Source organism: Schistocerca gregaria, chromosome 3, assembly GCF_023897955.1.
Source record: "Schistocerca gregaria isolate iqSchGreg1 chromosome 3, iqSchGreg1.2, whole genome shotgun sequence".
Lineage (NCBI taxonomy): Eukaryota > Metazoa > Arthropoda > Insecta > Orthoptera > Acrididae > Schistocerca > Schistocerca gregaria.
In genome coordinates this window covers 918469349-918595969 of record NC_064922.1, presented here as the reverse complement: position 1 = coordinate 918595969, position 126621 = coordinate 918469349, and the positions used below count along the sequence as shown (strand labels likewise).

The following is a 126621-nucleotide window of genomic DNA, read 5'->3' as shown; positions in this document are numbered from 1 at the left end:
CACTCTCCATACAGTGACGTGGTCAACGTTACCCTGTACAGCAGCAACTTCTCTGACGCTGACATTAGGGTTATCGTTAACTACATGAAGAATTGCCTCGTCCACTGCAGGTGTCCTCGTCGTTCTAGGTCTTCCCCAGTCGCGAGTCATAGGCTGGAATGTTCCGTGCTCCCTAAGACGCCGATCAATTGCTTCGAACGTCTTCCTGTCGGGACACCTTCGTTCTGGAAATCTGTCTCGATAAAAACGTACCGCGCCACAGCTATTGCCCAGTGCTAATCCATACATCAAATGGGTATCTGCCAACTCCGCATTTGTAAACATTGCACTGACTGCAAAACCACGTTCTTGATGAACACTAACCTGTTGATGCTACGTTCTGATGTGCTTGATGCTAGTACTGTAGAGCAATGAGTCGCATGTCAACACAAGCATCGAAGTCAACATTACCTTCCATAAACTGGGCCAACTGGCGGTGAATCGAGGAAGTACAGTACATACTGACGAAACTAAAATGAGCTCTAACATGGAAAGTAATCGTTTCCGGACACATGTCCACATAACATCTTTTCTTTATTTTTGTGTGAGGAATGTTACCTGAAAGTTTGGCCGTACCTTTTCGTAACACCCTGTATACTAGGTACGCCAAGCATGCCGTCCTCGCTGACGTTAGTTTGTCCTGGATACCACGTACGCCGAAAGGTTTGCCCATGCAGAACAGTAAAGGGGTCTTCACACCAACAGAGGAGATCATGCTAAACGTAAGACCAGCGCTTGAAAACGAACACTTTGCAGCTATGAATGGTCCTATAGCTCATCGGTAGAAAACTTCTTTGCTGTAGGAGGGGTGCCAGGTTCAATTCCTCAGCTCGAGAAAGGTCTCTGTGTAGAAGAATGATGGTCCGTGACAAAAAAAAAAAAACGAGACAAGGGCCAAAGCATATTAATTATTTGTTTCAAGGCATATGAACATATGGCAGCTAATTTATTAACAACACATAATGCAACCGTTTGTGCTTCAAAATTGACAGTATTACATAAATGCCACCATATCACTGATTGCAATGAAGAATAAGTAATATAACGAATATCATAAACGATCGTCCTATAAAAATTTGTTCTAGATTGACACATATTTATGATTGCATTATTCTTAATACAAATGTTCGAATGGGTATCCAGCTTGTTGGGTGTATTGGCGTAACCGCCTCTCGGTATTAGCATGGACACTTCTTAAAATTTCTGCAGACATTGAAAACCAAGCATGACATATACGTTCTTTTAACACATCTGGATTTTCGTGTTCCGTTTCGTAAATCCTGGGATTGATATAACCCCATAACAAAGCATAAGTCTGTTAAATCAGGCTACCTCTCTGCCCATCGAATGAAACCACCACGTCCTATCCACCGTTTGGGGTACACATAGTTGTTTTCCCTAACCCCTCTACAACAATGGGGAGGTGCACCATTGTGCTGAAATCACTGCTTCACAGCTAACTGGAGTGAGATGTTTTCTTGGAGATGCCCTAGATCCAGCGCGCTCTGTAGGAATTGCAAATACAGTCCATCAGTTAGTCTGGGAGCCAAACAAACTCGTCCAATGGTGTGGTCTACTAGAATGCCACGCCGTACGTTAACACCCCAGTGCGCTTGTTCAAATGTGTGTTAAATCTTATGGGACTTAACTGCTAAGGTCATCAGTCCCTAAGCTTACACACTACTTAATCTGAATTATCCTAAGGACAAAGACACACACCCATGCCTGAGGGAGGACTCGAACCTCTGCCGGGCCCAGCCGCACAGTCCATGGGTGCAGCGCCTGAGACCACTCGGCTAATCCCGCGCGGCTCGCAGTGCGCTTGCATGTGATGTAGTCTAACCAGTGAGGATTTGCACGAGTTCAGAAATGAATGTGTCTATTGGAGGTGGCGTAGTTGTCGAAACAGCTTTCATCTCCCCATAAAACGTTTCTGATGAAATCAGGATTTATGGCTACTTTATTTACGAAACGTCTGCAGAAAGAGGCCTGATTCTGGAAATCGTTTCCATATGGCTGTTGGTGTAGGTGCAACTTAAAGGGATGCCATTTTTGTTCCTTCAGACTCCTTTGTACTGAAGGCCTCGATTTCCCCAGGTCCCCTGCAACTCTTCTTTGTCCTAATTACGATGAGAAATATGTGTTACTGGGCGAAGTCTAATGATTTTCATAATAATAATGACCATAATAATATTATTATTGCTATTAATATGGGAACAAATGATAACCGGCCGCTGTGGCAGAGTGGTTCTAGGCACTTCAGTCCGGAACCGCGCTGCTGCTACGGTCGCAGGTTCGAATCCTGCGTCGGGCATGGATGTGTGTGATGTCCTTAGGTTAGTTAGTTTTAAGTAGTTCTAAGTCTAGGGGACTGATGAGCTCAGATGTTAAGTCCCATAGTACTTAGAGCCATTTGAACAATTTTTTTGAACTAATAATACTGCAACATAAATGGAATAGCACTATAACACTTCCTTTTATACCACATTTTACATACGCGTTATTTTCACTTAAGTTTTGCTTTCTGTGCGTGAGATGTGTTCCAGAATGGTCAATAACGTTCCAGGCAACATTGGGTGTGCCACGGATTGGTCTCTTTTTCCCTGTGGTAGCCTATTTTTTACGGCTTCTTCGGTTCGTCCGTTTTGCGTTATTTGGCTTCTAAGGTAGTAGTATTCGTTCGTTTCGTCAGCTGTGTGATCCCTGTTGGGAGCCATCGGACGTGCCAGCCTTTGAACGTGCTATCCGACCTACTCGCGCTCCAGCCACCTCTGGGTCAATTCTCATAGGCTCACTTACCTAAAATTTAAATAGCGCCACTCACCATACTCCATTCTTTATGCTGGTTTTATCATTCTTACAGTAATAAAATCATGCCTCATTCCGACCAGTTACGATTTGTGAATTAGTATTCTTAATTGTTTAAACTGTTTATTATCAACTTGAGCGCACACTGTGTTACGACAGCACACTATCATGTCTGAGGCTGAATAAGACTGGTAAGTAGGGAGCTACTGTATCAGCATACTCTGAAAGGAAGCTAACTGGTATACAATACGGATAGGAGGAAATGCATGTATTAACTCCCAAGTAACACCTGTTGGCAGTTGTCCTTGATTCGAATTCTGAACATTTAGCTTCGCCTTCTTCATGTAGGAATTCTTGAAAACCGTGTTTGCCAACTCCGCTTTAGTGGCACTGTCGTCGTAGCATTGCCATTGCTGTCATGGAGAGAAGGTACTGATGGTGTCTTGCTGCTGGTGTAATTTACGTATAACCAGAATCTCTTTGAAGTTTCTTCTAGATTTCGTTGTGGAAACTGTTAAAATTATCTCGCATTGAAGTCCTCGCTAAACTTCGAGCTTTAGTAAAACATCCTCGCTGTTGCAAATTTGTGTTCTTTTAAAGTTGGCAAGGTTTTTTCGTTGCTTCTGCAACAGTGTCTGACCTGATTCTATACCATGGGGGATAAGGACCATCTCCTATTAAATTATTTGGTACGTATCTCTCGATCGCTGTCGATTATATTTCTATGAATTTAAGCCACGTCTGGTCTAGTGTACATAGTTCGTTTGGAAGGAGTGGAGAGTGTTCCTTTTTACCTGTTTTTTAAGTTGATATATCTTGCATTTATCTTTGGTGGATTTGCATGCCATAGTATTCAGTCTCGCTACGACAATCTTTTGATCACTGATCACTGTATCTGTCACGAAGCTCCCCATCTGCTCAGGACTGTTTGTTACATGGAGGTCAGGTATATTTTCGGAGCCATTCACACTTCGAGTGGCCTCCTGAACTGAGCATTCAAAACAATCTTTGAAGAAAACATTCATTACGATTTCGGATGATGTTCCATGCCTACCACTGGCTTTAAACACGTACATTTCTTCAGCATATTGAGGGTAGATTCAAATAACCACCAAGTCTAATAGTATGAGTGGGGTACCATTTGAAATGTCCGCCCCGAAAGCTGAGTGATGCCGGCACCGCAGCTCGACGTGCTCGGTTAGAGAGCTGGTTGGCCTCTGTAATAAAAAAACTGAGTGGAAGGACCAACAAAACGAACTTTAACAGATGTCACGTGACGTCTGCAACGACCAAATACAACGATCAACAACGAACAAAATGCAAAAAAAAAAAAAAAGAAAAAAAAAAGTGGTCAGCGTGACGGATTGCCGTCCTACGGGCCCGGGTTCGATTCCCGGCTGGCTCGGAGATTTTCTCCGCTCAGGGACTGGGTGTTGTGTTGTCTTCCTCATCATTTCATCCACACCTTCTAACTGCAGTAAATACTCAAGCATGAACTGTGTTAAATCTTACCTTTCGAAGCCAGGTTTCCTGTTTTCTAGGCAGTTTCGCTATCCGTCGCACCAAACTGGCTCCCAGGCTATCAGACCTGCACAGACTACGCTAGTACGTTTTTCTCCACGATAAAAATTCCAGTTCACGCTACAGCCCATTGTTTTTCCCTTTCTAAACTCGCATCAGTATTGCCGTCGCTCTCCAATAGTTGAATTGCACTTTAGCATTGGGGTAAAATAGGGTTAATCATGCGTGCTCCCCTGGTGTAGGTGTTATATTGATCATATACAGTTGATGTTCCTGTGACATATTCAGTCTCACATCTACCTATGGTAATGATATAGGTAGAAGCAATGAATTAAAATTTGTATAGCACGCGGATTCGAACCTGGGCCTCCTGGTTCTTGTACAGAACGGAAGCCCTATCCGTTGCGCCCCACTGGCACTCCAGCTACTGCAGTTCCACAGAGTTCCCTAGTACATTCCTTCCCCCCCCCCCCCCCCCCCCTCCCATCCGCCACCCTCAAATAAAAAATTCTATGGTAATCACTGCAGTTGTGTTAGCAGCAGTGTCCGTGTGGCATAATGGAGATAATGTATCTGCCTAGTAAGCAGGAATCTTTGGTTCCAGTCCCAACACTGGTAGGAATTTTAATTCATTGTTTCAACCTACGTCATTATCGTAGACAAAGGTGAGACTCAATACGTCTCAGTATCATCAGCTTTATATGATGAATGACGTTAATGCACGTTAAGATTCGCGTCGAGTTCATCGGCAGCCCAATGTGCTTTTTAACCTGCGTTGTGTGGAGGGTGTAGTTCAGGTCAGAGGCAATTCAGTGATATTTTTGGAAGTGCTCTTCACAGTGTGACTTGGACTCATTAATTCAGGTTATGTGAACCAGAATGTTTATTTCAGCATTCTCGATGAGAAAGTGTCGTTTCTTCTACGCCTTCTTGATGAGGGTGCTGCGAAGAAGCCTGTGATGTAAGCTATAAACGTCCGTGTTTATAGGTCTGCGCGCATGCATTCCCAGTTTCGCGAGCACTGAGGCGTCCCGTTCAACCTAGACTGACACGCTAAATCACCCGAACTTAGTCTCATAGCAAGTGTGTCGGACTCTTCGGAACAACAGGTTTTATTTTTATTTTTCGAGTCCAGGACATAAAATAATTACAAAAACTAACAAGTATTGATTCACATAACAAATTTGCAAAATTAAATATGTATAGTAGTTTTTATGACACAGATTCAATAATATACACAAATAAGCAGCAGATAAACAAACAGCAAGTTGATTATATTTTTGACGGGCCCAGTATTCGGCGGTTATCACAGCAGTTTCGCTGGCTGCAGCAAGATCACAGACAGTGCATGCAGACGGTAGATTCCTGCAAACTAGCAGAAGTTTTTCGTCCTGTACGTCACCACACTGACAAGTTTCCTCCTCATTACTGGAGCCACACTTCCTGAGGTTGGCTTTGCACCTTGACACCCCAACTCGCAGTCTGTTAAAAGTCTTCCAGGTCACGAATGACAGGTGTGAACCTTCGGCTGCTTCCCCCTTGACCGTTATGTGATTGGCCTCAGCCAGGAGTCTCGCCAAAGCTCCTCTCTGCGAGTTCTGGGAGATGAACGAATTGCCATAGTTTTCTGTAGGAAGCTTTTTCTTGACCTCAGTCTTGGCTGTTGAGGGTCATGTCCGAACAAAGAATGTCTAGGGTTGATTTCTTGTTTTTTCTTCTCCACATCTGTTGCAGCTTGCGTTCGAATACGTGGCGGTGCTATACCCATAATTTGATACAGCTTATTGACAGGAGTAGCTCGTAAGCAGCCTGTAACAATGCGTCCTGTCTCGTTCAGGGCTGTATCTACATGTTTAGCAAGTGCAGAGTTTTACAAGACGGGTGCTGCGTATTCTGCGGGGGAGAAACATAGTGCCAAGGCAGATGTTCTAAGCACTTTTGGCTGGGCACCCCAGGTGGTTCCTGTAAGCTTGCTGATGATGTTCCGCGCTTTTACTTTGAGGCTCGTTTCTTCACAGTGGGCTTTGAATGTGAGGGAACGGTCCGTCTTCACTCCAAGGTATTTACGAGTTTCGCAGTGGAGTAGATGTTCTCCTCTCCAACTGGTATTCAGTTTTCTTTTGGCTTCCATATTTGTAAGATGGAATGCACATACGTGGGTCATTCCAGGGTACGGTTTCAGTCTGCTTTCATCGTAATACTTGGCCAAATTTTCAAGAGCTGTTAGTTTAACCTCTACTTCCTCAAAGGTCTCACCTTGGGCAGAGAGTGCTGTATCATCAGCGTATATAAATGCCTTATTTGAAGAGTTAATTCGCTGGTCATTTGTGTAGATATTATATAACAGCGGAGACAGCACACTTCCCTGAGGGAGACAATTTTCTGCATTCTCCATAGACTCTCCTTGTCTTGAAGAGAGACGAAGTATCTCATGTTTTGCAGCATACACTGAAGGATCTGAGTTAGTCGGTATCCTTTGTAGCTAAGTATACTTTTCTGAGCAGATTTTTGTGGTTAGCAGTATCATAAGCCATGGTGAGGTCGATGAAAGCCACACATGTTATTTCACCTCTCTCATACCCATCCTCAATATGCTGGGTCAAATTAAGGATCTGTCCACAGCAACACCCTCCCGGTCGGAAGCGGGACTGCTCTTCTATGAATATTTTACCAGTATACTCTGATATTCGATTTAGGATCAGCCTTTCCAATACTTTGTCCAAATGACAAAGGAGTGAAACAGGACGGAAACTTTTTGGGTCTGCTGGTTCTTTCCCAGGCTTTAAAAGTGCTATTACCTATGAAACGGAGCAAACACCATCCTCGCAATTTGGTAGCTCTGCGGGACCTGATCATCATTTAGTGGCTTCTGTTCGTTATGACATTTCTAAAGAAACTTGTGGATTCTCATCACTGCGACTTGATAACATTGCCGATGCTACGTGAGATTTTACACGATATTAGCGCACTGTCTCCTAAAGGTGAGAGAGCTCACGAACTATTTGAGGGCTGCATTATGAGTAGAGTGAGGCCGTGAATACGATTATCTAACGTACCTTCCGCGGATGAGGCGCAGATATTAATGGACACGTTTTTCCCACGGCTGTCCCTGACATTGGACCGGCCGCTCGCCTTGGATCGGCCGCGGATGGTTCAAGGCCGGTGAGAGGCATCCACCTGGGGCCAGGCCGGGCTCGGCTGGAGAGCCGTACCCCCCCCCCCCCCCCCCCTCCCGCCAGGCTGTTGCACCCGCGGTGACTGCCTGCGACTAGCCACACCCTGTCACCACGCTACTACACACGCTTTGGTGGCAGCCATTACAGCTAATACAGTGTAATGTATAGCTCCCAACACTCTACAGAACGTACACTACTGGCTATTAAATTTGCTACACCAATACGGTGACGTGCTGCAGACGCGAAATTTAACCGACAGGAAGAAGATGATGTGGTATGCAAATGATTAGCTTTTCAGAGCATTCACACAAGGTTGGCGCCTTTGGCGACACCTACAGCATGCTGACATGAGGAAAGCTTCGAACGGATTCCTCATACACAAATAGCAGTTGACGGCGTTGCCTGGTGAAACGTTGTGATGCCTTGTCTAAGGACGAGGAATGCGTACCATCACGTTTCCGACTATGATAAAGGTCGGATTGTAGCCTATCGCGAATGCGGTTTATCGTATCGCGACACTGCTGCCCGCGTTAGTCGGGATCCAATGACTGTTACCAGAATATGGAATCGGTGGGTTCAGGAGGGTAATAGGGAACGCCGTGCTGGATCCCAACGGCCTCGTACCAGTGGCAGTCGAGATGACAGGCATCTTATCCGTATGGCTGTAAAGGATCGTGCAGCCACATCTCGATCCCTGAGTCAAAACATGGAGACGTTTGCAAGACAACAACCATCTGCACGAACAGTTCGACGACGTTTGCAGCATCATGGACTATCAGCTCGGAGACCATGGCTGCGGTTAACCTCGACGCTGCATCACAGACAGGAGCGCCTGCGATGGTGTACTCAACGACCATCCTGGGTGCACGAATACTAAAACGTCATTTTTTTTCGGATGAATCCAGGTTCTGTTTACAGCATCATGATGGTCGCATCCGTGTTTGGCGACATCGCGCTGAACGCACATTAGAAGCCTGTATTTGTCATCGCCATACTCTCGTATCACCCGGCGTGATGGTATGGGGTGCCATTGGTTACACGTCTCGGTCACCTCTTGTTCTCATTGACGGCACTTTGAACAGCGGACGTTATATTTCAGATGTGTTACGATCCGTGCCTCTACCCTTCATTCGATCCCTGCGAAACCCCACATTTCAGCAGGATAATGCGCTACCGCATGTTGCAGGTCCTTTACTGGCCTTTCTGGATACAGAAAATGTTCGACTGCTGCCCTGGTCAGCACATTCTCCAGATCACTCACCAACTGAAAACGCCTGGTCAATGATGGCCGAGCAACTGGCTCGTCACAATACGCCAGTCACTGCTCTTGATGAACTGTGCTATCTTGTTGAAGCTGGATGGGCAGCTGTACCTGTACATTCCATCCAAGCTCTGTTTGACTCAAATCCCAGGTGGTTGTTCAGGGTACTGATTTCTCAGGATCTACGCACCCAAATTGCGTGAAAATGTAATCACATGTCAGTTCTAGTATAATATATTTGCCCAATGAATACCCGATTATCATCTGCATTTCTTCTTGGTGCAGCAATTTTAATGGCCAATAGTGTACAAGAACCAAAAGGGCACAATAGCAACAGGAGCCCAAGAACAAAGTGCTAGGCTTAAAAAGGGTATGACACAGAAATACGGTCTTTCGCCCCTACTGTTGAGTACACCGAAGAAGCACTGACGGAAATAAAATAATTACTACGGACACATACTGTCTAGGACACTTTCTTTATAATGTATGTGCTAGCTCACTCTGTTTACATCATGCGACCTATAGCTGAGTCGGCGTAAGTTGATCCCTGACTGCCTGCAGGGCCGTTCCCAATTTTCAACTACGAAGTGCAAACGGTTGCAGGCGAAAACGATAGCTGTCTATAGAGCTCAGGCAACGTTGAAGCGTTGCTACCCAGACGTTTGCAAAATCGCATAATGTGACTGCTTGCAGTAGGCACGTGCATGTCCTGCGGCGAGCCCTTTGCAACTAACGGGGATAGTACTACACCGACTAGACCTGAGATGACATCACCGCGAAATTCCCAAAATTTCATGTCTAATTGCGAGCTTTGTTGGGAAGTTTAGGTGAATTAGGTCATTTACCTTTCGATGTTGTAACCACAGGGATTCCCACAGTTTCTTTTCACTTTCTGGGAACTGGTGGAAAATTTAAAACGCACAGGGAATTCCCAAAAATTTCTCCTTTCTTTCCGAGAATTGGCGCGAAATTTAAAACACACAGGAAAATGCGAGAATTCCTTATCTCGTTCCAAATACTTCCGAGTAGTCGATAGAAGTAGCAGGAAACTTATCACACACACACTTCCACACATAATCATACACACGCATGAACACACACACACACACACACACACACACACACACACACACACACACACACACACACAGACACACATACACACACGTGCACGCACACACAGAGAGAGGAACCCCAGAATTTAGTTATAAGTACGACGTCATCAAGAGGTGAATGTGGCAATTTTGGAAAACTGATGGGAATTTAAAGGAAGCAATATCACAAACACATGCTACACACATCTGAAGATTGGTGGAAAAAAACGAGGTTCATGTTCAACGTCATCTGTAAGATGCACAGGGCTATACAGCTCATGGTGAAACTGTTGGGTGTTTTGCCTTACAGATGAAATTCCATACATTAATGATCCTCGGCAACGACCATGATTCTAGTGATAAATAGAAGATCAGAGTACATCTACATCTATATCCATACTCTGCAAGCGACCTGACGGTGTGTGGCGGAGTGTACCTTGGGTACCTCTATCGGTTCTCCCTTCTATTCCAGTCTCGCAATGTTCTTGGAAAGAAAGATTGTCAGTATGCTTCTGTATGTGCTCTAATCTTTCTGATTTTATCCTCATGGGTTATTCGCGAGATGTAAGTAGGAGGGAGCCATATACTGCTTGACTCCTCGGTGAAGGTATGTTCTCGAAACTCCAATAAAAGCCCGTACCGAGCTACTGAGCTTCTCTCTTGCAGTGTCTTCCACTGGAGTTTATCTATCATCTCTGTAACGCTTTCGCGATTATTAAATGATCCTGTAATGAAGCGCGCTGTTCTCCGTTGGATCTTCTCTGTCTCTTCTATCAACCCTATCTGGTACGGATCCCACAACGGTGACCAGTATTCAAGAAGTGGGCGAACAAGTATACTGTAACCTACTTCCTATGTTTTCGGACTGTATTTCCTTACGATTCTTCCAATGAATCTCAGTCTGGCATCTGCTTTACCGACGATTAATTTTATATGGTCATCCCATTTTAAATCACTCCTAATGCCTACTCCAAAATAATTTATGGAATTAACTGCTTCCAGTTGCTGACCTGCTATATTGTAGCTAAATGATAAAGGATCTTTCTTTTTGTGTATTCGCAGCACATTATACTTGTCTACACTGAGATTCAGTTGCCATTCCCTGCACCATGCGTCAATACGTTGCAGATCCTCCTGCATTTCTGTACAATTTTCCATTGTTACAACCTCTCGATACACTACAGCATCATCCGCAAATAGCTTCAGTGAACTTCCGATGTTATCTACAGGCCATTAAAATTGCTACACCAAGAAGAAATGCAGATGAGAACCGGGTATTCATTTGGTATATATATTGTACTAGAAGTGGCATGTATTACATTTTCACGCAGTTTGGGTGCATGGATGCTGAGAAATCAGTACCCAGAACAACCACCTCTGGCCGTAATAACGGCCTTGGTACGCCTGGGAATTGAGTCAAACAGAGCTTGGATGGTGTTTACAAGTACAGCTGCCCATTTAGCTTCAACACGATACCACAGTTCATCAAGAGTAGTGACTGGTGCATTGTGACGAGCCAGTTGCTCGGCCACCATTGACCAGACGTCTTCAGTTGGTGATAGATCTGGAGAATGTGCTGGTCAGGGCAACAGTCGAACATTTTCTGTATCCAAAAGGCCCCTATAGAACCTGCAACATGGGGTCGCGCATTATCCTGCTGAAATGTAGGGTTTCGCAGGGATCGAATGAAGGGTAGAGGCACGGGTCGTAACACATCTGAAATGTAACGTCCACGTTCAAAGTGCCGTCAATGCGAACAAGAGGTGACCGAGACGTGTAACCAATGGCACCCTATACCATCATGCCGGGTGATGCGCCAGTATGCCGATGACGAATACACGCTTCCAATGTGCGTTCACCGCGATGTCGTCAAACCGATGCGACTATCATGATGCTGTTAACAAAACCTGGATTCATCCGAAAAAATGACGTTTTGGCATTCGTGCGCCCAGGTTCGTCTTTGTGTACACCATCGCAGGCGTTCCTGTCTGTGATGCAGCGTCAAGGGTAACCGCAGCCATGGTCTCCGAGCTGATAATCCATGATGCTGCAAATGTCTTCGAACTGTTTGTGCAGATGGTTGCTGTCTTGCAAACGTCCCCATCTGCTGACTCAGGGATCGGTACGTGGCTGCACGATCCTTTACAGCCATGCGGATAAGATGCCTGTCATCTCGACTGCTAGTGATACAAGGCAATTGGGATCCAGCACGGTGTTCCGTATTACCCTCCTGAACCCACCGATTCCATATTCTGCTAACAGTCATTGGATCTCGACCAACGCGAGCAGCAGTGTCGCGAAACGATAAACCGCAATCGCGATAGGCTACAAACCGACCTTTATCAAAGTCGGAAACGTGATGGTACGCATTCCTCCTCCTTACACAAGGAATCACAACGTTTCATCAGGCAACGCCGTCAACTGCTGTTTGTGTATGAGAAATCGGTTGGAAACTTTCCTGATGTCAGCACGTTGAAGATTGCGCGATCGGCGCCAACGTTGTGAGAATGCTCTGAAAGCTAATCATTTGCATATCACAGCATCTTCTTCCTGTCGGTTAAATATCGCGTGTGTAGCACGTCATGTTCGTGGTGTAGCAATTTTAATGGCCAGTAGTGTATATATATTGTGGGTAGTAACGGTCCTACGACACTCCCCTGTGGCACACCTGAAATCACTCTTCCATCGGAAGACTTATCTGCATTGAGAATGACATGGTGCGTTCTGTTATGTGATAACTCTTCAATCCAATCACACAATTGGTCCGATAGTCTATTTGCTCTTACGTTGTTCATTAAACGACTGTGGGGAACTGTATCAAACGCCTTGCGGAAGTCAAGAAACACGGCATCTACCTGGGAACCCGTGTCTATGGCCCACTGAGTCTCGTGGACGAATAGCAAGAGCTGGGTTTCACACACATTACATGTTTTACTGTATTTCATTTGGATGTAATAAACTGAATGGAATAATTTCTCCTTTTGTTTTTAGAGAAAACTAAAAGTAATTAAAAACCAGAGTTTTCATATTCTGATGGCTTCTTACGATAATAAGGGTCGTGACTTTTCACAAAAATTCAGTATAAAACGTGAAACCAGTTAAAAGAATTCCAAGAGGCCACTTGTTAAAGCATCGACATACAACTGGAATAATGTGGCGGATTTGTGCATACCTCACTCCGTTGCCGCAGGATTTTTGGTCTGTCACTATACATAATTTCTATGTAATTACTGAAAATTTTAAAACGTAAGACTAAACATTCTGTGGTAGAACAACATGCTGTGATAATCGACTGTGCCATTATCGCTGAGGCTCACTGCAACCAGCCCCATGAAAATCTGCTACGATCAGAAAAAGTTATTAGTAACGTAAATTATTGTTCTTCCCACCGCCTCAGGTGTTAATATTTAAAATTAAATAGCTTAGTCTTGAAATTTAAGTCGTAGAAACGTGGAGCATGTAGTATGCTGTTGTAACATGGCGTAACAAAACATATTAAATAAAAATAAGAAATAAAATGATAAGGAAACATACGGGAGACTTCAACGTTAGGACAGAAACAAAACTCTCCTTTCCCTGAAATGTAAAGATATTTGAACTACTGTATTTGTCTAAAGGGCACAGACGATTACTCATTTAGGTCAGTAATACACCTTATACATGTTTTCCGTTTACATATTGCTACTTTTGTAACTGTTTTTGAGGCGATTATTCATTTAGCGTAGTTCCAAGTTTCTCTGTGTGTTACTGAGAATTTACTCCCCTGGCAGGCGCATAAGTATATACTTATAATATTATAACGCATAGGTGTTTTCGCCTCGTGCCTCGGACCAGTTACAAATTTTTGGTTTGCAAGTAGTAGTTTTCATTGAAACCATTATAGATAAGTGAGTCAAAACGAGAAAAAAGCCGTATATCAACCGGCTCTGCACTCATTGCAGAAGTTTTACCTGATTCATTGCAGTCTACTGTCCCTGGAACATGCATCCACTACTTAGAAACCGTAGGATTATTTTGGTCGATTGAATCAAACGATTGCGAGCCCTAAGGGCTCAAAGGGCAAGGACTGATTCATTTCTAACCTAAGCTACTGCTAAAATTATTTCCTCTGTAATCGAAAGGTAATTGTTGGAGGCATGTATCAATCGTGGAATCAGGTTTTCTGTACAGTATGATGTACATACTTATACATGGTGGCACATACAAGATGGCCGAAACATGTATTGTCATATCGCTGGCTTAGTTGTGGAGTATCTTTGCGGGCAGCCGAGTCTGGAGAATCGAGCACGGAACACGAAACTGTTATGTTGTGTAGTGTGTAGCTCTGCATCCAAGAAGCATTGTTAGTATTCAGGTTGAAGTGTTGCTACAAGTGCTACTACAGGAAAGTGATGAAATATGGAAGTAATTCAGAGGAAAGTGCGTCAAGATGTAATTAAAAATGAACAGTGCCGTCGATAACGTATTTGTGTATCCTGTCGATGCGTGTCGCACAGTGACATCATCCGCGCCGTGTTCTGTGTCCAAGAATGAACTGATGTGAATCAGTAGAAATTAGTTACCATAAAAGTGTGCAGTCAAGTGGCAGCGTCTTGTAGCGAGCGTGAGGACGTGCGTTCGGTCATCGCGTTTCCGCATTGTCAACAATCAGCCGCGCCGCGACGGTTACGCGCACGCTCGTACAAGTGAGAACTGAGAACTGAAAAACTAGCTTTACGAACAGTGTTACATCATTCCCAGATATCTGTATGTGTGACGAGCGTATGAACTTTCGTTCGATCATTCGGCTGCCGCATCATCAACAATCACCCGCGTCGTGTCGGTTACGCGTACGCTCGTCCGAATGACCTTTTCGGACTGTTAATCATCAAGATTGTTAATTGGGATAAACATTTACGATTTAGAGTGTAAACAGTGCAAACCGTGGTTTCCATTTCGTCTCAGAATATAGATATTCATACCAGACATAGGACAGTGTTGTGTTTTGACGTTGAGTGGCTCCCCTTATTCGCTTGCCCATTTCGATAAATAATTTCAGGCAAGCCAGCAGCAGTGTGGAGCGTAACAGTACGACCGCCGTGGCATTACCAGTTACGTGGTGTGGACAGGGTGCACGGTCAAGAAAAGCAGCGGTCACGAAACGACAAACAGTTTAAAGTACCCAACCCATTCGTACTTGCGGGCGTGTTACAAACAGTCTGAAAAGCTAGTGAGGGTGTTGCAGGACAGGTTAAACTCAGAAACAAATTCGATACGTTGGGCCTTTTGATTCAAAGAGCGATGACTTTAGCCAATTAGGTCGTTGGACGCGTAAATTCAAGCACTTGACTGCGGTGAAATGCGTTAATGGAATGACATCTGTGTGTACGTGAGATACAACTTACTCAAATACTCATTACCTAATAAAATGTGCCATTTTCGGAAGTGATAATTTTACGCTAGATTAGCAAAAACTACGTTAGTTTGGCCTTAGGAAACCAAATGAAGAACACGTTTGGCGATTTTGTCTCTGGCAGGCTGCAACGACCAGTTTCACTAACTTCAGTGCTAATTAACTCGAAAAGAGCCCAATTATTTCTCAGCAAAACCCACCCTGCAAAACCCTTACAAGCTTTTCAGACTGTTTCCGATGACCCTGCGTATCTTCATGAGTCAGGGGCTTTAAATGAATATCTGCAGTTTCACCATAGTTATTCGCAGATACAAATAATTTATATACTAGTGTCAGGTGTAGGATTATGTGCTCAACGAATGACTGGAAACTGCACGAGCAGATGGTTTTCCTTCTATTTGCAGTTCCTATTGTAAAACCAAATATTACAGTGAATTCTAGTTACCAGTATTAACAATATTACATTATCAAACGTTGAAAAATAACTGATTAAAATCGATTACTGATTAATATCGAATATTTGTTTTCTTTTATTTTATTTAGAAATTTTAATGTGCACAGTAAGTGATGAAGAATATCAGATTGTACTAATCTGTTCTCCAATCGTACTATTTGGAATCTGTGTGACATTTTAGCCGAACAAGTAATATTTCTATTTAGATCCGTCCGTTACTAGAATCATTAACGCAACATTTTACAACATTATATAAACAGGTACCCCTAGGAGTAAAGCTCGATATCCCTGACGCTGACAGAACGTGTTCATTTCAAGCAAATCTATTTTACTAGACCGTGGTTCTAATCTATTTAGGACGACGAAATCTTGTAAATGTTTGTGAATGTTACTGAATTGTATTATTTTATTATTTTTAATGTATTTAGTATTATTATCTATTTATGGGACTAAAAAGTTATGAGTGTTAGTAATAACACCACAAAAATATTTTAAGCAGTCATATTAAATTGACAACAGTTCACAATATTACAATCACTTTTTACGTTACACATGAAGGTTACAGGATATTCCGTTTCGACTTCATCGTACTTTGGTACTCTAGGGAGCATGTTTTACACTGCATAACTTAGCGCATCTTAGTGACTGGGGAAAATGTGATTAAGATGTAGTCTAAGACTTGTGGTATAATACGAGTAAGAAGAGGCTCCATCATACTGGATATAAGTTACATTCCAACAGACCACTGGAATGAATGATAATTTTTGAGCTAAAATATTTTCTGAGAAACGGAAGTAAGTTAGGACTGTAATCAGTTCCCCCACAACAACTGACATCATGATCATATAACGCTTTGACAGGATAACAAACGTGGAATTGTGTTTCTGCTGTACCAGGTGAGTTGTCCTGTACTCATTGACGGTTCTTACAGGGTTACTGTTTCTGTACAAGGTGGCCTCCTCATCTGTAGTGTATATGGATGCACATCACGACTGGTGTTGCACCAGCAAATGTGTTAGAATTACACTTCACTGTCTTTGATGTGATGCGGATAAAAGCGTAAAGCGTGCACGCTTTGTGGATGTAATGTCACCATGAGCATGTTTCTGGAAGGTCTAGACGTGTAGAAAATCACTGCGTGCCGTTGAAATGTTACGTTAAACGGTATTAATAACGGTTTCGTTTTTTAGACTCTTTGTTGTTAAGAAAAAGTATGGTTTCGGATTACGCGTTATGTGTCATAAAAACACGAAATTCGTTGTGTGGGAATCACCAACACTGTTGTCCAACAAAAGTAAGAGAGATGTCATCACAGAGGTCGAATACATACACCTTACACAGTTCAGGAGTATTGTGTCATGAACACTGAGATGCGTGAAAAAACTATGTTTTCTTAAAATGGAGCGCAACTCATACTCATATGGAAAGGGGAGGAGTTAGGTACTGAGAGAGGGGGTGTGCGGAGGTGGGTAGAGAGAGGGGATCTGATTCAAAAAATGGTTCAAATGGCTGTGAGCACTATGGGACTTAACATCTGAGGTCACAGTCCCCTAGAACTTAGAACTACTTAAACCTAACTAACCTAAGGACATCACACACACCTATGCACGAGGCAGTATTCGAACTTGCGACCGTAGCGGTCGCGCGGTTCCTGACTGTAGCGCCTGGGGATCTGGAAATGGACTGAGAGAGAGAGAGAGGGGTCGTGAGAAGATGGGCAGAGAGAGGCGGTCAGCAGATGGACTGAGAGAGAGAGAGGGGGGGCTGAGGAGATGGACAGTCACAGAGGGGCATAGTAGATGGACAGAGAGAGTGGGGAGGAGGAGATGAACAAAGAGAGATGGAAGAGGAGATGGGGTCGGAGGAGAGCGACAGCGATGTGGTGGACGGATAGAGAGAGAGGGGTTGGAGGAGGCAAATAGTGACAAGGAAGGGGAGGAGATGCACAGAGGTGAAAGAGGAGATGGGATTCGAGAGGAGAGATGGACAGAGATGTGGAGAATGAATAGAGAGAGAGGGGATGTAGTAGACAAATAGAGAGAAGGAAGAGGAGGAGTTGGACATATAGAGTTGGAGGAGGAGATGGGATACGAGAAGATATGTACAGAGATGTGGAGGATGAATAGAGAGAGAGAGAGAGAGAGGTTGGAGGAGGAAAATAGAGAGAAGGGAGAGGAGAGAGGAGGAGATGGACATAGAGAGGTGGAAGAAGACATGGGATGGAAGGAGAAATGGACAGAGACGTGGCGGATGAATAGAGATGGAGTAGGGGAATAGAGAGAAGGGAGAGGAGGAGATGGACAGAACGAGAGGAGGAGTTGGAAAAATAGATGGGGAAGGAGGAGATGGACTAATAGAAGAATGGAATAAATAATCACCTGGGCAACGCTGGATTTCTTAGCTGGCGTGAGATTTAAAAAAGCTGTAGATTAATTTTCGAAGAAGTTTGATAGGAAATTTTTCACTGAGACGGTCTGTCAGGAGTGAACATTTGATGTTCATTAGGATTTGTCAAATTATCTTTTATCAGAATCTCTAGAGCCTTTACGGCACCAAGGCTAATTTAACGACGATGTATGTGCGAAGGGAGATAAATGAACGGTGAAATACTGGACTTGAGGTTGGTGGAATTTGGTTCAGGTGCTTCCCTAACAAGGTAAAATTCTGGCGCAATTCTGAAGCTATAAGGTGGTGCAGTGTCTTGTTCAAGCGATAGGTCGCCGGGATGGTGCAGTAGGCTATCAGATGGTCCCATATGATAGTGTAGTAGGGTCTTGTATGATACGGTAGAGGTAGTGGTTTCCTTTGAAGCGTGGCATACGTGGTACAGGACGCATGTTGTTCTTGTGATCTTCAGTTCGAAGATGAGTTAGCTGAAGCTCCCCATACTTGTTTATTCGGTACAAGCTTCTTCATTACCGAGGAACTACCGCAAACTTCATCCATTTGAACTTGCGTTCTGTAGTCAAGTTTTGCTCTCGGTCACAATTTTTACCACACACGTTTCTCTGCCGACACCCTGATGCCGCAGGATGTGGCCAATAAATCGATCCTTCCTTTTAATCAGGTTCTGCCATAAATTTCTTTTATCCCGAGTTACATTCAGTAGCTCCTCATCTGTTACTCGATCTGCTTATCTAATCATCAGCATTCTTCTATAGCACCACATTTCAAATGCTTCTGTTCTCTTCTTGTCTGAAATGCTTGCCGTCAACGTTTCACTTCCATACAAGGCTACTCTTCATACAAGTACTTTCGTTATTGTCTTTTTAACACTCATGTTGATGTTTAGTGTTAACAAATTCCATTTCTTCAGTTTTTTTTGTTTTTTTTTGCAATTGCTAGTCTCTGTTTTATATGCTGTGTACTTCGCTCTTCATCAGTTATATTGTTGCCCAAATAGCAAAACTCGTCTACTACTTTTAGCGCCTCATTTCCTTGTCTAGTTCTCTTAGTATCGACTGATCTAATTCGACTACATTCTATTACTCTTGTTTCACTCTTTTCGACAGGCTATCCATTCCGTTCAGCTGGTCTTCGGAACCCTTTGGCGTCTCTGATAGAATCACAACGTCATAGGCAAACCTCAATGTTTTGGTTTCTGCTCCATGAACTTTAATTCCCTTTTCTGATTTCTCCTTGGTTTCCTTCACAGCTTACTCAGTATACAAATTGAACAACATTTGGAATAGTCTACAACCCTGTCAGTCGCTTCTCGGCTGCGGCTTATCTGATGGCCTTCAACATTCATAACTTCAGTATGGTCTGTCTGTAAAAGACTGCTGAGATATCGAGTCTACGTTAGCGCCAGACGCCACATCAAGTCACAATATTTGTGTGTCACGTGTGCCTCATATTAAAAACGGGACAACTTTTCCCGTGGATGTAAAATTACGGTCCTCTTGCAACAAGTGAACCACTGTTTTATATCAAGAGTTCAGCAGTGAGAACTGCTTTGCAATAAAGTACCAGGTGGAGCTAATAGTGAGATATTTCTTTGTATGTATTTTCTATTGACTGTTTGATCGAAATGACTTCAAACAGAGGTTGGAAAGCTTGGAGGAGCTCCATTTGACTGTTGCAGTGGAAGTGTCACAATTGTCATAACTCTTTCCCTACAGCATGAATAGTTAATTTATTCACTAGGTGTGCGTTGTTATTTTAAGCAGGAAAACGCAGTCGCGGATTCAAGGGGAGGATGATCGCGTCGCGACCCCCTTGAAAGGACAATTTATCAAAACCAGTTTCCAGATTTTTAGCCGAATCATTGAAAATAATGCTCCATGAAATTTAGGATCTCGAAAATGGCGGGGAATCCAACTACTTCCCAGAGAGGTTGTCCATGTAGATGGGTTACACACTGATATGCTTCCAAGAACGTGGCAGCTAGCTGAAAGAAGGCCATTCACAACCTGATAGAACCTACTACCAGGAAAAATCTAAAATGTTTGTGAGTTCAAGGCAGATTCTAAGGCAAGAAAGAAAGACTTTCCCACTAAGAAAAAAAGGCGTCAAGATTAACCGCTGCGAAAAACAGACTTAAACCACAGGAAGAAGCAGCAGTTACCCTATTTAAACACTTCTGGAGCCACAGGCTTACTGCTGAGTGGAATACTTATTTTTGTGAGGACACACTGCGACATTATTGGCTTAAATTATGAGTGTAAATTATGACTTTGTCGAAGTTCTGAAAGTTTGTTGCTGTCAGTGTTGTTAAATCAAGAGCATGACACATATTTTTTAAACTTTTTCAATGATATGTTCCTCTGATTTGCAATCTCTTTGAAGGTAATATGTGAACATTTAATAAGGACTGATGTAAATAAATTATTAATTTAATATTGTAATATTTATACCTTTAACGTACTTTTATTAAAATTCTTGGCGTCTATGGCACGTCAAAAATTGGTGTTGAAGGCGGCGTGGGGCGTGGGGCGGAGAGGTGTCAGTCACAGTAGACATCAATAATACACAGCTGAGAGTAGCCTGTGTACTGATCGACAGTACAAACTCTCTGGAGTGTATGCAGCCATCGCTCTTGTCCCATCTTCTTACAACCAAGAAAGAGACGTCGAGATTGAAGACATTTGAAAACTCACTGCAAATCATGCAGCGTCTATGACATGTCTCTGAATCGAACCCTGGGTCTTGTAATGGTTCTTTATTTACGTGACCATTACGGCACTCCAACCCCAGTTCTCGATAACAGTAATATCACATTTGGTTTTATTAATGTATAAGTACTCCGATATATCGATATCTCACAGTGATATAGTTCTTGTGTGTATTCATTTCTGTGAGACTATCATAATCTTTGACTTACTAGTAACCGTTTTGGCGCGAATGCGCACAGAGCAGTCTTTGTTTCACTTTGCAGAAGTTAAGTTGTTATTGCGCTTTGTAAAGTCTTGTGTTTGGTTAAAGTGGAAATTAAATATATGAAGATTGATACAAAACTGTTTTCTTGATGATGTGACAATTAAGAAGAAGTTTAATAAAAATGTGGATCGTGAACACCAAGTCAAAAATTATTTCTAGTCTACCATTTTTCTGATCTGGGATTGTTTGATCCTTAAGAATTCCCTGAAAAACGCATTTGTTAGGTCTACAAATATTGCTAAAATACAGATCTGGACCTTCTAGCAGTCAAAATGGAATCACCCTAGAATCAACTGGATGAGCCATAACAACTTCGACGATCTCTACGTGGGAATCCATTCAAGATGAGTGCCAAAATTAATGACTTTTTTTACAGTGGCTTCATTATTTCCATTCTGACGATACCATCCACAGCCAATAACTTTGTTGTTGCCCGATAAAGCGAACATATGCTGCGTGAGCAACATTATAAATCTGATTTCTAGCCTACTTTGCAAGTGGTGGTATTGTTAGAATCTGCACCTGGGGAGCAGGTTATCCGCTAATATCGTACCATCTACAAAACGTTCTCCAGCTAATAGCTACAACATGAGCTAGTGATTTGTAACTTTCTGCCGGCCGGAGTGGCCGAGCGGTTCTAGGCGCTTCAGTCTGGAACTGCGCGACCACTACGGTCGCAGGTTCGAATCCTGCCTTGGGCATGGATGTGTGTGATGTCCGTAGGTTAGTTAGGTTTAAGTAGTTCTAAGTTCTAGGGGACTGATGACCTCATATGTCAAGTGGTGGTGGTGGTGGTTAGTGTTTAACGTCCCGTCGACAACGAGATCATTAGAGACGGAGCGCAAGCTCGGGTTAGGGAAGGATTGGGAAGGAAATCGGCCGTGCCCTTTCAAAGGAACCATCCCGGCATTTGCCTGAAACGATTTAGGGAAATCAAGGAAAACCTAAACCAGGATGGCTGGAGATGGGATTGAACCGTCGTCCTCCCGAATGCGAGTCCAGCTTGCTAACCACTGCGCCACCTCGCTCGGTATGTTAAGTCCCATAGTGCTCAGAGCCATTTGTACCATTTTTTTGTCACTTTCTGTAGTCTGATAATCATAAGTTTCTACAGAATATGGATGTATTAGACACGCTGTAAGGCGGCCTCCCTTCCGGACTTGACCGAAACTGGAGCGTGCGTCGGCGTTTGGCGGTCGGCGGCACGCATTGATGTGTCCTTGGCCGGGGTCAGGGCGGGGCCTGGCTGGAGAAGGAAAGGCTGTCAGAGGCGGACACGGGCCGGTGTACCTGGACGTGGGTATGAACGGCCGCTGACCCAGCCAGCGCACGCTGGACGCCCGGCCCGGCTCTCTATAAAGGCGGGCCGCACGCACCACCGGCCACAGTCGCTCAGCATCCGACGCCGACCGCACCTGCTGCAGACATGAACGCCCTGGTGAGTGGGCCGCCAGCCGCCGGGCTTTCCTCGCTACTGATCTTCGGCTAGCTCCCGAGTACTTCATTATTACTTCTGTGTCGCCCGTCTTCACTGGTTTGATGCGGCTCGCCACGGCTTTATTCCCTGTGCCAAAGTGCTCACCTCTTCAGTTCAGAGCAGCACTTGCTCTCAACGTCTTCAATTATTCTTTGGTATATTCCAATCAGCCGAGCGGTCTAAGGCGATGCAGTCATGGACTGTGCGGCTGGTCCCGGCGGAGGTTCGAGTCCTCCCTCGGGCATGGGTGTTTGTGTTTGTCCTTAGGATAATTTAGGTTAAGTAGTGTGTAAGCTTAGGGACTGATGACCTTAGCAGTTAAGTCCCATAAGATTTCACACACATTTGAACATTTGTATATTCCAATCCCCCACTGTCAACCCCCCCCCCCCCCCCCCCTGTACAGTTTTCACCTTCTGCAGCTCCTTCTTGTACCACAGAATTTATTCCCTGACGTTTTAACACGTATCCCATTATCCTGTCCCTTCTTTTTATAAATGTTTTCCACGTACTTCTCTCCTCACCAATTCTGTGGAGAAACTCGTCATTTTTACTAATTCATTTAATTTCAACATCCTTTTACAGCATTTTATCTCAAGTGCGTCGATTCTCATCTTTTCTGATTTTCCCACAGTCCTTGATTCATTTCTATAAATGCTATTCTCCGAACACCACTTGTCAGAACTTTTTTTTTCCTCCAGTGGAATGTTGATCTGTCTTGTGAACTTTTTATGTTCGCCTCGGTTCGTTCGGGGGGGGGGGGGGGGACATTGCTGCCAAGGTAGCAATTTTCCTTCACTTCAAGTACTTCGGGAGCCGGCCGCGGTGGCCGAGCCGTTCTAGGCGCTGCAGTCTGGAACCGCGAGACCGATACGGTCGCACGTTCCAATCCTGCCTCGGGCATGGCTGTGTGTGATATACTTAGTTTAGTTAGGTTTAACTAGTTCTAAGTTCTAGGGGACTAATGACCTCAGAAGTTGAGTCCCATAGTGCTCAGGGCCATTTGAACCATCTTCAGTTCGGAGAAGCACTTGCTCTCGACGTATTCAGTTATTCTTTGATACATTCCAGTCTCGCAATATCTGTATTCCTCTACAGTTTTCACCTTCTGCAGCTCCTTCTCGTACCACAGAAGCTATTCCATGACGTTTTAACACGTATGCTATTATCCTGTCCCTCCTATTTGTCAATGTTTTCCACGTACTTCTCTCCTCAACAACTCTGCGGAGAACCTCTTCATTTTTACTAATTCATTTAATTTTTAACATCCTTCTACAGCAGTATATCTCAAGCGCGTCGGTTCTCATCTTTTCTGATTTTCCCACAGTGCATGATCCATTTCTATATAGTACTGTTCTCCAAAAGTATTTTCTCAGAGACTTTTTCTTCCAATCTAATGTTGGCATGTCTAGTCAACTTTTTATGCCCCTCTCGGTTCGTCCGTCAAATGTTACTTTGCTGCCAAGATAGCAGTTAACCTTCAGTTCATGTACTTCGGGGTCACGCATTTTGAAGTTAAGCATGTCTAAAAACTTCGTTCTAATTCTCCTCATTAGTTTCGTCTTTCTGCAGTCTACTCTCAATCTAAAAAAATGGCCCTAAGCACTATGAGACTTAACATCTGACTAGCACACTGGACTCGCATTCGGGAGGACGACGGTTCAATCCCGCGTCCGGCCATCCTCATTTAGGTTTTCCGTGATTTCCCTAAATCGCTCTAGGCAAATGCCGGGATGGTTCCTTTGAAAGGGCACCGACGACTTCCTTCCCCGTCCTTCCCTAATCCGATGACCTGGCTGTCGAGTCTTCCCCAAACAACCCAACCCCCCAACTTAACATCTGAGGTCATGAGTCCCCTAGACTTAGAACTACTTAATCCTAAATAACCTAAGGACATCACACACATCCATGCTCGAGGCAGGATTCAAACCTGCGACTGTAGCAATAGCGCGGTTCCGGACTAAAGCGGCTAGAACCGCTCGGTCATAGCGGCCGGCTCTACTCTCAATCTATATTCTGTACTCAATACACTATTTGTCCCATTCAACAGATCCTGTAATTCTTCTGCACTTTCACTGTAGTGATACGTGGGCTATTTAAAAGTTTACTGGGAACGTATACATTTTGCAAGGGCTGGATATAGCCGTACAGAATTATCACAGCTAGACGATTCGAAGGAGTTTCCTTCGGGTGGGAGGAAGGACGAGTGAAAGCAAGGTTGTCATCAGTCTTCTGACTGATTTTGTACAGCCTCCCTCCTGGCAATATTTCCATCAGAGAGTGCATCCACATACAACTTCCTTAATTAAGCGTTCAATCTAATCTCCGCCGTTCCCCACAGGTTTTCACTCTATTGTTCTAGTACAGTAGAATTTATTACCTGATTCTTAACAAACATTCTATCACTTTTAATAGTTAGTGTTTCTACATATTCTTTTCCTCGTCGACTCTGGGGAGACCCTCCTTATTTGTTACTTCTCCACTTAATTTTCGTCATCCTTCTGCATAACAGCATTTCAAATGCTTCGTCTTCTTCTTTTACAGTTATGAGCTTCGTCTATTCCATGGCCCCTAGTTTTGATACAAAGTTTGTGGTCAATCTCATTTCTGTTGAACACTTTTGTCTTTATTTCCTGTTAATTCATATAATGCAGTCAATAGATAGTTTATCACAATTATCATGTTCTGCAATTCATCCCTTCCACAGGGGACAGGAATCTCAATAGCGAATATTAACACTGACATCCTTTCACTTTCAATATTAACTTCCTTCTGAATGATTGTTTTGTTAATTCAACTGTTCTTCGACGTACAGGTTAAACAGTAGGGAAGAAAGACTGCATCCCTGACTGACTCCCATTTTTAATCACCGAATTTCTCTCACGGTGATCCATTATTATTCTTTCCATTTGCTTCGTGTACACACTGAATATCACCCGGTTTTCTTTCTTATATGCAGTTTCCTGAGAAATTAGAAATCTTCCTCACTTTCACGTTGTCGAACGTTCTAGTTATCAGTTCTGAAAGGAACGGTAATACGCAAGAATTGCGTAGTGACAATTTAATATCTTTGAAGCGTGTGCATACTTAACGCAAAAACCGATTTCCATTGCCTCAGTAACGATTTATGGACAGTTCAGGAGGTATGCTTAGGTACATTAACAGTAATGCGGCTGACGGAAAGAAAAGTAATGCAGATTCAACTCCTGGCCATGTCACATATTTTCACTAGTAGCTACAGATAAGTCGTTTATACGCTGATGGTTAACCCCCTCCCATCACCATCCTTTCTTATTTTTTAACGTATTCTAGGTGCCGCAAAGACTATCAGCCGTTTACAGCTTTATTACACAATCGCTTTCGATCTCGTATAACCATCACGGTGTTTTGCTCATAGCAATAAGACAGGAAAACGTAGAAGTCTACATAATGAAAGTACACTTATATACTAACCCCTATAATGGAGAAAGGGCTCACACCACTTACAGTACTCTCAGTTTTTCGAGCGCATCACAACTTCATAATGTACTGTAGTAGATCATAGCTGTGGTGCCGAGATTAATGTCCTTGACTTCCGGTAGGCATCCGACACAGTTCCGCACTGGCGTTTAGTGAACAATGTAAGAGCTTATCGAATGTCGGTCCAGATTTGTGACTGAATTCAGTACTTTTGCAGCAGATCGAACGGAAAACGCCGTAGGTAATGGAACAAAATCCGCTAATTTAAAGGTAGTTTCGGTAATAACCAAAGGAGGTATTATAGGAACTTTATTTCTCACCGTTTCTATTAGTGATTTACTGGAACCGTTAGAGGCTGTTGTCTGCAGGAAATGAAGGCTGCAACACCAGATGACTGTACCGAAATGCACGAGGACCTGCAGAGGACAGATAATTGATGCAGGGCCTGGCAGTTGATCACGAAAGTAAATAAATGTAGTGTTTTGGACACGTATAGCCGAAGCAATCGACTAATGTTCGATCACACTTGGCATCGAACGACTGGAAACCAGTTAAATACCTTAAGTGGAATAACCACATAAAACTGTTAGTAAGAAAAGCAGATGCCAATGTGAGATTCATTGTGAGATACTTAAGTAAACAGCGATTCGTCTTCGAAAGTAGTGGCTTGTAAAAACAAGTATGATTACTGAGTGAGATGGAGGAGATACAACGAAGAGCGACGATTCTCGCCAGGAGGTCATTTAGTCGGCGTAGGAGCTTTACAGAGATGCTTATGCCAAACACAAGTAGCTGTCGATAAAAGAGAGGCATTGTCATTACGGACAGGTTTACCATCGACTTTCCGACAGCTTACATACCAAGGTAGTCACATGAAATGTATCTTCCTTGCACATACGCCTTTACTGAAAATACAGGGTTATTCATAAGTACCTTCGAGGTTTCAGAGAACGATTGCGTGGAAACTAGAAGACGTACAGTACGATGTCGTATGTCAGTAGCTACAGAATCTCCCCTTTTCATACGCACCGTGGAGGTCACCAGAAGGGGGAAGGTGTTTTAGAGAAAATGATCCACTCGATATTGGCGCATCGAACTGGTTCGAATCTGGAGATAGGCAAACCAAAGAGCAATTTTAGAAAGTGGGCAGCTGTCGTTGAGCCGCAGTAGTAGCGACTTCAGTGAATTGCATGCGCATATTGATGCGCTGAGGCGCTCTAATGACTAATATGTGTCTGCGTTCTGTGTGTCTCGCAGTTTTTGTATAGTAGTCCGCTGATACCCTTCAGATACTTATGAATAACGCTCCGCTGCAATTAAGATAAACTGAACACTATTCCAGAACTCCCCTGCAAATGGCGCCAGTAACTACTTGATCTAGACGCTAACGACATCATCTGCCACCTCCACTGAAGAGCGAAAGAAACTGGTACTCCTGCCTAATGCGGTGTATGACCTCTGCAGGTACGCAGAACTGCTACCACAGGACGTGGCATGGACTGATGTCTGAAATAGTGCTGGAGGAAAACACCATCAATCCCGAAAGGCTGTCCACAAATCCGTAAGATCACATACTAAGGAATCCGAGATATGCTCTATAATGTTCATGTCTATGGAGTTTGGTGGCCAGCGGAAGTGTTGAAACTGAGAAGAGTATTCCTGGAGCCACTCTGTAGCAATTCTGGACGTGTGGGGTGTTGCACAGTCCCGCTGCAACTGCCCAAGTCCGTCGGAATGTGCAATGGTCACGAATGGATGCAGGTGATCAGACAGATCCTTATATACGTGTCACCTGTCAGAGTCGTATCTACACGTATCTGGGGTCTCACATCACTCCAACTGCACATGCCCCACACTATTACAGAGCCTCTAACAGCTGCTGACATACAGGGTCCATGGATTCATGAGGCTGTCTCCATATCCGTACACGTCCATCTGCTGGATACTTCCAGTCATCAACAGTGCAATGTCGGCGTTGAAGGGCACAGGCGAGGCGTAAAGCTTTGCGTCGAGCAGTCATCAAGGGTACACGAATGGGCCTTCGGCTCCGAAGATCCATATCGATTATTTGTCGTTGAATGGTTCGCACGCTGACACTTGTTGATGGCCTGGCACTGAAATCTGCAGCAATTTGCGAAAGGGTTGCACTTCTATGGCGTTGAACGGTTGAGTCGTCGTTGGTCCAGTTCTTACAGGATCATTTTCCGGACGCAGCGTGAAATGGTGGTCCGGGAAGATCACTACTTCATCGGTACCTCGGAGACGCTATGTGCTATCGCTCGTGCGGCGACTGTGACACCAGGTTCAGACTCATTTAAATCTTGATAACCAGTCATTGTAGCAGCAGTACCCGATCTAACAACTGCGCCGGACACTTGTTGTCTTATATAGGCGTTGCGACCGCACCGACGTGTTCTGCCTGTTTACATATCTCTGCATGCTAGTCCGCGAACCCGCCCGGTCGCCTGTGCGGTCTAACGCACGGCTTTCAAGGCAGGAAGGAGCGGCTGGTCCCCGGTAGGAATCCGCCCGGCGGATTTGTGTCGTGGTTCGGTAAACTGGCCAGTCTGTGGATGGTTTTTAGGCGTTTTTCCCATCTGCCTCGTCGAATGCCCCTTATTCCGCCTCAGTTACACTATTTCGGCGATTGCTGCGCAAACAAGTTCTCCACGTGCACGTACAGCACCAGTACTCTAGCACGCAAACATAGGAGTTACACTCGTCTGGTGTGAGGCGTTCCCTGGGGGGTCCACAGGGGGCCGAACCGCACAATATCGCTGAAAGAGTGGTTTGGTGTGTTGCGGCGGAGGGATGTAGTGGACTGCGGTAGTCGTGGTGGGGTTGTGGACCACTGCGGCTGCGGCGGGGACGGAGCCTCTCCGTCGTTTCTAGGTCTCCTGTTAACACACAATACAATACAATGCTAGTACGCATGCCTACTGCAGCTTCTTTGGCGCTTCGGTGTATGTAATGTGCGACGTAGACTTGTAGCGGCCTGGTGGTGACGGCTGTGCTGCCCGCAGGTGGTTCTCTCGCTGGCCGTGGCGGCCGCGCTCGCCGAGCCCAGGCCGGGCTACCTGGGCGCCACCACGTACGCAGCGGGGCTCGGCATCCACGCCGCCCCCCTGACGCTGCCCGCCGCCTCCGTGCTGGCGCCAGCCGTGTCCTCGCAGTTCCACGCGCAGGACGAGCTGGGCCAGTACCACTACGGCTACAGCGGCGGCCCCTCCGCCAAGGAGGAGATCCGCACCGCCGACGGCTCCGTCGCCGGCGCCTACTCCTACGTGGACGCCCACGGCGTCGTGCAGAGCGCCCACTACGTGTCCGACCCCGTCAACGGCTTCCGCGTCGCCGCCACTAACCTCCCGGTCGGTCCCGCCGCTCCCGCCCCCGCCGTCGTGGCTGCCGCCCCCGCCGTCGCCGTGGCCGCCGCGCCCGCCGTCGTCGCCGACACCCCCGAAGTCGCCGCCGCCAAGGCCGCCCACTTCGACGCCCACCTGGCCGCCAAGGCCGCCGTCCTCGGCCGCAAGAAGCGCAGCCCCGGCTTCCTGAGCGCAGCCGCCCCCGCAGCCGTGCTGTCCACCCCCGCCGCCACCGCCCTCGCCGCCCCCGCCGTGGCCGTCGCTCCCGCCCGCAGCTTCGCCTACTCCGCCGTCGCCGCACACGGTGCGCAGGTGGTCCCCGCCGGTCCCGTGGCCGCCTACGCCGCCGCCGCCCCCGTCGTGGCCGCCGCCCCCGCCGCCGTTGCCTACTCCGCCCACGCGCCTGTCGCCTACTCCGCCCCCGCCGCCGCGGCCGTCCTGCCAGTGGCCGCCTCCAGCCAGTACCGCGTCCAGGACGAACTCGGCCAGTACACCTACGGCTACGCCGACGGAAACTCCGCCAAGACTGAGAGCCGCGCTGCTGACGGCTCCACTGTCGGTGGATACTCCTACGTAGACGGCCACGGCCTGGTGCAGAGCGTCAAGTACCACGCCGATGCCTTGGGCTTCAGGGTCGCCGCCACCAACCTTCCCGTCGGACCAGCTTAAGTTGAACATCACACCCGCTCTCTCCCTGGAAATGTTTACCACATACATATACACGCACACATATACCTATATGGCAAGCACAAATGCCGGGATAGACACCTGTTGCTACACTGCTGCATCCTAGCAAACATGTGTCAGCACTGCGATGGCACACACCTTGTAACACAGGTTGCTCCCACTTTCGGACACAGAGAGGCCTTGGCGCTGGATGACGACTGAGCGAGTCCCCTGCTGGGCTGGAGCCGCCCTCAGCCCCCTTTGCTGAAGGCGGGCAGCGCCAGAGCAGGTTCCCTGTCCACTCTTCCTCCACTCGTACCTTTCTTCCCTTAATTTAATGTATAGAACACTCTGTAAATCTTCATTTGTGTAAATATGCAATAATATATTATTATTGATACATATTTGCGCTGAAAATACTGTCGGCTTTATACTATGTGCAATAAATGTTTTTAGAATCAACCTTTTGTCTTGTTTTCTTGAATCCCCTGTAATACACAGCATCACACACATTTACAACAATGAAGTCTATTATCATTAGACTCTTCTTAAAATCGTGTGCCTCAAGTTGCATAAAAGAACTTTTTTTCGCAAAACAGCTGATGCAGTTTACTAAAAGTATTTCATTTTTTATTCAGAAACTAGATTGGAACAGGCCTTGCCATCAATTGGTAGAATCTGCGTACAAGAACATAGTATACTCATCAGCTTACCTTCCATTCAGAAGGCTGTTGCCACCAGCGACTGTTATATTGACTTGTGAATAATAGATTTCAGCTATCAGTCGTCCTTTTTAAATTTTATTGGCAGATCCAAATTTCAGCTAGAGAATAGCTATTCTGAATGCACTATCATTTTTGATCAGTGCATGTAATGCCTGTTTGTCGGCAGTTCAATGAGACATGGATGAAGCCCGGCCAACAGGCATTACATGCATTGATCAAAAATGATAGTGCATTCTGATTGGCTAGTCTCTAGCTGAAATCTGGATCTGCCAATATAATTTAAAAAGGACGACTGATAGCTGAAATCTATTATTTACAAGTACATAAAATTTACTAATAGACGGGAGAAAAGACGTAATACAATACGACAATCGTTAAAGCCATTGAGCACTTACTTTTAAAATTATTTGTGATGAATACTACATTATAATTTTAAAAAGGAACGCCTGTATAAAATTACTTCATTTCCGCAAACTTGCAAAACTTTTGTTCTAAGGACTTTCTGAATCAGTCTTATTCGCAGTTGTCTGGCAGTTTGTGTAATCCGGATTACTTAATTACTTACCGCTGTCCTAACAAGTACAAGTATTATTATTACATATCAAAATAACCACATTTACATTGAGTCATAAATATGTACCTTGCTAATGGAGTGACTTTGTCTTATTGGAGGGCAGCAGGTTTAGGGCTCTACACTTTTTTTTTGGCAAGCCAGACATTGTATCTCGAATTGTCAATGTACAGGTTGGCTATAATTAAATCGTTCAGATGGCTCTAAGCGGTATGGGACTTAACATCTGTGGTCATCAGTAACCTAAACTTAGAACTCTTAAACCTAACTAACCTAAGGACATCACACACATCCATGCCCAAGGCAGGAGTCGGACCTGCGACGGTAGCAGCAGCGCGGTTCCGGGCTGAAACGCCTAGAACCGCTCTGCCACAGCGGCCGGCGGCTATAATTAAACTCCTGTTGCTTGAGCCAGTGTAGACAGCTACGGCGAATTAGGAATGAAACACAAACATCAGTGTGAATTGCAGCTGGAGGTAGCAGACATGGATAAGGATCCACAGTGATGCAGCCCTTCGCGAGAATCGAGGATTACGAAAAGGTCCTATACTTACAACGGGGTTGAGTAACATGATTCGAAGGTTCGAATGAGCTGGTGACTTTGGAATTGTTCCAACAAGTGGCCGACGGCTAGTTCTGCCACAAATTGTTGAAGAAGTTTCTGTTGCCATGGCTGAGAGTGCTGACGCAATGTGCGATTTTCAAGCAGTGCACGAGCTGTGTCACTACTGCTTTTCCGCGGTGCACCGTTTTTCGGGCAGCGTTAGTGCAATCTCTGTCCGCCCCCGTTAGTTGAGTGGTCAGCGAGACAGTTCCCAGTTAGGTCAGAGTTATTCTCCGCTCAGGGACTGGGTGTTGTGTTGTCCTTCTCATCATGATTTCATCCCCATCGACGCGCAAGTCGAAAGACTTGTACCCGAAGAACGGTCTACCCGACGGGTGGCCCTAGTCACACGACATTTACATTTATTTAGTGCAATCTCTAGTGCGGTTCCAGGCTGTCGTGGATGCAGATGGTCGCCACACTGAGCAACATGAAACGCAAACACAGTAAGCAATTAATAAACGTTACCCACTCATGTGGAAATTAAAATGTTTGTCTTTCTATGGTTTTTTCGTTATTTTTCTTCGGCAGTTTCTTTGTCCTACGTCGACTCACTTTTCATGTGGCCCCTCTCAAGTAGCGAACGTGCAATTAAAACCAGCCTGTATGCAGATTGAAGCATTACAGTCGATACATCGGTTACATTCTCTTCATATTAGACTACAATTTTCGTGTACTTTCTCTAAGAAGAGAAAACTTGTTGAAAAATTGTCAATAAATTTTTACATGCTTCAAATTCAATACCTTATAAAGACCATATGTGACACAATCTAAAAAAAATTGTTTGGGATGTAAAAACTGTTAACCCTATGTCTAACAAAAACTATTCAAGAAATTATAGAATCCCATACGGTAGGGAGCTGCTTGGGCAGTAGAAATGTACTGCGATCACAAAATAAAGTATACTAGAACACTACCTGATAAAAAAAAATTAAAACTTTTCCAATGAAAAAAACGAAGTTAAATACAACACTGGGAACGCATGAGAGTAAGATGATAATTAGAAAGCAGTTACAGTCACACGACGATGGAGGACCAAAATGAAATAATCTAATAATTCAAGTATTAAGCAGTTGCGAACAAATTACACTCTTGGAAATTGAAATAAGAACACCGTGAATTCATTGTCCCAGGAAGGGGAAACTTTATTGACACATTCCTGGGGTCAGATACATCACACATGATCACACTGACAGAACCACAGGCACATAGACACAGGCAACAGAGCATGCACAATGTCGGCACTAGTACAGTGTATATCCACCTTTCGCAGCAATGCAGGCTGCTATTCTCCCATGGAGACGATCGTAGAGATGCTGGATGTAGTCCTGTGGAACGGCTTGCCATGCCATTTCCACCTGGCGCCTCAGTTGGACCAGCGTTCGTGCTGGACGTGCAGACCGCGTGAGACGACGCTTCATCCAGTCCTAAACATGCTCAATGGGGGACAGATCGGGAGATCTTGCTGGCCAGGGTAGTTGACTTACACCTTCTAGAGCACGTTGGGTGGCACGGGATACATGCGGACGTGCATTGTCCTGTTGGAACAGCAAGTTCCCTTGCCCGTCTAGGAATGGTAGAACGATGGGTTCGATGACGGTTTGGATGTACCGTTCACTATTCAGTGTCCCCTCGACGATCACCAGAGGTGTACGGCCAGTGTAGGAGATCGCTCCCCACAACATGATGCTGGGTGTTGGCCCTGTGTGCCTCGGTCGTATGCAGTCCTGATTGTGGCGCTCACCTGCACGGCGCCAAACACGCATACGACCATCATTGGCACCAAGGCAGAAGCGACTCTCATCGCTGAAGACGACACGTCTCCATTCGTCCCTCCATTCACGCCTGTCGCGACACCACTGGAGGCGGGCTGCACGATGTTGGGGCGTGAGCGGAAGACGGCCTAACGGTGCGCGGGACCGTAGCCCAGCTTCATGGAGACTTTATGGAGCAAGCTACGACGATAACCAAGGAAGTTTTTTGTGAAACTTTACGTCGTCTCCGCAGAGCCATTCAAAACAAACATAGAGGAATGCTTTCGTCTGGCGCTGTTTTGATCCATGACAATGCCCGACCACACAGTGCCAACATGACAAAAGAGCTCCTCAAAAAGTTTAAATGGGAAATTTTTGAACATCCACCATACAGCCCGGACCTAGCACTAAGTGATTATCACCTGTTCCGAGAAATGAAGTCACGGTTAGGTGGGCAGCGCTTCACTAGTATCGAAGAAATTTAGGACGCCGTGAAGACTTACCTGTCTTCACTGGCGGCAACATTATTCGAGGAAGGCATCGAAAAGCTTGTGTCACGGAATGACAAGTGCCTCAATCGTTTTGGCGATTATGTAGAAAAATAAGTAAAGACTTTACTGTACTTTTGGTAATAAAATTATTATTTTCTGTACATTTTTTTAAATTTACAGCCAATTGGATGTTGAAAAAAAAAGAGCTCTCGTATATTTAGCAGTAGCACTAACGGCTTAAGGCCCAATGATAAACTTCTTCCACAATTAAGCCAAAACACACAGTCTGAAAAAGATAGTACACGGTTTTAGACTGACTCTGGCGTCCAGTCGATCCTACAGATGGCGAAAACTGTCCTGGGAAACGTAATGCCACGCCTGCTCGACCTCTTTACGTAGTTCTGTGAGAGTTGTTGGTTGACGAGTCGCACGAGTAGCTTCTCGTCCCATAAGATCGCGCATGTGTTCGATTAGTGAGAAGTCTAGATCGTGCTGGACAGGGAAGTTGCTACACATCTTTTAGAGCCTGTTGACTTTCAAGGGCAGTGTGTGGATGAACGTTATCCTGTTGGAAAAGCAAATGACCTTTGTCTTGTAAGAACAGCAAACGAACAAGTCTCTCAACATTCTGCACGTACTGAGCACTGATTAGCGCCCCCTCCACAAACACCAAAGGTGAACAAGAGTTGTAGCTTATCGTACCCCAGGCCTTAAGACCTGGGGTGTAGCCAGTGTGACTTGGACGAAAGAGCTCAACGAGACAGTGCTCAACACGTCAACGTCGTACAAGTAAACAACCATCACTTGCGTGCAGGCAGCATCTGCTTTCATCGCTGAAGATAATGGCCCGCCGTTCAATCTGTAAGGTGGCAGAATACATGAAGGTCAGATTCACACCTTACATAAGAGCTTTATACATCACAATGGCAAGGTGAATATGACACCTAACTTAATTTGGTAGTAATGAGCAAATTTGCCTGTCAGTATGCAATGCAAAAAGGGATGACACTCAATTGAGGGTAATTAACACACCGATTCTATAATGCATATTTGAGTGGAAGGTGAAACAAGCAGCAAGAGGCGTTTTAGTTTTGAATTCAGATGGACGAGGGCAGAGGCAAGGCTGCGCTACAGGGGGTAACACAGAAACCACTTAAAGGGGTGTCCCACGCAGAAAGTCAACGACTGACCAGGTGACTCAGATGGGGAGAGCGAGTATAGCGGCCCATCTGAGGGAGGACAGGAAAGAAAGGTATTAGAAATCTGCCTTTCAGAATTACAAATGGATACGAAACAAGACTAGTGACGCGTTTCCGATCACGTGTCCAGCAAGTGGTACGTATGTGAGAAAGTCAATGTATGCATTTAAGCATCTGGAATGGGCACAAAACATTCGATTGGCAGAAACGCGCTGGGAAGAAGAAAAGACAGAATTTAATGGTAGGGACCTAGTGATTGTTAGAGAGAGTTTCCATAAAATAAGAGGAACGCTCCTAATGGTCGAAAAAAGCCATGACGTGAAGAACGAAAGAACACAGATGGGGAGACAGTTCGGCTATGAGTAAGAAAATACAGAAATTATCGGGGACACTTCTCTCAACTGGCGTCAAGTGCAGAACAGAGTGCATAACGCTCTGTACGACACAGAGGAGCGATTTGTGTGAACACTGCGCTCACAGCGCCTGATATCCAGCTAGAAATTAGCTGTAGCATCGTTTAGCTCCAACTGTGGAGAAACGAACCAGCCAACTAGTTAATTGTTCTTGCGAGAACTGAGAGGGCGTTATAATATACACGCTGCTCCAACCATGCGCGTGTGTATTGCCACATTCTAAGACTAGGGATGAGTACATGTTCTCTCGCATAACGAGAAACATAGGGAAAGTTTCTGCTGGAAAATTCAGCAATGGTGTAATTAGTTTTTAGGCATTTCAGCGGAAGAGAGTGCCCTAACAGACGACAGCTCATCACAGCTTAAGGTAAATACCGCGTGCAGAGGTGTAAACTTGTTGGTTCACCAGCTTGCGTCCACCATAAAATCGAGCGACCTTGGGTAATCTTTTGCTCAATTTATCACATAGCTAACCATGCACCATAGACTTGATTGTCATCCTAAAAATAGTACCGAACTTTGAACCGGAATCGGACGATTTTCGTAGTACTCACCAACGTCATAATGTAAGTGTAGGAACCTTTTTGTAAAGAAACTTCTAGTTAAAGTTTAATATTGTCGTGTTTAGGATAATTTAACCTTCTGAGAGTTAATATTTAATATTGTTGAGTTTAGGATTATTTCACTTTTTGATGTTGACGAGATGAGTTATCCTGACAACTGTTTTTTGTTGTCACATTGAAAACTGTGTAAAAGCGTGTATTTTTGTGCTAATGTCGCTACATTAAACACGTCATTTCAACTTACACAGTTGTCTTCAGTCCTAGAATAAGTGAACCACAAATATTGCACCTTACACATCTTCCAAGTGATCTTCTAATAGCACCAGTCTGGCTGTGCACATTGATGTCCGCCCCCAGTAGCTGAGTGGTGTCCCGGCGGAGGTTCGAGTTCTCCCTCTGGCCTGGGTGTGGGTGTTTGTCCTTAGGATAATTTAGGTTAAGTAGTGTGTAAGCTTAGGGACTGATGACCTTAGCAGTTAAGTTCTATAAGATTTCACACACATTTGAACACTTTTTGCCGGCACGGTAGCTCAGCGTGTTCGGTCAGAGGTTTGGCTCCATCTGTAATAAAAAAAACTGAGTTAATCAATCACCAACGAACTTAAACGGATGTCTTACGACGTCCGCCCCGAGCAGATGCAAAAAACAAAATCGAACAAAATGAGATTAAAAAAAAAAAGAGGTCAGCGCGAGAGAATGTGTGTTCGGTCAGAGGTTTGGCTCCATCTGTAATAAAAAAAACTGAGTTAATCAATCACCAACGAACTTAAACGGATGTCTTACGACGTCCGCCCCGAGCAGATGCAAAAAACAAAATCGAACAAAATGAGATTAAAAAAAAAGAGGTCAGCGCGAGAGAATGTCAATCCAAAGGGCCCGGCTTCGATTCCCGGCTGGATCGGAGATTTACTTCGCTCAGGCACTGGGTGTTGTGATGTCCTAATCATCATCGTTTCATCCCCATCGACGAGCAAGTCGCCGAAGTGGCGTCAAATAGAAAGACTTGCACCCGGCGAATGGTCTACCCGACGGGATGCCCTAGTGACACGACATTTTTTTGTGCACATTCATGCTGCGGCGAGAGACAAAATGGCTAGAGTTGTGCGTGCCCGTAGTCTCACTGCTAATAACCAGTTCGCTACAGTTCGTGTTGACAGGTGTGGGCTCATAAGCCCTCTTATCTGTGCTGTGGTAGGGATACGACCTGCCACTACTACCCTTACAATATGAAAGTACTCGCGGGCATTGTGCTTCGTGGACATCCAGAACCTCGTCTATGGGTGTGAGAATGTTGACGTAACCACTAACATCAGCATTGTTGTCCAGCTGACGCAGCACTTCTAACATGTGTGGTAATCCTCAGAAAATACCATCCCGCCACTCGGAAGGCTACAATTTGACCTCATTCAGACTCGCTCAGAGGGCTGAAGGAAGCACGGTTGCATCTCCGTGGCACGGTTGCCCACTTGCTTCACACGTTTGCACGACAATAAGCATTCTGGCTGTAATTCCTTACTAAAGGGTAGACACAGATGGTGCTCTGGTGGTCATGGCACTACGTTATCTGTTGGCGGACGGCAATGAAATCATTATCGGTATATCTACTATCCCCCACGGGGCATTTGGCGTCATCGTATCAAAACAGAAAAAAATGGCTCTGAGCACTATGGGACTTAACTTCTGAGGTCATTAGTCCCCTAGAACTTAGAACTACTTAAACCTAACTAACCTAAGGTCATCACACACATCCATGCCCGAGGCAGGATTCGAACCTGCGACCGCAGCAGTCGCACGGTTCCAGACTGAAGCGCCTAGAACCGCTCGGCCACCGCAGACGGCTATCAAAATAGACATCGTGTTTGTAGATGTATTACTTTTTTCAAGCAGTGTAATTAAAGCATTAATAAATTGGAGTATAAGTGGTTAACAAAGGAGTACAGGTCAGGACCAAGCAATTAATTACTTTTAGCAACTGTATAAACGGCTTAAGGTCCAACGATAAATACCTATCTATCATTGCGCAGCCGTTTCAATTTTGCGTAGAGTTTTAACTAAGGAACACGACGTCTTTGCCATCAATATCACTTTACATCAACACTGGCCAAACTTCAGTGGACAAAATTACGCATTTACGACAAATAACGAGAAACATATTTGAAGGCATGCGGCCAAGCAACAAACTTTACAATAGGCGAAGGTGCTCCAGGATTCACAAAAACTGTACTTGTTGTGGCACATTGACCGACCAAACCATCAGGTTGAACTTATAATTAAGATCGCCTTTAGACGGTTTATCTTAATTTTCAGTTGCATTAAATCATATACAACTGAAACATAAAAAGGCAGCGGCGAATTTCGAAGATTGCAGGAAAATAAACAGTGGCAGTAATTGAGCAAAGAGAGAGAGAGAGAGAGAGAGAGAGAGAGTTGCTGATCTACTTAGGAAGTGTAAATACTACACCGTAATTTGTTTCGAATACTTTTGAGCACAGCCAAAATGATTGCTGTAGGGCTACATCGTGACTATATATATGTGTGTGTGTGTGTTGCTATTTTTAATAATTCCAGAGGCATCAAGGAGACCACAGGGCACTCGAATTTTTGCACTTTTTTCTATTGATGGTACGTCTGGAGTGCAGCATTGTACGATAGTGAAACATGGACTGTGGGAAAACCGGAACAGAAGAGAATCGAAGGATTTGAGATGTGGTGCTACAGGCGAATGTTGAAAATTGGGTGAACTGATAAGGTAATGAATGAGGAGGTTCTGAACAGCCGGTCTCTGACAGAAAAGATAGAAATAATTTTTAATTCAAGGCAAAGTTTCAAGAAAGTGGGACGCTATTGTTACTCTGTGCTGAACGTTCTCTGATAGGCCACGACACGCTACTCGCATGTTGTACAAAAATTTGCTACCAAAGACAATGTGACGCCTAAAAAACGAACTCGTAGAGGAACTGTAACGGGGAACATAAACAATGAAATTATAGCACTACCTGCGGTTTCTCCGTAATCCACATGCAAGCACTTGAGACATATCGCGGCAGTCTGGAATTGGTCACGCAAGTATTTAGGCCGCTCTACGCCGCCACTAATACCATCCATACCACATTTCCATACATCAAGAAATTCATGTGAATGATACTCAGAATCGGCTGCGGTTTTGAAATTGGGCAGTCATGCAAATACAAAGAGATCAACAATTCTTTTGTCAGGTAATGTTCTCTGACAAGTTAACATCTATGAACCACGGCGAAATTAATAGATGTAACATGCATTTTCGCGGTGTGGAACACCCCTATTGGATACGTCAGACTACTTGTCAGCGTCCTTGGTCTCTTAACGTTTGGTGCTGTGTCAATGGCGACAAACTAATCAGTCCCTTTGGTGAGGAAGGCACATTGAACAGGGAAACGTGTCGTAATTTATTGCGTGAGGCGCTCCTGTTCTGTTGGATGATGTACCCCTGGTAGTGCCACAGGACATGTTCCCCTCGGACGGACATATGTTCAATCAGGTTCTGGAATGTTTCTTGGATAATGGCAGCCCGGAGTGCTGCACTGAAAAGAGGTATCGATGTCGGTCGATGAGGCCTGGCATGAAATCAGCGTTCCAAAACATCCCAAAGGTGTTCTGTAGGAGTCAGGTCAGGACTCTGTGCAGGCCAGTCCATTACACGGATGTTATTGTCGTGTAACCGCTCCGCCGCAGGTCGTGCATTATGAACAGGTGCTCCTTCGCGCTGAAAGATGCCATCGCCATCCCCGAATTGCTCTTCAACAGTGGGAACCAAGAAGGTGCTTAAGAAATCAATGTGATAGTGCCACGCAAAACAACAAGGGATGCAAGCCCCCTCCAAGGAAAACAGGACCATACCATAATACCATCGCCATACTCACACCGTGCCATCGGATCTCTACATTGTGTACCGTGATTCGTCACTCCACACAACGTTTTTCCACTGTTCAATCATCCAATGTTTACGGTCCTTACACCAAGCGAGGCGTCGTTTGGCATGTACTGGCGTGACGTGTGGCTTACGAGCAGCCGCTCGACCATGAAATCCAAGTTTTCTCAACTCCCACCTAACTGTCACAATACTTGCAGTGGCTCCTAAAGCAGTTTGGAATTCCTGTGTGATGATCTGGATAGATGTCTGCCTATTACACATTACGACCCTCTTTAACTGTCGGAGGTCTCTGTCAGTCAATAGACGAGGTCGGCCTTTGCGCTTTTCTGCTGTACGTCCCCCTTCACGTTTCCACTTCTCTATCCCCCCAGACACAGTGGAGCTAGGGATGTTTAGGAGTGTGCAAATCTCGCGTACAGACGAATGACACAAGTGACACCCAATCACCTGAAAACGTTCGAAGTCCGTTGAGTTCCGCGGAGCGCCCCATTTTGCTCTTTGACGATGTCTAATGACAACTGAGGTCGCTGGTATGGCGTACTTGGCAGTAGGTGGCAGCACAAAGCACCTAATGTGAGAAACTTATGTTTTTGGGTGTGTCCGGATACTTTTGATCACATAGTATAAAGGTCGGAACTTTAATAGTGACAACTATTTATTTGCAGCTCGTACAAAATAGATAGGTGTTCCAAAGTTGTACAGGCCTTCAGAGCAGTCACCAGCATTGTGTATAACCCGTTGCCAGCGATGTGGAAGTCGTAGGATACTCTTAGCAGTGCCAGTTGTGTTGACAGTTTGACCGCCACGGTCTATTCCCCGGCGAATTTGTAGCAGTTCTAAAGTGAATGCCGTGCAGTGTGTTGTTCATTTTTGGGACACAGCCTACGACTAGCTTGGAGACAGGACCTGACCATCGTTTTGCAGGACAATGCTAAAGCACGAACAGTGCAAGCTGTTACTGATTTGTTTGACTGATGGGGCTGCTAAGTGCTATACCACTGAATGCAATGCCGTGACTTAAGCCATATTGAGTTCAACTAGATTTCTAAACTGAAGAGAACACTGAAGGAAATAGGTTCAAAATGGTTCAAATGGCTCTAAACACTATGGGACTTAACATCTGAGGTCATCAGTCCCCTAGACTTAGAGCTACGTAAGCCTATCTAACCTAAGGACAGCACATACATCCATGCCCGAGGCAGGATTCGAACCTGCGACAGTTGCAGCAGCGCGGTTCCGGACTGAAGCGCCTATAACCGCTCGGCCACAGCGGACAGCATGGAAATAGGAGTCATCATTAAAGTTCCAACCCTCGTATGTCGCAACACGCACTCATACGGCCAGTACAAATGACACACAGACACCTGTTTCTGCACTGCTGCATCCTGGCAAACATATCTCATAATCAGTATGTGAGGGATGAGATGCACTTTGCAGCGCAGGCTGCTGCCCCTGACGAACGCAGACAACAGTTCTGTCTGGGCCTCAATGTACACACTGGGTGACGGATGAGTGATGGCCCCCCATGGCCTGGTGCCGTCCTCAACCTTTGTGATGACTGATGTCAGGCAGTGCAAGAGCACCGCTCACTGCCCATTCCTCCTCCATTCCTACCTTTCTCTTTTCTTAATTAAAAGTATCCAACTCTCAATAAGTGTTCACTTGTGTAAAAATGCAGTTATGCTGTTATCAATATAAATTTGAGCTGAAAATATTAAAAACTTTGTAGTATGTGCAATAAATTTTTTGTAAAATCAGCGTCCACTTAATGTTTTTTTTTTTAAATCCTTCATAATGCACAGCATCACCCACGTTTTTCCGACAATTCAACAGACTTCCGAATCTCTAACTCTTAAAATTGTGCGGCACAATGGCGTAAAAGACCCATAAACATCATTGAATATATACTAACAGAAAGGAGAAAAGCAAAATTCAATATAACGTTTGTTAAAGCTGTTAAGCACTCACTGTTAACGTTATTCGTGGTGAATACCGCATGTCTACAATATTGAAAAAGAATCCATGATTACGTACTGCTTTAGTTATAAGTAAACGTATGATTAATAAACGAATAAGTGTTCCATACCACAAGAACAGGATTTACTTTCAGTCATTCTATACTTTGCATGTGGCATGACATCATCAAGTTTGTAGCACAGCAGGGTTAGACCTTGACATTGATTTTATGTACAGCCCAGCACGGTATCACGAACTGTAGTCTGTGTGGTTAGTAGCATTAAAATCTATATATAAGGAATATTCTCTCATATTTTGCTGCACATTGTCTCAGAATAGAGAATTATTCAAAATTAATAATATATTATTACATAATACGAATTAAATACCTTATAAGAAATGTATGTCACATCGTCTAGAAAACTGTTCATACTGTAAAACTATTACCATAAGTCTTATAAAGGCTAATGAGGAAATCATTGTACTGTATTATACTGTATAGTAGAATTTAGTGAATAACGCTATAAATATTAGAATGTGAAAGACATGGTACCTAGCACATGATCAATGCTTCTGTACGTCATTCAGAAAGTCGTAGTAGAGAGAATGAATCCTAAATAATAATTTGAACTTCTCTGAGGATCATTAACCTGTATCCAGAGGTTAATGCAAGTTACGGCATGGTAGTATTGTCTTATATCTGGTTCCTATAGCAGCAGATAATCAGCTACGCACACATAATAAAAATCTTTAATTAGGATTTAATTGAACAGAAGATAATATCAATTGAGCCTTTTTCCATCTATTAAGGATTTCAGACAAACCTGCAACAAAAGTACTTCTGAAACGAAGTGTTATTGTGGCCCCTAAGAAGTAAGGCCTATTAATTTTGACGTCGAATCCTAAATCAGTGCAAAGCGAAACTACGCCTATGTTGCTAACATGTGTCGTAGCACTTTAATGCTGTTCTATCCTTCGCAAGCCCCATAATGTCCGAATAACTACTGCAAACTGTACCCATCTGAACCCGCTTACTGAATTCACACCTTGATCTCCCTCTACAAGTTTTGCTCTCTGTTGTCAAATTATCTCAGGATGTGTAGGCTACTGTCAACTGATCTCCCCATTTGGTCGGTTTGTGTCATAATTTTTTTTCTTCCACTTTGATGCAGTACATCTGCATTAGTTTTTCGATTCATCCATCTAATCTTCAGCATTCTTCTGTAGCACCATATTTCAAAAGCTTCAATTTTCTCCTTGTCAGAACTGTTTATTGTCCACATAAAGCTATACTCCAGGTAAGTACTTTTTGAAAAGACTTGCTAACGTTTTATTATTTTGATCTTACTATAATAGCTTTGATGTGCGTCTTTCTAATTTGTTGCATTAAGCTCTTTCATTCTTTGTAGAAGTTTATCAACTGCTGTGACAAACATACAGTGTCATAAGTAAAAGAAAGATGATATCCAATTGATACGTAATCTTTGGTCGTTATTTCCAGTTTAAAGATCAGTAAACTCTCCTAGAGCTTGTGGCATAACGAGTAGTCGGTCAGCGAAGTTAGAACTGACGAAGGGGGTATTAAATGTCAGTGTGACAGCTAGGCACGGCTGGTCCAAGTTCACAGCGACAGGCGGACATCATGAGGGGTCATCGCTGAGGAGACTGTTGTAGATACTGTGGCGACTATAGCGAACAAAATATAAGGTGAACACTGCAGATTTAGAGAAAATGTGGTACAGACCTTACAGATATGAACACAATGAAACAAAATACACCATAAAACTTGCTGCGATGAGATGAGTTCATTGTAACTGGACTCTAAGATCATTTTTAAGAAAGTTACAGATGTTTGATTATTAATGTTAGGATCAAATTAAATCCATACATACTATAAAATGTATGTATGTGTGTGCGTGTCCATGTGTGTTCCACAACTCCTGCTGGACTGATTTCAAACGAAATTGATACATATACACCTTGCCGTAAGGCAGTAATCGCTGTGTGGGCAAGAACCACTTATCTATCTCTGTTCATGAGAGGTGACGTCATAAACAATGAGATCCTTGAAAAACTGCCTCATTGTGCGTGACGTTTAAATTTATTACTTGTTTAGTACTAACTCTATTCGCAAGATATTTTGCAGACAGTATCCACATAATTCGCTCATGTACCTAGAAAATTACACTGAAATGACAAATAAACTGGTACTCCTGCTAATATCATGTATGGCCCCCACAAGCACGCAGAAGTGCCGGAACACGACGTGGCATGGACTCGACTAATGTCTGAAGCGGTGCTGGAGGGGACTGACACCATGAATCCTCGAGGGCCGTTCATAAATAAGAGTACGAGGGGGTGGAGATCTCTTCTGAATAGCACTTTGTATGGCATCCCAGATATGCTCAATATGTTAATATCTGGGGCGTTTGGTAGCCAGCGGAAGTGTTTAAACTCAGAAGAGTGTTCCTGGAGCCACTTTGTACCAATTCTGGACGTGTCTCGTGTCGCATTGTCCTACTGAAATTTCCCAAGTCCGTCGGAAAGCACATTGGACAAGAATGGATGCGGGTGATCAGACAGGTGGGCTTAAGGGTCCGTTATGTCTTCAGCCCCCGCTGCTGTGGCAGAGGATATGATGAACGCCGGCATTGTGAAGTGTCCTTGATACTAGAAAATAACCAACATTTCTCTGTAGACGGTCTGAACACAGTCTAAATCTTTTTTCGGAACGATTGGTCTTATTTTCCTCGACGATGTCCTTGTGCGAGGAACAAAAACACTGGACACACACTGTTCATGTCCCTCCGCTCTCTCGCAGGACCGAGATGTCGGTGCAGTTCCTAGTGCTCATTAAATGTGCCACTCAGTGAAGCCGTTTTCTCTTGAAGACTACATTTATGTTTGCTCTTACACGCTTGAGATTCTCGGGCTCAGAGGGCGTACCTGGCATACGTACTAGGGTTTCTATTACGCCATTCCTCTGCGACGTTTGTTGGCAGCTCTGAGCATGTAGGTAAAAATCCGTGTGAGTCTTCTTCCAGTATACACGGTGGCTCAGTGATCCATCTGCCTTCCTCTTCATCGAAGTATGCTGAAAGGGTAGCTCACCGTCGTATCTCCATCGGCAGTTTGACGTTTGTGTGAATGTTAGCGGAGATGTGAGTAGTATCGATTCAGCCAGTCTCTACCACATGTCAGTATTACAAAGGTACCGTCAACGGGCCGGAAGAAGCAGGTGGACTTCATGCACACAGGCTCCAGCGCTTCAGAGCTTCATCTCTGAAGTGGTCTACACTCATATTTACCAGAGAGGACGTTCCGTTGAGACAGGAGACAATATACGATGATGAGCCAAAACATTATGACGACCTGCTTAATAGCTTGTCGATGCTCCTTTGGAAAGGCAGTACAGCAGTGATTCTGCGTGGTAAGTTTCCGGAGATATGTGGCACCGGATGCAAGTCCTGTAAATTAATGGTCGGCGGTTAGTGGATTAGTCTCTGGCCTCCGCAGAAGTCCTGGACTTGCTCCATTACCTTCCGATCAGACGAATCTGGCGGCCAACGTATCACTGCGAATTGAGTATCATGCCTCAAACGACTACTCCGTTTATAAATGCCAGGAAACATGGTTCTATTGAGGAAAGGCCCTTGACCAAAATTTCCGAAAATAAAATTTATTGCGAAATCCCTTCATGGGAAGTTTTCTTCATTCCTTGGCACTTACTCGCTACAAACACAAGGGCACCTAGTTTCTAAAGGAATTTTTCAACAGCTTCAATCATTCTGAAGGTATTAATCGTTCCAATAATTAACAAAGAATTACTTTGAATTATTTAAAAAACAGAATCCGGTTCAAGCAAATAAATAAAATACAAGCATTCACTTCGAGAATTAACAAAAATTCCAATAAAATCTGGCGCTAGGCAAAATTTCAAGGAAACAACTGTCATGAAAGGATGTTCAAAACAAGTTACTCCTGAATAACGATAGTTTAACGAACACTGGTTGCCTATAGAACGTCGTTAACTAGGACTTATCAGGAGATTCTCCAAATGGCCAATAACAGTTCACAGGTAATGACAAAATTAAACTCATCAGTTTCTATAGAATCCGAGTTAGACACTTTTAAGCTGCAAACATGACGTTCAAGCTTATTCGACATTCACGTTACTGATATTAAGTATGCTAGAGGAGGAAAAAAGTTGAAGAAACCAACATATCCAGTTTATAAACAGGAACGATATTCCTCTTTTACAACCCGTACAGGTTTTTTTTAAGTGCGCCCTCATCTCCTGGGCTGGACACAGAATGGTCAAGCCTGCTCTAAGTGACATGTCGTCACAAACAAACTCGCAACCTCACTGAAGGCAAAATAAGCAAGCTTATATAACACGCAGAGAAGCGACATTAGTTCAACAGTCTTGACACACACACACACACACACACACACACACACACACACACACACACACACACACAAACTCGCACATCTCATTCAGGAAAACAGTCTTTCAGAGAAGTACTCAGGCCAGTACATCGTAATAACAGCTTCTCCCCTGTGATGCTCAAATACTTGACATTTAAGTAAAAGCTTCCTGACGCGTCAGCACACCACACAGTTACTGTCTGAAGTTACTGCTAAAAGTTTCATCTCTTGCAGTCAACAAACAACCTGAATATGTTTAACAATGTTACTCTGTCGCCGCAAGTCCGCACAGCTCACCGAGTAATCGGTTGTCCGTAACCGGAATGACGTCCTGCTAGCTGACAAAGACTCACACACGCTAGTCCCGGCCAAAATCCGAGTATACCAAGACTGAACGCAGTGCCTGCCCGCTTCGCGGCCATATCTTGCTACTTCTGCACGGCACCGTCCAGAGCAACTGCCAGCACCGACGCGTCCTGCGCCTCCTAGCGGCTTCTTCGACGACAACTGACAGCTATCTCTGCAAACAATGCGTGCTGTTTCATAGGTTTCGCGCTCCACAGACCCTTCATCCCTGAGTACGATATCAGCGAAGTCGCATAGCATAAATCGGTAGGGCGTTCTCGATGTGGACATATAAATGTTTCTGAAACCACTGTAACACATTTGTGGCACTGTGACATGGGCAGTTATCCTGCTGGAATAATCAATCGTCGTCGGAGAAGATATCATCCACGAAAACACACACGTGGTCACAACGATTTTCTCTGAGACCACAGCTATCGTAATGCCGTCGATTACTACCACAGATCCCATGGAAGTCCAGTTGAATGTCGCGCAAGGCATACCTCTGTCCCCGTCCAATAGAATTTATAGCGCCGTCCATGGAGCAACCGTTGCTAGCCGAGAAGCCAACATATTCGGTCACGACCACTGACCTGGTGTAACAAAAGCGTGACTCATCCGACCTAGTCGACACATTATGGGATTATTGTTCGTCCAGTATTACGAATGTTTCAGTGTAGCCGAACAAGTAATTTATATGACTCAAAGAACCCTGACGACAGCGGGAGACGGATTATCTCTGACTAGTGAGAAACGTCCCCTTTGAAAAATTATACAAGACTGTGCATAAACTGACACACAATATTTTTTAGCGCAACGCAATCTGACTTTCCAGAATCCCTACAAAAGAATGGCCCTGACTAAATTAACCTATATGTTTCACGAATCACTTACCTCACAAAAATCTTGGTTACTCGAACTACTGCAATACAGCGAGCGCCACTACCGCCAGCTAAATAAAAGAGTCAAACTACTGAAGGCACTAACTACTGATAGGCATAGTTAGCAAATGAAAGCTTTTGATAGAGAACAAACAATGTATTTACCTCAATAGTGTTCAAAAGTTATAATGTATATATCAGTTCATGGCATCCCGTCTTACAAATTTCAAAACTCCGCCATCTCTCTCCCCACATCCACAACTGCTGGAGGCTCACCTCCAACTGCGCAACGCTACGCGCTGTTAACTACTGAAGGCACTAACTAATGATAGGCACAGTTAGCAAATGAAAGATTTTACTAGAGAACAAACAATGTATTCACCTTAATATCATCAAAAGTCATAATATATATAGCATTTCACGACATCCAGTCGTACAAATTTCAAAACTCCGCCATTTCTCTCCCCACATCCACCACTGCTGGCGGCTCACCTCCAACTGCGCAACGCTACGCGCTGTTCACATCCATCTTCCCAACACTACAATGGCAGACAACAATGCAAACTACCCATAGACTGCGCACAGCACAGCCAGTGATTTTTATACAGAGCGCTACGTGGCGATACCAATATAAAAACCTAAACAGCCTACTTACATAGCCCCCATGCTTCCCACAAAAAATTTGTGGGAACTGTTTTGTGCAGTGGCCAATGCAGATTTGAAATTTTTTTTCATAATTACAATAACAAAGAAATCAAATGCACACACTTATTGATACAATATTGCTCATCATTATCATCATCATCATCATTTAAGACTGATTATGCCTTCCAGCGTTCAGTCTGGAGCATAGCTCCCTTATAAAATTCCACCATGATCCCCTATTCAGTGCTAACATTGGTGCCTCTTCTGATGTTAAAACTATTACTTCAAAATCATTCTTAACCGAATCCAGGTACGTTCTCCTTGGTCTGCCCCGACTCCTCCTACCCTCTACTGCTGAAACCATGAGTCTCTTGGGTAACCTTGCTTCTGCCATGCGTGTAACATGACCCCACCATCTAAGCCTGTTCATCCTGACTGCTACATCTATAGAGTTAATTCCCAGTTTTTCTTTGATTTCCTCCTTGTGGACACCCTCCTGCCATTGTTCCCATCTAATAGTACCTGCAATCATCCTAGCTACTTTCATATCCGTAACCTCAATCTGGTTGATAAGGTAACCTGAATCCACCCAGCTTTCGCTCCCATACAACAAAGTTGGTCGAAAGATTGAACGGTGCACAGATAACTTAGTCTTGGTACTGACTTCCTTCTTGCAGAAGAGAGTAGATCGTAGCTGAGCGCTCACTGCATTAGCTTTGCTACACCTCGCTTCCAGTTGGTTCACTATGTTGCCATCCGGTGAGAATATGCATCCTAAGTACTTGAAACTGTCCAGCTGTTCTAACTTTGTTCCTCCTATTTGGCACTCAATCCGTTTATATTTCTTTCCCATTGACATTACTTTCGTTTTGGAGGTGCTAATCTTCATACCATAGTCCTTACATTTCTGATCTAGCAATGAAATATTACTTTGCAAACTTTCAATCGAATCTGCCATCACAACTAAGTCGTCCACATATGCAAGACTGCTTATTTTGTGTTCACATATCTTGATCTCACCCAGCCAGTCTATTATTTTCAACATATGATCCATATAAATATGAACAACAGTGGAGACAGGTTGCAGCCTTGTCTTACCCCTGAAACTACTCTGAACCATGAACTCAATTTACCGTCAACTCTAACTGCTGCCTGACTATCCATGTAAAGACCTTTAATTGCTTGCAAAAGTTTGCGTCCTATTCCATAATCTCTTAGAACTGACAATAACTTCCTCCTAGGAACCCGGTCATATGCCTTTTTTAGATCTATAAAGCATAGATACAATTCCCTGTTCCACTCATAACACTTCTCAATTATTTGCTGTAAGCTAAAGATCTGGTCCTGACAACCTCTAAGAGGCCTAAACCCACACTGATTTTCATCCAATTGGTCCTCAACTAATACTCGCACTTTCCTTTCAACAATACCTGAGAAGATTTTACCCACAACGCTGATTAAAGAGAGACCTCTGTAGTTGTTACAATCTTTTCTGTTTCCATGTTGAAAGATTGGTGTGATTACTGCTTTTGTCCAGTCTGATGGAATGTGTCCCGACTCCCAGGCCATTTCAGTTATCCTGTGTAGCCATTTAAGACCTTACGTTCCACTGTATTTGATGAGTTCCGACTTAATTTCATCCACCTTGCTGCTTTATTGCACTGCAATCTATTGACCATTTTCTCCACTTCCTCAAATGTGATCCTATTTCCATCGTCATTCCTATCCCATTCTACGTCGAAATCTGAAACGTTGCTGATCGTATTTTCACCTACATTGAGCAATTCTTCAAAATATTCCTTCCGTCTGCCCAAGGCATCCACAGGATTCACCAGTAGTTTACCTGACCTGTCCAAAATACTTGTCATTTCCTTCTTACCTCCCTTTCGAAGACTGCTAATTACACTCCAGAATGGTTTTCCAGCAGCTTGACTCAGAGTCTCCAACCTGTTTCCAAAGTCTTCCCAAGATTTCTTCTTGGATGCTGCAATTATCTGTTTGGCTTTGTTTCTTTCTTAAACATAACTTTCTCTGTCTACCTGAGTTCTAGTATGTAGCCATTTTTGATACGCCTTCTTTTTCCTTCTACAGGCTGCCTTGACTGTGTCATTCCACCAAGCTGTTTGTTTCATCATACTTTTACACACTACTGTTCCAAGACATTCTTTAGCCACTTCTAGTACTGTGTCCCTGTACCTTGTCCATTCCTTTTCCAATGACTCTAATTGACTACATTCAACTAACGGGTACCTTTCTGAGATCGCTGTTATGTACTTGTGCCTGATTTCCTTATCCTGAAGTTCTTATCCTCCTACAATAGACCTGACCTCCTGCACTTTCGGCCTCACAATCCCAATTTCACTGCAGATTAAATAATGATCAGTGTCATCAAAGAATCCCCTGAATACACGTGTGCCCCTCACAGCCTTCCTGAATTCCTGATCTGTTATTATATAGTCATTGACAGATCTGGTTCTCCTGCCTTCCCAAGTATACCGGTGAATGTTCTTATGTTTAAAAAAGGAGTTTGTGATTACTAAGCCCATACTGGCACAGAAATCCAAGAGTTGTTTCCCGTTATTGTTGGCCTCCATATCCTCTCCAAATTTACCCCTAACCTTTTCATACCCTTCTGTTTGATTTCCAATTCTGGCATTAAAATCACCCATGAGCAGAACACTGTCCTTGTCCTTTACTCTAACAACTACATCACTGAGTGCCTCATAAAAACTATCCATCTTATCTTGATCTGTCCCTTTACAATGCAAATATACTAACACACTCCTAATTTTCTTCCTAGACACTGTCAAATCTATCCACATCAGTCGTTCGTTTACATACCTTACCGCAACTACGCCGGGTTCCATTTCTTTCCTGATGTAAAGCCCTACACCCCATTGTGCTATTCCTGCTTTGACTCCTGACAGGTAGACCTTGTATTCTCTCACTTCCTCTTCTTTCTCACCCCTTACCCGAATGTCACTAACAGCTAAACGTCCAGCCCCATCTTACTTGCAGCCTCTGCCAGCTCTACCTTCTTCCAAGAGTAGCTCCCATTGATATTAATATCTCCCCATCTTATTACCATTTGTTTGCCATGTCGTATCTTAGGAGTCCCTGGTTTGTCAGTTAGAGGTGGGACTCCGTCACCTCCAAAGGTCCGAGGCATTTTGCTCTGATTGTTGTCAGCATCATATTTAAAGTATCGTGGAAGAAGGTTACTAGCCTTACTTGCCCCGAGTCCCATTGAGTTTTACCCCTAACGGTTGAGGGACTAACTGGTGGATTTGGTAGTCTTTGCCGTATGAACACAAAGGTGACCATGACTCAGAATATGACTGAGATGCCCAGCCTTATTCCAATGTAACTGGTATCCCGACTGTCGGGACCACTTACTTGGCCACTCATACGTTGCCCATGGTTCATGAACTAGGACATAACTACAGGAAACCACACCATGAACCACCACAATGTTGTTCAAAAACTAAAATTTTCTCACAGTCCATAAAGACAGTCCTGATCATTCATCACAGTAAAATTGCAGATTTTTTTTCTCAAAGTCTGAGCAGTAAAAGAGAATGCACACGAAGTAGTGGATTTCCATGCAGTCTGGAAGAAGTAGTGTTGTCCATCCAAGGGAAAGACAGAGTTGACTCTTGACATGCAGACAGGTAATGGGCCACAACAGAGCAAACCCACAGAAGAGTCAGTCGAAGTTTTGAAGAATATTGGTAGGTGGGTCATCACAGAGCAGACCCACTGTAGTCCCAGTAGAGATTACAGTATTGGTGGGCCACCAGAGGTGCACACCCACTGCAGTCCTTGTAGAAATAATGGTAGTTGTGGGCCATCAAAGATGCAGACCCACTGTAGCTCTTGTAGAAATAATGGTATTGGTGAGCCATCAAAGATGCAGACCCACTGTAGTCCTTGTAGAAATAATGGGTTTGTATGAAATGTCCCCTTTGAACAATTATACAAGACTGTGCTTAAACTGACTCACAATATTTTTAGCGCAACGCAGTCTGACTTTCAAAAATCCCTACAAAAGAATGGCCCTGACTAACATTAACCTATACTTTTCAAAAATCACTTACCTCACAAAAATCTTGGTTACTCGAACTACTGCAATACAGGGAGCCCCAGCCCCTTAGAAATATTATACATGACTGTGTTTAAACTGACACACAATATTTTTAGCGCAACGCAATCTGACTTTCAAAAATCCCTACAAAAGAATGGCCCTCACTTGTTTGAAACCCGCCGGGTCTGATTAAATTCTGGTCTGTCGTTACGATTATATTGCCTGTTGTCATAACGGCAGAGTCCGTAATTTCTTTGTTGTTGGTCACATGGTCTAGAATGTCTCCCTAAATCGTAACTGCGTTCTGAACTGTTGTGTCTAAAGTTATTCTGTCTCCCATGATAATAATTGTTTTGGTTACCAACATCCTTTTCACAAACCAGAGTCCCTAACCACTACTCATTAATTCCTTGCTTTATTATACATATACCTATTCGTCGACACGTCAATCTTGCGGTCACACTTCAACATTTCATCATAATAAATACACTCCTGGAAATTGAAATAAGAACACCGTGAATTCATTGTCCCAGGAAGGGGAAACTTTATTGACACATTCCTGGGGTCAGATACATCACATGATCACACTGACAGAACCACAGGCACATAGACACAGGCAACAGAGCATGCACAATGTCGGCACTAGTACAGTGTATATCCACCTTTCGCAGCAATGCAAGCTGCTATTCTCCCATGGAGACGATCGTAGAGATGCTGGATGTAGTCCTGTTGAACGGCTTGCCATGCCATTTCCACCTGGCGCCTCAGTTGGACCAGCGTTCGTGCTTGATGTGCAGACCGCGTGAGACGACGCTTCATCCAGTCCCAAACATGCTCAATGGGGGACAGATTCGGAGATCTTGCTGGCCAGGGTAGTTGAATTACACCTTCTAGAGCACGTTGGGTGGCACGGGATACATGCGGACGTGCATTGTCCTGTTGGAACAGCAAGTTCCCTTGCCGGTCTAGGAATAGTAGAACGATGGGTTCGATGACGGTTTGGATGTACCGTGCACTATTCAGTGTCCCCTCGACGATCACCAGAGGTGTACGGCCAGTGTAGGAGATCGCTCCCCACACCATGATGCTGGGTGTTGGCCCTGTGTGCCTCGGTCGTATGCAGTCCTGATTGTGGCGCTCACCTGCACGGCGCCAAACACGCATACGACCATCATTGGCACCAAGGCAGAAGCGACTCTCATCGCTGAAGACGACATGTCTCCATTCGTCCCTCCATTCACGCCTGTCGCGACACCACTGGAGGCTGGCTGCACGATGTTGGGGCGTGAGCGGAAGACGGCCTAACGGTGTGCGGGACCGTAGCCTAGCTTCATGGAGACGGTTGCGAATGGTCCTCGCCGATACCCCAGGAGCAACAGTGTCCCTAATTTGCTGGGAAGTGGCGGTGCGGTCCCCTACGGCACTGCGTAGGATCCTACGGTCTTGGCGTGCATCCGTGCGTCGCTGCGGTCCGGTCCCAGGTCGACGGGCACGTGCACCTTCCGCCGACCACTGGCGACAACATCGGTGTACTGTGGAGACCTCACGCCCCACGTGTTGAGCAATTCGGCGGTACGTCCACCCGGCCTCCCGCATGCCCACTATACGCCCTCACTCAAAGTCCGTCAACTGCACATACGGTTCACGTCCACGCTGTCGCGGCATGCTACCAGTGTTAAAGACTGCGATGGAGCTCCGTATGCCACGGCAAACTGGCTGACACTGACGGCGGCGGTGCACAAATGCTGCGCAGCTAGCGCCATTCGACGGCCAACACCGCGGTTCCTGGTGTGTCCGCTGTGCCGCGCGTGTGATCATTGCTTGTACAGCCCTCTCGCAGTGTCCGGAGCAAGTATGGTGGGTCTGACACACCGGTGTCAATCTGTTCGTTTTTCCTTTTCCAGGAATGTACATAGCATAATCAAATTCATCATATAGCATCAGCTTATTGATCATAAACATACCTCAACAACATAATACACATTGTCATCGTAATATAATAAAACCTCAGCCAAATCTCAAAATCGTCGTAGCTTTCTAACTATTTTAAAACCCAAAGAAAATTCTCTGCTCATTTCAGAAGTGTCATCTGCCTCAAAAGTACTTTAAAAATCATGATATCATACCAAATACATCATTCAGAGCTCCCATAGTATCACAATGGTTCCGAAAAAATATTAACATTTCACAAAGTACAGACGAAATACAATTTCATAAGTGTGAAGTTATCCAACTGTGTAATTATGCAACAACTTATACCTAAACATGACGAAGCTCAAGCAGAAAAAATATTACTGTACAAATGGCCATGTCTAATACCTATGTCACATCTTAACACTAGAGTGATGCATCAAAAAAACTTACTTTGCAAGAAAGTTACTAAGTCATTAAAAAAAATATTTATGCAATTCCTGTGAAGGGAAATGTCTACTTGTGCTTTCTTTTCTATGATAGTACATTATAAATTATTCTTTACTGGGTCTGTAGACAGAAAATAGTGATATTAGTACATCTATTGAGTTTTATTTTAACCATGTTTTACTTTCCAGAAGAATTCAGAAAAGCTGTGCAGATACAAAACAGATACACCGCAAAAGCAACATTGTTAATTGTGTCACACATTAGTAGCGTCGTGATATAATCGTGTAGCTGTCAAAGAAACCAAATGCTATGTCATCTTTAGTCCCACCGAATGTACTTCAAATAAAGAATGTCTTTTCAAGTAAATCAAAATGTTGCATGAAAATCTCATTAGCAGTGGCGGTATATGTCCTAAGTATGGAAGCCTTAAAGTCGTTACGTAATCGTGCAACTAACAAGCAAGAATGTACACACATAATAACACTGTGTTGTCTGTTCACTATAACAGTGCATTCGTAATACCTGTTTAAACACGTACTCTTGGTTCTTGACTGGATATTTAACTTCAAACATTGTTGCATGTTAACAGTTTCTTAAGTCTGACAAAGCATACTAGAAATGTGAAGTGAAAAGTTTTATGGCAAAGGCTAAGTTAAAAAGCAGATTATCTTTCAATAAACGGTTTTACATGTGAAATGTAGTGCAATCGTTTACTCTTCCTAGTACGCACAGTTTCAACTTCAAAGCAATTATCATGTTGTATACATCGGTGAGGAATGCTAAAAATTTTGTCAAGGTTAGCGTCTTTGTTATTTTTCTCTGAGCCAGCCGGTGCACGTGGCTGCCTGCGGTGCGAGTCGTTGTCTGTCTCTTTGTTGGCACGCGTCGTTACTGGGATTAGGAGACCTAACTTCTACAAATTCACCTTGTCGAGAGTGCCCTTCTCTGTTTGAATCTCGCCAGTTCTGATGGAATTCAGGTCTGTCGTTACGATTATATCGTCTGTCGTCATGTCGGTAGATTCCATAGTTTCTTCCTTGTCGGTCACATGGTGGAGAATTTCTCCCTGAATCGTAACTCCGCGCTGGAAAGTTATTCTGTCTCCCGTGATAATAATAGTTCTGGGTGCCATATTGTCGGTTTCTCTGATTGTCTCTGTCATATTCATTACTACGGAAATACGATCTTTCTCTGTAACTATTACTACTCTGCCAACGGGTGTCAGACGGGTAGTGTCTGTTTTGGTCACGATTTGTGTAGTGAGAATAGCCTTGTCGTGTCCAGTTATTATTTCTTTCATCGCGGAATTGCGACGGATGTGACCTGTAATTGTTGTGTTCCTGTTTTCGCGTTCCGCGATTGTCAGTGTCAATTTCTAATTCTTGTAAGAGTCCCTGAAAAGCTTCAATGTCGTCTTTGCAACGTCCTGCTAAAATAATATGTCGTAAATGTTCAGGCAGTTTGATTAAGCAAATGCGGATGAGTTCTGAGGGGCTGTATGGGTTTGAAAGATACTGATTCTTATGCAACATGTCTTCAAAATATTGCATAAGACTGGAAAATTCAGATTGCTCGAAACGTTTCATCATTATGATGCTATGTTTTACTCGGCCTTGTGCAGCTTGAGACCAATACGCTGAGAGGAAGGATCGCATTCTTACAGCTGGTTCATTCTCTAAGTAGCCACACATGAATTCTAATCTGTGCTCCAATGACCAGTTGGGAGGAAAACAATGAGAGAATTGATGAAGCCATGCTTTTGGATGAATGTCGTTGTCAGAATTCTTAAATATTTTGAATTTACGTGTAGTAATGAACAGCTTATAGTCAAAATCATCGTGTCGGCGAGTAGCATATCAGTCATTGTTACGTCGTGTCGGCGATTCCATCTCAAAATTCGGTGCACCTTGCCAATTTCTTTCATCATTTCCGGAATGCTCTATGTTATTATTTTGTGGCTTTTCCGTATTTCTAAGTCCCTCTTCCCGTGTTGGAGCGCGAGTGTCCTCTGAAATACGTAATTCCTGTATTACCTGGTCAGCTGATCTTGTACTTCCCGGATTTCTCTTTGGTGTTGCGTATTAATTTGATTCTGATTTTGTTTGAATTTCCTAATTTGTTCGCACTCTTCTGTGTCATTCAGATCATCATCTACCTTTGCAGATAAGTTAATGAACGGATCCGAAAGTTCGGCTACTTTCTCCTTTAGTGTACTTATTTCCTCAGTGTGTTTTTCTGAACCAAATTTCAGAGAGTCCATTTGTGTTGAAATCATATCTACTATGTCGTTTAAGTTTTCCTGAGTTTTTGCAAGTTGCGTAACCGAATCGGTAGACGCAACTGAGTCAAATTTAGCTTGCAAGGTCTCATGATTTTCATGAACAATAGTTTGCAGTTCTTTTATGGCTGATTCATTATTCAGTAATGTATTTTCATGCTGCGAAAAAATAGGTTGGAAATGCTCACAAATTTGTGTTTTTACGTCGTTACAGACTTTTTGACATTTAGATTCGATTTTATGTAACTCAGTAGTTAAATCTTCACGTGTTTGTTCAAGCGTATGTTCCACTGACTCTAACTTTTGAAGCTTTTGTTCCATTGTGTGTAACTTTTGAAGATTTTGTTCCATTGTGTTAAACTTTTGAAGCTTTTGCTGTGTTTGTCTCTTATTTTGTTCCATGGCTTCAGAAAACATCGCTCTTGTGCAACGCAGCTAGCTCTTTATTCGCACGAAGTAATGGCCGCTATCGACAGGGGATCTCAAGTTGATTCCGTATTTCTAGATTTCCGGAAAGCTTTTGACACCGTTCCTCAAAAGCGACTTCTAATCAAGCTGCGGAGCTATGGGGTATCGTCTCAGTTGTGCGACTGGATTCGTGATTTCCTGTCAGGAAGGTCGCAGTTCGTAGTAATAGACGGCAAATCATCGAGTAAAACTGAAGTGATATCAGGTGTTCCCCAGGGAAGCGTCCTGGGACCTCTACTGTTCCTGATCTATATAAATGACCTGGGTGACAATCTGAGCAGTTCTCTTAGGTTGTTCGCAGATGATGCTGTAATTTACCGTCTAGTAAGGTCATCCGAAGACCAGTATCAGCTGCAAAGCGATTTAGAAAAGATTGCTGTATGGTGTGTCAGGTGGCAGTTGACGCTAAATAACGAAAAGTGTGAGATGATCCACATGAGTTCGAAAAGAAATCCGTTGGAATTCGATTACTCGATAAATAGTACAATTCTCAAGGCTGTCAATTCAACTAAGTACCTGGGTGTTAAAATTACGAACAACTTCAGTTGGAAGGACCACATAGATAATATTGTCGGGAAGGCGAGCCAAAGGTTGCGTTTCATTGGCAGGACACTTAGAAGATGCAACAAGTCCACTAAAGAGACAGCTTACACTACACTCGTTCGTCCTCTGTTAGAATATTGCTGCGCAGTGTGGGATCCTTACCAGGTGGGATTGACGGAGGACATCGAGAGGGTGCAAAGAAGGGCAGCTCGTTTTGTATTATCACGTTATAGGGGAGAGAGTGTGGCAGATATGATACACGAGTTGGGATGGAAGTCATTACAGCATAGACGTTTTTCGTCGCGGCGAGAGCTTTTTACGAAATTTCAGTCACCAACTTTCTCTTCCGAATGCGAAAATATTTTGTTGAGCCCAACCTACATAGGTAGGAATGATCATCAAAATAAAATAAGAGAAATCAGAGCTCGAACAGAAAGGTTTAGGTGTTCGTTTTTCCCGCTCGCTGTTCGGGAGTGGAATAGTAGAGAGATAGTATGTGATTGTGGTTCGATGAACCCTCTGCCAAGCACTTAAATGTGAATTGCAGAGTAGTCATGTAGATGTAGATGTAGATAGATGTTGCATTAATTGCAATAATAATGTATTAGTGTCTGGAATCTGCTTCTCTATGCTTTTTGGCAGTGCATTTTCACCGGCAACATTCACATTTTGACAAGCAGAAAATGTGTCTTGACTCATTTGAGAGAACGGTGGAGACGCAAAACATAAGTCTACAGTATTTGCAATATTGTGTTCTGTCATTTCGGATTCCTGAGGCGAGCTGTTGCCGACCGATCGATCGATAATGCTTCCCTGTTCACTACTTGTTTCATTGTCTACACCATTATTTGCCGCCCGCTCCATTTCCCTATGCGCAATTACCAAATTACTACTTCGAATGTCTGTTAATTCTCTACACAGTGGTGCAGATAAGCTACGCTTGTCGTCACTAATATTTCTCAGTTTACTTTGGAGGCTAGTGTTACGTTTTTCACACGCCATTATTCTCACAATATTTCACACGATAACACAGAAAAGCACAATTTGAAGAGCAAAATTAAGAGAACACATTAACATAACACTGAAAATAATATCTAGTTAATTGCAAGTGCAGCTGCGAAATACTTGGTGCAAATCTACAAGCATGCCACAACTGTTTTACTGTACAACAATGAAAGACTGCAGCTACAAAGGAGATTCTCTCGGCCCGCATCTCGTGGTCGTGCGGTAACGTTCTCGCTGCTTCCCACGCCCGGGTTCCCGGGTTCGATTCTCCGCGCTGTAAGGGATTTTCTCTGACTCGTGATGGCTGGGTGTTGTGTGATGTCCTTAGGTTAGTTAGGTTTAAGTAGTTCTCAGTTCTAGGGGACTGATGACCTAAGATGTTAAGTCCCATAGTGCTCAGACCATTTTTGAGATTCTCTCTACAATTACACGCTACCATTAAACAAAAGCTACACTAATTACACAAACCACAAAGAAAAAATCTGAAGATTCCAGTAAGGTATCCTCGGCTAAGGGTCAACATATGAAACGGCCCCTTAGAAAAATTATACAAGACTGTGCTTAAACTGACACACAATATTTTTTAGCGCAACGCAATCTGACTTTCCAAAATCCCTACAAAAGAATGGCCCTGACTAAATTAACCTATACGTTTCACAAATCACTTACCTCACAAAAATCTTCGTTACTCGAACTACTGCAATACAGCGAGCGCCACTACTGCCAGCTAAATAAAAGATTCATACTACTGAAGACACTAACTACTGATAGGCACAGTTAGCAAATGAAAGATTTTGATAGAGAACAAATAATGTATTTACCTCAATAGTGTTCAAAAGTCATAATGTATAGCAGTTCATGGAATCCCGTCTTACAAATTTCAAAACTCCGCCATCTCTCTCCTCACATCCACCACTGCTGGCGGCTCACCTCCAACTGCGCAACGCTACGCGCTGTTAACAGCCAACAGCCCAACAGTGCAACGGCAGACAACAATGCAAACTAGCTACAGACTGCGCACAGCACAGCCAGTGATTTTTATACAGAGCTCTACGTGGCTTTACCAACAAGAAAACCTAAACAGCCTACTTACAAGTGATATAAAGAGTCTGGATGTAATGTGGAACATTTTGTATACAATGGACTTAGTTATATCTGATTGAGAACTGCGGAGGGTAGGATCTCAGTGGAATTGTAATGAGCCATCTTGAATACCGAATGTAATTTAGTGAATTGTGACAACATTTCGTCTCATACAAGAGGATGGTGTATAATGAAATGTAGTTGGGAAAATCGTTTATGAAAAATTATAATTACAAGATTGAAAAAAGGTACTTTGAATGCTTTGTTTATTTTAACTTCCCCCTTGTTTGTGACTCCGAACATTTTTTATAGTGTTGTAACTCGTAGGGAACTTTGTATCCTGGAAAATCAGTAAAGCATGCACCACGGTCGTTAATGCTCTACTTCAATAGATTAAATTCTGGACTTTATCGAAATTCATACACAACGTGGACGCTGATTCCCATGCTACAGAGTGAGTACGTCATAGCACGAAGGCGGCTTCCCCACGGCGTACGATTATGTCTCTGATTATTTTAAGATTTTTCAGACCCGAAGATCGCAGGAATTCTGAAGAGTCACAGAGATTTTATTCCAGGTGGAGTCATTAATTTTATACGTGGAAGAGTGGGAGACAATTGTGGAAAAAAGTTGGGGAAGCGACTTCTCTCGCCCAAAAGTTTCCAAACAAGTAGCTATATACACGGTGTTTCAAAATGAATACACGGGTTTTAAGGCTTTGTAGCATGTATCACGTTCACCTTAGAAATATAAATAAAGCATAAAACGAAAGAGCAACTCAAGCGGTTTTTTTGTATGCCTGTAAGCAAAGGGAAGAGACTGGAAAGACAAAGTGTGACTGAAGAACGTGCTGAACGAGTGGGAGACTTTCACACGTAGAACCAAGAAATAAGTTCGGATGGCTAGTCGTGATTTAGCATTTGCAGTGATGTGTCTGTGGAGACCTTTCAGGAGACGCCTACAACTACGACCTTATCGTCTGCAGTTGTTACAAGCTGTAAGAAGCCTACAGGGTACGGTTTATGCGTCAACTTTGCGAACGAAACGTTGCTACGTAACGATGAAGATATTCTGGATCGTGTCGTCTTCGGTGATGACTTGACATTTCACCTAAGTGAACACTTGTAAGAAGAACTGTTTCAGCTGCTATTTCATTTGATGTATTATTTATAACTGTAAGCTCAATGTAATAAATGCTATAAAGCCTTAGAACCCGTACATTCATTTTGAAACGCCCTGGTTCCAATGGTTCGGAGCACTGTGGGACTCAACATCTGAGGTCATCAGTCCCCTAGAACGTAGAACTACTTAAACCTAACTAACCTAAGGACATCACACACATCAATGCCCGAGGCAGGATTCGAACCTGCGACCGTAGCGGTCCCGGGGTTCCAGACTGAAGCGCCTAGAACCGCTCGGCCACACACCAGCCATAATAATTTAACTTCAAATTTCAGAGGGGGAGACAAGTTAAAACATTTCTGTTGATCCACGGTCCTCTCTAGTCGATCCCGTGGCCACCGCAGTCGTAATTGACGAAGTCGTTGGTTCAACATGGAAACAAGTAGACGTCGCGTAGTGTGGATCGCGATGGTCAATAATGTTAGCTGAACGGCGTGCTCTGAAACACTTGTGCCTGGAGCAGCGTTGTACTCTGAAGTCAGATCTTCAACAGACGACAGCCTATTCTGCTTGACAGAGTGGGAAAGCCTCTCACGTGTGCGTTCTGTTATGAGGCGTGGGCGTCCACTATCTTGTTGCCATTTCATGGTTTCACCTTACTTCAACCACTATACATTTATGCTCACAACAGTAGCAAGCAAACAGCTGACTACCTTCGCTGTATCCAATATGATCGTTCCGTAGCCATCTGCCCTTTCTCGAACTCGCCCACGTAAGTGGACGTTCCCTTTTTGTGTCGTATCGTTGCCAAAATGAGTCCACATTCTCTTCTCGCTTATACTTGATATGCGGTGGTTATACAGTAATTACAGAGCAGTTACTCATGGAGGTTCGTTATGGGCTCTAATTATCGTATGGAAGCGAAACTTGGTATACAGGGTGGTCTATTGATGGTGACAAGGTCAAATATCTCACGAAATAAGCATCAAACGAAAAAACTACAAAGAACGAAGCTCGTCTAGCTTGAAGGGGAAACCAGATGGCGCTATGGTTGCCCCGCTAAATGGCTCTGCCATAGGTCAAACGGATATCAACTGCGTTATTTTTTAAATAGGAACCCCCATTTTTTATTACATATTCGTGTAGTACGTAAAATATATGAATCTTTTAGTTGGACCACTTTTTTCGCTTTGTGATAGATGGCGCTGTAATAGTCACAAACGTATAAGTACGTGGTATCACGTAACGTTCCGCCAGTGCGGACGGTATTTGCTTCGTGATACATTACCCGTGTTACAATGGAACGTTTACCAATTGCGGAAAAGATCGATATCGTGTTGATGTATGGCTATTGAGATCAAAATTCCCAACGGGCGTGTGCTATGTATGCTGTTCGGTATCCTGGACGACATCATCCAAGTGTCCGGACCGTTCGCCGGATAGTTATGTTATTTAAGGAAACAAGAAGTGTTCAGCCACATGTGAAACGTCAGCCACTACCTGCAACGAATGATGATGCTCAAGTAGGGATTTCAGCTGCTGTCGCGGCTATTCCGCACATCAGTAGAAGACAAATTGCGCGAGAATCGGAAATCTCAAAAACATCGGTGTTGAGAATGCTGCATCAACATCGATTGCACCCGTACCAGATTTCTATGCACCAGGAATCGCATGCCGATGACTTTGAACGTCGTGTACAGTTCTGCCACTGGACTCAACAGAAATTACGGGACGATGACATATTTTTTGCACGCGTTCTATTTAGCGACGAAGCGTCATTCACCAACAGCGGTAACATATACCGGCATAATATGCACTATTGGGCAACGGAAAATCCACCATGGCTACGACAATTGGAACATCAACGACCTTGGCGGCTTAATGTATGGTGCGGCATTATGGGAGGAAGGATAATTGGCCCCCATTTTATCGATGGCAATCTAAATGGTGCAGTGTATGCTGATTTCCTACGTAATGTTCTACAGATGTTACTATAACATGTTTCACTGCATGACAGAATGGCGATGTACTTCCAACATGATGGATGTCCGACCCATAGCTCGCGTGCGGTTGAAGCGGTATTGAATAGCATATTTCATGACAGGTGGATTGGCCGTCGAAGCACCATACCATGGCCCGCACGTGCACCGGATCCGACATCCCCGGATTTCTTTCTGTGGGGAAAGTTGAAGGATATTTGCTATCGTGATCCACCGACAACGCCTCACAACATGCGTCAGCGCATTGTCAATGCATGTGCAAACATTACGGAAGGCGAACTACTCGTTGTTGAGAAGAATGTCGTTACACGTATTGCCAAACGCATTGAGGCTGAAGGACATCATGTTGAGCATTTATTGCATTAATGTGGTACTTACAGGTAATCACGCTGAAACAGCAATCGTTCTCAGAAATGATAAGTTCACAGAGGTATATGTATCACATTGGAACAACCGAAATAAAATCTTCAAACGTACCTACGGTCTGTATTTTAATTTTCGAAACCGACTTGTTACCAACTGTTCGTCTAAAATTGTGAGCCGTATGTTTGTGACCATTACAGCGCCATCTATCACAGAGCTAAAAAGTGGTCCAACTAAAACATTCATATTTCTTTACGTACTACACGAATATGTAATCAGAAATGGGGATTCTTATTTTAGAAAAAACGCTGTTGATATCCGTTTGAACTGTGGCAGCGCCATCTAGCGGGCCAAGCATAAGTGCAATCTGGTTTCACCCTTCAAGCTAGACAAGTTTTGTTCTTTGTAGTTTTTTCGTTTGACGCTTATTTTGTGAGACATTTGGCCCGGTCACTATCAATGGACAACCCTGTATATGGTAATGCGTTAATGCGAAACCGATTTACAGTGTAGAAAAACTAGTTCCAGTTTTGGCCACCAGGTCCTTATCTGGCGCTTAGAACGCCTCGTCGACGTCTCCGGTGCTAAAATTGAACTGTGTAAGCAGCAGATAATAATAAAAATCAAGACTGTGCCCTTTTCACTTGTTTGACCTTTCTGCCGACGTCTCGTTCCTAATCCACTGCATATGGAAACATTTCTATATTTCCTTGTAGTATTCGCCGATCCAGATTTGCGCCTTGTGGCCAAAATTTGAACTAATTTTTTGCGGCGTAAAGTGATTCCACGTTAAAGCATTACAATATCTTGCAAGTTTCGCTGTCATACGCTAATTACAATCCCAACGGCCATCTGTGAGTACCTGCATTTTAATTACTATATAACCACACGGTATGTTCATTAACTAGTCACGACTCGCTTAGCCATCGGGTGGAATTCAGTTCTGCGGTGAACATTGGACACAGTATTTTTGTTCATCATTGTACGTAGAGTCCAGATTTCGAACAAAGGAAAACATTGTTCGTGTGAAGGAAAGCCTGAAATTAAGACTGACGAAACCTCAATGCAATTTATCTGTGCAAGTGGGGATTAAAAGAATGTTTCTTCGAAACGTTACCAGAAAGACGTGCATCTGTATCCTTACAAATTTTCTCTTGTGCATGAGATAAAGCGTCTCAACGAAATTTCACATGCTGAGTTCTGCGTGTGGTTTCTGCGTGCAATAGGATCGTGACTTTTGGATCTTCCGTTTTTCATTTCTGCAGTTGAGGTCTGGTTCAGCTTGACAAGGTACGTAAACTCACAACATGTGCCATTAGGCACCGGAAAATCCCCATCACTGTTCTGAAGGGCCGTTCGTAATCGCAAGATTGGTCCTTAGTGCGTAATGTATGGTATCCGCATAGGAAGACGATTCATCCACCAAGCCGTTAACGATGGTCGACAGACCCAAAAACAGTTTAGTCCATATGTGATTCAACTCGCAAAAGAAGAACCACTATGCGGATATTTTCAACACGATGGAGCAATAGCTTGTCACGAGTTCATGAGGTGCTCGGCGAGGAGGAGACAATCAGGGGAGACAGTGATAATCTCGATCACTTGATCTGTCTCGCTGTGAGTTTTACCTTTGGGATTAGTCAAGTGTACTCATATAATCCTCACTCACTACATGGAAACGCTATTGCTGTTATCCTACTGACGGAGCTGCTACGCTTCATCTACGTCTACATCTACATCTACATGGCTACGCTGAAAATCACACTTTGAGTGACTGACAGAGGGGTCATCTAACCACCTTCACAATAATTCTCTATTATTCCACTCTCGAACCACCCGCGGAGAAAACGAACACCTAAATCTTTCCGTGCGAACTCTGATGTCCATTATTTTATTATGGTGACCGTTTCTCCCTATGTAGGTTTGCGTCAACAAAATATTTTAGCATTCGGAGGAAAAAGTTGCTGATCGAAATTTCGTGAGAAGATCTCGCTGCAATGAGAAACGCCTTTGTGTCAATCATGTCCACCCTAAATCCTGTATCATGTCCGTAACATTCTCTCGCCTGTTTCTAGATAATATAAAACGCGCAGCCCTTCTTTGAACTTTCTCGATGTACTCCTTTAATCCTATTCGGTAAATATCCCAGATCGCGCAGCAGTACTCCAAAAAGGGCGGAAAAGCGGGTGTAGCCAGTCTCTTCAGTAGATCTGTTGGTTCCTCTAAGCGCTCTGCCAATAAATCGCAACCTTTGGTCCGTCTTCTCCACAACATTTCCTATGAGTTCTATCCGATTTCAGTCTCTAATAGTAGTACATCCTAGGTATTTAGATGAATTTACGGCCTTTAGACTTTATTGATTTATCGTATGGATGACCTCACGCTTTTCATTACTTAGGGTTTCTTCCCAATTTCCGCACCATAAAAATATCTTATCTAAACCGTACTGCATTTTGTACCGATCTTCTGATGACTTTACTAGACGATAGAGTCATGTGCAAACGACCTAAGATGGCTGCTCAGATTGCCTCCTAAATCGTTTATATACAGAAGGAACGGCAGAGGGCTTATAATACTATCTTGGGGAACCCCTTAAATCACTTCTGTGTTTCTCGATGACTTTCCGTTAGTTACTTCGAGCTGTGACCTCTCTGAAAGCAAATCACAAATTCAGTCGCATAACTGAGACGATATTCCATTTGATTAAAAATGGTTCAAATGTCTCTGAGCACTCTGGGACTTAACTTCTGAGGTCATCAGTCCCCTAGAACTTACAACTACTTAAACCTAACTAACCTAGGGACATCACACACATCCATGCCCGAGGCAGGAGTCATACCTGCGACCGTAGCAGTCGCGCGGTTCCAGACTGTAGCGCCTAGAACCGCTCGGCCACCCCTGCCGGCCCATTTGATTACAAGCCGCATGTGAAGTACAGTGTCAAAAGCCTTCTGGAAATCTAGAAATACTGAATAAATTTGAAATTCCTTGTCAATAGCACTCAGCCCTTCGTGTGGGTACAGAGCTAGTTTCGTTTCACGAGAACGTTGTTGACTGTGTGTCAATAGCCCGTTCTCTTCGAGGTACTTCATAACGTTCTAACACCATATACGTCCCAGAATCCTGTTGCATACCAATGTTAATGATATGGACCTGTAATTTGTCTCACATTTATCGAGCACAGTGCTGCTTCGACATCAACGGTGGCCATTTCCAGAATCTTCTGTGATGTTCATTAACAAGGGTGAGCCCCACGTCGGTCGTATTGTAAATATTTCCGGGTCAGTCTTATTTTGCTCAATTTGTATAACGTGGGCATTTCGCTACTTAGGGGATAAACACCCACGAAGTGCTTGGCTGGCACGCAGATGCCGGAAACAGTGTTTGCTGACGATGTATGCAGTCGAATTCTTTAGGGACCTTTGTAGCTCCATAAAGTATCTGCGGGAAAGATGCGCGTACCACTATTCTGTCATGTAAACACAGTGTAACACCATAGCTCTAATGCTGTACAGATTTCTTTTGCCTTTTGCTTTAGTTGAATGTTATAACATTGAGTATCTGTAAATGAATTTGAATCAATAACACAAAATTGTGTACTCCTTTCTTTGTTTAAAACTTTGATGACGTGGTTTGATTCTGTGCAATGTAGTATATCTGTCATTTAAATTCTTTGTTCCATTTGGAGGGAACAAAACTTACTGTACATATTTGTAATTTCTGTGTGAATAATTTTTTGTAGAAATGTCAATATGTGCAAATGTTCTGTTTTATTTGATGTGTTTAGTTGCTGTTATGTAAACTGCTGATCCTCACTTAGGGTTCTTAGTTATCCTGTATGTCAAAGGTAGTGTGGTTCCCCTCGGGAACGGAACTTAGTAGCGAGCGCAAATTGTGGTTGGCCTGGGTAGAAAACGTGGAACAAGAGTCAGTGGGGGACGATCTACCAAACTGTGCACTGTCTAAGTAAAAGTTGTATATTGTGCTGGTTCCGAGAGAGGCTTATCCTGCCGCTTACCAATGCCTCGGGTGGATGGATAAATGGCTGGAACTATTCTGGAATTGATATCTATCATCGCCACCAAGAAGGGACAGAGACCAGCAATTCTGTCTGCAAATCCACCTACCAACTTGCAGTTGCCACCACATTGCGCAATCACTGTAAAGGAGTACTATAAGAATGTACAGTGAAGGATCTGCTTATTGCGTGTTTTAGTGTGCACAAATATAAGGTAACTTATAACTGAATTTATGTACCTACCTTGATTTTTTCCCTATCACAACACCTCACAGGTTCCTCTCCGTGCGAACTATGATTACCGAGTGTCCTATTTTGTGGAAAAAATGAAAGCCTCAAAGTTAGACAGTTGATTATATGATGTTGTTTGATCTTTGATGAGAAGGGCATATTCAGATTTACTGTGGATTTAGTGAAATTGTAGGAGGCAGTAAATGTAGTTTTGTGAAGTTTCAAAGTCATCTATTGAATCATTTACTTGAAAGTAGAAGACTGTGGTAATAAAGACAATTTTCTGTTTCTTTTATAAATTAAGGTTCTTGAAATTGAGGCTTATAAAGCTTTGCTTAGTTAATGATCATAGTGCTACCTGTAGTAAATTTTAAAAGGTGAGTCAGTTTCTTTCAAATTTGTCAACATTGTGTTTCACTGTAGTAAAAGTGGAAAACTGCAATAGTAGAAAATTGTATGTTCATGATTGCTAAGTGGTTGTCTCTCTTGTGTATAGGAAGTACATATTAATAGTATAACAGGACCCACAGTTTGTCTATTGTGCTAATGCTAGGTAACAAGTAACGGGAATACAACTATTTATGAAAACCATAATTTCTTTATTCAAAAGATAGTGAGAAGCAATCTGTTACTGGATTCCAATTAACATTCATTTTAAATAGTAAAGTATTTAACTGAGAAAGACTTAACCTGTGTCCAATTTATGATCCTGCTGTGAATGTTTCTAGTAATGTTATAAAGACCATTCAGTTTGAACAAGCCCTGAAAGTTGTTGTTGTTGTGGTCTTCAGTTCCGAGACTGGTTTGATGCAGCTCTCCATGCTAATCTATCCTGTGCAACCTCCTTCATCTCCCAGTACCTACTGCAACCTACATCCTTCTGAATCTGTTTAGTGTATTCTTTTCCTGGTCTCCCTCTACGATTTTTACCTTCCACACTGCCCTCCAATGCTAAATTTGTGATCCCTTGATGCCTCAGGACATATCACGCCAACCGATCCCTTCTTCTAGTCAAGTTGTGCCACAAACTTCTCTTCTCCCCAATCCTATTCAGCACATCCTCATTAGTTATATGATCTGCCCGCCTAATCTTCAACATACGTCTGTAGCACCACATTTCCAAAGCTTCTATTCTCTTCTTGTCCAAACTATTTATTGTCCATGTTCCACTTCCATACATGGCTACACTCCAAACAAATACTTTCAGAAACGACTTCCTGACACTTAAATCTATACTCGATGTTAATAAATTTCTCTTCTTCAGAAACGCTTTCCTTGCCAGTCTACATTTTATATCCTCTCTACTTCGACCATCATCAGTTATTTTGCTCCCCAAATAGCAAAATTCCTTTACTACTTTAAGTGTCTCATTTCCTAATCTAATTCCCTCAGCATCACCCGACTTAATTCGACTACATTCCATTATCCTCGTTTTACTTTGGTTGATGTTCATCTTATATCCTCCTTTCAAGACACTGTCCATTCAGTTCAATTGCTCTTCCAAGTCCTTTGCTGTCTTTGACAGAATTACAATGTCATCGGCGAACCTCAAAGTTTTTATATCTTCTCCCTGGATTTTAATACCTACTCCAAATTTTACTTTTGTTTCCTTTACTGCTTGCTCGATATACAGATTGAATAACATGGGGGAGAGGCTACAACCCTGTCTCACTCCCTTCCCAACCACTGCTTCGCTTTCGTGTCCCTCGACTCTTATAACTGCCATCTGGTTTCTGTACAAATTGTAAATAGCCTTTCGCTCCCTGTATTTTACCCCTGCGACCTTTAGAATGTGAAAGAGAGTATTCCAGTCAACATTGTCAAAAGCTCTCTCTAAGTCTACAAATGCTAGAAACGTAGGTTTGCCTTTCCTTAATCTTTCTTCTAAGATACGTCGTAAGGTCAGTATTGGCTCACGTGTTCCAGTATTTCTACGGAAACTGATCTTCCCGAGGTCGGCTTCTACCAGTTTTTCTATTCGTCTGTAAATAATTCCTGTTAGTATTTAGCCGCTGTGTCTTATTAAACTGATAGTTCGGTAATTTTCACATCTGTCAACACCTGCTTTCTTTGGGATTGGCATTATTATATTCTTCTTGAAGTCTGAGGGTATTTCGCCTGTCTTGTACATCTGTTATATTTTTGCAAATAGTTTGTGCTGCTCTAGCTGCTAGCTTCAATCTTACCGTAAACATATGTATGTGTCAGAGTTCATTGCACTCGCGTGTGATGAAGTATAGGTTGTGTATATCCGTTAAAGTTACTAATAACTATTTTCTTGAACAAGATTGACGATCATTCTCTTGCCTAATTAGGCGGCGACCGTTTTCTTTATCCGTGAAACAATACAGATAGGCAAAAATTTTGTTTGTTACTGTTCAAATATTTACGTAATTCTGACTTTCATTTCCGATAAGCCACGCCCGTTAGGTACAACTCGGTGAACACAACAAAATTCCTCTCAGAGGGTAACACTGTTCTGTTGCTTTATACCATAATTGTTTTAACTAGATAGTTATATTTCACGACCTGCTCCTACTTTAAGGTTATGGTATAGCAGTAGCAGACGGGAGTGTTATAACAGGTACCTGTAAAGCTAGTGAGCAGTGGGATCCAACGCAAAACAGTTATTTTTGGAGTTCAATAGAAAGATTGTTACATAAAGATTTTAAGAAGAACTAGGGAGTGCTGCGGTACTGCTGTCTTGTCCTTCACATGCAATCCAACTGGTAATGCGTTCCAAGCAGTGGCGCGGTGAGTAACCCCTGACATCTTGAGAGAACCGGCTGGTGCAGCGCAGGCAGGGACAAATCCGCGTAAACACGACCTTCCACTGCGACACGCCTTTGAGAAGCGGAAATCCAGAGCGCAGCCGTCATTCGTCATTGTCTTGCTGTTCCGGCTGTGTACTCCTTGTCAGCCAAAGAGTAGGGCGGTACAAAACATGTGGGGTACAGATATGCTTTAGAATTAAAGTTAGCAAAAGGCGAAGATTTATTCGTGTGTAGGTTGTCAGGTAGCAAACCAACGGTCGGTGTCTTACAAATGACTGCCAGACCAAGACACTACACAAAATATTTAAATTCTGTGAAATACCGAGGTCTATAGTGCAGACACAGGATTGGGAGCAGTGAGATAAATATCTCACTCAACATAGCTGCTTGGAAAATCACTTGTCCGGAATTATTTGTTCCTAGCCTTATATCTCCATGTGTGTCGTAATCGTTGTTCATGACACCAGAATACTGTACAATTTTTCTAGCTTAATAACTTACTTACTGTTAGGAGCTTCTCCACTCTTCAGCGGCTCGCCAGCTGTCACAGTCATTGCAATCTTCCTTTTTCAGACCTCTCTTCCTCGTCATTGCAATTACTCTCCTCTCCGTGTTATTCTCGGTCGTCCTCGCTTCCATCCTTGCCGTCGACGACCATTCAAAGATTGCTTTTCGTTACAGTCTCTTCTCCATTCACAATATTGGTCACATCATCGAAGAGCTCTTTTCTCCATTTTTTGCGTGACTGTTTGTTCCATATCTATTATTTCCCTAATGTCTTCATTTCTTCTCCTCTGTCTGTTCTGGATATCCTGGCTGCTCTCCTTATCCCATCCATCTCTACTGCCTGTTCTGTACTTCTATGCCCCTCCACCACGGTCCATCCTTCCGCACCATATATTAATGTACTTTCAACTACTGTGTGCAATATTCTCTTCTTTGTTTATTTTGATATTTCCGTGCTCCACAGAACCCAATGTAGCATCTTAAGTGCTCTTCTTGTCTGCTAGAAACTGCTTTCCACATCTGTTCCAAAGTTTCCTAAGCTACAGGTAATCGACCTAAGTATTTAAATTGTTTTGCTGCTTTGATAGTTCCTTGTTGCAGTACTACACTGAAGCGCCAAATAAAGGGGTGTGGGTATGAGTATTCAAGTACAGAGATATATAAACAGGCAGAAGACGGCACTTTGGTTGGCAGTGCCTATACAGGGTGATTGACGAAGATACGCAAATATTTTAATATGTTATTCTACAAGTAAAATTAAAGAAAAAAGGTCATATAAACAAAGGTCCGCAAATGTTTAGTTATGGGTAACAAAAGATTTTTTCTGAAGTTTAGCAACTTAGCTAATATGTAGCCGCCGCAAAACCCTACGAGGTTAGAGTAAAGCACGATTTTCATTTAGTTTGTTTTTATTGGTTTGGCGAATCTAATAAAACATGTCCCAGACTTGTATCTGTAGTAGTTTTCCAGAACATCCAGAGAAACAAAGAAGTAATTCCGTATTATTTTTAATTTATTAACTACTTGGCCCAATTTGTTTTTTTAAATTCCAGACAATTGGAAAAAGTCTTCGACAGAAGTTGTAACGAATTCAATTTTGGAAAAATTATGGTAATAACGCTAACTGAAAGTGTATGAATGTATCTGATAATCTGCTTTGATTAATACCATAGCACACGTGAATTCATGTTAAACCGGAAAAAACAAAGCTTAGTGTTAAGGAAGTTGTACAGTGTATATACAATTTCACAATACATTCACAATAAATGTCCAGAAATGTCTCCACCGAGTTCAATGCATTTAGCTGCACTTGTATGAACAGATATTGTTGCTCGTTTCAGTTTCACAGGGTTGTTCTTAATTTCGTCTGTTGCATTCATAATGCGAGCAAGTAACGCCTCACGTGTATTGGCTCTGTCCTCATAAACTATCTTTCATCCATACCCATACACAAAAATCCATTGGTGCTAAATCGGGCGATCTGTGGGGCCACATACGTGTAACATCACGACCAATAGGTTTCTGTGGAAAATGTTCATTTAAATGTGTAGTAACGGCGTTGGTGAAATGTGGAGGCTCGCCGTCATGTTAGAAATACATTTGCAATTTCGTAGGAAGTGGAAATCTTTGAGCAAGTACCGCATTTCTTCATGAAGGAATTGTAAGTGCGCCACGCCAGTTAGACGTCCTGGGAAAATGAATGGTCCAATAAAGTGTGTGTTGATTCCACACATTTATGCTAAATCGCTGCTGGAAATTGCGTTGCACTGTTGCATGTGGGTTTTCTCCAGACCAAACGTGCATCTTATGTAAGTTGTTTATGCCATCTCGGTTCTAGGCGCTTCAGTCTGGGACCGCGTGACCGCTACGGTAGCAGGTTCGAATCCTGCCTCGGGCATGGATGTGTGTGATGTTCTTAGGTTAGTTAGGTTTAATTAGTTCTAACTTCTAGGCGACTGATGATCTCAGTAGTTAACTCGCATAGTGCTCAGAGCAATTTTTTTGTGCCTCATCAGTAAATAAAATCTATTTGTGTAACTGCCGATTAGTATTTAAACAGTTGCACAAATTCAAGCAAAGGACAGGATCTCTCCGATGTAAATGATGCACTTTTTGTTTATGGTAAGGATACAGATTATTGTACTTCAGTGTACCTCACACCTTACATTGTGAAATGCCTAATCGCTGAGAGGTACGTCGTGTACAGTAACCGGGCTACGTTGAACAGTAGCCATAATATCCTCATCACCGTCTTCACATATCGAGCGCTCGTACTGATTATGAACGCTAGGTAGAGAGCCTGTATCCCGTAACATTCGAAATACCCCATTAATGGTTCGTGCACTCGGAATCCTCTGAGTTGGATAACGTACGCCATATTCGTTAATTGCAGCCGTAGCATTATCATCACATTTCCATAAATAAACACCATATCGGCGTATTCCTCTGTCGGAAATTTGAAACGAATCTCTATTTCATAAATAATCTGCAAACTAAAACAGTTACTATGTCGTTTCACTTAAATCCACTGTTGTTATTATGTTCTTTCACCGAACAATACAGAAAACTAACTCGTTTCAAGGTAAGTAAACGATTGGAACAACTCATTCATGGTTGCCAACAATGGCATAAACGTTTCTACATTCTTCATGAAAAGTAGAAAAAATTACTTGTATAATAACCTTTTCCTCTCTGGATGTTCGGGAACACTACTGCAGACACACGTTTGGGACATGTTTAATAGAGTCTACCTCCAACAGTTTTTCGATGGCCTCAGATTAGTGAAGTTGCTAAATTTCAGGCAAAATCTTTTATTAGCCGTAGCTCTGTAACTAAACAGTTGTGGACATATGTTCATATGAACTTTTTTCTTTAATTTTACTTGTAGAATAACACATTAAAATATCTGCATATCTTCGTGAAACGCCCTGTATAAAGCAAAAAGTGTCTGGCGCAGTTGTTAGATCGGTTACTGCTGCTAAAATAGCAGGTTACCAAGATTTAAGTGAGTTTGAACTGGTGTTATAGTCGGTGCACGAGCGATGGGCCGGCCGAAGTGGCCGAGCGGTTCTAGGCGGTACAGTCTGGAATCTCGCGACCGCTACGCTCGCAGGTTCGAATCCTGCCTCGGGCACGGATGTGTGTGATGTCCTTAGGTTAGTTAGGTTTAATTAGTTCTAAGTTCTAGGCGACTGATGACCTCAGAAGTTAAGTCGCATAGTGCTCAGAGCCATTTGAACCATTTGAACCAACCTCGTATAGCGCCCGGAAAGAACGAAGACGTGTATCTTTCCGTATGAGCTATGATTTCCCTTATTTTATCGTGGTGATCGCTTCTCCCTATGTAGGTCGGTGTCAACAAAATATTTTCACATTCAGGGGAGAAAGGTGGTGATGCCCTTGTGTAAGCAACGAAAGGACTGGACACACACTGTTCATGTCCATCCGCTCTCTCGTAGGACAGAACTGTCAGTGCCAGTTCGTAGTGCTCATTAAATCTGCCACGCAGTGTATCCGTTTTCCTTGAAGACCACGTTTATGTTTGCTCGTCCACGCTTGTGATTTCAGACTCAGAGGACGTACCCTACATACCAGGGTTTCTATTATGCCATTGCTCTGCGATATATGGTGACAGGTAAAAGTTCGTGTGAGTCTTCTTCCAGTACAAACAGTGGCTCAGGGATCCATCTGCCTCTCTCATCTAAATCTACAAGGATACTGTGCAAATCACATTAAAGTGTCTGGTAGAGGGTTCATCACCCACCTTCACAATTCTCTATTATTCCAACCTCGTAGCCGGCCGGAGTGGCCGTGCGGTTCTAGGTGCTGCAGTCTGGAACCGAGCGACCGCTACGGTCGCAGGTTCGAATCCTGCCTCGGGCATGGATGTGTGTGACGTCCTTAGGTTAGTTAGGTTTAATTAGTTCTAAGTTCTAGGGGACTGATGATCTTCGAAGTTAAGTCCCATAGTGCTCAGAGCCATTTAAACCATTTGAACGAGCGATGGAACACATCTCCGAGGCAGCGATGAAGTGGGGATTTTCTCGTACTCCCGTTTCACGAGTGTACCATGAATATCAGGAATCCGGTAGAATATCAAATCTCCACCATCGTTCCGGCTGGAAAAAGGTCCTACGAGAACAAGACCAACGACGACTGAACAGAATCGTTCAACATGGTGGAAGTGCAACCTTTCCGCAAATTGCTGCAGATTTCAGTGCTGGGCCACCAACAAGTGTCAGCGTGCGAACCATTCAGCGAAACGTCATCGAATTGGGTTTTCGGAGCCGAAGGTGCACTCGTGTACTCTTGATGACTGCAAGACACAAAGCTTTACGCCTCGCCTGGGCCAGTCAACACCGACATTGGACTGTTGATGACCGGAAATATGTTGCCTGGTCGAACGAGTCTCGTTTCAAATAGTATCAAGCGGATGGACGTGTACTGATGTGGAGACAACCTCATGAATCCATGGCCGGCCGCGGTGGTCTAGCGGTTCTAGGCGCTCAGTCCGGAACCGCGCGACTGCTACGGTCGCAGGTTCGAATCCTGCCTCGGGCATGGATGTGTGTGATGTCCTTAGGTTAGTTAGGTTTAAGTAGTTCTAAGTTCTAGGGGACTGATGACCACAGATGTTAAGTCTCATAGTGCTCAGAGCCATTTGAACCATTTTGAATCCATGGACTCTGCATGTCAGCAGGGGACTGCCAAGCTGGTGTAGTCTCTGTATGGTGTGGGGCGTGTGCAGTTAGAGTGATATGGGACCCCTGACGCGTCTAGATACGACTCTGACAGGTACTTAAGCATCTTGTCTGATCACCTGTCCATCGTTTCCGACGGACTTGGGCAATTCCAGCAGGACAATGCGACACCCCACACATCCAGAATTGCTACAGAGTGGCTCCAGCAACACTCTTCTGAGTTTAAGCACTTCTGCTGGCCACCAGTTCCTCAGATTCACAAGCTACGACATGGTCGCGAATGAAACAGTGACCCAAAAAGAGAATAAATTTCCTTTACTTTACGTTTATAGTCACAATTTTTTATTTTTATAAAACAGATCTGAAGATGGTCATTATAGTCTGGAACCGGTAGTCTGATGGCAAAAAATTTGTGACCATAGACGTAATGCAAAGGAAATTTAAACTCCTTCAGACATGAACATTACTGCGCATATCTCGGATGCCTTGAAACTTGTTATTCAGAAGAGATATTCACCCCTACTAAATCTACGTATTCAGAAAAATACAGCAGCAGAGAAGGTTTCAGGAACACAAAAACTGGAAACTGCTCACTGTTTCGTTCACCTGCGCTTAAGAGTACGCAAAACATGCCTAAAGAGTACGTATTTAGCAAATGTCACAAATGAAAGCAACATCATCGTCAAATGAAGAGCCACGATCTCCCACACTTACTGCACTTACTCACAGCATTCAATCTTTTCCTTAAAGCAGACTCCTTCGTACTAAGAGCAGCGGCAACCTTTGTTTGGTTTCTCCATTTTCAATTCGTTGTCTGGCCTCAATGAGCAGCTCTCCAGTTTAGAAGAGCTTCCTGTCTGATTTTCGTACTTAATTTGACGTAATTTAGAAGCAAATCCCATCCTTCGGACTCCACGACGCACTCGAGGGACACAAATTTTGCAGTTGTGCCCTAAAGAGAGACCGAGCAAGATGGTGCAGTTGTTAATACACTTGACTGGCATTCGGGAGGACGACGGTTCAAACACCCGTCTCGCCATTCTGATTTAGGTTTTGCGCAATTTTTCCAAATCAGTTCAGGCAAATGCCGGGATGGTATCTTTGCAAGGGCATGGCCGATTTACGCCCCCATACTTCCCTAATCCGATGGGACCGATGACCTCGCTGTTTGTCCCCTGCCTCAAATTAGTCAACCAACCGACATTAAAGAGAACGTTAAACGCGAGCTCTTTCCTACATTAACAATGATTCCTAGCAAAATCAGCAGATGGCAGCACACGTCACATTTGCAAAACATCTGGATGCAATATGGTAGGTTACTAACCACCCTTTAAAACGCAATCAAGAATTAAAGGCTACTGCTCGTGTATTCTTTCTATAACTTATGCAACAGAGGACCAGAACTGTACCAAGAAAGTTGAAAAATGACTCTTACCTGCTTCACTTCGGAAACACAGGATTTTCTCCCACAACTTCTGTGAGGTGTTTCTGATATCACTGTGAACAAATTAAGTCAGTGGCGAGGTGATCAGTTTAGTGAACTGTCAGGAACCAAGCTGCGCTCTTTTTGGGACTGCGCACTCTTTGGTACATTTACCCTAAACAGTTCTGTCTTGGAAATGGATCTCAGTATCCTTGCACGATTGATTCCACCACTCCACTGTATATTGCATGTTTATTTTACACAGGATCGGCGACACACTGCAGCCCTGTCTAAGTCCTTTCGATGTTTGGAATTGTTCACTCAACTTTCTCATTACTTTAACAACTGCGTACGATTGCTCGTATATTTCCTGAATTAGGGCTATCTGCAGTAGTTATGTACGTATATACGCCATCGCTCCTCATAGTGCGTTGATGGGTGCAGAACCATACGCTTTTTCTAAATCCACAAATATTAAGTGTACTTCCTGACCCTTAGAAAGCCCTTTCTCACTTGCTTGTCTAAGGTTAAAAATATCCATACGAGATATTCCTACCCAAAAACCGGTCTTGTACACTTATGTCTTTCCCCAATCTCAGTCTCCAACCTGTTCTTCAGTATAACGATAAAATGTCTGTTGATGGAAGCCCTAACACTAATCCCTCTATAAATGCTTGAGTGCTTCTTGTTTCCTTTGTTGCAGCTTGCAGATACGTGTGATTGGCACCACTCTCGTTTTGGTATTCCCTCTCCCTCCACAATCAGACTGAATCATAAGTCACACCAATTAAAGAAGCCTATATTTTTACAGTTCTGTTATAACTCCTCCCGGTTGAATTGCCTTTCCTTTTCCTTTATCAGTATCCCCTTCACTCCTTACTCTAACATAGGTACTGTGTTACGTAATATAATGTTTTGTTGACTTTTTGTAGTTTGTACTTGATCTATCAGAAGTTCTTCAAAGTGCTTTTTCGACTGTTCAACACCTGTAGATGTAGGTTGTATTGTGGGTACGGGATTGTTTGTCATTCGTATCTTCCGTAACATCCTCATGACTACCACCAGCCTTCTATATCCAAGTGAATGCTCTGTTTCCCATGCCTCTTCCTCATTTCCTGTCAATTTCTTAGCCTCTATTTATATATCTTGCGTCTATTCCAATCATTTTACCTCCAAGAGCTTAACAATACACGATACAGCATCTTTTTTTTCCACAACCACTTTCGCCAAGTCCATGGTCATATTAATAGCTTAATACCAAAATTAAAAAAAAATATAATTCTCTTTCGAAGCCATGGTTATTAGAGACGGAAGTAGTAGCTCCATTGTAGGTGCCTAATGGGCAGAAGTGAAGAATGGGAAGACGGAGGTTGGGGTGGAATTCGACCTAAGAACCATTTCCACATTCGACTGAAATCTATTATGGCAGTCATAGATAATGTAAATCAGGATGCGAGGACACGTATGCACGTTCCGAGTGGGAGGTCATAAAAGACGAGGAAAAATCTTTTATTTGACAAGCGTGACGCACCATTCACTCGGAGGTGATTGAGGAAAATTATCGGAAACCTGTAACTGGATGGCCGTATCGGAATTTGAACCCCACTTCTTCCAAATGTGAGTCCAGTCCAGCTACTGACTTGGTTTGGTTGTAAATTCTTATTGGGGAGGTTCTACAGTATTATTATGCCATTTACTTCGATTTCGCTGTTTTGTATTTTATTCTTTTGCAGTCGCACATCTAGCGCAGCGGAACTCTCTGTGTTTTAATCTCTCTCTCTCTCTCTCTCTCCCTCTCTCTCTCTCTCTCTCTCTCTCTCTCTCTCTCTCTTTCTCTCTCTCTGTCACACTGTCTCTCTCTCACACACACCGTTATTTGAACGAAAAACGTAATTGGAACAAAAAACCGTTGTATGGAACAAATGTACCGTAATCCCAGCATAGAGACATGATGCAATCGCCCGATACACTGACCGCCAGACTCCTTTGTTTTAAAGTTCATTCTTCGCCTGCGGGGAGTGGTGAAGGCAACACTCGTCAGGAATGTCGCATGGGCACAACTACAGGCTGCGCGACAATGGAACACGCACTGTCCGGCTGGGTGAAACTAGACTGTTGCACAGTTTTTCAAAGAAAAGTTTTGTCAGTGTTAAATTGTTTCTATTTGTCAGCAAAAATGTATTAATATTCTTTGACCATTTATTTTTCGGACGCATTTGCATGTTTGGAATCGATTATTCCACTTTTACATTTAGCAGTTATTAAGTACTCTTATCTACCATATATTTCTAGATCTTGGAACAGCCGAAATCACACTATTCAAATTGTATGGCGACTTTCATATCAGTTAATAGTGTATCAACAGACGAATCTTTGCAATCTAACTCTTTATTATGTTTGAGTGGGTAGAGTTTCAGAGCATAGCATGCTCCGTAAACGGAAGTTTTATATATTGTTTCATAGTTTTTCACGAAAATACGTTTTGCAGTACTCGCTTTTGGTGGCATTCTGTAATCATTTAATTATTTCATTGTCTACAAAAGGTCGATAACCATCCCGTCTGTTACACATTTAGCGATTTAAGGTTGAGGGACGCTATGTTTAGGCACCCTGTCGTTCCAAAAAGCTCCGAGACTGGATTAGTAAAAAAATAGAGAAAATCTAAGACGATGGTTTTAATGTATCTCGTTGTAACACTAGTATCGTTATTACCTACAATGGTCTTATCTAACTTCTTTGTCTGTTTTTACTTAAGGTGACTTCTGTGTAACCACGTTCTTTGATGTAACATCCATGGAAATCTTTTATTGATTATTTATGATAATTTATGTAATTGTAATTAACTGTAAATAATGTACTGTAAGAGAACGCAAAAGTTAACAATTCAATTGTAACACTGGTTCATGCATAGGGGAAGTAGGTATGTAACTATGTGCACGTTAGAGGGAAGTCCCTCCGTAACAGAACTGGCTAGGTGGAAATAGGAAAGGTGGACCTGGCTGTCGGACTGCAAAGGTCCTGTGAGGCATGTGTCAGTTGGTGGCTAGTAGGCAAGGGGTTCGATCTTGTGAGCTGAAAGGGGCGAGAACTGAAACGTTATAGAATATAGCCTCTGATGCGGAACTAATGCGTCTTCTTATTCGTGACATACTTTGGTAAGGTCAGTACTATAAAAATTCGACTCTAAGAATAGTATTTCCAGAGTTTGTTACACGGGAAGACCCATGGATACTATTGCCGCCTTTCTTTTAACATAGGAGATCGATGCTGCTATCACCTTCATCTCGAATGTTGAGTACCGTACAACTGCATGGATCAGTTACGTGGTTTCGATTTCATTAATAACGTCTTGGTATTACCTTTTATCCGTAACAGGGTCTTATCGCAAGTGCTGCCATGAATCCGAGTATCCTATTTTAGTGAACGGAAAGGCAATAATCGTCCTTAACTAAAGTTAAGTTGTAAAGTACGTAATTATTTAGTGAGCATAAGTTTTGAAATACTCGACATAGTTTTCGTCAATGGAGAGTTAAAGTTACATCAAAGTACAATTACTAAGACAAGATTCAAACTAATCAGTTCAAAGATTTTTCCTATTGATATAATAGTATTTACAATTTCATGTGTTATGTAGTTAATAGTTTTTCCACATTGTGTTGTGACTATAAAGTGTTCAGCCCCGATGTGAGTCTACCGATATATTAGGTGCTGGGTCCCCATGCTAAAAATCGAGCCTGATTTAAATGTCGTATTACAACTGCAATTTAGAATACGCCAGTGGCAATAAACATTCAAATTATACTAGATTAAAGTATCGTGTGTTCCATTTGAGCTAAACAGTATAAGGAAGTGAATATTCCTGCAGAATTCAAATAATAATCACTACAAAACCCTCATCAGGTTGCCTTCCATTCGGAAAGTGGATGCACTCAGCGACCGTATGTGATTTATAAATTACAAAGTGCAGCAATCAGTGGTCCTTTTTAGATTCTATTATACAAATCCAGATTTCGGCTATTAGCTAGCCGTCCTCAATGCGCTATTTTTTTTATTCTCAATACGTGTAAGTTCTTGTTGTGGGGCGTCAGTCACAGTTCTTGGAATACGACTCACGCCCGAACAACAGGGACTTACACGCATTGAGAATAAAAAAAATAGCGCATTGAGGATGGCTAGCTGCTAGCCAAAATCTGGATTTGCATAATAAAATCTAAAAAGGACCACTGATTGCTGCACTCTGTAATTTATAAATCACTACAAAAGATACAATTACTTAATAACTATTTCAATAATAGTAACTTCTTGTAATTAAACTGACAAAAGAACCTCTTGTTCAACTCAATAGTGCTCATTCAATAGTAATTATTTATCTATAATCATCATAACCTTCATACTGTAAGGTGCAGGTAGTGAGTGTTACTGAGAGCCGGTTGTTGCCTAAACGTATTAATACTCCTTCTCTGTAAGTCAGTCCCAACAGTTAACTTTCTTTATGAACCTTGCTAGTTCTGACTACAATTTTGCCTCTCCTCTCACGTAATTACAGTTTACTTGATTACTTATAGAACAATGGTTCGAATCCCATTTTGTATTGCCTCTGCTTGCTTTCAATAGAAACCCTTAGCGGAAAAAATTAGTCTGCTATCTTACCATTACGCACGATCACGGTCAAAGTACTATTCTTTCATAGGAATAACATTATCGCCATGTTACCAGTTTAATAATAGCCGGAAGTGGTGTAACGTGCTCACGTAGTCTCTCCCATCCCTTCCCCCCTCACCTGCGAACAACGCATAGAACGCACATACAACCATTTGAAACTACCTTCTTTGAGATGTTGTGCAACTCGCGTGTCACATTGGCTTGAAATTCGGTTGTGTCTTCAAAGCGTCGACCGTTCATGTGAATCACTGCACTTTGCGGTTTCCTACGGATTTTTTACTTTACTTATCTTTACTTTTTTTACATTACTTTTTCCAACGACACTCGAATGCTCTTGAAACCATAAGTAAAGTTGATTAATGCCATTTCATGTTAGCGATGAAATTTTTCGCAAAAATATTCTAGAAATGTGCCGAAGTCGAAGGCTAAATCGAGTGGAATCAGCTACTGCGCTGTAAAGCTGGACTCTCATGCCAGACTCCGTCGTTAAAAGCAGCGAGATGGTAACTCTACACAGCTGACGTTAAACGCGTTTCCTCTTGGTCCTACTTTATACGACGTAAGTAGAATGTCGGATACGAGTGTTGTAAATGGAACTATATGCAACCTTGTAGCCTAAAATGCGCTAAGACGTTATGGAATAAGTTGTGTGTTAAAAGAGGGAGCCCTAGAAATAAAAAATTGTAGTAGAAGAAAGAAAAAGAGTAACTGAGAACACTGGGTGTAAGCGGTCTTGTGATATGAAGAAATAAGGTCAGCTGAAGAAACCGTCACGGGCCACATCAAACCACTCACAAAGTTAGATGCCAAACAAAGAAAACATAACCCCGCTGATTTATTCTCCAACTCCACAACAGACGGACTGACATTTAGACTACATGAGCCGAACACACACTGCTGAACGTCTTGTAAACAGGTTAAGTTCTCTGAGCCTGTGGGATGGGAAACTGCAACTCCTGAGGCAACGTTATGCTTTGTAGTCAACACTGAATTTAGTCGTACAGTTAAGACCGCGTGTCGCTCCTGCTAAGGGAAGTAGTTTTTTGAACTCGTTCTGACCTATGAAGAACATTCCCCATTTTGCAGAATCATTGACCAAACTCTGGCAGATCATCGCTGCTGGGACTGAGAGCTTCCCCTGACCTGCATGAAGGTCTGCAGTGGTTCTGCGTAACTTGCGAAACAGCATCAGAAAGGCGCTTTTGTGGAATTTCTCTGAAAATTCACTACACTCTGCTCTAAACGAAAGAGCAAAGACGACATTAGCCTAAGTTTTATTCAGCATTCCTTCTAGTTATCTTTGAAAACAATACTCCTTTTTTATACAGGAATCACAAGAACGGTTTGACGGTCATTTTACAGTAATAGCTCCTCCTATCGCTTTCCACTTTACTTGTTTCTTTTTACCACACTGTTTGACCTTTCGGAGCTAGCGTAGCTGTGTCACAGAAAGGGATGCAAAGTACGTAAGTAAATTTTGTGGCATTGTACAAACGTACTCTCTCGTGGTGTAATGACTGATATGTCATTTAGGTCCATGAGTTCAGATCTGACACACATATAAGTAAGGATTTATGGATAATTTGAGCTCTCGAATCGAAGTGATTCTTACAGAGCGACCGAAAAGGAAAGGACACGGAATTGTCTCTATATGTGACTAATCTATCGTTGTTTACGGTAAACCAGTAACTCGTTGTGTATTCCCATCACGTGTCTAAATAACTGGTGCGAAAATCAAGCATGTGTTGTATGAGTAAAAGGTGAACGTGGTACGTGTTTTAATACCACCCATCTAACTAGTGACGTGAGACATTTATTTCGTTTCTGGGATGAATGGCTCATATGTTTGTCGACGATCACCCAATTACATGTTTCTTTCCTTGTATTCACGCTGCGACAGGATATTTTGACGCAAACGCTATGTTACATGCTTGAATCTGAACGTGTATGTAAATCTGAGGGATATCGCTAGATTTTCATCGTGATTTTAACAAATGTTTTACGCACCTTATGGCACATTTTAATAACCATCGTCTAAGGTCGCTATATAGTCCCACTATGACCGAAATTAAAAAAATAATAACGAACTGTAGGCCCAAAACGATTATTTTGGTATTTCCTGATGAAATAAATTCGGCGAATGGAAAATGTTTACATGCTCATGTCTAAAGCGTTACCTGGCTATACACCTGCCCGTACAGAAATATTTTTCTCGTTTTCAGTGAACTTTACGGGGTATTCCCAAATACTTCGGATAAGTATGAATGGCTCTGTGAGCATAATAGTTCGAATGGGAACCCATATCCGTGAGAGATGTATATTAAAACATTCTTTCATTAAACGAATTCAAATGAAGCTTCAGTGATCTACATTTAGATACATACAGGTTGTAAACCCATGTGATTTTCTGTCTAACATAATATTATAAGGGGAATGAATATTTATTTAGAAAAGAATATTTATTTCGACATTTTAACCAAGAACACTTTGTTCATTCTGCGGAGTGACGAACATAGTTCCTTTAGTTATTTTCTAGAGCGTTACAGCAACAAATTATATTTATTTTTAATAAAAAATTATTTTTTCTATTTTATATCATATAGCTGAAGCATTTGAACCAGCTGTGTACAAATAAATTTAAATAAAATGTCAATCAATTATAGTTAGAGAGCTAGGGCGTTTGAAGTCTTAGAGACGCGTGCAACGCGTTGCACATAATAGGCTGTGTTCAGGTGGATGTTCTGGTGGAGAAATGTTTATAAAACTAATATACATTTTACCAGATGCATGTTTCAGTACGCTTTCTAAACGCTCTGTGGGTGAGATGTAAAACTCATGGTGTCAGTGAACGACAAGTTCTCTCGATGCGGTGTCTGAAGTCATCTGGGATTGTATGTCCGATGACATACACGATTCTTTAGATATGTTAAAGTCGTGATCAGAACGTACACACAGTTCATTTTCTAATATATTGTATGTTATCTAGACATTTCCAATGGAAATATCAAAATATTCGATGTAACGAAGCCATTGCTCAAGTTATATATTGACGAGTTCCTCCTTTTCTCTTTCTTTTTATTTTTGAGGCACAGAGTACTTATACTGAGAAAAAAATATACTACTGGCCACTAAACTTACAACACCCTGAAGACAGCATCAAACTGCCATCAAATCCTCTTTCTTTATATTTTTGAGCCACAGTCTACTTACACTGAGAAAAAATATATTGCTGGTCACTAAAATTACACCACGGAGACAGTATGCAACTGTCATCCAAAAATCGTCATGTTTGGACATGCAAATAGCATTTCAGTGCAATCTCAGAAAGAAAGTAAGTAAGTGTAACGCCATCTACAACTGAATGAAAACAGTGTGTATGTAAGGAAATTTATGCAGGGGATTTGTGATTCAGTAATCGCATCTGAATGTTGTTTATTTGTGAGAAGATGGTGTTACGTCACTACAAGCATTTTTCTGAATTCAACAGCGCAATTTCCGTTGCCTGTCGGGACTCTGGATTATCGTACGGCGATGCTGCTGCTCACTTTGTTCAGGATGTCATGCGAATATGGACTCAGTGGGTCCAGAAGGATCATACTCAAGCCCATGTAGGATCACAACGGCTTCGCTCAACTGGCACTCAAGATGACAGACTTACTGTTCGCTCGGCCGCGTGGAACAGTACGGCCACGTCACGTACCTCGAGTCAGGAAATGGGCTTGTTTCCACCAAGATAAGTATTTCCACGCAATGTGCGATGAAGCCTGGATGGACCATGTACACAGCTTCAATCATTGCTGCTGCTTCCCAAAACGCCCCAGCAGAGATAGACTGACCGATAGTGTCGTGGCCAACAACAATGTACGCAGGAGCGGCAATCACGACGTATTCTCAGTCAAGACCCGGTAATGCGTACATCACGACGTACGCATCTGTATGTTGAGGCCTCAAGGTGAACGAACGTTGCCAGAGTGTATTCGTGATTGTAACTTGAGGCAATCACCTGGCGTGACGGTGTGGTGTGACTACCTCCCAATTGCACGTGTTCTACTGTTTCCCTAGCCAAGACATTCTTCAGATCTCTCAGCCACTGCAAAATCTGGTGCTGGATTACCGAGACACTGGCTAGCCAACACGTGCCAGCAATTACGATAGATATACTCAAGCACAAAGTTCAAGCTGCACGGAATGAGCTACCCGTAGCTGTCATCCAAGCACATTTAGACTCGATATCCTCTCGAGTAGAGCCATTGTTGCTAGCAGAGGTGCCAGCACTGTGTACTAAATATCGCACCGTGAATCACTCAGACCATCTACAAATTTAATCACGTATCCTTCCTACTGAACTGCACACGAGAATAAGTAAAATATAAACAGAGTGTAGCGTCTAATGAAAATTGTACCAAGGCCCAGATTATAACCTGGGTCTCCTACTCGCTAGACATATGCACTAACCACTGTGTCACCCTGGCACAGTGGCTTTATACGGCTGCACGGACTACCCTAGCACGTCTCCCTTCTCAATCCCAATACCCATTCGCGCTTCAACCAACTTGGTATTCCCCAAGAACTCAAACAGCATAGTCCGCAGCTCGTGGTCTCGCCGCCGCGTTCTCGCTTCCCGAGCACGGGGTCCTGGGTTCGAACCCCTTCGGGGTCAAGGATTTTCCCCTGCCTCGAGATAACTGGGTGTTTCTGTTGTCCTCATCATTTCATCATCATTCACGACAGTGGCGAAATTGGGCTGAGCAATGGTTGGGAATTTGTACGGGCGCTGATATCTGCGCAGTCGACCACCCCACATACCAAACATCATCATCAAACAGCATAACAGAGGCTCTCTAACTATATTGGAATAACACCTCATCATTGAACGAAACGGGCGATCCTGCCTGAAACCTAGACATAGATGCTTTTATCAAATGATTCTAGAGACCATCTCAAGACTCAAATACCTGTCGTTTCGTTCGATGCTGAGGTGCTATTCCGATACGGTTGGAGAACCTCTGCATGCCTGTTGCAGTTTATGGAGGATACCAAGTGGATTGAGGCTGAATGGTAATATGGACTGACGCGGGAGATATGTTAGGATAGTCTGTGCAGTTGTGCAAAGCAATTGGGTTGAAATGGTTCAAGCCGGCCTCGGTGGTCTCGCGGTTCTAGGCGCGCAGTCCGGAACCGTGCGACTGATACGGTCGCAGGTTCGAATCCTGCCTCGGGCATGGATGTGTGTGATGTCCTTTGGTTAGTTAGGCTTAAGTAGTTCTAAGTTCTAGGGGACTAATGACCACAGCAGTTGAGTCCCATAGTGCTCAGAGCCATTTGAACCATTTTTTTTTTTGAAATGGTTCAAATGGCTCTGAGCAGTATGGGACTCAACTGCTGTGGTCATTAGTCCCCTAGAACTTAGAACTACTTAGAACTACTTAACCATTTTTTTGAAATGGTTCAAATGGCTCTGAACACTATGGGACTCAACTGCTGTGGTCATTAGTCCCCTAGAACTTAGAACTACTTAGAACTACTTAACCATTTTTTTGAAATGGTTCAAATGGCTCTGAGCACTATGGGACTCAACTGCTGTGGTCATTAGTCCCCTAGAACTTAGAACTACTTAAGCCTAACTAACCAAAGGACATCACACACATCCATACCTGAGGCAGGATTCGAACTTGCGACCGCAGCGGTCGCGTGGTTCCAGACTGAAGCGCCTAGTACCGCCGGCTTAGTGTGACTGATCCATGTAAACAGTAAATACCTAAGGTCTGGGGATGTTGCTTATTTCGCACTCTATTTCCACAACTCTGCACTCTTACCAAAATTTTTGCACTTATAGAAACTTACAAGTTCAACTGAACGTTAAATATACAATACGATCTCTGACTTGGTTTTCTCTTTCCATTCAAGAGAGGGGCTGATAACGTTACTAGTTGAGCCCCTTTAATCAACGCACCAACCAACCAGTCTTCAACATAGATGACTCCACCAGTTGGAAATCGGTTTCGACAACCAATACTCAAATTTTGCTCATGTTCGATATGAAGAAATACATTACCCACCAAACAATGTTGATCAAAATCTTAATGGCTCTCTGCCAACGATAACGGGAAGCACCCAACTTGCACATGCAGATGCGCCTGGCCCAGTTGCTTTGCACAACTGCACGGACTATCCTAATACATCTCCCTCGTCAGTCTAAATTGCCATTCAGCCTCAGTCTATTTGGTATCCCCCCCCCCCCCTAAACTGGAACAGGCATGCAGAGGCTCTCCAACTGTATCGAAATAGCACTTCAGCATCGAACGAAATAACAGGTATTTGAGTCTTGAAAAGGTCTCTGGAATCATCTCCGAATTTAAACTCAACCAGTATCTGTTGAACCATATCGATGGGGCTGTTCGTGCAATAGTTCCCCAATCGAGCAACCTAGCGCTGATAGCGACAACACTCGAGTCGCCAAAGCTCCACATTCCTGCCGGCCGCTGTGGCCGAGCGGTTCTAGCCGCTTCAGTCCAGAAACGTGCTGCTGCTACGGTCGCAGGTTCGAATCCTGCCTCGGGAATGGATGTGTGTGATGTCCTTAGATTTAAGTAGTTCTAATTCTAGGAGACTGGTGACGTCAGATGTGAAGTCCCATAGTGCTTAGAGCCATTTGAACCATTTTCCCACATTCCTGTCGGTACCTTCCAGAACTACCTTCCAGAACCTCATTGACTCTCCTCGTGCATGTCTCGCAGCGGTATACCGTGTAAAAGGTGGTCACTGAGGCTTTTGACAGGGGGTGACATCAATGTGACTGGACAGTGTATGTTTGTCACTTAAGGTCGCAGATATAAACGCGATAGTGGAAACCCGCGCGGGAAGCGGCCTTTGCGGCGCGTCTAGGCGCCCTGTTGGCAGGGGTCGGCGACACGACAGGTTGTGGGAGGAGGCTACCGCGCGTTTGCCTAGGAATGCGAGCACCGCCGCCGCGGTCAGTGTCGCGGGGAGGGAGAAAGGAAGGCCGGCGGCCAGGCCCGACGCAGTATATAAGCTGGCAGGGCAGTCGGCGAGGCACAGTCGCCCACCCTCCACTGTCAACATGCGCGCTCCGGCTCTCCTGTTGGTGAGTTACGCCCACCGCTGCTACAGCAGCTCCTCAACGACGACCTAGCGTCTACTCACGCCTTACCTGAGACGTTAGAATCTGACTATACAATAACCTAATTATATTGATTATGTGTGTGTGTGTGTGTGTGTGTGTGTGTGTGTGTGTGTGTGTGTGTGCAAAGTATGGAGCTGAAGGTCGTCCAGTGTCAGCAAACGGGGAATATGTCTGAATCTGATTGGGGCCATGTAAAGTAGCCCGCCCGGAGTGGCCGTGCGGTTCTAGGCGCTGCAGTCTGGAACCGAGCGACCGCTACGGTCAAAATGGTTCAAATGGCTCTGAGCACTATGGGACTTAACAACTATGCTCATCTGTCCCCTAGGACTTAGAACTACTTAAACCTAACTAACCTAAGGACGTCACACAACACCCGCTACGGTCGCAGGTTCGAATCCTGCCTCGGGCATGGATGTGTGTGATGTCCCTAGGTTAGTTAGGTTTAATTAGTTATAAGTTCTAGGCGACTGATGACCTCAGAAGTTAAGTCGGATAGTGCTCAGAGCCATCTGAACCATGTAACGTAGGGGGGAGGGGGTTCTACAGGGGTCTGTTCAGTGTCCATTACTTCTCTTGTTATGTATCAATCATCTGTCACTAAACGTGACAGATTACACACAAAAGATATTCTCCTTGCAGATGACACTAATTTTACTGCGAAAGACATGGAACGTAAAGTAAATGAAGTAGCTAACTGGGTTGTCAGTATACTCTGGCAACACGGAATGACGTAGTTGTTATACAAGCTCAATTCGACTTCACAACCTATCGAGTTAGAGCCATTGTTACTGCCAGAGCGGGCAGCTCTGTGTGCTAAATTTTGCACCCTGTACCACCCAAACCATACAGTGTCCCTACTACACATGAAACTATCAAGGAACTCTTGTAAACGTGAAATGGTGTTGTCCGAAAGTGGCCAGACAGCTGAAGCGACATTTTAAATTCTTAGCACTGAGGGTATATGGAGGGGTTTCTTGATCTTGTAGATCTTGTACAGAAAATGAATGGTGCTGACTTGACTATCAGATAGATTTCTTATGACTCTGAAACACAAAGCCTTATTTATTTGTTTACTATCACTCTATTATCTCTTATGGGGTCATACAACGTGCCCATAAAGTCATTCACCATTTTACACTTGAACACTTTATAAAGGACTATAAACAATATGAACATAAATTGTTTATATTGTTGAGACATTTGTTAGTAAAAATTTAGTTCATTTTGTGAGATGACGCTGCAAGTGTAAACACAAGTCCCAACCATCCCGTGTATACAGAATCACCGTCCCACACCTGTTATAACGCTGTTTTTCGATTGGTAAAGATTACTGATTTTGCGCTTGATACACCTCAGAGCTGATAAATCCTCAGATGAAAAAGTCCTCTAGCGCTAACGGGGAGAGCGAGAGCCCAGTCTTGGCGATGCACGGCCAATCCATCTCTGAGGCAAAGTAGCATTCACGTAGTCCCAGACGCACTAGGTGAGCAACAACGGCTGCTCTTTCTTCTGTTGTGTACTGTTTTATATTTCCTTTAACGTTACGTCGGAATTGGTTAGGGACGTTAAGAATACCCTGTGTTTTTTGGCAATCCTGTGAACTCACCAAGAATAGTCTTAACGAAGAACTGGGAGGTCAGACCGATGTTAGTGTCAATTGGCGAACTTCATGTACGCTCTTGGTCAGGTGTCTCGGAAGTCTAACTCCGCCATTCCTGTACATGCAGGGTGATCAGTGGTACTTTAATGTGTACCCAATTCAATGTGTTGTTTGTTTCTTCTCTGTGTCTAACAGTCTCCCCGTAAACACATCACTTAATTATTTATTACCTGATGTTCTCTGCACGGTCGCAACTGCGCTGCCCAGGGGAAAATAAACACTATTGGCTTGTCTGAGCCGTGCACACTTGGAGGAACTAGCCAACCTAAACACATAATACTTCTAATAACTATAATTATTAGTCTGTAAATGAAGTAAACAATGATGTAGTGTTGTTCAGTGCACTGTTCTCAGTCATCAGTAGAAATATTTGCACTTATACCCCTAACAACCTGTATATTCCTTCATGAGAGTCATTTATTGACGTTATCGGCTCATTCACAAGAAATTGCAACACTCATTTAGTTAACACTGCACGGAGAGAGATTCTGGTTGTATTTTCTTTGAGTCAGAGGCCACATTGTTGCACGAAAGTCTCTAGTCCGATGCCGCCAACGCTTTTTTCCTGCGGTGGTTAACTCTGAGAAGATATTTGAAGGAGGAGCACACATTAATGACCGGCAGAGCTGAGTACTGACGACACGTTTCCTAGGTCTGCTATTTTATGACATCGTTGAATGCAGTCGTTTAGTAAACTGAATAGGAGTTTATCGAATATCGGACCAGATTTGTGACTCGATTCAGGTGTTCCTACAAATGGAAATTAATACCAAACAATGGAAAATCCAGGATGGAATGTAACAATATTATGAAAAGGTTGCTACTCACCATATAGCGGAGACGCCGAGTCGCAGATAGACACAACAAAAAGACTGTTACAAATAAAGCTTACGGCCAGTCAGGCATTCGTCAACAATAGACGACACACACACACACACACACACACACACACACACATGCACGCGCGCGCGCAAACGCAAATCACACACACAACTGAAATTTCAGGCAACTGAAGTATGACTTCAGTCGCCTGAGACTGCAGACATCTGTGTGAGTTGCGTTTGCGTGAGTGTTTGTGTATGTTTGTGTGTGTCTGTCTGTGTGTGTGTGTGTGTGTGTGTCGTCTATTGTTGACGAAGGCCTGACTGCCAGAAAGCTGTATTTGTGACAGTCTTTTTGTTGTGCCTATCTGCGACTCAGCATCTCCGCAATATACTGAGTAGCAACTTTCCTTTTCATAATATTGTTAGAAATGAATACCCTTGTTTCTAACGAGGTAGTAGGTGTAAAGGTAATTTTTTGATAATGATAGAAGCTGAAGAAATAAATGAAAATTTGTGCCACCGTTGGGACTTGAACCCGCTTACTAGGCAAATGTGTTAGTCATTACACAACCATAGCAGTATAGGTAAAAACAGCTGCACGGACTAGCTTAGCCCAATGCTCTCCCTAACACGAACTTCAATTCACGCCTTCACCCCACTTTCCGCTTCTTAAATAGTCAGTATTGCTGACGCTCTCCGGCATTGGCACACATTTCAATTCATTTCTTCCGCTTCTGTCATTATTGTAGATAAATCTGAAACTCATATGCATGAAAGAAGATTTAAGTAAATAATTATTGGTGTGTTACAGGAACATTACTGTTTGCAAATGCAGAATGAGCTCAGAGGTTCGATGATTGGTGCGGGGACTGGCATGTGACACACTGAACGCAAATAAATGCAACATGTTGCTCGTAAATAGACTAAAAGATCTATTTTTGTTTGATGACGGTATTTGTGAAAAAGCTCTGGAAATGATAGTGACCACAAGAAACAAATAGTAGGGAAAGCAGATGCAAAGCGGAAATTCATTGGCACAGTCTCAAGGAAATGTAGCTCATCCACGAAAGAAGAGACCTAGTAAACACTTATTCGATCGTTTCTTGGGTATTGTCCAAGAGTCTGGAACGCTTACGAAGTACGATTAACGCAAGAGAGGGAGGGACAGAGAGAGAGAGAGAGAGAGAGAGAGAGAGAGAGAGAGAGAGAGAGAGGCAGGGAGAGAGAGAGAGAAGATTCAATGTAGAGCGGTGCGTTTCGTCACGTAATGGCTTAGTAAGCGCGTAGGCGCCAAGGAGACTTCACTGGCAGACTATGCAAGAGTTACGTTGTGAATTACACAGAGCTTTACTGTTGAAATTTCGGGAGCTTACGTTTCAAGAAGAGTCGGGCACAACGTTACTTCCTTTCACACGTCTCCCACGAAATGACCACGACCAGAACACCAGAGAGATTAGAGAAAGTGCAGAAGTTCATACACTCTCATTCTTCTCACGCACCACGGGTGACTGGAACAGAGAAGGACGAAAATCATAATGGTAGCACAGGTACCATCCGCTGCATATCCTACGGTGACTGGTGTACTACACATGCTGACGTAGATGGAAGCAGAACCGTATCTACACTTACCAGTCACATTAATGTGACCGCTTGTCAAGCACATGAGTAGCCACCTTTTGCAGAGCAGAAGTGCTGCGATTCGTGCAGGAAGAGAATCAGTGAGGTTTTGGAATTTATCGACAGGGATGTGAGCCATGCCGATTTCAGTGCCGTGGACAGCTGCCCTAGATTTTTGGTTTTGACGATACATAGCTGGAACAGCCCGACAGCCCCACAGATTCTCGATTTGGTTTAAATACGATGAGTTTGGTGCCCAGGGGAGTACGGTAAACTCACCCTGCTGCTCTTTGAACCACACAAGGACACTGTGAACTGTGTGAGACGGTGTACTGTCCATTGTGCCGAGGAAAAAAAATCTGCACATGGGGGTGGAAATGGTCCCCAAGGATAGATGCCTAAGTGTGTTGGTCCATTGTGCCTTCCAGAATGACGAGACCACCCTGGTAATGCCACGGAAACATTTCCCAGACCATAAGCCGGCAGCGGTGGCCGAGCGGTTCTGGCGCTGCAGTCCGGAACCGCAGGACTGGTACAGTCGCAGGTTCGAATCCTGCCTCGGGCATGGGTGTGTGTGATGTCCTTAGGTTAGTTAGGTTTAAGTAGTTGTAAGTGCTAGGGGACTTATGACCTAAGATGTTGAGTCCCATAGTGATCAGAGCCATTTGAACCCAGACCATAACGTTCCCTTACTCCGGCCTGGATCCTTCCGACGATTGTTGCAAGGTGTTAGCTTTGAATCCTATAGAGCATAAAACGTGACTTAGTGGACGTCCAGTTGCGGATTTGACGTGCAAATTCGAGCCTACGTCGCCGATGAATAGCGGCAATGTCCGCTGAAAGGTCTTTGAGGAGACACTGTTGGTAGCGCTTTGATCCATCTAGGCAATTAGTTGGTCAACAGTTGCATGTCTATTCGCTCGTACTCATCTCCACATCCACTTTTCACCCCTATCGTCTATGCCCCATGGGGCCATTTTGCCACGCCTGGTATACTTTAACTGCTGTGGCATCTAAACGGTTTACAGACTTAGCCATTGCGAAAATGCTTCCACCCTTCGCCCGGAAGCCAATGGTGATGCCCCTTCTGGACGTCAGATAAATCGCTCCGTTTCCATATAGGGACAGCGACTGTACTGCTTTCCGCGTCCCCTTCGACACGCTCTAAATACCGTCCTCTGCTAGTGTTGACACCAGCTGTCTGTGAACTATTCTTGCACCTTGACATCGAACGTATGCGGTGGTCACATTGACTTGACTGGACTGTGTATGTTCCGCAAGCTAACGCACGGTGTGTGTAGAGGGCAATAAGGGTTTAAGAACTGCTAGATCCGATGGAGATGAATCTACAGGAAGTGTCTACCTGTGAGATTTGCAGGAGAATATCAGCGTGCTGCACGCGTAAATGGAAAGTAAGGTATTCGGTGGGAATGGAGCTATGTGCATTTGCGGACTAATGCCTGTACTTTTAAGTCATCAGTCTTTCAATTTAACTTGCGACATAAAATCAGATATGAAGCCTGTGACCCCGACATGAATACCGGGAACATTATATCACTAGTTTTTTGCCTTGTTATTTGCGCGTTTCGGTCACATCCCATCATTTTAGGTCCGGCTGCTTAGCTGGGTGGTAACGTGTTCGCCTCCGGCCGGCCGGAGTGGTCGAGCGGTTCTAGGCGCTAAGGTCTGGAACCGCGCGACTGCTACGGTCGCAGGTTCGAATCCTGCCTCGGGCATGGATGTGTGTGATGTCCTTAGATTGGTTAGGTTTAAGTAGTTCTAAGTTCTAGGGGACTGATGACCTCAGAAGTCAAGTCCCATAGTGCTCAGAGCCATTTGAACCATTTGTTCGCCTCTCACGCAAGTGGGCCTGGTTTCAATTCCCGGCCGGGTTGGAGATGTTTTCTGCTCGGGGATTGGGTGTTGTGTTGTACTCACCATTATTTCATCCTCATCACCGGCCTGCAAGTCGCCCAATGTGGCGTCGACTGAAATAAGATTTGCACTTGGTAACCGAACTTCCCCGAACAGGGGCCACCCGGCCAACGATGCCATACGCTCATTTCCACTTTTTATCAGAATTTCAGATAAAAGAACTTAATACAAATGATTTCTGTCTTAACATTTGGGCAGTTAAGTTAAGACGTAAGTCCTTGACATCTTAATCTATACCAACAAGGAGAGATCCCCAGCGGGTGGATCGTCTTTTTGAAACCATCTATACAGTTAAGTAGGTTAAGATCCCAGCCATCACACGCTGCAGCCATTCATCCTACTGGGCCCTGATTTGCAAGTAATAAACGAAAAATCCTGAGAATTTTGCGTGATGCTCAATATGCTTCAAAAATCGTTCTAAGATACTGTGTAACGAGGAATTCATTGTGTATCAGGACTTCAAGTTATTGAAAATAAGCAAATTATTAATTATGTAACTTTAATTTTTCGAAGTGATAATTAAAACTTTACGACTATCCTTTGTAGTAACGGATGCCTTCCCCAATGTCATGGCGCTTCTTGTGGCTAAGCTTTTCCTCTTTTAATTACTCTATCACTTTGGACTCTTTCAGTGAACTTAATTCTTAATAATCTTTACGAAGGTTCTAGGCCCTTTTTACGTAGGTTCAATGATATTGTTTTGTATAAAAGAGAGAAACAAGGGTGAAAGAGCTCCACTTTTGATATTTATGGGTAGCTATGGGAACGAAGTATTTGCAAAATAATTCGTCATAATTTTGTTTTTTGGTTGAGTAACGATTGGGCGAATGAAGTGGCGGTCAAGGTGAAGAAGCAGCCGACTGAGGTTGAAAGTAAAACGAGTGTTGCTTTAGTCGAAGACGTGTCTCAGATATAAGGTACACTTTAACAAGTTTTCTTCAAATTCCCAGTCTATCGGATTGTTTCATGTCAGTCACCTTGAACACATATTATGCTAATCATTTCATGTCTGGATACATAGTACACTCAACAACTTCAGCAAACAAAATGTTATGTGTTTTATAGTCTTTTTTTTTGCACTACAATATTTTCCCTCTGCAGCTTCAGCCTGTAGTACATTAATTTTCTCGATGCCTTACCAGATAAACTAAAATGCACCTTCTTGTGTAAAAAGTATTTCATGGACAGCTGTCCTGTCCCATTCTTCCTCGTACCTCTTTACATAGTACGTTCTCCATCTAATTTTTAACATCTTTCTATAGTACAACATTCCAATTTCTTCCAGTTTCGCCATCTCCAGTTTTCCTAATACACACGTTCCACTCCCAAAGAAAACTATGCTCCAAGAAATTTCCATCCTCAATAGAGTAACAGAATTTGGCTCCGGTTTTAATGTTTAGGAAGTCGTTCTTTTCCTTTGAACTGATTTCTAACACTTTTCTCTCTGACTAGTTTTTTAATCTATATCCTGACCAATAACTTCAACAGTTAATTGTTATACGCTACATTAAGGACTGACTGTCACTGACTCTGTTCGCATTGTAATTCCCGCAGAAATATTGCTTTATCATTGTCCAGCATCATTATTAGCATTCCGTAACAAAAAGAAAAGCTGTTGTTGAAGCGTTGCCGCTCTAGAATAAATATGTAAGAGCCATAACACGTTTTAGGATGTAAAACTCGGTTTGACGTAAGATAATCATCCAGAGCCCATTGTAAAGTTCTTTAACAACGCAGGGAATCAAGAATGTACGGCACTAACGAGATCCAGATAATTTATCACATGACAAACGGGTTGACCAATAGGGAAAAGGTCAGATTCCCCACCCACGGCAGATTTCTTGGGACGGAGAGAACAGTTAAACGTCCTCTAGATCTCGCTTCCTTCCTCGCAAGTAGTTGCTGGGCGTGTCTGAACAATGCAGATCGCTGTTTCTTTTCCCGCAAGTACATTACGAAGCAGTCTTTCATAATATATCTGTAATGACTGTACCAAGGTCGGCAACATCTTACCTAGCTGTCGAGACGGCGATAAACGTGGTAATACATGCGATGATGTTGATAGCACGTGCCGTAATGGCTTGTCTGTGACGTGGGAGGGCCTCTTCTGTCTGTTTTCTTGTAGGCTGTTGGACGCGAATGTAATATATTTGAGGAAGGGGGTTGTTTATGGAACATATTTTTTTGCATATGATTTATTTAGTTTTTCTGTAAGTGAGGTCCAACGTGTACGTGGAATGTCGGTAAGAAGTTTTAAGAATGGGTTAGCTATATTAGGAAAAATGTTATTATATTTGTATCCGTGACAAGAATAATGGGATATTTTAAAATTTCATTGATGAAGATAAGGTATACAAACAAGTGTACTAATCTACTGATTACGTACGTAGCCACGATAGTAGTGCTATAAAAATTCGAACAATTTGTTTTACTCAGACAATTTAAAATAAACCAATAAGACGCTACTCTAAAAAGTTTTTAACAAACGATATAATGAATAGAACTAATGTTCTGGTGACTTACTTACCAGGTATTCTGAATATAAAATCTAAGATCTCTTCAAATATTACTTGAATAATAACATTAGCGAATGATGTTAAAATATAGACAGAATACATAACTAATAAAATTCAATTAGTATGTTGATCTGTAGTCATCAAGGATCACGAACTAAACCGTCTCATTAAAAAATGAAGTGTAATAGGATGAGTTTTAATACTTTTATATTAGTAACTATGACACCCACGCTTCACTGGTGAATAATTACTCAGAGACGTTGAGTTATAATGTAACTTAAATATTTCAATACTGGCTCAGAAGATAAACGAATTGTCACTTACTCGTGAGTATTAATACGATAAACTGGGCCATGAAACAAGAATATCTAAATGATTCGTTGTTACTCGCCTAGTTTGAACTGTGGCCTCTGAATTTGGGGAACAAAATGATGTACATAGTACAGTAGTACATAAACGGTGCAGGATATTTACAAACTTAATTGAAAAATAAATGATTATCCTTTTTTCCTATGGCGATGGATTGTTCTGTCACAGAAGAGGATAGCCTATCGTATCTCTGTATATTTAGCACGATACCTGGTTACGTATGGACCGCTTAAATTTTAGTGTAGGTGTCGGAAGCGAGACCATGTCTACAGTTGTGTAACGACTCGTCAGTTGGCGGTAATGGAAATAGTACAGTGAAAAGTATGGATCCTGATTTTGACGGACAACATTCTTCAGTCCTCCATAGACACATAAAATGCAACCACACTTAATGTCTCCATTTAGGGGTTGAAATCACTGAGACAGTATCTGAATGCGTGTACTCTGTTTTGATACTAGTTGTAGACCCAAGGTGTGGTGGTACATCCAGATGAATGGAGCTTATGTGCAAATAGCTCTCCTCAGGCGTCCAACTTGCTGTAGAGAGAATTGATGTTCGACGGAGGCTTCGTCGGGAGTTACATGTAGAGTTAGTGCGAATATCATCTGTGATATTTCAGTATCGTGCGTGACTAGCCCAGAACAGAGTTACATGAGATAGTTTTACCACTGTGAGTAGACGTTAAACCAGTGAATAAAATATCATCTGTGATATTTCATATCGTGTGTGACTAGCCCAGTACTGAGTTACATGAGATAGTTTTACCACTGTGACTAGACGTTAAGCCAGTGAACAAAACCAGTGAATTGCTCAGTAGAAAATTAGTACCGTTAGGTGATATGAAGGCCAGATAACGATTATCAACTGCGAGTGAACGGTGAAGTGCGTAATTTTATTAATAGTTGACACAACCACTCAAAGCGTTTGCAATCCCACGAAAAAATGAATCTGTATATAGGTGTAACTCTCAAGTTTGTACTAACTTATAATGAAATGTTGTCTCTTGAAAGGATTTTCAAATTTTAATGTTTACTTCGTCTTTATTGCTGTTCTTCTCCACTTACTCTATTAGACTGAAAACGCATTCTTTCTTTATTCCATCTGGATTTTTATCGGTCCGTTAAGCTTTTTTTCCAACTTGGTCTCCAATTTTATTACTGCTAAAATTTGTAAAGGTGCCCTTCACCTCTTATGTATTTAAAAAAGGGTCATGTTTCAGAACTGCTGATAAAATATATCTTTATTACTGGTTCGATCATATGACTATCATCTGGCATTTTAAATTATGTACAATAGCTAGTATGAGAAAAAATGTTATTGTGCCGTCAAATCAAATGGAAACTGCTCTTCGTTAGTGGTGCCAACAGTAACAAGTATTGCTACTGTTAATTAATATTCTGAGCTTCCTGACGAGATCTAACGGCTTTATTTGTCGCCACAGTAAGATCGTTGCTATATGGGTTGCTGTATATAATTTCATGGTACCTGATGATGCTAGTATGATCGCAACTGGCAGTTAATTAAGATTTATCCATCAGCATCACTTGATGATTCTGAATTATGATTTTTTTCAATTAATTACTTGTTTCATCAGTATTTGTTGTGATCTATTCTCCAATAGATTTTCGAACTTGATGATTCTGAATTATGATTTTTTTCAATTAATTACTTGTTTCATCAGTATTTGTTGTGATCTATTCTCCAATAGATTTTCGAACTTCTGCAAACTGTCCTCAATTTAGAGTGTAGCCTTACAACTTTAATTCGCCCCTTACATAAACATTCCTTATTAGGTATATTAATTCTAAAAAATAAAATGTCTGTCTTGTTATTCATTGCATGCTACTGCCATCCTGATGTCAGTTACAGAGAAGTTATTGCTCAGAACATTAAATATTAATGTACTTTTGTTCCTTCGTTGGGGCTTCTGGACGTAAAACAAAAACATTGTTCAAATGGCTGTGAGCACTATGAGACTTAACTTCTGAGGTCATCAGTCCCCTAGAACTTAGAACTACGTAAACCTAACTAACCTAAGGACATCACACACATCCATGCCCGAGGCAGGATTAGAACCCGTGACCGTAGAGGTCGTGCGGTTCCAGACTGTAGCGCCTAGAACATCTCGGCCACTCCTGCCGGCGGACGTAAAACAACTAAGGTTACGTTCTGGCACGTTATGACTTAAAGTGGCCCGTTTTCTTGAAGTTAGTTGATACATGAGAGGCTAAACGGCATTAGTAGATGGGTAAAACTATAAGGAATAATGGTATGAACGTGAAAGGCTAATTAAAAAGCAGACAATATAATGGAAAGGTAATATGATCAGTTATAACGGAAGGGTTTATTTTAAGGACTGTCTGGTAAGAATTTCTGGGACAACCGGTGTGCACGCTGGAAAATTAAATCTCCTTCGCTTTGTATCTATAGCGAGTACAGAGTAGAACGCGTTCTAGAGGCCTTGATTCACCTGCTATAATCTTGCGTAGTTGAGATGAGAAAGACAGATTGAAGCGTAAGGAGTTAAAAAAGACTGATACTGAGTTATAAAGTGGCTCACCAGCAGCGGTGAGCTACAGTGAGAGCAGATATGTGTAGTGGTCACCGCTTAAGAAGACGATGGTTGAGATGACTGTATCCTATATGTAGTCTGCATGAGTTATGACGGAAATACTAATTAAATTAAATACTTAGACAAATTATTAATTTTAATAATCAACACCATCAGTTGCACCGTTTACCTAGAATTATATTAGCTTTCAGTCGGGATAAGCCAACCTTCTTCAGAATAACAGTAACTACCGTTTGTCCTTAGTGGACATCAAAATGGTTCAAATGGCTCTGAGCACTATGGGACTTAACATCTATGGTCATCAGTCCCCTAGAACTTAGAACTACTTAAACCTAATTAACCTAATGACAGGACACAACACCCAGGCATCAAGAGGCAGAGAAAATCCCTAACCCAGCCGGGAATCGAACCCGGGAACCCGGGCGTGGGAAGCGAGAACGCTACCACACAACCACGAGCTGCGGAATAGTAGACATCTTCAAGCTAAAAATACAAATCCATAAATTATCGTCAGACTGTAGAAACTTATCTGAAACTGCCTCAGCTCAGACAAGTTTTTACAGTCTGATGATAATTTATGCATTTGCATTTATAGCTTGACGATGCCCGCTATGTACAAACGGTAGTTACTGTTATTCTGAAGAAGATTGGGTTATCCCTACTGAAACCTACGGTAATTCTAGGTAAACAGTGCAACTGAAGCTGTTGATTATTAAAATTAAATTTAATATTGAAGATATTAGACTTAGACAATTCACAGATCTTATAAGGTAGGCGTGACTCTGTGAGCACAGAGGAACTTGCGAGGACATGCTGAAGAGGTGTCATATGTTAGCTCTTCCTCCCGCCGCAGATCTTATAAGGTAGGCGTGACTCTGTGAGTACAGAGGAACTTGCGAGGACATATTGAAGAGATGTCACATGTTAGCTCTCTCTCCAGTTGAAAATATTTTTTTGTTAAATTTGTGGTAAGTTCCGTGGGACCAAACTGCTGAAGTTATCGGTCCCTAAGCTTACACACTACTTAATATAACTTAAACCAACTTACGCTAAGGACAACACACACACACCCATGCCTGAGGGAGGACTCCAGTCTCCGACGGTGGCCTCTTCATTTGAAACCACTGCACTGTTAGGATTTGATATGACACGAGGAGCCGGCCGGAGTGGCCGTGCGGTTCTAGACGCTACAGTCTGGAGCCGAACGAACCGCTACGGTCGCAGGTTCGAATCCTGCCTCGCGCATGGATGTGTGTGATGTCCTTAGGTTAGTTAGGTTTAATTAGTTATAAGTTCTAGGCGACTGATAACCTAAGCAGTTAAATCGCATAGTGCTCAGAGCAATTTGAACTACACTCCTGGAAATTGAAATAAGAACACCGTGAATTCATTGTCCCAGGAAGGGGAAACTTTATTGACACATTCCTGGGGTCAGATACATCATATGATCACACTGACAGAACCACAGGCACATAGACACAGGCAACAGAGCATGCACAATGTCGCCACTAGTACAGTGTATATCCACCTTTTGCAGCAATGCAGACTGCTATTCTCCCATGGAGACGATCGTAGAGATGCTGGATGTAGTCCTGTGGAACGGCTTGCCATGCCATTACCACCTGGCGCCTCAGTTGGACCAGCGTTCGTGCTGGACGTGCAGACCGCGTGAGACGACGCTTCATCCAGTCCCAAACATGCTCAATGGGGGACAGATCCGGAGATCTTGCTGGCCAGGGTAGTTGACTTTCACCTTCTAGAGCACGTTGGGTGGCACGGGATACATGCGGAAGTGCATTGTCCTGTTGGAACAGCAAGTTCCCTTGCCGGTCTAGGAATGGTAGAACGATGGGTTCAATGACGGTTTGGATGTACCGTGCACTATTAAGTGTCCCCTCGACGATCACCAGAGGTGTATGGCCAGTGTAGGAGATCGCTCCCCACACCACGATGCCGGGTGTTGGCCCTGTGTGACTCGGTCGTATGCAGTACTGATTGTGGCGCTCACCTGCACGGCGCCAAATACGCATACGACCATCATTGGCACCAAGGCAGAAGCGACTCTCATCGCTGAAGACGACACGTCTCCATTCGTCCCTCCATTCACGCCTGTCGCGACACCACTGGAGGCGGGCTGCACGATGTTGGGGCGTGAGCGGAAGACGGCCTAACGGTGTGCGGGACCGTAGCCCAGCTTCATGGAGACGGTTGCGAATGGTCCTCCCCGATACCCCAGGGGCAACAGTGTCCCTAATTTGCTGGGAAGTGGCGGTGCGGTCCCCTACGGCACTGCGTAGGATCTTACGGTCTTGGCGTGCATCCGTGCGTCGCTGCGGTCCGGTCCCAGGTCGACGGGCACGTGCACCTTCCGCCGACCACTGGCGACAACATCGATGTACTGTGGAGACCTCACACTCCACGTGTTGAGCAATTCGGCGGTACGTCCACCCGGCCTCCCGCATGCCCACTATACACTCTCGCTCAAAGTCCGTCAACTGCACATACGGTTCACGTCCACGCTGTCGCGGCATGCTACCAGTGTTAAAGACTGCGATGGAGCTCCGTATGCCACGGCAAACTGGCTGACACTGACGGCGGCGGTGCACAAATGCTGCGCAGCTAGCGCCATTCGACGGCCAACACCGCGGTTCCTGGTGTGTCCGCTGTGCCGTGCGTGAGATCATTGCTTGTACAGCCCTCTCGCAGTGTCCGGAGCAAGTATGGTGGGTCTGACACACCGGTGTCAATGTGTTCTTTTTTCCATTTCCAGGAGTGTATTTGACACGAGGAACAGTTAGTGGTGTCGTGTTCCAAGGAGCGGAAGACGGACCAGCATAATGTGTTAACCCTCTACACTAAAATAGTGTCTAACAACAAGTATTTATGTAAAAACTCGATGATTCACCAGTTCTGTATTCTGGCACTTCGGGCTCTTGGGCAGTGTCTGTTTTATTGACTTCTTTTATTATTTATAATAACGTATACCCATCAAACTGTGTGCAGGTTGCCCTGTCGTGCGCCGTGGCCGCCGTTTCGGCGGAGCCCGGCTTCCTCGGGGCCGCCGCCCCAGCGGTCGTTGCCGCCGCCCCCGCCGCCCCCGCCGCCGTCCGAGTGACAGTGCCCACGGCCGCCGTCATCCCGCCGTCCATCTCGACCCAGTACCACGCCCAGGACGAGCTCGGCGGCTACGCGTACGGCTACAACGGCGGCCCCTCTGCCAAGCAGGAGGTGCGCACGCCCGACGGTGTCGTGGCCGGCGCCTACTCCTACGTGGACGCCAACAACATCGTGCAGAGCGCCCAGTACGCCTCCGACCCCGTAAACGGCTTCCGCGTGGCCGCCACCAACCTGCCTGTCGGCCCCGCCGCCCCCGCCGTGGTAGCTGCGACCGCGCCCGCGCCCGCGCCCGCGCCCGTCGTCGCTGCTCACGCCGCCCCCGCAGTAGTCGCCGCCGCCCCCGCCGTCGTGGCCGCCGCTCCAGCTCCAGCTGCCGCCGCTGCCGCCGCACACCTCGTGGCCAAGGCGCACCTGCTGGGCCGCAAGAAGAGAGGAATCTACGGAGCGCCCGTGGCGTACGCCGCCCACGCCCCCGCCGTCGTCGCCGCCCCCGCCGTCGTCGCTGCCTCCCCCGGCTCAACAGTGGTCACAGTGCCCGGTACCAGTGCATATTCCTTCAGCACCGCCTCCCTCCACCCGCCGCAGGTGGTACCCGCTAGTCCTCAGACTGCCGTGGCTGCCGCTGTCGCTATCGACCCTCACCTCGCGGCCAAGGCGCACCTGCTGGGCCGCAGGAAGCGCAGCCCCGGCTATCTGGGAGCAGCAGGGCTGGTGGCTGCCGCCCCCGTCGCCCATGCCGCCCCCCTGGCCTACGCCGCCCCAGCTGCGGCCGTCGTGCCGGCCGGCCCCGTCGTCGCCACCGCCCCCGGCTCCACTACCATCACGAACCCGCCCTTCCGTAGCTTCTCTTACGCGGCCGCCGCCGGCCACCCGGCTCAGGTGGTACCTGCAGGTCCTGCCGTGGCGTACGCTGCCGCCGCGCCGGCCGTCGTTGCCGGCCCGGCTCTGCCCGTTGCCCCGGCTGTGGCAGCCGCCCCCGCTGTGGCCGTCGCCAACGCAGCTGCGGCTGCACACGCCGCTAATGCAGCTGCAGCTGTGAACGCCGCCAACGCCGCCAACGCCGCCAACGCCGCCGCAGCTGCACGTGCGGCCAACGCAGCTGCAGCTGCGAACGCTGCCAACGCCGTCAACGCCGCCAATGCAGCTGCAGCTGTGAACGCTGCCAACGCCGCCGCAGCTGCTAACGCCGCCGCAGCTGCCAACGCCGCCGCCGCAGCTGCCGCCCCCGCAGTGGTGGCTGCTCACGCTCCCGCTGTCGTCGCTGCTCACGCCGCGGCTCCCGCCCCCGCCGCCGCCGCTGTCCTTCCAGTGACGGCATCCAGCCAGTACCGTGTCCAGGACGGACTCGGCCAGTACACCTACGGGTACGCCGACAGTAATTCTGTGAAGACGGAGAGCCGCGCTGCTGACGGTTCCACTGTCGGTGGCTACTCCTACGTTGACGGGCACGGCCTGGTGCAGAGCGTCAAGTACCACGCCGACACCCTGGGCTTCAGGGTTGCAGCCACCAATCTGCCAGTAGGACACGCTTAAACCGCCGTTGACGATTATCAATAACTATGTTACCCCGCTTTATAAGTTATATTAACTTCGAGACGCCAAACATTGCTCTGTGTAAATACTTTTCCTTCTGTACTTTTCAATAAAAACACATTGATTGTTTGCTCTCACAGAAAACATGTCTTTTACTCTGTCTTAACCTGTTAAATGGGTCTGATAGATATATATGTAGTTGAGTGGTCAGCGTGACCGGTTGCCGTCCTACAGGCCCGGGTTCGATTCTCGGCTGGGTCGGGGAATGTCTCTGCTCGGGGACTGGGTGTTGTGCTGTCTTCATCATCATTACATCCCCATCCGGCACGTAGGTCGCCCAACGTGGCGTCGAATGTAATGAGTCCTGCACCAATGCGGCCGGATCTGCCCCGCAAGAGGCCTCCGAACCGATGACGCCAAACGATCATTTCCATTTTTTCCGTAGCTGCTGGTTTCCATTGGGTTCGATGGACATATGAGTTTGCAGCATTTTTTTGTCTTGTAGCTAACTGGAGCCGCGCGGGATTAGCCGAGCGGCCTAAGGCGTTGCAGTCGTGGACTGTGTGGCTGGTCCCGGCGGAGGTTCGAGTCCTCTCTCTGCCATGGGTGTCTGTGTTTGTCCTTAGGATAATATAGCTTAAGTAGTGTGTAAGCTTAGCGACTGATGACCTTACCAGTTAAGTCCCATAATATTTCACACACATTTGAAATGTTAAGGTGGCTTGCGGAGTATAGATATTCATTAGACACTATTGCCTAATGTGGCCAGAACATGACGATGATCCGTGAAGCTGAGAATATGCACAAAATTAATGTCAAGTTATGGATTGCAACAGGTTCTAAGTTGGCCACACTCCTCTCCAGTTTGCGTACATACGACTTTCCTTCTTTCAATTCAATAATTTTCAGGTAATCTTGCAGAAAGTAACAGGGACTTTTGTCAACGTAATCATAAGTATTTTGTATACTTATGTATTTTGTTTGTGTATGGATCAATGTTAAGATTGCGCGAAACCTTAGAACTTGGTGAGATGCAACGGGCTTCCAGCCTTTTTTTAGTGGTATTAGTGGTATGTCACTTAACGCCTACCTTGTTAAGTCTTGGTAACATGAGCTTAATGCCACAGATTGGGCTCCTATCTGATAGGATATTTTGTGGTGTACTTCACTGCAGCCAGTTTTTATTCTCGCGCTCCTGCATGTTGCGGGGCAGTTTAATGCCCAGGAGTATAACTTTAACTGACACTTTACAGGATCGACGATATCGTAGTGGCCAAATCCGGAGGCTCTATAAGTCAACATGGCATCTTTGCATTAAAAGTAACTTACGCTGCTGCCCATGAAAACTGGATCCCCATGAAGGCGGCATACAGTAAGTGTCGACCTGGCATGAAATATATTGTATGTTTGAAAATGCAAATGATTAATATTACAGCGCAGCCTCACAAAGTAAGTAGCGGTAACGTCATCAACATTCTGTGTCCAAAGAAAGATGCCGCGCGTTATTCGTCCAGAAACGGTATCTGAATGTTAGTTGTGTGTGACTAGATTACATAAGAAGGAGAAAAACATAACAGTAGGAATCGGAATTCGATATCGGGAGGATCGTGGCTTCTTGAAACAACAGTTAGTCATTCCATGACACTGCTGCAAACTTCGTTCAGGATCCTGTTTCTGTAAGGCGAATATGGAACTGATGGATTCGTGTGAGAGACATACCGAATGCCATACAGGACCCCAGTAGGGCCTCGTGATTAGCATGTGTTCCACCGGCAATCCAGCCACTATAATGACATGATCTCAGGCAGTTAAAAAGGGCCTCATAAGCCTTGTTTTTCTGCAGTCAGTGTGTCATGAGACGCATGAAATAGTCTAATGATCGACCACACTGGACAGTTTGATGATTGCAAAAAAGTGATTTGGGGTGATATGTCGATAACGCTGGACCTTGTGGGAGTCCGATGGAAGGGTTTGGGTTTGGCAAAAGCCTGGAGAACATTACCTGCCATCATGTTTAGTACGGTTTCGGTGGAGATGGTGTTGGGGTACGGGCCTGTTTTTCGTGATTTAGGATGTGGACCCCGTATTCCGCTGAAGAAAACGCTAAATGCCGACGCATATGAACACACTTTGCAGCACTGTGTACGCCATACAGTAGAGGAACTGTTCGGGGACGATGATTATTTGTATCAGCCTGAAAATGCATCCTGCCAGAAAATAAAGCAGTATCTGTGAGGCAATAGCTTGGGGACAACTACATTCCTGAATAAACTGGCCTGAGTGGAGTACGTGCCTGAACCACATTTGTAATGATTCAAAACTTCAACTTCTCTAGAGATCCATTGTCCACACTATTTCCTTCTCTGGTTTCGGCTCATTCCTCCACATACATTGGAAAGCTTCATTGAAAGTGTCCCTAGCAGAGTTCAAGCCGTCATAAAAGCGAAGGGTTGACACACCCTGTATTAAAGTGCTCCAATAAGTGTTCCGATACTTCAAGGTTTTAAATTGTAAGACATTTCCAGGGCCAGATGTGGGTTTGCAGGAGCAGATGTGGACTCTATAATTAATTGGTTATGAACTGTAGATTAAAACTAAAAAAAAGCTGCAAAAAGGTAGGAATTTAAGGAGATGGGACATGAATAAACTGAAAGAACCAGAGATTGTAGGGAGCTTCAGACAGAGCATTATGGAACTATTGACAAGAACAGGGAAAGAAATAGAGCAGAAGCAGAATGGATAGCTTTTAGAGATGAAATATTGAAGGCATCAGAGGATCAAGTAGGTAGAAAGACGACGGCTAATAGAAATCCTTGAATAACTGAAGAGGTATTGAACTTAATTGATGAAAGGAGAAAATATAAAAAAGCAGTAAATGAAACAGGGGAAAAGGAGTACAAACGTCACAAAAATGAGATCGACAGGAACTGCAAAATGGCTAAATAGGGATGTCTAGGGGACAAATGTAAGAATGTAGAGGCGTATATCAGTAGGGGTACGATAGATACTACCTACAGGAAAATTAAAGAGACCTTTGGAGGAAAGGGAACCACCCGCATGAATATCAAGAGCTCAGGTAGAAAACCAGTCCTGAGCAAAGAAGGGAAAGCAGAAACGTGGAAGGAGTATGCAGAGGGACTATACAGGGGCAATATTATGGAAATGGAAGAGGACGTAGATGAAGATGAAATGGGAGATATGGTAGTGCGTAAAGAATCTGACAGAGCACTGAAGGGCCTATGTCCAAAGAAGGCTCGGGGAGTAAACATCTCTCCATTAGAACTACTGATAGCCTTGGGAGAGCCAGCCGTGTGAAAGCTCTACGATTCGGTGAACAAGATGTATGAGACAGGTGAAATGCCTTCAGACTTCAAGAAGAATAGAATCACTCCAATCCTAAAAAAAGCAGGTGCTGTCAGGAGTGAAAATTACCTAACTACCAGTTTAATAAGTCACGGTTGCAAAATACTAACACGAATTCTTTACAGACGAATGGAAAAACTGGTAGAAGCCGACCTCGGGGAAGGTCAGTTTGGATTACGTAGAAATGTTGGAACACGTGGGGCAATACTTACCCTACGACTTATCTTAGAAGATAGATTAAGGAAAGACAAACCCACGTTTGTGGCATTTTTAGACTTAGAGAAAGCTTTTGACAATGTTGACTGGAACACTCGCTTTCAAATTCTGAAGGTGGCAGGGGTAAAATACTGGGAGTGGAAGGCTATTTAATATTTGTGCAGAAACCAGATGGCAGTTATAAGAGTCCAGGGCCATGGAAGGGAAGCAGCGGTTGAGAAGGGAGTGAGGCAGGGTTGCACCCTATCACCGATGTTGTTCAATCTGTATATTGAGCAAGCAGTAAAGGAAACAAAAGAAAAATTTGCGGTAGGAGTTAAAATCCATGGGGAAGAAATAAAAACTTTGAGGTTTGACGACGACATTTTTATTCTGCCAGAGGCAGCCAAGGTCCAGGAAGGGCAGTTGAACGGAAAATGAAATGAAATGATCGTGTGGCATTGTTGGCTGGGAGGCCACCTTCAGGGCAGTTCAGCCGCTGTATTGCAAGTCCTTTTTAAGTGACGCCACATCGGCGACTTGCGAGTCAATGACGATGAAAATGATGAATGAAAGGACAGCGTCTTGAAAGAAGGACATAAGATGAACATCATCAAGAGCAAAATGAAGATAATGGAATTTAGTCGAATTGAATCACGTGACGATGAGGGAATTAGATTAGGAAATGAGACACTTAAGGTAAAAGATGAGTTTTGCTATTTGGAGAGCAAAATAATTGATGACGGTCAAAATAGAGAAGATATAAAATTTAGAATGGCTATAGCAAAGAAAGCGTTTGTGCAAAAGAGAAAGTTGTTAACATCGAGTATAGATTTAATTGTCAGGAAGTCTTTTCTGAAAGCATCTGTATGGAGTGTATCCATGTATAGAAGTGAAACATGGACAATAAATAGTTTAGACAAGAAGAAAATAGAATCGTTTGAAATGTGGTGCTGAATGCTAAGGATTAGATGGGTAGATCACATAACTAATGAAGAGGTACTGAATAGAATTGGGCAGAACTGGAATTTGTGGCAAAACTTGAGTAGAAGAAGGGATCGGTTGGCAGGACACATTCTGAGGCATGAAGGGATCATCAGTTTAGTATTTGAGGAAAGCGTGGAGGGTAAAAATCGTAGAGGGAGACCAAGAGATGAATACAGTAATCAGATTTAGAAGGATGTGGGTTGCAGTAGTTACTTGGAGATGGAGAAGCTTTCACATTATAGAGTAGCATGGAGAGCTGCATCAAACCAGTCTCTGGACTGTAGACCAGAACAACAACAACAATAAAAAGAGTGTACATTGGCAGGATCCTACAAGTAGGTCACGTACCGTAGTAATTCATGACACAGGATTCTTTGCTGTAAGAGAAGTATACACACAGATATTGAACTATCTCGGGATATTAGCACGATGACTACTGTTACGGAGCAACAGAGAGGTGTGTGCCAGTAGTGGTTTGCCCAACGACAGCACTTGAGTGGCGCCACGTCTTCTTTTCAGAGGAATTCCGGTTTTACGTACAGTATCATTACGTACGTATCATAGTGTGGGGTGAGGGGTGTTTGGAGAAAGAACTTTCAAATGGCTCTGAGCACTATGGGACTTAACTTCTGAGGTCATCAGTCCCCTAAAACTTAGAACTACTTAAACCTAACTAACCTAACGACATCACACACATCCATGCCCGAGGCGGGATTCCAACCTGTGACCGTAGGAGCAGCACGGTAACAGAGTGCAGCGCCTAGAACCGCTCGGCCACAACGGCTTGCGTGAATGAACTTTGTTAGATTGTATTCATCATCGTAATACAAGCATGGCATCTCATGTATTGATATGGAATGCCTTTGGATATACAACAATTATATCTGGATCGGTAATAAGAACTTAAACAGTTTTGCTTGAGACGTATTAAGGTCTGTAGCTGCGCCGTATCTTCGGGGTCTCCGAGACGTTAGTTTTCAACACGATAACACAAGGCTGAATGTTGACCTTGACACAGATGATTTTCGATCGCAGCCCTGATCAACACGTCCTCCTGATCCCTCATTCACTGAAAACATCTGTTTATGGGTTTCCTTGCTGTGTAGCACTTAATAAATAAAAAAACATCTTTTACTTTCATTCATACTTTTATGGAAAAAATGCGATTCCAAGCATTTAAGTAATGTTTTTGCAACATTAGGCAGGTGACTGTAACATTGGACAGGTGACTAACTTGGAGAAATACATGGTTTCTTCTAGGATGTCGGAAGGAATGAAAAACTAGAACATTCAAAAATATTACGTACAAGTCATTAGCTAATTGTATACAGGTAACACTTACCATTTTAAAGTTGGAAATTTACTAACTCAGAAAGTAAAGGGTGGTAAAAGACAGACAATGATGCTGTTTAGCGCCTACTCTCTTTAAGATATTTTTGAACGAAGCAGTGAATAACTGGAAAAGCAATTGCAAAACATGGGAATTAGGAAGGTGATGACATCCTGTTCTAAATTTGGCGACTATCAGATCCTCATCACCGAGGAAGAAGAGGATGTATCTTGTATGTCAACAAAGCTTAAAAAATATGAGCAGTGGAACATACAAATTACTTGGTTGTTGGAGGTACAGGAAGGATTCTTCTTATGGACGTTGGATCTATAGTACAATGTAGCCATTCTTATAATTATTTAGGAACAATCATTTCGGATAAAGGTGGAAGCAACGACGAAATCAAACACAGAACAGGAAAGGGACAGGTGGCAACAAAGTAGTTACACAGCATTATTTGGAATAAAACGACCTCAAAAAAGTAGAGAGCATTGCTCTGTATGGTGCTGAACTGTGGAATGTCTCCAGGGTCAATGAGAAGAAAGGAAAGGCAATAGAAACGGAGTTTTGGAGACGAAGTTGTAAAGTAACAAGAAGAGATAAAATAAAATGTGAAGTGCTACGAGAACAGATGGGAGTTACAAAAGATATTGTAGACACAATGTAAAATGAAGGGCTAGCCTATAAGGATATCTTAGAAGAATGTCAGAGGAAAGATAGACGTCTAAAATATGGCAATGGAGACCTCCACAACTCATAAAAAGAGAAAGACTCCGGCTACTTTGGAAACAAGGAGGGAGACGTGCAATGCAGGACAGCGCCACTCAGGAAGAAGACTGGAAGGGTCAAAGGAGCTGGAAACTTGGGTGAGAGAGACTGCACATTGTGTAGAAAATCCGCTGAAAAGAGAAGAGATGAAAAAGATTTCGTGTTAACAGGTCTACTCTATCTGTATCTTGAGAACTGTTTATCAATAGTTGGGATGCCTAGCTGACTGCACCCCTTTGCAAAGCTAGTTGTGCGAGGGGCCGTCAAATGAAAACTAGACGAGACAGACGGAAAAAATTAATTAAAGTGTTTGTTACGACAGTTATTATGAGTGTCATTATGTTGTGAAGGTACAGACACTGTATACACACAGACGTTTAACCATCAATGATATAAACTGTTTGTTATTTCAGATGTAGCCACGATAACTGTTAATACATTTATCCCACTGTGAGACGGGACAGTCAATGCCGTCATCAAAAAATGTTTGTGGTTTCCTATGGAACCAGGATGGTACCCAGGTTTGCACGTCTTCGTTCGAAGCAAATGTGCACCCACGAATAACATTCTTCAGGGTTTCCAAAATATGGAAATCCTGTGTGGAGACATCGGGACTGTGTAAAGGATGTGTAAGGGCTTCGCAGCGAAACTTCTGCAGCCTAGTCGAAACGACCTTGGCAACATGTGGGAGAGCCCACTTTCAATCAGAACCGTCCAGCTCATCGAAGAAAGGAAAACAATGGATAGAGTAGAGCAGAATATACAACTCTTAAAAAGGCTATTCCGAAATAAATAAAAAATAACCGAGGAAATTTAACAATAATCTGATCATGCATACTTCTGAAAACAGCGGAAACATGATGATGATGATGTTTGGTTGGGCCCTCAACTGCTCAATCATCAGCGTACAAAGACCCAAGTTTTACACACTCCAATTTTTCACGTAATCCAATCGAGCCACTTTCATGAATGATGATGATGAAACGATGAGGACAACACAAACACCCAGTCTCCAGGCAAATAAAAATCCCCAACCCAGCCGAGAACCGAACCAGGAACCTTTTGAACCAGAGGCAGCAATGTTGGCCATTAAACCACAAGCTGCAGACGCGGAAACACGAAAATTTTAAGTACTAGCAAGTCACAGGATGATCTAAAATTATGACACACATGAACAAGAAAGGAGAGGTAGTCAAAGTTAGACAAAATACGAGGGTTGTCCAGAAAGTAAGTTCCGATAGCTCGCTAAATGGAAACCACACTGAAAATCAGAAACATTTTATTTGCAAGAGTTAGCTACACTTTTCTACGTAGTCGCCCCTTCCACTTAGACATTTGTTGGGGAGTTATACCAAATTTCCAACACCATCGTCATAGAAGGCAGCCACCTGTGCTTTCCAATAATTCTCTATGTGGGTGTGTAGCCCTTAGCCTGGGCCCAAGTGTTGTCTTCGTATCTAACATTTCATGTGAACAGAGATGATACTCAGGACGAGCCAATTAGGGCTGTGATGTGGGTGATCGAACACTTCCCATCGAAAAGGCTGCAGGAGCGTCTCCACTGCCCCTGCAGAGTGCGGCTGAGAACTGCCATGAAGAAGGAAGTGCGTGGCAGTTGTGTTAGGTGGGCTGCATTCATCAAGGCGAAGCCTCTCAGAGGGCCCTCCTACTTGGCGGGAGACATCGTTGTTGTAGACACCTTTACTCGCTCACAGTGCGCTCACAACTGGAAACAGCGTCTTGATGCGATCGACGGTCGTACTAGAGACACTACCCAACACATCTGTGCAAAGCTTCATCGGGTTTGCACTATGGTGTCCACTTCGCGACCGATCGGAACTTACTTTCTGGACAATCCTCTTATTACGGAAATTGTTTCAGATTTCTACCAGGAGCTATATACTGCGAACTGAGGTGAATGAAGTAGCCTCTGAATGATATGCGTGAAGAATCATAGGAAGTAATCACTACTGAAGTTGAAAATACACTTAACCAACTTAAAAACAAAATTCTTGGGGAGGCTATGATAACAAATGAAATGCGGAAACTAGGTGGAAGCAGTCAGCTGGAACCTGTGAGGATTCAAATCAACAATTGCATCAGCTGTGGAAGAATACAAGAAAAATGGAAAAATGATTAAGTGGTACTTCGCTTCAAAACTGGTGATAAGAAAAATTTGGCGCATCCAGACTGTTCGCATTCTTGAGGAAACAACTGTACAGAACATCAGGATTAATTTGGCCTTTAGAAACTATCTGGAAGCTTTCGACTCCCTGAAAATTTAGGAAATCATGAAGGCCACTGAAAATGCCAGGATACATTCAAAGTATAAATAGCTTCTGAAATACATCTATGAACAGGCAACAATAACAGAGTGGATTAAGACTTTATCACCAGTAAGACGCCAGTCAGCAAAAGAGTTTGCTGGAACTGTTGACCCTCGCATTGGAACATGTATTCAAACCACTACACAAGAAGAACAGAGGAATAAAAATCAGTAGCCCATATCTCTACCATCTGAGGTTTTCCGATGATGTTGCGCTCGTAAGTGATGATTTGGAAAAACGAAAGGGTACGATCCTGAAACTAAAACTTGCCTCTGCTTGGAAACGAACGTCAGTATGAGAAAAATGCTAAGCTCAGATAACCAATCTATAGAAACAGTTGATGAATACCTATACCTTGGCCACAAAATTAAACTGCAGAAAAATAATCAAATAAGCAGAATGGGAGTAAGCTGGGCGGCATTCCACAAAATAAGACTTATATTGTCCGACAAGGATATCGCAAACAACCTGAGGGCTAATGGCTATAATATAGGCATAATTCCTGTTAAAATCTTCGTTCTGGAAACCACGATTCTGCTCGTAAAATAAAAGGTACACAACAAGCTATGGAGAAACGTGCTAGGTGTCAACTTCAGGGCTAGGATCCGATGAGAGACCTTAGAAGTAGAACAAATCTAAGAGACGTTCTAGAGAGAACTACGAGACCAAATTGGCAGTGGGTCGGACACGTAACTCGACAAGGCAACAGCACGTGGACCCCAAGAAATTTTCACTGGAGACCATGGGTTCAAAAGAGAGGCAAGGGAACACCGCAAAAGAGAGGGCTTGATGAGATGATGCTGGTGGCTGGAACACAGTGGCAAAAGGTGGCTCAAAATCGAAGACAGCGGAAACATATGGCAGAAGCCCCTACCCAGCAGTGGACTGAGAAAGACTGAAGAAGAAGAAGAAGAAGAAGAAATGGTTCAAATGTCTCTTAGCACTATGGGACTTAACATCTGAGGTCATCCGTCCCCTACACTTAGAACTACTAACTAACTAATTAACTAACCTAAGTACATCACACATCCATGGCCACATTCGAACCTGCGACCGTAGCAGCAACACGGTTCTGGACTGAAGCCCCTAGAACAGCTCTGCCACAGCGGTCGGCGAATAAGAAGAAGTCACATAAATTAAACGTACGTTGCTAACCCCTTACAACAACGTGCCTTGATATCGATAAGAATATAAAGCGCCTCTTAGTAATACGGTAATGGCAATTACACCTTTGTAGAGCTTACCTATGATAAGTGGGTTTTCCTCCATTGACGAATTTCGATTTGCATCTGTAGGAGCAATAATTAAGTAGCATTATATATCATGTATGAAAACAGGGTGAAATCGGAAATTGCCAGGACCAGGAAAAGACATAATTTATCTTTGGACAACAGCATTTATTTTTATATATATTTTTTCATAACAACAGGTCCCCTTTGCAAAAGAGGTAGGAAAATTGAAGTTCATTCGTAATTACAGGTGTTCAAAATGGTGAATGAGACAGTGATTAAATTATAATAATAATAACCTCAAATTCTAGCTATAAGACCTTAACAATATTGGCCTTCTTAAAAATTTTAAATTAAACAATTTTAAATAAACTAATTAAAATAATTAAAACAGTTCTTGATAAATTTCTTCAAGCAAATTAAAGTCCAAGACATTAGGCGGACCCTCAAAAGATAAATATCAACTAACATAAGATTTACACAAAAAAGTTCTTGAATAAAACTTGGAACAACACAATATGCATTAAACGTTAAAGAAAAAAATTTCTGTGTGAAACCAGTTAATCAAAGGCCTCTTGGCTGACAGCAAAATTTCTCTTACAGTGCAAGTCAGATAACATTAAGTACTCAATTTGAGCACAGACAGCCAGGAAGCGCGACTGCAGACAAATGGTAAGCCGCTCTAGGAAATGCCCAAGAGCCGTGCGCACGGCCGCGATAAAGCCAGGCAAGACGCCGCCGACATGGGACACACTCCCAGCAACTTAGTTAAGTGCTGTTAACAAACAAGAAAAATAAATGTCTGACTGGATTATACAAGTGATATTATGGTTTAGCTATGATTGTTCTTAGAGCGCTTCCAATACTTTGATACGCTCTAGGTAATATGCTCCGCTAACAGAGAACTACAGAAGGGGAGGAAGGTATATAGTAAACAACTCACTAGGATCTTACCATTAGCCGGAGTTTACAACATGTTTAAAGGGCTGGATAATAGTAATACCACAGAGCATCGTGAAAAGAAATATTAAAAATTAGAACATCTACTTCTCTTGCACATGAAAAAATTTAAACTAAATAAGATGTGGGCCCCTGAAAGAGCTATGCGTGACGACTGGGCACACTACATAACCATAACAACATAATCATGGCAATTTTGTTTTGCGAGACAACGCTGGCCATCAGCTTAAGACAAGCTACATAAAAACCCCACAGAGCAGACAGTACAATAAGCTAGTCCTAGAACCGCAAAGCCAAGGAACGAAGCGTGCATGACGACTCAGTGAACACAACACAAATATCTGTTTAGCAGCTTTCTGAGTGGTACATCGGGACACATAGCTGAACAACTGGTTGCGCACAACATAAGCGAACCAGACCTTTACCTTTAGCCCAGTCCTGGCGAAGAAGAGTAAACGACCACTCGGAAAAGACGTGGTGCCAATCCGCACCGCTTGTGCGTCGCTCCAAGCATTGCTGCTGCCCCAAGCTCCACACTGTGCGAAAACCACCATCAACTGCCTGCGCCGCGCTCTTCAAAGGCCTCTCCCCTGAGGCGCCTCTAGCGGCCTCTTTTGTAGACTAGGCGAAGCAGCGATAACCACAAAAGGGAGTAATCAGCGGCCACTGGTGAGACGCCATATAAAAGTTGTCAGTAATGAAATCAGCCGCCACGGCTCAAAGCATAAAGACGCGTAATACGTGTCAAAGCTTCGGTCTTAACACAAACTGTAACCAACATCGTCATTCGAACGTCACGCGACTATTTCGGCTTGATGGTGGGAACATGCTCAGCACTGCAGACCGACTCCATAGAAATTACTACTCTACAGTTCTGTCTCGTACACGGTGCTTAGAATTTTCCTTACGCTAGTAATATCTATGCAGTGAGTGTAATGTAATGTGCACGGACCAACATCAAACAGAAATAGTTACGTCACGTTCGTATGATGCCGTCATTTACATTTTAAGTTAAGACCGAAAATTTAATTTTACATTATTTTGTCTGTTTTCACACATTTGTTAATTAAGAATAGCAATGGTAGTTAGTTACTGCTACTGGAGATGTATTCAGAAATTCGTCAGTGGTGGAAAACTCACACTTCATATATACAGTTAAAGTATGAGGTGCATTATGTGTTGAAAAACGTCGGCATCCCGGGTAATCAAGAGCTAATATTGTATGGCTAATTAATTTGAATTTACGACCATACTTTTACGAGATAAATTCGATAGCGATGGTGTGCGTATTTACATTTCGTGCAGTTTTCACTTGTAGATAAGATTTATATATGGCAGACTGAGTCATTTACTTTCAGATTATACGTACAGATCTTCAAACCATTATGCTTACTTTAAAGAGCCACAAAAGGACGCTTTTATGCTGACACGCAGATCGTACAAAATGAGTTTCTGTGATAAGTAACTTCTCTAAGGACGAAAAAACATTACATATACGGTACCTCAAACTAAACTTTTGTCCCTAAGAATATTTCTAATTGTGATAAATCGCGAATGTGATGCATGTCATACGTCTAAATTCATTTTTTTTTCGGTGCACTAACAGTAGTGTCCTAGGAAGTCATTTCGTAATGCTGTCACAGTTTAATTGATAAAACAGAGTGTGGGTAACAGAAAAGGGCAGTGTGAAAATTAAAAAAAATAGTAGTCGCTGTTCTTTCCTTTCCCAAAATCAAAAAGACGAGATCTAATCTGTGACACTTGTCGCAAACAAACGAAATGTATTTATCTCTTCAAAATTTTTGACCAGGTTCACTCCAGATATCGAATAACATTTATCAACATGTCTGTCAAGTGCAAGAACAAAACATACAATAGGTCTGCTTTGGAACCTGATCTGACTGTACTGGCAATGTAATGACATTCGAAGTCTGCAGAGCAAATACTGGTGAAGCTTACGCTGTGCCAAAGTGACTTAACTTTGAAATCAATGTAAGCTAACGACAAAAACTATTTTCTGCGCGTCACATGTACTCACTCCATGGATATTCTTACTTTGTAGAATTTATCAAGCATATTCTGCGCCCCAGAAGCTTACTATTCCTCAGTCGTTGTGAGATCTATATAATGCTGAAGGATGCTACTTTTTTTCCTTTTCGCCAGATCCTCGATGAACGGTATTTGCGAAAAATGTTCTCTTAGTTACCAAATATAATAATTACTTTTGAATACATTATGGGAGTGACAGTGATCAATGTGTTACAAATATTTACTATTAAAAAAAGTCTTGATCATGATTTATTTATTAAGGTGCCCGGTTTCAACCACTAATGTGGTCATCTTCAGACCTACAAGTCGTATACAAAGCTTTAATGAGAGGGCTACATACATTAAAGAAAATACATAAAGCTATAAAGCTATAAAACGATGAATTACCATTGAGTAGGGATAAATCGTGATCAAGGCTGTTTTTAATAGTAAATACCAAAACACTCACATCATCGTTATTATCTCTTCATATATTTATACAGGTGTTCCAGATGTGCCTACCTACGGATTTTATGCATACCACAACGCCTTCAAATACCTCGCACACGATTTTCATATTCTCTCTCTCGCTACGCTCAAACTGTTGGTCCTAGAGAAAAAAATGAACGGGACGTATTTGTATGAAATCTAATGGTTTTAAGTTTTGTACTGAACAACGTTTTTGCTAAATGACGTAGTTCTCGAATTATTCAAGAGAAACGTACAAAAGTGACTTTCGTTTTCCTTGAATAACTCGAAAACCGTGGTCTCCAGCGCAAACGTAACCAGCACATAATTTAACTACATTAAATATCCTACAAAGCTCCTGTATGCGCATAGTGAGAGAGAGAATATGAAAATCTCACGTATGGTTTTTGTAGGTGCTGCAGGTTGCATAAAACTATTTAGTAGAGACAGCAAAACCACCTTATATGCAGGGTGTTCCGAAGCGTTTGCGAGAGGAGTGTAAGGTTGATGGACCGCGGGGAACAACTTATATTTGAGGAACAATGATCACTGACGCTATTCAGTAGCGCTAAAACGTCGTTTAAAACTGCTTATGCCCTGAGAGACGGCAAGTAACAGCCGCCCTGCGGCATTGTTGCGCAATGTGTGCTGCCTATCATTCAGTCACCTGCTCCGCATGAAAGGCGATAGGCTCGAGAAAAACTGAAGCTCCTTATTCGCTTCGAAAATATCTTTATCCGCTTACAGACACTTATTCTTATGGTTTCCTGGTCGAAAAACACATAATCAAGTTCCCGGGGTCCTGCTAGTTCGAGGAAATCTCGTCATCCCCAGGCCGGCGTCTTTAGGCGCCTCGACCGGACATTTTGTCTCGAACAAAAATTGTTTCCCCATGACATGATCTGTCACACTGAAGCAAAGCAAGCGCTGTATCATGTATAAGATACAGAGGCGAGCGAGTGCACGGGACTTACCCTAGTTCACTGCTAGTAGCGTCACGTCATCGTAACGCGCCTGCATATAGTATTGCACCACATTTAACATAAAAGTAAAAATTAAGATTTGTGTGTAAAACTTTGTTAAAGTATAGTTCTATGTAATAATGTTTCAGGTAACAAATCTTAATGTTATAAAATTAGTAGTTTACGTAAAATTCACGTTTTGAAAGAAAAATAGGAGGCGCTAAATAATGACGCTAGGAAGCCAAAATTTGGTGAGAGGGTGCAGTAAGAAGTCATTAATGAGTGGTGCTGGTTTCCAAAACCATAAAACTAAAATTGACTCCAGAATCCGCGTTTTTCGGAAAAATCAGAGGCGCGAAATAATAGAGCTACAATATTGAAAATTGGTAGGATGCTTCAGTTCACCCTAATAATAATAATGGAAATACCACAATCAGTTACCTCTTCTAGTTTTTTAGTAATTTAGTAAAAACTACTTTTGTGAGTAAAATGTACATAAGCATTATAGATTAAGTACTTTAAATTTTAATGATAAAACAAATTCTTTAAGACCAATGATCAGATAGGACAATTAACAAAGCTACACCAAGTTTTAGTCTTGTAGCATAATTAACAGCTGATACAAGTCTTGATAAAGCTATGGTTCAGAGGTAACAATCTACCGTTAGTTCCATTGTAAAAATTCTAGAGAGTAAAGTTTTAATTTTAGCGGGCTGAGATTTTCTACGTGCTTCTGTGCTGCTCAGATGTATGCATACAAAAATTGAGAAGTTTGTAAAGCTATTATTAAATGTGATATTTAAGATTATGTGCCTGAGATAGCGGTCATTTGGAGGCCGCAGGCATCTGCATATGAACGGAAAGAACAGATGCTCTCTTGGCGGTACGCGCCGGAGCTATATAAAAAGAGCGGCAGAGGCAGTAGTAAGCTCACTCCGCATTAGACCAACGCCTAGTCCACGCGAGCTTAACGTCCGATCGCGCCTCGCCTCGGGTGACGTCATAGCGGACTGTGACATGCGCGTACTTAGCAATGTAAACGGACATTGAAAATCGCGAGGACTGTACACCGTCCTGGATCGTTTAGACTTCGGTAACAAACTGTTATTGTGCCGTCCGTGTGAAGTATAATTCCGCGTGGCAAGTGGTGACTAACTCCACTTTTAAGGCGAGCATTAATTTTTTTTAACATTATTGCGAACTATTAATAGAGCACCGTTAGTTAATGAACTATTCGGGAGGAACTTGCTGTAGAAGTCGCCTCTGAACTATTAAACGATTGGCTGAATTAACAATATTTAATGTCTTTAGCATTTTCAGAAGTTTCGAGTAATTTGTGTGAGCCTTTAAGATAATAAAATCTTGTTTGGAACGTTAAATTTTATTGAAGCAGCCCTAATCCCGTGAAGAACTATGGATATTTTTCGTTTAGCTGGGCTGTACAGGAATGTGGCCGTGCAGACTGGGAACTAAGGTCAGTAAGTTTCCCTTCGCTTTCTGACTGGCCACCAAATTAGTTGCCAGGCTCGCGTGATTTAAGGTGGCAATGTTCAACTTTCATTCAACATTAAACAACGACTTCTTCGCCGTCCCACATATGTTGCATCGGCAATAGTCTGTTACGTGAAATGAACATTCAAACAACTCATTCGACGACTTCTTCGCCGCCCCACATATGGTGCATCGGCCGGGAAAACTGAATTAAAAGCAAATAAAAGTGCTCGATGTGTGAAAGCGATTGGTATAAATTAACGAACTCGGTAGGCAATAACAGGACACTGAATTGAACTAGTGTGGGAACAGTGTTACCAGTAAAGGCAGGTGTAGTGTATAAACAATAAGTGTCTACCGCTGTACGTTGGTTAGTGACGATGGTGAGGAAGGCGACGATGCTGGATCGCGGCTGCCGACGGCGCTGAGACTAAAGGAAGACGGTGCGTCATCGCGGAGCTGCGCTGATCTGCGAGACAGCTGCCGGCTGCGCCGAGCGGTCAACGGTGTCTTGCTGCCCCCCCCCCCCCCCCCTGGAGCTATTGCAGTAGGCGATTCCTGTGGCGGTACTCGACGCTACGGCTGCTGCTGCTGCCTTCAATACGTCGCGACGCGTCGCATCACAATTGCTGGTTCACCGCGACGACATCATTCGTCGAAATCAAGCATTTAAGTTAAGTCAAAGACTTTTAAAATATTTATTAACTACTGCTAACAAACTAAAAGATATGGAAAGTAGTGTACATTTCAGAAGGGAACCGGTCTCTGACCAAGAATCCTCACGATCAGGAATTGAGTTTAATGAGGATGGTTCCATTAATCCCTCAAATATTGAACTAGAACGTAATTTGTCACCAGTAAATTATGACTTTAATTTAAATGAGAGTGCAGGGATGCAATCAATAAGTGAAATAGAAGTCAAAAGGGAGCCAGTAGAGTTGCTAACTTTGTCAGGTAGTGAAACTGAGCTCAATATATCTCCAGCTCAGTCAAGTCAAGAGATACAAAGTATCAAGGTAGAAGCTCCGGATTGGATGCAAATACTGTTTGCCAAACTCGAATCAAACCAAAATAAAATTGAGGCTAAAATTGAAAATAGTAATAAAGAGTTGGAGAATAAAATTGAGGTTAGTAATAAAGGGTTGGAAAATAAAATTGAGGATAGTAATAAAGAACTAAAAGAAGAACTGCAATCAAAATGGAATAGTTTGAATTATAAGATAGATGCTATTCATCATGACATTCAAGTAAAAGTAGGGCAACAGTTAACTAAAATGCATAGTACTTTCAAATGTGAAATAGATCAAATTCAAAAAAATTATCAAGAGGCAGATGAACTTTTGGAAGTGAGGTTGTCCGAAAGATTGAGCAACGAGTCCAAACTTTGCTCTGACAAAGTTAAAGAGGTACAAATTAAAGTAGATACTTGTCAGAAAAACATTGAGAAAGTAAAAGAAACCTGTACCGAAATTCGTGGTGCAGTGGAACAAAGATGTTCTGCCAGGATAGAAGCAGTAGAGTCACAAGTAGAGGAATTAAATACTAACATTGCTAACCTAGAAAATAGAGTAACCTCTGTTAATTCTAGTCATTCTACTGTACAGCATGTGACTTCAGTTGACGCCGCTTTTATAGGGTGTCGACAGTTTTTGCGCTTTGATCCTGATAAGTACATTCACCCTCTTGAATTTTGGAATGACTTTGAGGATGTTCTCCCCAACACTTGGTCAGAAAGAGAAAAAATTTCATTTATAAGAAGTCATTTGTCAGGTGATGCTTTGCGATGGTCAGCGGATGTAATGATCAAATGTAAAACTTTATCTGAATTTAAGTCTGCATTTCTCAACGAATACTGGTCACATAACAAACAAAATGATGTGTTAAGGGAATTCTGGAGTGGTAAGAAGTTTTTCCCAGGGCGTGAATCAGTAAAGGATTTCGCTAGGAATTGGGTTTCAAGACTGTCACATTTGACAGAAAAGATGAAGCCAGATATGATCATTATGGGTTTAGAAGGTAAGCTGCCGTGGTACTGGCAGAAGAGGATCATTTCCGCCCCTAGAGATAATATAGACAAATTTATTGAATATCTGGAAAGAGTGGAAAGAGTAGCTGCTGCTGAGGAGCAGGTGCAGCAGAATAACAAATCTTCTAACAATCACGTACAAAATAATGGAAACGTGAACGTTAGAAATATGGAAGTTAGGCACACCAAAACAAACTATCGAAACCAAAGCCGTGGCAGAGGAAGAGGGGGTAGATACTCACCACGCTTTCGTAACAACTACTATGACGAAAGTGGAGAAGTAAATCCTATGCCATTAAGACAAGAAGGGAGTCATGATGCTACTATATCTAGTGGTGTCACAGATGAACACAACAGGCCGCGTGTGGGAAACTAAATCCCGTCTATGAGGAAACTGGCGCTCACCAGGCGGTAACAGTAACACAGCCAGTAACGGAAACACAGACAATCAGCCAACATACACAGACAGACAACATGGATGACGAAATAAATACAGATAATACCAGTGATGTGTTAAGCCACTCTCACAAAATAGTGGATAGTATTTTGGATACACTAGAAAAATGGGTCAAGGAAGAACAGGAACTCAAGGTAGATAATGGGGAAGAAATAGATAATGGATTTGAGTCTGATGGGAATAATGATGAAGTAAAAGCTTACATCTTCGATGAAAATGGCAATCTAAAAGCTGAAGTAGAAGTAGCAGAAGTAGAATCAGTACTGCAAAACTTTAGAGAGGAGGAAATGATGAATGAAGGGGGTAGAAATAGTAACGAGGTGAAAGAATCTAGTAGCTGTGTAAACGTGCCACAAATGGTTGAAGGTGACGACATTCTTATGAACAGCAATATTGCGCAGGGACGCAGTTGCTCAGAGGTAGAGGATAGTTTGGCTGATGTGCAGCAAACAAAAGTAGAAAAAGTCGTCAGATGCTTCGATTTAAAGTTAGTGGACAGATTAGAGAAAGCAGCTAAGATTATAGAGCATGATGAGCCCCAGGATGTAAATGTAAATGTAATTGCAACTGATCAGAATTACTTTAGCTGGAAGAACATAGAACGAGATTTATTAGACGAGGTGTGTGAGCAACCTGTTCAATGTAAAATAACTCACCCTGTTATCAAAGTAAACATATCAGGAGTCACTGTGCGTTGTCTGCTTGACAGTGGCAGTGAAGCAAGTGCTTTATCACAAACATTTTTTGACACCATACCCAATAAAGAGAAGTTAACAGTTATGAAAGTAAATGGCTTAAAGATTATAGGTGCTACTGGAAAAGTCTCTAGACCAGTTCAACACGAAGCTTTGATACCCATTGGTATAAATGACGTAGTAATAGATCATCCTTGTTTGATTGTGCTAGGCTTAAGTGTTGATATGTTGATTGGTACTGATTTCTTCTCAAAGTACCAGGGAAAGATCAATTTTGATCAGAACAACTTAATTTTAACTTTACCTGACTCTAAAGTGATAAGAGAGTCTTTTATAGGAAGTCATATAGGCGGTAGTAATGAAACTTGGGAACTGCCTATTAGAGTAATAAAGAATAAAGGATACTTGCAGGAAAATTTGGTTTTCAGTGAGAATGAGGAAAGTGCTAAGGTTGAAGAGATAATTAATAATCTGAAACACGATGCCACAGGTTTTGCTCCATGTGAGCTGATGTTCAATCAGGAACCACATAATATCATTCCGAGTATGATTGACTTTCCAGTTCTAAGTCAGAGTACATTGGATGAGAAGAAAGCACAGGCCAGGGCAAATATTCGCAAAAGAGCTTTAGATAGGAAAAAGAGGCATGATGCAAGGGCTTCCCCCACTAGTTTTAAAATTGGTGAGCTAGTGCTGGTCAAAACAAAAGAAAAATCAAAGAAAATTTCTGCAGAAACTAAAAAGTTTATGCATGTATATCATGGACCATTTAGAATAGTAAGTAAACCTCATGCAAATGCCTATCGTTTGGAATATCCAAAGAGTAAGAGAGAACTAGGTCTAAGAAATATTGTGGATCTAAAGGAATTTAAAATTAACAGTAATTAATTACTGTAGGGAGTCTGCCACTCTTTGGCGGATACACGGTTTGGCGTACCGTGCAGTCCCAGCTGGGTGAAACTTTATTTCCTTTTCAAGTTTCATTCCCTTCTTCTGGTCTATCATAACAGGTAAGAATCACATATGTCTTCATGTTGTATATATGCTATTAGGTTTTAAGTATTCTTAGTAAGGATCTACCTAGTGAATGGCAAAACAAAAGTCTGAGTACCAATAAGAGGCAAACATGGCTAAAATAAATAAATTAAAATATTTCATGTAATTGTAAAGGGTTAGAAACTACAACTAAGAGAGACACTTTGCAGTATACGAAGTACGGTATGAATATGAATAATCCATGAGATTATGCAGAAGGTAGTATGTTGCTAGAAATAAGGTTGTCTGAAGGAAAACAGCGTAAGAAGGTAATGCTCATAGAGGCAAGCAATGGCGTTTTAGAATTAAATAAATGGAGATGTGTGGAAGTGGTGTGAGGATCGCACCAAATATATAGAAACAGGACGTCAATAGGCTGACAAAAGGAAAAGGGAGAAAGAAGTGGAAAAATGAAGTATTTTGAATCTGGAAGAAAAGGGAGAAAATGAATAAGGTGAAGAAGTGAAGTAAGTAAATTGAAGTAAATGATGTAGGATTAAAGAATAATTCCCTCACGTCTCGTGAAATGGTGAAAAACGCTAAATCTTGCTTGAGGCAAATAAATAGTCAAACAGACAACAGAAACACACAAATATTGGAAAATGCAGAAATTTGGAATCGGTATACTGAAAATAACTAATTTCTTTAGTAATTCATACAATAAAGCAAAGTGCTGGTCAGCAAATGACTTCTTTGATGAACTAATCCATACGATAATTAAGCCAGAGTACATTAAAACTAAAAGGTTACTCAATTTTCTAAGTTGAAGCAAGATCTTAATATATTAATTTGCTAAAAGAATTTTCACTATTTA

General features: G+C 43.3%; 1 protein-coding gene across 1 annotated transcript; it reads left to right on the top strand.

Annotated features, from left to right (window-relative positions):
• Positions 1–22463: 22463 nt before the first annotated feature.
• LOC126355702 (ice-structuring glycoprotein-like) lies at positions 22464–105630 on the top strand. The gene is made up of 4 exons (XM_050006071.1): positions 22464–22562; positions 29084–30085; positions 89022–89303; positions 103840–105630. The coding sequence occupies exons 1-4, from the start codon at positions 22551–22553 to the stop codon at positions 105484–105486; spliced, it is 2943 nt and encodes a 980-aa protein (XP_049862028.1). The 5' UTR covers positions 22464–22550; the 3' UTR covers positions 105487–105630.
• Positions 105631–126621: the final 20991 nt, after the last annotated feature.

Coding starts and splice junctions, on each gene's coding strand:
- LOC126355702 (XM_050006071.1), top strand. Junction 30,086..89,021: donor CCAACCTTCCCGTCGGACCA/GCTTAAGTTGAA, acceptor TTGTCACTTAAG/GTCGCAGATATAAACGCGAT. Junction 89,304..103,839: donor GCGCTCCGGCTCTCCTGTTG/GTGAGTTACGCC, acceptor AACTGTGTGCAG/GTTGCCCTGTCGTGCGCCGT.